General features: G+C 36.1%; 1 protein-coding gene and 1 non-coding gene across 6 annotated transcripts; both read left to right on the top strand.

Annotated features, from left to right (window-relative positions):
• The first annotated feature begins 19,351 nt into the window (after positions 1-19,351).
• On the top strand, positions 19,352-108,580 carry Lrch2 (leucine rich repeats and calponin homology domain containing 2). Of its 5 annotated transcripts, XM_090325842.1 has the most exons (22): positions 19,352-19,793; positions 50,380-50,524; positions 55,209-55,335; positions 58,466-58,571; positions 58,655-58,791; positions 66,767-66,900; positions 72,275-72,362; positions 72,663-72,774; positions 72,955-73,052; positions 73,148-73,206; positions 75,817-75,921; positions 80,683-80,760; positions 82,463-82,528; positions 85,788-85,836; positions 85,917-86,033; positions 92,572-92,616; positions 96,001-96,051; positions 98,165-98,222; positions 98,991-99,103; positions 99,300-99,437; positions 99,584-99,661; positions 107,384-108,580. In XM_090325842.1, the coding sequence occupies exons 1-22, from the start codon at positions 19,367-19,369 to the stop codon at positions 107,501-107,503; spliced, it is 2,451 nt and encodes an 816-aa protein (XP_090181968.1). In that variant the 5' UTR covers positions 19,352-19,366; the 3' UTR covers positions 107,504-108,580. The 5 variants fall into 5 exon arrangements, with proteins under 5 accessions (XP_090181968.1, XP_090181965.1, XP_090181964.1 ...); XM_090325839.1 differs by lacking the exon at positions 80,683-80,760 and having other exon boundaries at positions 19,442-19,793; XM_090325838.1 differs by lacking the exon at positions 96,001-96,051 and having other exon boundaries at positions 19,442-19,793.
• LOC150041375 (small nucleolar RNA SNORA35) lies at positions 96,425-96,554 on the top strand. The gene has a single exon (XR_016533958.1). It is a non-coding gene; the product is annotated as a small nucleolar RNA SNORA35 (small nucleolar RNA).
• Positions 108,581-135,801: the final 27,221 nt, after the last annotated feature.

Genomic DNA, 135,801 nt, shown 5'->3' with positions numbered 1-135,801 from the left:
GATCTCCCATCCCCTGGCCTCCCACTGCCCACTCAAATTTCACTCAATTTGAGCGGTTACTCTATAGTCCTCCCCTATGCTCATTCTTGTACTTTTGTCCTCCTCGACTCTCCCACTCTGCCAACCACTTGACCTTTGCGCTTTGTACCCCCTCCTGCACTGTCCTATGGTCTTCCACCGGGACTTGAACTAAGAAATTGGGATTTTTCCAAGACATGTGAAAGGGTATCAATATATGTGAATTAATGCACCTTCTATCTGGCAAATATCATGTAACCCTTTTATTAATTAGAATAAAAAAATAAAAATAAAAAAAGAAATTGGGATTTTTTAAAGCTTTTTCACCCCCTAATGCCACCTTTGCAATAATTGGAGCTAAGAATCCCTCAGACTTCCCTGGCCTGGCTGGGTTATTTGGCTTTTGTTTCTTATGGCCACTCCTAGCGTTTGAACTCATGGCTTACGCACTGTCCCTGAGCTTCTTTGGCTCAAGGCTAGCACTCTACCACTTAAACCACACCACCACTGCGTCACTCACCAGCATCTAGCTTCAGAAACAGGTATTTTTGAATAGGATACTTATTTTGAATTCTATTGTATTTCCCTACTATGGTATCAGGTATCCTATGTTTATGAGGTTAAAATAAAAACCCATACTTATACCCACTACTATGCCCATTACATTTTCAGGACAAAACTCCTTCAATTTATTAACATAAATTATCTGGTTTTCCAAGCTCAGGGAGCAGTAAACTTCTATATATGTAGCGATATTCACCAAATCTGAGATTAACAAAATGAACTGTACATTTGTTTAAAATCTTCTGAAAAGAATAGGAAGGAACATTTTATACTTTCTCTACAATTATACAAAGCACCACATAATAATAGTAATTATTTTCTTTGTTTCATTAAGCATCCTACTGAAAATCCATTCATGCTAAGTGCTTTTGTTAAGTAACATTCACTAGTCTCATTTTTAATATGAAAAGAGTTTGTGATAATTGCAGCCTTACACATGGAACTAGTCCTTTAAAATACATGCAGTGTCTTTTGTGTTTCATATTCTGGGACATACAAAGAAGTAAAAATAAACGAACTAAGTAAGATACCTTTAAAACAGTCTGTGTTAAAAAATGAACAATATGACTTAGGGGAAGGACGGTCAAGGAGGGGAAAAAACTGGAAGAAAATGAAGGAAGGGGGACACCGGTCAAAAACAAATTTCCTCAATACCTGACTTACATAAGTGGAACCCCTTTGTGCATTACCTTTACAACAAAATTTATCAAAGAAAGGAAGTAAACCCAGGCACTTGTGGCTCACACCTATAATCTTAGCTACTTAGGAGGTTGAGATCTGAGGATGGTGCTTCAAATCACACCTGGGCAAAAGAGTCCATGAGACTCTTAGTTCAAATAAACTGCTCAGAAAAAAATCCATGATTGGTGCTATAGCTCAAGTGGTAGAGTGCTAGCTTTGACCAAAAAGAGGCTCAAGGACAGTGCACAGTCCCCCAGTTCAATCCCCAAGACCAGAAAAAAAAGATAGGAACTAAATACCTTCATTAAAAAAATGAATACTGGGGCATAAACTTAGGCCATCTAGCTTGATAGACTGGTGCCCTACTATGTGAGCCATAACGCTAGTCCTACTTTATGCTGGTTAATTGGAGGTACAGTCATACACTTTCTGTCTATGCTGGCTTTAAATCTCAGTCCTCCAGTTCTCAACCTTCTGACCAGGTAGCAGTACAGCTGTGAACCACTGGCACCCAATTTGACATTTTAAACTTCAAATTCCAAACACGTTAGAGTCAATTAAAATAAAAAGAAAAATCACCAAATAGTCTGAGAAGTTCTTTCCCTTTTTTTAATTCTTAATTTTGTGATTATGTTATATATATACTACTACATTGTGAAACCATTCCATATGTCCAAAAGTTTTCATGTTTTTTCCCTTTTCTAAGCTATATTCACTAGCTATACTTCATAATATGTGAAAAATATGTTGTATGGTATAAAATTTTGGACTATATCTGTAAATTTCTCTGATAATATGTTTAGAAGTGTGGAATAGCTCAAACCTGTTTTGAAGTTCAGATACTAAACATTTCCTAAGCTTTGTGACTAGCCCAGCATTACATTGTAATGGACAGGCCTTTTAATGGTGAATCTCCAAACCACTCCATGAGAGTTACCATGGACACTAAGAGGCACTCCACTGCCAAATCAGATGCAGAGAAAACATGGTTCTTTTAATATAGTTCAGATATCTGCAGATTTTCAGAACTGGGTCTGTCACAAATAATGGTAATCAGCTTTAATTTATCAGAGATTTCATTTTACAGTATTGTAGCTATACATTTCTGTTTCATTCTTATCTATATTCTGCATCTTTGTGAAAGTCTTCTAGAGCAGATACATGATAATTCTGAAATATTAGTTATTAGCTCTGCCAATAAAGCATATATTGAAATGACTGGACTTGCAGATATGAAGATATTTGCTTAGAGTTGTCCTCAACAAGAACCATTAAATTTTGGAGAGAAACATTTATTTCTGTCTACACCCTTCTATTTGGTGAGTATACTCTGCATATGTTCTTCTGTTCTGTGGTGTTTACTCTATGTATTGGAAAACAATAAATTTAAAATCCATTTGTGTTCTTTCATAGAGATTCATAATGTAATCCAGTAGATAGACTTCTCAAAGTTATAATTCAACAAAGAGGTTTGACATATTGGGAGCATAATTATGTTGTTATATATTTTTTACCCTAACATGTATTCAATTTTCTGAATTCTCTTAGTTGAAGGTATAGAATAAATTCAGTTCTAAGCAGACATCAAACTGTTTGCTTATACAAAATTGTTTTAATTTTTGTTAGTACCTATTTCTCAACTCTATGTAGTACTACATTATATTTAATACAAATGTTACATAATTACTAAGTATTTACAATAAAAGTTGATGTATAATATTCACTGACCAAGTCGGTGTAAAATATGTCTTTTCCTCCTTCTAGTCATATATAACTTAATCTTTGAGCAAATTAAAAATTTTATCCAGTATTAGGCCTGCACTAATTTAAGTTCATTTTCTGTCAACTGCTCTGTCTTTAACAATGATTAAACTATAACCTACATATCATTCAGCCAAGTGTTGCCTATTGTGGCTCATTGTCTTACCATATTAAGCTACTTGTTCAGAATTTCATCTATATGGACAAGTCTATTATTTTGTTTAATCTCTATAGCAAATGCCCAACAGATTCATTGTCGAACAAGGCAGGCAGCTGGTAAATAGACTCATTCTCTGCCTCACAGCTTACAAAACAATACAATGAATCCTTTTCTCCCTAGTTTATTCCTAAGCATTGGAACTTCCCAGTCTTCTGCTTTTATTGTCCAAGGCTTTGAGCCTATCAAGACTACAAAAGAAGGCAAAAAGAAACTTGTTTCAAATCAGTTTTGATATTAGTTAGCAGTGTTTCTTTTTCCTCAGTTCTGTAGAATGTAATCTTACATTTTTTAATTATTGAATTAAAATATAGCAAACACCATTGAATATATTTATGGTGTATAATACAAAGTTTTCTTGATATATGTATGTTTATTTAAGCATGCCTAAAGCAAAGTGACTAATACATGTTTTAGTTCACATATTTTCTTTTTTGTGGTAAAAACACTTAAAACTTCCTGAAATGTGCCCTTCTTGCTTGATTCATCATTTAGGTTTTTTCCCCCATACTGAGGTCTTAGGTTTGCCAGGTAGGTTCACTAACCATTTGAGCCCTTTTACTTTTGTTATATTTTGAGTAGAGTTCCTCATTTATACCCAGATTAGACTGGATTGAAATCTTCCTGTTTATTTATTCTGTGGCTGTTGTAAGAGGTATGTACTATTGTGCCTAGCTTTATGTTGGTTTAGATAGAAGTTTTGATAACTTTTTTTTGCTAGTTCTGGGGTTTGAACTCTGGGCCTGGGTACTCTCCTTAATATTTCTCAAGGCTAGTGCTCTGCCACTTGAGCCACAGCACCACTAATGGCTTTTTCTGTGCACGTGGTACTGAGGAATTGAACCCAGGGCTTCCTGCATGTTAGATAAGAACTCTACCACAAGGCCACATTCCCGGTCCTGCAACCATTTTTTGATAAGCAAAAGTGGCTCTGATAACTTTTTTCTAGGCTGATCACAGACTAAAATTTTCACAAGGTCTGCTTTCTGAGTAGCTAGGATTAGAACAACAAGCCCTTTCTGTTTTAACTATATTTTGGAATACCAATTTCGAAGATTTTCAGTAGCATATTTGAAAAGGTGCTATTATATATTTTGGCGTTTAATTTCAGCATAATTATAGATAATTTTTATGTGGGTCATGGAGCTTGAACTTGGCCTTAGCGCTGTCTCTGAGCTCTGCAGCTCAAGGCTACTGCCCTACCCTGAGTCAAGCCCTACTTCCCCTTTTCTAGAGGTTAATTGGAGGTAAGAGTCTCAGGTCCTTTTGTGCCAAGGCTGGCTTTGAACCTTGATCCTCATATCTCAGCCTCCTGAGTAGCTAGGATTAAAGCCATTGCACCCAGCTTAATTTTAGATTTTTTTTATGTATGTTTGTGTTACAGTGCTGGGGCTTGAACTCAAGGCCTGGGCGTTGTCAGTATTTTCACTCAAAAGCTGGCACTCTAGCACTTGAGATACAGCTCCACTTCTGGCCATTTCTTTCTTTTCTTTTTTGTTTTTCTGGTAGTTACTTAGAGATGAGAATCCCACAGAATTTCCTTCTTCAGCTGGCTTTGAGCCATGATTCTCACTAACTAGAATTACAGGTATTAGTTGCTGGTGCCTGGCAGTTGTAGAATTTTAAGAATATTATTTTCAAGCCAGGCATGGTGGCTCATGCCTGTAATCCTAGCTACTTAGGAGGCTGCGATCTGAGTATCAAGGACCAAAGCCAGCCCAGGCACAAAAGAACCTGAGACTGTTATCTACAATTAACCTCCAGAAAACAGAAGTGGGTCTTGACTCAAGGTTAGGGTGGTAGTCTTAAGCTGAAGAACTCAGGGACAATGCCCAGGCCAAATTCAAGCCCCATGACCCCTCTCCCCACAAAAGAATATTATTTCCAAGTGGGTGTGGTGGCTCCTGCCTGTAATCCTACCTACCCAGGAGGCTGAGATCTGAGGATCACAGTTCAGAGCTAGCTGGGGCACTAAAGTTTGAGAGACTCTTATATTCAATTAGCCACTAGAAAGCTGGAAGTGGGGCTGTGGCTCAAAGTTAGGGTGGTAGCCTTGAGTTGAAGAGCTCAGGGACAATACCCAGGCCCAGGGGGTAGGGCAGTAGCCTTGAGCTGAGCTCAGGGACAGCACTCAGACATAGAGTTCAAGCCTCATGACCCCCCCCCCAAAAAGAAAAAAATATATTATTTCCAGCCAAATGCAAATGGCTTACATCTGCAACCCTAGTTATTGGGCTGAAAGATCATTCTTCACAGTTGGTTGGGGTGAAGGGCAAGGAAAATCCTCAAGACTCCATTTCCAGAACAACCAGGAAAAAGCTGGGCTGGAGGTATGACTCAAAGTGGCAGAGCACCTGCCTTAAGTGGAAAAAAACTAAGCAAAAATATGAAGATCTGAATTGAAGCCCAGTACCAATACACACACAGACACACACACACACACACACACACACAAATATATATTTAATAAAAGAAAATAAAAATAATAAAGACATTTAATGGTTCCATATTGCCATTGAGATAAAATGCAGTCTCTTTAATATGATCTCCATGGCTCAGGGAAGATTTTGACACTAAATACCATTTGGTTTCTGTTATGTCTTTCAGTATTTGGATTTTTGCTACTTGAAACTCTCTTTACTTGCTCCTAGCCTTTACTCAATCCCCTCTCTCCCTCCTTTTGCCATCCTAGCTCCTGTAGTTACTTTAACTCTCATTTTAGATATTCCTTCATCCAGAAACTTGGCCTGTTACCATGTCCAGTTAGGTACCCCTTTTCTGGATTACCTTAGAGTCTTCTATTTCCTCCCACACATTTCCTATCACTTTGTTATTGTACTTTCCCAATTTCCCTCACTATCCTATAAATTCTATAAAGGAGGCAACACCATTCATTAGCTGCTGACAATTGCATCTCTCCAATCTACTGTAGTACACATCACACAGTAGTTGATCTTGCCTTGTGTACTAAATAAAGAAATGATCAAGGGATAATAAACTTTGGAGACCATGGTGTTCTTTTAGGAATGTGAAGCTTTTAATATAAACTCATAAAGTGCATGAACTAAAAGGGACTCAAGAAGTCATTTTGTTCAATGTCTTCCCTGGTGTTTAAATCTCTCCTCCATCATTCCTTACATGGCGAACTCTTAAGTTCTCTTTGGGAAAACTTCCAGGAGTGCCTTATTTAACATTGTTAATCCCATTAATGGCTCTATCAATTTGTTTCTGTGTGTATACTGTTCCTGGAGTTTGAACTCAGTGCCCTGGCCCAGTCCCTGACCTATTTATTTATTTAGTTAGTTATTTTTTGCTCAAAGTTAGTGCTTTATCACTAGAGGTTCAGCTCTACTTCTGGCTTTTTTGTTGGTTAGTTGGAGATAACAGTCACAGCCTGCCCAGGCTGTCTTCGAACCATGAGCCTCAGATCTCAGTTTCCAGAGTAGTTAGGATTATAGGCATAAGCCACTGTCAGCTGGCCTCTATCAAATTTGATTCATTATTTATTGGGGTTGAACCCAAGGTCTTGTATATGCTATGGCTCTATTCTACCCATGGAGTTATATCAGTAGTTCTTAGTTTTTAAAAATGTCTTTATTATAGTCGAATACTTTCCTGCTATGACTTTTATCTGCTCTATCACATTTAAGTACTGCCTTCTTGAGCAAGGTAAAATTAATATTTTCCTTTTTCCATATATGTATACTTCCTCCTAAATCATTAGTTTTCATGTTTTAACATGACATAGAATTACTTAAGCGTTAAGCTTTAATGGTAGATTTTCTGATCTACTCCCTTGAGACCCAAACTCAATACATATGAGTTGAGCTTCATGAATCTGAAACTTAAAACAAGCACCCTAGATAATTTTGGTCACAAAATAGAGTCAAAAATATTTTCAAGTCCTTTAATAACTACTGTTTATAAAATTTGTTCCTCTGTCACAGGATATTTGTATCTGTTCTCTTCAAGTGCCGTTCTCACAGTGGATCCAAATACTTTGATATTTTGTAAATAAAATAGAGACTGGGCATTGTATTTTAACTGAATTTATGTTCTACTGAATTATCTATATTTATTTCACCAATTTTTAGTAGATGTGTTATTGACTCTGTGTGTGTGTGTGTGTGTGTGTGTGTGTGTGTGTGTGTCTGTGTGTGAGCATGTTTGGATTTGGGGACTGAACTCAGATTATTCTACAAGCTAAGCATGTACTTTGTCACTGAGCTACACCTCCATCCCCTTTAACTCTATTGTTAGCTAAAAGCTGAGAGGACAGGGATGAATTATAAGGTAAGGTGAGCTCAGATTTACAAGCAAGCAAGAGCAAATGGATGAGATGACCAATATATACTGGCACATTCTAAAGAGTAATAGCTATCTGTGGTGGAAATGCAGGTCTCTGAGTAGCTCAGCTGAGATTTCCCTGTCAACCATTTATGAGAACTACAGGTCGCTGTCATTGACTGATGATCTTTCTGAAATTACTAGAAAAATAAACCTGTTTTCCCATTTATTGGAAACTGCTATAACCAACCCTTCCCACAACAGCTCCTGCCACATCTTGAGTTGGAACCTTGGCACAATTTGTTGGAAATATTTTTGAGTTCTGACAGATTACTAGGTGGTACCTTAGCCTATCTGTGGAAGATGACCTCGAACTCTTAAAAATACTCATGAGCATAATTCTCTTACATGCATATAATTCGAATAGATCTGGAAAGATGTTTTTAAGCTCATAAAAGTGTCACAGAATGTTATGAATTGGCTTTTCATGCCTCAGTAACCCGGTGTACAGATTAGCACTTTTGGTTATGATACCCAGGCTATGCACCCTCTCTACTCCAAATGGCAAGACAAATTTATGAGCCAGAAAACCTTTCTTGCATTTTGCCTTAGGGAAGTAAGGAGTGGAATTTAGTGGCTCAAAAGGCTGGCATCGGAGGCTCTCTGGAATCAGGAATGGGGTGTAGTCACACTAGGAAAATTAGTTATTGGTGTTCAAATAGAACTGTAAGTCTGAGAGCTAAGGCAAGGCTACAATTAAAAGTTAGAAATATAGTAGCATTATCTTCAACGCAAGGAGAGAAATAGATGGTCCTAGTTATGTTATGGAATGAGGATAATTTAGAATGTGGATTTGAGGGGGGAAAGAGATCATACAACTGCACATAGTAGAATTAAATGAGTTCCATTTTCACACACATACGCATGTGTATTGAAATGAATTGGCACCAGACACTTTTAAGTGATATCCAGGAGTCAAGTGTAAGCAGACAATTTTAAGACTTATATGGTAGTCACCAGTGCATTTCTTTATTCACGCAACAAATATTTTTTGAGCACCTTGTAAATGTCAGGGTACAAATATGAATTTGGCACAATCTCTGCCTTTTAGGAGTTTATATCCAAGTACAAGAAAAGACAAAGTAGCGATATACTGTAACAGCGAATCTTGTACCAATAAGCCCAGAATGTTTTAAGATAGTCAACTGATGGAAGGTGAAGTTAAGACCTTTGGAGAAATAATATCTGACCTGAATCCTGAAAGGATCCTGAAAGGTAAGTAGGAATCTCATAGATCAAATAAGTCACTTCGATCAAGGGGAACAGGAGGGTACCTGGAGAGAAATATAATTCAGTTATAATGCCACCCCAAAAGAAAGTACAAAGCAAGTATGTGATTAGAGATGAGACTAGAGAGCTAGGTAGAAGCTGGATCATGAATGCCCTTGCACCACACTGCAGTAGCTGGATTGTTTTCTTCCTATCAAGAAGGAAGCTGATAGGTGACGTGTGTGTGTGTGTGTGTGTGTGTGTGTGTGTGTGTGTGTGTGTGTGTGTGTGTGTGTTGTTTTACTGGGGCCAGAACTCAGAGCTTATGCTCTTTCTCTTTTATGCTTTTATGGTCAAGATTGGTTCTCTAATACCTGAACCACACCTCCACTTCCAGCTTTTTATTTGTTACTTGGAGATGATTCTCTACTTGAACAAAACTAAAGCAAACGAAAGAATGAAAAGAATTTAAAAGGGGCATGGCTCTAGGGGTAGAGAACATGCCAAGAAAAGGGGCATGGCTCTAGGGGTAGAGAACATGCCAAGCAACTGCAAGGCCTTGAGTTCAGAATTTAGATTTAAGTCATTGGTAAGTAAGAGATTACTTTTTATATATGGTACGAGGCATGGATTCAAGTTTTTATTTTTTTTAACATATGGATACTAATTGTGCTAGCAATATTTGATGAAATTGTTCTTTTTCTCTTAACCCACTGTCCTGTCTGTCACTTTAACCAAAAGTTAGAGCAATGAATTAACTTTTCTGTGTCTTGGCTTTCACAAGTTAAAATTGTAAGGTTTAAGCTCGGCATCTGTGGCTCAGGCCTGTAATTCTAGCTGCTCAGAAAGCTGAGATTTGAGGATCACAGTTTGAAGTCAGCCTGGGCAGAAAAGTCTGTGAGACTCATCTCTGTTTAACCAACCGAAAGGCAGAAGTGGAGCTATGGCTTTAGCCTTGAGCAAAAAATGTGCAGGAACAGTGCCCAGGCCTTGACTTCAAGCCGAGCACTGGCATAAAAAATGTAAGGCTTTATTTGATGACGTGCATTTGTTCCCAAAGAAAAGCTGTTATTATTGCTGCTTTTTCTGTTACAGAACTATTTATTCTTTGTTTTTAAAAAATAAAAATTTAAAAATGTCCCAATTTTTGTAGTAGTAGGGAAAAACATTTTAAATACATTTTATTCCCAATCCCCTTTTTGTCTTTTAAATTAAAAATGGTTTAAATCTGACAATTAAAAAATAAACACATTTCATATGTACACAATATCTTTCCTTTCTAACCCTCCTTGCTAGCTGTCCTTGCGAATGGGCCCCTATTTATATTCATTTTTCAGTTCTTTTGACTTAATCATGTTTATGGCCCACCATTATGATATACTTTGCTGTTTTGTGTGACATTGAAAAAAATGTGTACTGTACTGTTTTGCCAATTTAGTCAAGTTGATAATTGTGTTATTTAGGTCTTTTATATCCTTCCTGATTTTTGTTCTCTTTGTTCAGCTACTGAAAGGGGGTTAACTGAAATTCTGACTGGAATTGTGGGTTTCTGTAGTTTCTTCTTTGAGTTTTAGCAATTATTGTTTCTTGGATTCTGAAGCTCAGATACTCATAAAAAACATTAGGGACTTCCTAATATGCGTATAGTTTTACCATTGTAAAATGATTTTATCCCTAGTAATATTATTTGCTCCCAAACATAGTTTGATATTAATGTAGCTTTTTTAATGCCAGAGGTTGAATCCAGGGATTTATAAATTCTAGGCAAGTAGTCTGTCACTGAGCTATAACTTCAGCCCTTTTGGTTAGTGCTAGCTTATCTTTTTGTTGTTTCTTTTTACTTTCAATCTCCTTTTATATTCATATTAGTTTGGATTTTCATAAGGGGAATAAAATTACAAGTTGTTTTCTTGTTTAGCTTGACTACTTTTGCCCTTTAAATGAGATTTTATTTAGTGGTTTTGCTAATTTCTTCCATAATCATTTTTTCTGCTTCCTTCTGGGTTAAATTTTTTATGGCTTATTAGTTGTAAGTCATTGCTTTGTTATTTTAGTACATTTTAGGAATTTTATCTTTAGTTTATTGTAGTATACTTTCTATTGATAGTATGCCAGTTTCTATATACTGTAAAAACTTCACATTAGTGTATTTCTATTTTTTTCTTTTTTTTTATTGGTTGTGGGGCTTGGACTTTGGGCCTGGGCGATGTCCTTGAGCTCATCAGCTTAAGGCTACCGCCCTACCCTTGGAAATGGCTAATTCTATTTAATTCTCATTGTTACTAGTGGGAATTATGTTCTGGTATCAGCAATAAACTCAACTGTGGAGAGTTTTTAAGTCATTTTTCCAAGTACTACATAGGAAGTGAAATTTTTGGAACAAATTTCTAAATTTCATGGTCACTATTCTTTTTCTCTTTTTGTTCGTTATGGGGTTTGAACTCTAGGCTTGGGTGATGTCCTTGAGCTCTTCAGGTCAAAACTACTGCTCTACCACTTGAGCCACAGAGCCATTTCCATTTTTCTGGAGGTTAATTGGAGATAAGAGTCTCACAGTCTTCAGTGCCTGAGCTGGCTTTGAACCTTGATCCTCAGATCTCAGCCTCCTGAGTAGATTGTATTACAGGCATGAACCTCTTGTGCCTAGCTTGGATCTGGTTTTGTATCTTTACAAATTCTTTATTGTGTGTGATACTGGAGATTGAACTCATAACTTCATACACTGTACACTGTACTACTGAGCTATAGGCTGTCCTTAACCTTCAATTTTGATAGGCATTTTTGGAATTCTAGATTGAAAACTTTTTATTTTTATGAGATTTCAGTGACATGGATATTAGGCCAGTTAAAGGTGACTTTTTGCTTCTGTTATTCACATTTAGTGCCTGTTTTTTTTCTTCTTTTTAGGTAGTTCCTTTGTTATCTTTAGATCACCAACCTTTTCTTGATATCTATTTTGTGGTTAATCTCACTTTGTTATTTTTCAGTGTTTTGAAAAGCATTGTTTCATTAACTTTGTCCAAATTTTGTTTCATGTCAGACAGTAAATGCAATATCTGTTATTCTGTGCTGAGCAACAGCAGAAGAACTATTTTTGTCGTATGTAATGTATTACAAATGAGAACGCAAAAGTATGTCAATACATGACTAAAGTTCTAGCATTTCAGAGGCTGAAGAAAGTTTCAGGCAGCATGCAATATGCACTTAGAACTTCCATCAAAATAAACAAAACAAAATAATAAACAACATACTCATTGCTGACAAAAATACATATTCATTGAGTATATTGCTATTCACAAAATAAATGAGTACTAATCATTTGAGAAGCAATTTAGCAATATTTATGAAAATACTTAAAAATATTTCTATCCTATGACTAAGGAACTGAACTTTTAGGATCAAGCATTAGGAAATAACAAATACAAAGTGTGTTTTAGAGACTGGAATATATGTCAGTAGTAGAGGGCCTGTCCCTGAACTTGATCCCCACTAGGAGAGGGGGGGGGAGAGAGAGAGAGAGAGAGAGAGAGAGAGAGAGAGAGAGAGAGAGAGAGAGAGAGAGAGAGAGAGAGGAAGAGAGAGCACAAATATGTGATTGCTTCATTTGTAATCGTGCGTGTGTGTGTGTGTGTGTGTGTGTGTGTGCATGCCGGTCTTGTGGCTTGAACTCAGGGCATGGGCAGTGCGGATAGGCCAGCATTCTACCACTTGGGCCACAGTTCTAGTTCCATCTCTCTTTGTGTATGGTTATTGGAAATGAAAGTCAGACGGGTTTTTCTATTCAGGCTTGCTTTGAATCATGATCCTTAGATCTCATCATCCTGAGTAGCAGGATGAGAACCACTTGTATTTGGCCATCTGTAATAATCTTACTAGCAAGATTAAGATAAGAAAATTAATAGCCCATAGTCTTTCTCTCCTTCCCTCTCTCCTTCTCTCTCTCACTCTACCGTTGGAGATCAAATCCAGAGTCTCAGGTATGTTAGGCAAGCACACAGGACTCTGAAGCAGAAAGATCATGAGTTTGACGTCAGCCTTGGCTGCATATTTTGTAGAAACAAAAGAGGAGTGGGGGAGGGAAAGGGGAACAAAAACATGAGAAGAGGTATCAAGGTTAGAGAAGTAATGTACCCATTACCTGATTAATTTAACTATAAACCATCTATACATTATTCCAACAATAAAATACAATAAAAATAATAAAAAAGCCCATAACCTGCATGTAAGATAACTCTGAATGAGACTTTCCTGGGGGATGTACTGAACAAACTATAGGGAAAGGAAAGAGAATAATAGGGAAGTTAAATAATATTGAAGCTCATTTGTCTATGTATGAAGGTAGTATAGTAAATTCCACCAAAATTTGGTTAAAAATAGGGCAGTAGAGGTGACATTGAAAAGATAGCAATTGAGAACAATTCAGGGTATTAATCCTTCCAGAGTATAATATATGCACATGTGAAATACCACAGTGAAATCTCTTTGTGCAGTTAATGTACACTACTAATTTAACAAGTAAAAGGTAACTACTTTCAGCATAATTCTGTGGATCTGACATACAAATTCTTCTTACATCTGTCATAATGAATATACATAATAAAGAAGTTGTATAGAAGTAAGTCTGACCTTATGCTTACTGTTTTAAATTTGAGATAAACCCACTTGCCATTAAACAAAACAATTTTAAGTGTGATTATAATTATATTGTAGCAAGTTCCTGGAGAGTGATAGGAAGCACAAAATTTAATAAATCAAGCAATGTATAGTGAGTCACAACTATAGTCGCAGCTACTCAGGAGGAAGAGATTCAGAGCTAATCAGGGCAAATAAGTCTGAGAGGCTCTTACCTGAAAATAACCAACAAAATCCCAGAAGTAGAATTGTGGCTGAATTAGTAGAGAGCCAGCTATGAGAAGAAAAATCTGAGTGAAAGCTTAAGGCTCTAATACCAGAAAAAGAATGAAGAAAGACAGAGAAGATGAAGTTAAACAATAAATTAATATTTAAAATATTAAAATCCAAACATTGTGAAATAGTCTATAATGGACAATGTATAACACCTTAAGAACCATGCAATTATATTTAAAAATTAAATACAACCTATAATACCATTGCCACAGCTAAAAAGATGCTTTTCAACTATATTAGGGATCCAATCCTCTTGGTTTCTTTTTCTAATTGTAATTAATAGAAGGGTTACATTATATGGCTCTTGTTTCCATATCCTGGATGTCCTTTCATTTAGCCTCATCCTATATGGACTTATTTATTTAGGTTTTGCCCTATTGTAAACCTCTGCTAGGAGAGTCCAAGGTTTATACTAATTATGACAAATGAGGAAAACCATTGAGCCTATGTTCTTTGAGACTGGCTTACTTCATTTAATATGATTTTTTCCAAGTCTTTCCATTTCCTTACAAATGGGGCGATGCCATTCTTTCTGACAGCAGCATAGAATTCCATTGTATACAAATACCACATCTTGCTGATCCAATCATCTACAGAGGGACATCTGGGTTGGTTCCATATCTTTGCTATGGTAAATAGTGCTGCAAAGAACAATGGTTTCTTGAAAGTATTGTTTAAAATATAATTTTCAGGAACTGTTCAGATCCTCTGAATTAGAGCATCCAAGGGCCTGTGTTAAACACAGTGCGCTAATCACCTGTTTTATCTTATGTTAAATTTCACTCTCTGTGTGGTGTGTGTTAATGAGGATCAACCAGGATCTAGCATATTCTAAGCAAGCTCTCTACCATGGTGCTATACCCCACTATTTCCCAAACATCTCCTTGTTTTCTTTAAATGACAATGTGAATGTTGTTGATAGATTCTTGCTCATTTTCAAGGTACCAAGCTTTTTTTTTTTGATAGTATTGGGGCTTGAACTCAGGGCTGAGCACTGTTCTTGGGCTTTTCTCAAGGCTAGCACTCTGCCATTTGAGCCAAAGTACCACTTCCAGTTTTTTCTATGTGTTTGGTACCGAGGAATTGAACCCAGGTCTTTGTGAATGCTAGGCAAGTATTCTTACCACTAGGCCAAACTCCCGGCCCAGTAACAACCTTTTTGGAAGAGTTTGCAGATCAAGCCTGAGGAGGAGGTAGGCCAAGTGATAATTCCTCTCTGACTTCTGAACACCATTCCAGTTTAGTTTCATGAGTTTTCTTTGACTCAGGACATTTGGTGAGATTGGAGAGAGCAGAAGTGTACATTTCCTTTCAGTCTCAGTGGCAGAATATTTCCAAAAGATATATATATATATATATTAGAATTTTTCATACATGCTTTGATGTTATTTAACTTTCCATTGTTTCTTCTCTCTAAACTCAACCTTTTTATTTTCATTTATTTATTTTTTGTCAGATGTGAGGCTTGGGTGCTGTCCCTGAGCTTTTCAGCTCAAGGCTATCGCTCTAACACTTGAGCAACAGTGCCACTTCAAGGCTTTTGTTATTTTTATGTAATTGGGGATCCAAGTGCTCTGCTCCAAAATTACTTCCATACTTCCTTCCCTGAATTTCAATTTTATTGAATGAACTATTTTTTGGCGAAAGAGACTATAAATTCCTATGACTCTACTTTAGATCTCGATTAGGATTAAAAATAAAATTCATGTTATGCTTTCAGCCATCAGTTCATTACTTGGTTGTAGACCCTAAACTAAAATACATGCTATTCTTGTTCTATTTACGCATGGGTAAGAACATTCTCTACTTTAGCTCATTAATCTTTAAAAAGAGAATATGTAGTTGTGGAGAAAAGATTGTGCCTTGCCTCCTCTATATTTTTTTATAACTATTGTCTAACTAGCAGTTTGTTTGGAATACTGGTGACTATAAACTACACTGGCATCTTTGAAGTAAGCCTTTTGAACAGAAATTGTATTTGCAGTCTGCTAATGCTTTAGAAGAGAATGTGTTTGGTTCACAATTCTCTACTCCTCCCTCTGTTTTCTTTCTATAGTTTTTGGTATATGTCACCTAGCCTTGCCTATTTATCAATATTCATTCTGCAAATTTGGCTTGCATAATTCTGAGCATTGGCTTTAATGTGCCATTTCAGGGATAACATCAAAGTGGTAATTACCTACCATAAAATATTCTCTGACATAGCCAGAAGTTTAAAAGTTACCATACCCACAATTGTCAGTAAATTTATATATTATCCTCCTTGGGTTCTTATATTATGCAAGCTTCTTATATTTTGTTCTGTTTTGATGTTGGTCCGGGGCTTAAACTCGGGACCTGGTCTCTGTCCATGAGCTTCTTTTGCTCCAGGCTAGTGCTCTACCTCTTCAGCTACAACTCCACTTCTGGCCTTTTGTGAGTAGTTTGTTGGAGTTCTCACAGATTTTCCTGCCCAGGCTGGGTTCAAACCTAAATCTCAATTTTCTAAGTAGCTAGGGTTATAGATAGGTGTGAGTTACCAGTGCCCAGCTATTTTTTATTTTTGAAGAGACAAAAGTGTAACCTTCAAGTCCTTAATAATACTTGTATATAGAATACCTCTTGCACAGAGCAACTGTTATATGAATGACTATATGACAGGTATTGTGATTTTTATGGATATATGTTGCCTTATTTATTCTTTTTTTGCCAGTCCCATGGCTTGAACTCAGGTCCTGGGCACTGTCCTTGAGCTTTCTCAAGGTTGGCGCTCCAGCACTTAAGCCATAGCACCACTTCTGGCTTTTTCTGTGAATGTGCTTGCATATTAGGCAAGCACTCTACCACTAGGCTACACTCCTGGCCACATTATTTGCTCTTATACACACAAAATAATTTTTGTAGGATATTTGGGAAGATCAAATGGCTTCATATACATTACAATAATTAGGGCAGTTCCTGGAAATAGCTAATTCTATTTAATTCTCATTGTTACTACTGGGAATTATGTTCTACTGTCAGCAATAAACTCTGAACTGCAGAGATTTTTAAGTCATTTTTCCAAGTATTACATAGGAAGTGAAGTGGTTGGAACAAATTTCTAAATTTCATGGTCATTTTTCTTTTTCTCTTTTTGTTGGTTGTGGGGCTTGAACTCCGGGCCTGCGTAATGTCCCTGAGCTCTTCAGCTCAAAACTGTCATTCTACCACTTGAGCCACAGCGCCACTTCCAGTTTTCTGGTGGTTAATTGGAGATAAGAGTTTCACAGACTTTTGTGCCTGGGCTGGCTTTGAACCTTGACCCTCAGATCTCAGTCTCCTGAGTAGCTAGGATTACAGGCATTAGCCACCAGTGCCCAGCTTCATGGTCACTATTCTAAAAATCACTCATTATCAAAGAGCTGTACAACATATTATTTTGCCTGATTTCACATGTAAATCTGTGTTACTTTTTCCCATTTTTTTCCTACTTAAACTTAAACTATCAATTCTTTGAAGCATTTTTTTCTCTTTAAATTTGGTTATATTTATAGCCTTTGTCTATATGTATCAATAACTATGCTGATCATCAAGAGGTCTTTATCATAGAGTCAGATAAATTGCTTTAAATAACTGTAAACATTATTTATTATTTATTTATTTTGCAATGCTGAGACAAGTGGTATACTGTTGTATTCTGTACTACTGCCTACCTAGCCCCTGGTTAATTATTAAAATAGTTTCTTTTCTAATCTTGATGAACGTTAATCTCCTTTTTCACCCCTCTTAACTCTGGAGGTTCAATTAATACTTGATTCTATTTGAGATATAAAGGAGGCTACGTATAAGGTATAGTTATAATTTGTGACAACAGTGGTTTTTAGCAATTCATTTTTACTTGCAATAACAACTAAAATTCTTTCCAATTCATTGTAGTGTTTGATTCAGGTTTTGTTTCTGTTGTGTTGATGCATATGATGGATCAACTTCTCACAACATAATCATTTTAATTAGCCATTAGGGCTTCAAAGCAACGCAGACAAATTATTCAGTCATCTGTATAGTCTTCCAGAAAGTATAGCTTCTAGCAGAGATCTCTTTTTCTTTTCTTTTTCCTTTGTCTGTCATGGGGCTAGAACTCAGCCTGGCAGCTGTCCCTGAGCTCTTTAGCTCAAGGCTACAGCCCTATCCCAGGGCCTGGGTGCAGTCCCTGAGCTCTTCAGCTTAAGGCTACCATCCTACTCTTCAGCCAACCCCACTTCCCATTTTCTAGAGGTTAAGTGGAGTTAAGAGTCTCAGGTCTTTTTGTGCCCTGGCTGGCTTTGAATCTTGATCCTCAGATCTCAGCCTTAGTAGTTAGGATTACAGGTGTGAGCCACCACACCTGACTAGCAAATTTTTTTTAAGAAAATGAGATTGTTGAGCTGGTCCTTGTGGTTCACAACTGTAATCCCAGCTACTCAGGAGGCTGAGATCTGCAGAACAATAATTTGAAGCTAACACAGGCAGAAGAGTCCTGGAGACTTCAGTGTCCAATTAACCAGCATATAGCTTGACTGAAGATATGACTGAAGTGGTACATCTCCAGCCTTGAGCAACCAAGCTAGCAAGTTTAAGGTTCTGAATTCAAGCCCTGGTATTTGCAGAAATGTGTGTGGGGGGTGGTGGCGGTGAAACTGTTCAGACATTGTTCAAATTTTTAAAAATGTGAATGAGGTGTGTAGAATATTTAGATGAATGAAGGCTGAACATGCTCAAGCATTCTGATCATTTTCTTGAGTAGCTTTAATGAATATTAGTGATAAGGATTTGCATAACTATGATTCAGATTTGAGTGGATAGAGGGCAGAAAGAGGCTAACTACGTATGTTATTCACAAGGTAGGTTGGAGTTAGATTAGATCTATCTTCAGGTTCTGTGAAGGTGGTGTAAATCCAGGATTGATTAGTTTTATTTACCCAGAATTGAAGCTTCAGAATTGTATTTAAACCAAAACCTGTATTTCATAAGTATTTTCTAAGATTGTTTGCTGATCAAAGTGTTTTTCATCATTCAATACGGACAAGAGGAGAAGAAACTGGAGATATTTTGGAGACCTTGGCCCAACCTCAAAGAGTGATAGAACAGAACGGGGAGAACTCTTCCAAGTTTGGAAGGCAGTACTTTGGCTGAGACACAGTGTAATGCGAGGCTTTCTTCAGAACATCTAAAGTCTTTTCCTACTTTGGAATTCTAAACAATAGAAAATTTACGAATGTCTAAAACTCAATATCGCCCCAATCTTTCTCTCCAAGACTCCCTAGAGTCTCTCTCTGTGCTCACTCTCATTAATGATCTCGAAGCAGTTGCAATAAACTCAGTGAGCTTCCTCATACTTCTTAGAAATGCTTTCTTTCTGTACAAATCCCTTTCATCCCTGTCTCACGTATTTGTTTTTGTTTTTGTTTTTCAGACCGAAGAAGCAGCAATTTAAAGAGATTTGAAAACCCATCGTCCAAACAATTTACAATTAGCCTGTTGTTACCTCCTAGGATTTGGTACCCAAACCAGCGGAACCTGAATTTAGCATCCTTCCTTCGGCTCTCTCTTTCTTAAAGCGAGCGTTGTGCATTCAACATCTTCTCTACCCAACAGTACCTTGCAGCCCGCCCCCTGGTTCCTTCCCACAGTATATCTCGGCCCCCTCCCGTTTCCAGCCTGCGCATGCGTCCTAAGAACCCCCTACACTCGCGGCTCAGGCAGAGAGTATTGTCGGGGGCTATTCTCTCTCCCAGGAACATGGCGGCGAGTCAGGGAGGTGGTGGTAACAGTGGGGGCGGCGGTGGTGGTGGAGGTGGAAGCAGCAGTGGCAGTGGCGCGGCTGGCGGAGGAGGTGGTGGGGCCGGAGGGGGAGGTGGCGGCGGCAGTGGCGGGATCCTGGTAGTGCCCATCCCTGTGCCGACTCTTTTCGGCCAGCCGTTTCCCAATGGGCCGCAGTGGAACCCGGGGAGCCTGCAGCCTCAACACACCGTGAGGAGCCTGGACCGGGCCCTGGAGGAGGCAGGCAACTCTGGCATCCTGAGCCTCAGTGGCAGGAAACTCCGTGACTTCCCGGGCAGCGGCTACGACCTGACAGACACCACCCAAGCAGGTGACAGGCCAGGGGTGGGGGTGCGAGTGGGGGTGGGGAGGGGAAGCTGGGCCCAGGAGGAGGTGGGGGGAGTGGGCGGCTGCGTGGCTGCGTTGTTGGACTGGGCTGGTCAGGGCGGGTGCGCGGGGGCGATGGTGAGACAACAAAGTCTTGCTGAAAGGAGTAAGGAGCAAGCCAGGAAGGAATAAGGAAATCGGGTAGGATGTTAGGGGCATTGTTGTTAAAGCTAATTCTACCAGTTTGGGTGGAAGGGAGGTATTGACACCTTCCTTAATGCACTTCTTTCAACTCTCAGGATGCTCCTCTGTTGGGGGTGTGTATATGTGGGAACCGACAATACATAAAATGCTAATATCTACATACTCCTTAAATGCATATGTGCCTGCAAGAATGACAGAGCCTTTTGCAGAGGATAACACCAGTATAATCATGGTGTGTCTCTGCTCTTACTTTGTACGTGGTTTAACCATCCACAACTATGCTTGCCTTCTTTCTTGTCACATATTCCTTTAAAAGACATTGCAAATGTTCTTGCTATTATGAAGGTACTGGTGGTTAAATTAATGATTATTGCAGCATCAAATAAAATCATCCATCACCACTAACTAGGAGGAAGATAATCCTTGTTTTGAGTTAGGTTACTCTTTATTTTTGTACAGAAAGAGTCCCATATTTTATTGGTCATTACAAAGTTGTAGATTAATGGTTTATTTTAGGTGAGAAATTGGCTATTGTAATGTTCTTCCTATATTCTGTGTGAGTCTTTGTTGTGGCAATTTTTTGTTGTTCTTAGAAGCACACTGCCATTCTTTGCTACTTATTGGACTAATTCCCCTTTTAAATTAGCTACTTCAGTTTGATGAAAGTTTTTCCTTTCTTACAAACTTCAAATTTGTTTTTCATATGTCTATTTCATGAACTTGGATGGAATAAATCATGGCCAAAATTATTTTAACAGATTTTATGTTGATTTTGAAACAGTATATTAGGTGAATGCATGCATAGTGACAAATATTGAAAAACCTTATTTTCAGGGCAAGACAAACTCAGTATGTTCAATCACCAAATAGAAAATCTAGATACATGTGATGGAAAAGACTAGGGAAAGGAGTAAAGCCTAAAAATTGAACCATTCTACCCAGTGGTTTCTTTAGACACTATTCTAAAAACTATAAAATGATAATTGATCTTATTTTGTGTTTCAGAAAGCACACTTGAATATTTAGACAAAATTTCCAATAGGTTCACATGCCCAATGACTGTATTGGCAAGATATACTACGTGATGTGTTCTTCAAAAGCTTTGAGGAAAATGGCTTCATATTGCATCATTACAGGGACTATTTCTTATTGTTCTTTATAACCTAGACAGAATCCTATCAATAGGATAAAGTTTAAGAATCATAGTTCCATATCAAGGGCTTTCATTGTTATGCTACTTGGTTATTACTGCTACTGTATCTGCACATTCTTCAACATAGACATCTTTCTTCCAACTGGGTCAGCTATGTGTTCCTCAAATATGTTTTGTGTACTTCTTTCTCATGATTGTACAAGATTATGAACATGCTTGAGATTCCTTCTTTTCTCCACCTGTTTAATTTTGCTCAAGCCCCAGATTTCCTAAAGAGCTTTTACTAGGTACCATGGTTTAGGGCCACAGAAGTCTCCAGTTTTTTCTTTAATTTATTATTTTTTTTAAATTTTCAAGGTCTGTTACCACATATTTCCCTTTACTTCCATTTTTTGTTTGGCTCAAGCTGTCCTCAAGAGGATGGAAAGCTCCTTAAAGGCAGGAAATAAGCCATGTTGGCAGAGAGTTTGGCCTAGTGGTACAGTGCTTGCCTAGCATACACGAAGACCTGGGTTCGATTCCTCGGTACCACATACGTAGAAAAAAGCTGGAAGTGGTGCTGAGGCTGGTGCTAGCCTTGAGGAAGTCCAAGGACAGTTCTCAGGCCCTGAGCCCAAGCCCAGGACTGGCAAAAAAAAAGCCATGTACTTGTTCTGTTTTATATATGTTCCTTTTATTTTATTTGATAATTTGCAGAAATATGAATAGTATCATATATAATTATAACTTTTGTCATTTAGGTCTTCAGATTGTTTCCTAGGACACACTTTAACACAATATAGAATTGTTTTCTTTTGGCCATAAGAGTTTGAATTCAAGGCTTCATGCTTAGCAGGTAGGCAGGCACTCTACCATTTAACTCACTCTACCAGTTCCTTTTTTTGTTGTTGGTTATGGGGCTTGAACTCAGGCCTGGGTGCTGTCCCTGAGCTCTTCAGTTCAAGGTTAGCTCTCTACCACTGGAGCCACAGCACCACTTCTGGTTTTCTGGTAGTTAATTAGAGATAAGAGTCTCATAGACATTAGTTTGGGGGCTGGCTTTGAACCATGATTCTCGGATCTCAGCCTCTTGGGTAGCTAGAATTACAGGTGTGAGGCACCAGTGCCCAGCTACCAGTTCCTTTTTAGAGTGATTGTTTTCAAGATAGTGTCTCTTTTATGTCCAGGCTGGCCTGCATTGCAATCTTCCTATTTGCTCTTTCCTTTGTTGCTAGGACAACAGGCCTATGCCTATGTGCCCAGCCATTGTATTTCCTTTGAATAATAACATGACAAGTACCGGCAACCCCAACCAGCCATTGGTTAAGATCAAGACTCAAACCTTCATTCCCTTCCTGGCTTTAAGTGCAATGTCCAGATCTCCATTTGCTACGTAACTGGGATTAGAGGCTTAAGCCACCTTTCTACGCTCAAAACCATATTTATGGTAAACAGTACCTATTGCAACATTTCATCAATTATTTGCTTTTTCCCCACTGCTGGTGATTGAACTCAGAGCCTCAAACATGCCAGTTAAGCATTCTATACAAAATTATATATCCAATCTGTATCATAATATTTATCAGTGTCTATAGTAACATCAAACTTCTTGAAATAATTCCACTTTATTTTTACTGTTTTTTCCCTTGGTTGAATATGTGTTGCTTGAGCAAATACTTGAAGATTAGACAGGGCAAAAAAGGTCTCATTCTATTCTTCTTTTGTATCTGAGTGAGATATATGTGGATGATTCTCTTGTGTTTTTTTTGACAACATGTAGTCATTAAGTATTTGAAGGCAATATATATTTTTAATGTAAAGATATCAGTATTCATTATGTGTAAATGAAGGTAGGCATACCAGAAATGATTTCTGGCATATATTTTAGGTTGTATGCACTACATTATCTATTTGATAAAAACCATTTTATTTGCTTATGTTTTTATTACTGCACTTAAAATGACTTTCAGAGAGTTAATGTTTCAGAACCAAACTAATTAGAACAGCATAGAATGGCTTATTGGGATGAGAAGAGCTAGGAGGAAGAGAAAATAGCTAAGAAGCTATTAATTGTTAATTAGTCTTCGTGAGGGTGATGAGAGAGTAGATAGAGACATTAATAACTAGAGACATTTCCAAAGCAAAGACTTCTTTTTTGTATTTTTTTTCTGTTTTTCACAAAATAAATATCTAGGCCTCATATTAAAACTGCAGTGGAGTTTTCTTTTTAAGTCTATGCCAAGGCACCACACCAGACCAATTAAGTAAGAATCTCAGTGGCCACAAGACTTTTTTTTTAAATCTCAGGTGATTCTAAAGTACAGTCAGGATTGTATAACTCCTGTAGTAGCTCTTAAAAAATAACTTTAGCAATATTTGCTCTTTGAATGAATTGGAACCCTGATAAAAGCTTAACCTTAAGACACTTGTCCAAAATGTGAAAGCCCACACTAAGAACAAACTATTAAGAGTTTTATTATAGTAGAATTGTGTGAAGCCAGACTTTAAAAATACTATTGTGGGCCGGGAGTTTGGCCTAGTGGTAGAGTGTTTGCCTAGCATGCACAAAGATTCAATTCCTCGGTACCACATACATAGAAAAAAGCTGGAAGTGGTGCTGAGGTTCAAGTGGTAGAGCTCTAGCCTTGAGAAAGTCCAAGGACAGTGCTCAGGCCCTGAGCCCAAGCCCAGGACTGGCAAAAAAAAATACTGTATCTTTAAAACTTTTTCATTTTCATTTTTTATTTTTTGTGTGGATATTGGTGTTTGAATTCAGAGCCTTTGCTTTTGCTTACCTTTTTTTACTCGTCTGGCTCTCTGCCACTTGAGTCACACATCCAGCTTTTTGCTGGTTACCTGAGATAAGAATTTCTTGGATTTCTTTGCCCCGGGATGTGAAACCCTAATCATCAGATATGGGCATCCTGAGTGGCTAGGATTACAGGGGTGGACCCATGGCACCCCCAGCTGTATTTAAAAAACAAATTCTGTCATAAGGTGAATAGAAACTTTCTAGGAACATATAGCTTCATTAGTTTTCATGCATAACCGTGCTTTATATTTCATATTGTTAAGTTTGCATGTGTCCCCCAAGCGGGTTGTCACAAAATATTTTCTTTATTAATAAGCTTGCTAAATAAGAGGGAAAACAAGATAGTAGGTGGCTACTAGCGAAGTTTGTCTTTGCTGTCTTTTTACTTCTCTATATTTATGATATTCATTCTCCTTTACTTTCCCTTTCCTACTTCAAGCCTCAGTTGCCTTCCTTCACTGGGATGGAGGTCAAAGTGCAAGGCTCATAGCAGTGAGTATAGACATTAATATTTAAGGGAGCGAGTTTGGTGATATACCAGGGAAAACCTATTGGTTTGTGCTCTTGGCCTTTTTGAATACTTCTGCATTCCAGATATTTATTGATAAAAATTCTCACCCACAAAAAGACATAAAAATCAGGCTCAGAAATTTGGTATGTGTTTGAGGAAAGTAACTGACTCTTGCTATAATCTCTTTTCTGAGGTGGTCTGTAGGTAGATTTCATAAGACCAAAGGGTAAGAACTTTTTGAACACTGCTAATTATTGATTTGAAAGTGAACTCACTGCTTACCCAAACCGATCTTGGCAACTTTGCATAGTTAATACTGTCATCAGTGCTACAAATAAGTGGATATGTTCCAGCCTAGTTGCAGCTGCTCCCTCTGTTTCTCTAGACGATTCTTTTTTGTGTCCTTGAGCAGTGGGTCTGTGAAACAGATTTAGAAATTCTTCTACCAGATTGTGCTGTGTCCTGGATAATCACATGTTTCCTGTAAACCAGGAGTCAACTCTAGAATTTCCTCCATATGCTGGCTCACCTTTCAACTGTGGGACATGGTGCATTGTCTCAGGTTGCAGAGTGGAGCCAGATAAACAACACTGATTTGATTTTTGAGTTGAAGGTCCTCTCACTGAATTTCATGGAATAAGCTGTTGATTATGATTTTGTAGCCTGACTCAAATATTTGCCATGTTTTGTATGTCTTCCTGAAAAATGGAATGTGAAGCACATTTTTGACAATTGACTCATATTTTAATTGCTGAAGATTTAGTTTGAGTTGCTGAGCCTTATAATGATTTATTCCCAAATGATTTCTATAACACAAGCAATTCTCCTTTAATTTCTTTCTTTTGCAAGTTTGCATAAAATGGAGCCATTATATGGCTCTATAAATTTCTAAGCACTTTTCATATATGTATTATGCTATTGTATCCTAATAAATAATGCAGTGAGCTTGACATCAAACCTCGTAATTACTCCTTGTGGTTGAGAAAGGTTAAGTGATTAGCCAGTGGGACTGTGGGTTAGAGCCTAGAGTGTCCAGCTATAGCACTGTTCCATATTGTTTCCATTATACCAGTTCTCAGAAACAAAACTGCTATGGAAATAAATATGGTAAAAAAACAAGTTCCTGATTCAGAATAGTAAATCCTTATTTAACTGTGTAGGTTAAATAGTCATTATCTCTGGTATGTCATGTTTTGTTAACGTTCAGTGCCTTTCATGTCTTCCCGAGGTTTCAGAGTAGATTCATTAAGCAAACATAGACTGTGCTCTAACTTAGGAAACATGATTATAGCTTATATAAAAGAAATAGACCAGCTAGGTATGCTTATGTATGCACTTGAGAGAATGAGGCAGGGGGATCCTGAGTTTGAGAATAGCCTGGAATATATACTGGGATTCTGTGTGAAAAATCTAAAAAGACTGTGGATACAGCTCCACGGTAGAGTGCTTTCTGAACAGGCATAAAACCCTGGTTTTGATCTCCAACACTGAAAAACTGAATAAAGTTATTAGTTATTTGCAACATAACACGAAAATGGTCGATTAGGGTAATGTAGAGTTGGGGTCAGTGAAATGTTTATGTAATATTTAATTTAGATTATTTGTAAAAGAAACTCTGAAGCAAGCTAGACACCAGTAGTTCATGCTTATAATCCTAGCTGCACAGAACACTCAGATCTGAGGATTGTAACTTGAAGCTAACCTGGGCAGAAAAGTCTCTGAGATTCCATCTCCAATTAACCAGCAAAAAGTCAGACTACACTTGTGGTTCAAGTAGTAGAATACCATTCATGAGCACATAAGCTTATCAAGACCTTGAGAGCCCAAGTAAGGGCACTAAATAAACAAAACTTATACAAGTTTTTTTGGGGGTGGAGAGGGGTATCAAAACCAGATAGACAAGAGCTAGAACCTCATTAACAACAGGATGGTGATAATTTGCATAAAACAATAATTGAAGAGATAGCATATCAGTGTATTGGGTACTAGATAGTATTTGTTCAAGTTTTAAGGAACAGGATGAAACTTTGTGGAAGGGATACCACTTTTCCAGTCTATCCCAGTAGTCCAAATGATGCTTCAACTATGTGATGCCTACCTTTCCATCCATAGACACTGATGACCATCATGACCTAAAACCTGGAAGTAGAAATCTGTTTTTTTTTTCTCTACACTTTGGGCTTATTCAGGTACTCTTCAAAGCATTGTAGTGTATTCTTGTGAAGTCAGTTAGCTGAAAAGTTTTAGAAAGAGTTATCTGCTTCTTTTTCATAGAAAACTACATTATTCTCTAGGGTACCATTTAATGTAATACAGGAAAATGTTATGAGGCAGTTTTGTAACAACCTGTTTGTGTTTAGTCTCACTTTCAACTAGTGCGTTACTCCATCTGTTAAAGGTCAGCCTTGAATTTTTTTTTCTTTTTGGGTGCTGGGGATCAAACCTTATGGAGTTCTACAACAGAGATATACCCTTTCTCCTCAACTTGTAACTTTAAATTTGTTGTGTTCCTTTTATTTCAAGTAAATTTAAATAAATAGCATTCATTTCACTTGTATACTACTACTTATGTGCTTTAGCAGACAGTTAAACAGTGGATATTTTCTTTTGTTTTTCTTGGCAGTACTAAGTGTTGAACTCAGGGCCTTACACTTGCTAGACAAGCACTCTTCTAACTGAAGTACATTTCCATTTCTTTTTGGGTGTTCATTTTTCAGATAGGGCCTTTTGTTTAAGATTGGCCTTGGACTACCATTCTCCTATCTCTGCTTCCCACAGAACTGAGAATATAGGTGTAAACCAACATGCATTGCTTGTTCTTAAAGATAATTTTCTTTTTGCCTGATGTGGCCTTCATCCTCACATCTCTGTTCCACATAATGATGATTATAGGAAGGCATCTCCCTGTCCAGCCTTACAGTAGATATTTAAAATTTTTTTTCGTGGTGCTAGTGTTTGAAGTCAAGGCCTTCAGCTTTCTAGGCAGGATCTCTACTGCTGAACCATGCTTCCAGCCCTTTGTACACTATTTATTTTGAAATAAGATCTTGATTTTTGCCTAGGAACCTTGCATGGATTAAAATCTACTTTATGCTTCTTGTTTTTTTTTCCATAACCTTAATTTTTATTGTAAAGGTGATATACAGGGGGACTGCATTTATATAAGTCAGGTAAAGACTACATTTCTTTTTGAACAGTGTCACCTCTTCCTTCGTTTTCTCCTAGTTTTTTCCCTTCAACCCCTTTCCCCACAATGAACTCAAATGGAAACAAGACATTTTTATTATACTTTTTGTGTTTTATTTTAATATCTTTTTTCCATTTTGCTGCTGTTTTTGATTTCTGTGGTTTTGTTTGTATATAAGTTTATCTGATTTGGGGAAGGTGAGGTGAAGCACACATATGTCTCTTGCTGTAGCTAGATTGACAGGCCTGTGCCACTATGGCCAGATTCTTCCATTGAAATGGAGTGTAGTCTTTTCTACGCAGGCTTATCTCAAAGCATGATGATATTCATTCCACTCTCAGTCATCCAAGTAGCTAGGATTATGGCCTGAGCCATTGGTGCCTCGTTTCTAATATATTTTTTGATGGAATTTTGTTTTGCTATTGGGAATTGAAGTCAGAGCCTTAGGCTTAGTAGGAAAGTTCTCTGTCACTTGAGCCACAAACCCTCATCCTGATATTAAAAATTCCAAAGAAACCCTTTTTCCAAATAGGAACATGACTTATTTGTGGACATTTTTTGATCTATACACTCATAAATTTATGAGAGAATTATTTCTTTTAAAATTAATTGCTTCAATTTCTTTTTGTACAATACTAAGGACTTAAAATGACAAAAGACAGAAAAAATATGGCATAAACTTTTAATTGAATACTATGGACACTTTCCAATTCTAAAACATATGTGAATTTGGATTTCATTCAAAAAGTGGCTGCACTGATGATTATGTGCCTAAAATACTATTAAGTTTAAGCCCAGAATTTTTTTCTCTGTCAGTCATGGGATTTGAACTCTGGGCCTGGGTATTGTCCCTGAGCTCTTTAGCTCAAGGCTATTGCCCTACCCCTTGAACCACAGTCCCACTTCTTATTTTCTATAAGTTAATTGGAGATAAGAGTACCACAGACTTTAGTGCCTGGGCTGTCTTTGAACCACGATTCTCAGATCTCAGCCTCCCAAGTAGCTAGGATACCAGGCGTGAGTCACCATGCCCGGCAGAATTTTTTAATTCTTAAAAAGTTTTTTCCATAGTTCTTAAAACTTTGAGCTAATGGTGTCATATGTCTGTGTCAGTGGGAAATCAATTACATTTAAAGCTATTTGTGAATTAAGACTAGTAAAGCAAATTCAGGTAGCTGCAATTAGAAGTGTCATGCTTGTAAACAAGGTGCAGTGTATGTTCAAATAGAGTCTTTATAGTCCCAAATGTCACTCCTGACAAGTCTCAGAAACCCTACGCTACAAATAAAGATGGAGATTGATTAAATTACTAAGGAGGCTGAGATTTGGAGGACTGACATTTGAAACCAACTTTGGAAGAATAGTCTCAGACTCCATCTCTTGATGGAGGAGTTCTATCTCAAGTGGTAGACTACCAGTGAAGTAAGCAAGCTAAGCATGTGTAAACTCTGAATCAAACCCCAGTATTCACTGAAAAAAGGAGGGCTTTATAAGGAAGATAGAAGGTTGATTTAGAAGGGAAATTTTATAGTCATGCAAACTACCTGAATATTTACATTCCAGAACTCAAAAACATATCAAATAATCAACACTTGTTACCAAACAATCAACGTTTCCCTCTTCACAAACCAAATCAGAAATGTGGGATTTATTCCTGTTTCTTCTTTTTTTTACTCTCTCTATATAGTTAAGAATTAATATTTTCTCTGTCCTTTGCCATACAAAAGCTCTGCAGTTTAATGCAGTGCCATTTGACCAACTTAAATAGAAAGCCCACAGAGTGGGAGAAGATCTTCGCTAGTCATATAACAGACAAGGGCTACATATCTAAAATACACTTACAGCTCAAAAAGTTAAATCTCTCAAAAACAATTCTACAAAGAAACAACCATCCCATTAAAAGGTGGGCTAAAAACTTAAAGAGAGATTTCTCTGAAGAGGAAATAAGAATGGCCTATAAACACATGAAGAAATCCTCAACATTTCTGGCCATTAAAGAAATGCAAATCAAAACAACATTGAGATTCCACCTCATTGCAGTTAGAATGGCCATAATCAAGAAATCTAATAACAGCAGATGCTGGTGGGGATGTGGCCAGGAGGGATCAGTACTACACTGTTGGTAGGAGTGTAAACTCCGTCAACCACTCTGAAAAGCAGTCTGGTGGTTCCTCAAAAGACTAAACATAGAGCTCCTCTATGACCCAGAAATCCCACTCCTTGGCATTTACCCATATGTCCAGAAACAAGGACATACTAAAGCCACTAGAACAACAATGTTCACTGCAGAATTATTTCCAATAGCTAAGATATGGAACCAACCCAGATGCCCCTCAATAGATAATTGGATCAAGAAGATGTGGTACTTATACACAATAGCATTCTATGCTGCCATCAGAAAGAATGACATCTCTCCATTCATAAGGATAGGGAAAGACTTGGAAAAAAAACATATTAAGCGAAGTAAGCCAGACCCAAAGGAACATAGGCTCAATGGTTTCCCTCATTTGTAATAATTAGTACATATCTAGGACTCTCCTAACAGAGGATTACAATAGCTCAAAATCTAGTTACATAGGTCATATAGGATGAGGCTAAATGAAATAAACTCTAAAATTTGGAAATAAGAGGTTTATCTTTGTGATTGTTGTTCTTAATGTACTAGGTTATTTCTCTTCTTCTTTTTTGCCTTTAAGGTTAATCTCATGTTTTTACTCTATCTGACTTATTGTTACCATGTCTGACTTTGTTACCTGGTATATTGTATATACGTTTATTTTTTATTTGAAATAGGGAAGGGAATGCAGAAGGGACAAGATGATTGGGATTGGGTATGGGGAGAAAAACGGGGACAAAACATGAGAAAAGGTATCAATGTGCTTGAAGTAATGTACCTACTACCTGATGAATGTAACTGCTCTATACACTATCCTGACAATAAAATAAAATAAAATAAAAAGAATTTAGACTTGCTTATGAGAGCTAGTTGGATAGTTTCGGATTTATTTACTGCCTGTTTTCACTGCCATTGCTTTTATTCAGGTTCTCCCATCTTCGTTACCTTGTGTAAATTCTATCAATAGTTTGCCACAGTTACTATTTTCTCTGCCTCAAAAAATTTTTTTTGCCAGTCCTAGAGCTTGAACTCAGGGCTTGGATACTGTCCTTGGACATACTTTGCTCAAGATTAGCGCTGTGCCACTTGTACCCCAGCGCCACTTCCAGGTTTTCATGCTTGCTTGGAGAGCACTGTACCATTAGGCTATGCTCCCAGCGCCTCAAATATGTTTTTGACTCCAGTTAATCCTCCATGCTAGCCAGACCATTCTCCCAAGAACAATCTGATTGTCATTTGTTGCTAAACAACTTTGAGCTAGTTCCTTAATAGTGTGTTTCAAAACCCTCCCCTCTTTTTACCTTCCTTCACTAGCCCTTTTCTTCCTTTCCTTTCTCTGTGCTCGCGGAGAGAAACCAGGTCCTTTTGTGCCCGGGTTGGCTTTGAACCTTGATCCTCAGATCTCAGCCTCCTGCGTAGTTACAACGCCAGGCTTTCTTCTTCTTCCTGTTCTTCCTCCTCCTACTCCTCCTCCTCTTTTTCTTCCTCCTCCTCCTCTTCCTCCTCCTCCTCCTCCTCCTCCATCTCCTCCTCCTCCTCCTCCTCCCTCTTCCTCCTCCTCCTCCCTCTTCCTCCTCCTCCTCCCTCTTCCTCCTCTTCCTCCTCCTCCTCCCTTCTCCTCCTCCTCCTCCATCTCCTCCTCCTCCTCCATCTCCTCCTCCTCCTCCTCCTCTGACTGAGCCTGGGACTCAAACTCTGTGTCTGACACTTTTGCTCATTGCTAGGGTAATGCTTTGTATACAACTGAATCATGCCTACAATCCCAGTAATGCTGTGTTTTCATAATGATTTTTCAATGTTGTGATTGTTATTTTTTTCTTAATTTTATTTTTGAGTTACTTATTGTTACTGTATAGAAATGCGATTGTTCTTAAATAGTCGTTTGTATCCTTTAACGTCACTGAACAAGTTTGTTTATCCTTTTAAAAATTTATTCATTCACTTATTTGTTTATTTAGTGGTGCTAGGATAAAATTCAGGGACAATATTGAACTACTATTGTATTAACCCCCTGTCCATTCTAATAGCTTTGGTGTATGTGTGTGCCAGTGGTTGAACTCAAGGTTTGGCACTTCAACTTTTTTGCTCAAGGTTAGCATTCTACCATTTGAACAATAGCTCCACTCTAGCTTTCTGGTAGTTAATGGGAAATAAGAGTTTCATGGACTTTCTTTTCTAGCTTGGCTTTAAACTGTGATCCTCAGATCTCAGCTTTGTGAGTAGCAAGAATTAAGGGCATGAGCTAACTACACCCACTGTCTTGAAGTGTTTGAAATAATTTCATTAGGACTTTTTTTTTCCCTACAGGATCATGTCATCTTCAAATAGAAGTAGTTCTCTTTCTTTTTCAATATAGAGGCCTTTTATAACTCTTTCTTGCATAGTTTTCCCAGTTAAATTCTAGTACACTGCTGAGTCGATGTAGCAAGAATAGACATTCTTGTAGACTATTTTCAGTCTTTTATCAGTAAGCATGTTGTTCTTACATTAATATGGCATTTTATATTGTACTGATGGATTTTAATGAGCCCACCTTGTCTTTTTGGCTTTCCACACTTGACTTTAATCTCCTAATGACTCCAAACTGCATTCCAGCCTATCAAAATATGTTCTTAAATTATTTGGCTGTTCCACGTGTCTATGTTCTGTTTTTCCTGCTGTTAGAGTTTTCCCTTTTCTGCCTACCTTTTGAATTTCTAGTGACTCCATGTATCCTAGATCATGCTTTTCTTTGTTGTTCTTTCCTCTTAGCCCCTTTAGGCAGTGATAAATCATATTTATTAAAGCAGTTGGGATATTTATTGTAACTAGTAGTTTTCCTCCAGTGTGTTGTTTGATAACTCCCCTGAAAAAACCACTTATGACAACAAATGCACTCTTTCTAGATTCCAGAATGTTAACATTAGGAGAAATATGCATTTTCCTTTTTAATTGCTATAAAGTACAGTGTTTTAGTTATCATCCACTGTAGTATATAACAGTTGTTTAACACAATTACATAATACAGTATGCTTTTTATCCTTGGGTTCCTTTTCCATTTCTTCTATAATCTGTTTGCTTTTTCTTTTTTCCACTACTTCTCATATAGGTCCATGCTCTGTTAGATTGTACCTCGCATTGTCTCCAGCAGTATATGTGATGCTTTTAAAGCTTGAACTCAGGCCCTGGGCACTGTTCCTTAGTGTTTTTGCTCAAAACTGCCACTATAGCGCTTGAGCCACAGCGCCACCTCTAGTTTCTTGGTGTTTAATTGGAGATAAGCATCTCATAGACTTTCCTGCCTGGGCTGGCTTTGAACTGTGATCCTCAAATTTTAGCCTCCTTAGTAGCTAGGGTTATAGGCTTGAACCACTGGCACTCAGCTCAAGAGTTTTGTTTTTATTGTTATTATTATTATTGCTATTATTAATTTTTAGAAGTATTGGGATTTGAATTGAGCCTCACATTTGATTGTCTTGTAGCTTGTGCTTTACCATTTGAACAATGTCTCTAGCCCTGTTTTTGCTATTTTGGAGATGAAATCTTGTGTACTTTTCTGCTCAAGCTAGCATTGAACTGATTACAAGTTCAAACCTTAATACTGCTGAAACTGATGAACATTGGTTTTCAATTAATCTTTCCAATTTTATTTTATCACATGGGACTGCAGACATGGGGAGCTGATGCTATGTAGATGTTGCCTTCTATCTTAGCAATATACTGTCTGACCCTTTTTTCTTACTGGAAACTTGTCAGGGTAACAATGTGGAAAGGCCGCATAACCACTTAATATAAACAAAGCAGATTTTCTTACTTATTTGTAGAATTCATTACTACTTTCTAATTAGTCATTTGACTATAAATTGCTTTTTAAATTTCATGATCCAACATTCAGTGGTTGACATTAAGTAGCTCAAATAAGGATCGTTTTTGCTCATTAAATACAATATCTTATGGGGCTCAATGTACTAGCTTTTGAATTAGTCTTTAATGTGGAGAAAACGAAGTTAAAGTTGTTAACTTTTGTCTAGCAAACCAGCTGGAGCTATTTTTCTTTTTCTCAAGGACTTCTTTTGTTTTAGTATAAGCCTACTAGAGTTATTCTGGGGAGTCAGTTTGATGCAAACTTTTCTCATTGCATTATATTTGCCTTTCTCATAATGTAGAAAATTATAACACCTTATTACATAAGGCATCTTAATTCATGTAAATAAAAAGTGTAGTGGATCAACAGATTCACATAATATTCAACGGATAGTTGTCCTTAACCTTGGCAGAAATATCACTAAAATCAAATTAATCATGCACCAATTCAGTTTTCTTAGAAAAAAGATTCTGTTTACTTCATTATCAGACAGAGTGGAACAAGTTATATGCCGTGTTTGTTTTTGGTGTTAGAAAATAATTTATATGAAAGTTTTGTTTTGACCTGGAAAATTTCAACCTTTCATTCTAATTTGCATTTTAAGAATGATGACATGTAGTAGACTGACAACACAATAATATATAACGTGGTAATCATAGTTTGATAGCAGGGCAAATTATGCTGAAATAAAAACAAAACAATATGCCTGGTGCTGGTGGCTCACACTTGTAATCCTATCTATTCAGGAGGCTGAGATCTGAGGATTATGGCTCATAGCTAAGAGTCCATGAGACTCTTAATTATAATCACCAAAAAGCCAGAAGTAAAGCTGTGGCTCAAGTGATAGAGTTCTATTCTTGAGCAAAAGAGTCTAAATCCAGTGCCCAGGTCCTGGTTGAAGCACCTGAACTGGCATAATAAAAGGAAAAAAAAAAGGATTAAATAATTATATAGGATACCAGTTGGTAGGTAGCTTCATTTGCATGTAACATTCTTATAAATAGTTAGAATTCAGTCAGAAGTGAGTTTGACTTGGAAAATATAACTATTGAAAATATTGGTTTTCTTCTTTGTCGGTCATGGGACATGAATTCTGGGCCCAGGCACTGTCCCTGAGCTCTTTAGCTCAAGGCTACCTTCCTACCCCTGGAGCCACAGTGCTGTCAGAAAGAACAACATTGCCTCATTTGTAAGGAAATTTAAAGACTTAGAAAAGATCATATTAAGTGAAGTAAGCCAGACTCAAAAGAACATAGGCTCAGTGGTTTTCCTCATTTGTCATAATCAGTAGAAACCTTGGGCTCTCCTAGCAGAGATTTACAATAAAACAAAGCCTAGATACATAAGGCCATATAGAATGATGCTAAATGAAAGGACCTCCAGGATATAGAAACAAAAGCCATATAATGAGTGATTGTTGTCCTTAATGTACTATGTTATCTCTCATCTCTTTTGCTATCCCTTGGTTATCTCATATTGTTACAGCATTTCACCTTGTTATCTGATATATTGTATATATGCTTATTTGGTTATTTGAAGTCAGATAGGGAAGGGGGAAAACAAGATGAGGGGCGGGGGTAGGGGGAGGGAAATGGGGACCAAGACATGAGAAAGGGTATCAATGTATGTGAAGTAATGCACCTTCTATCTGGTGAATATAATGTAACCCTTCTATTAATTACAATAAAAAGATATGAAAAAATGAAACAGTTGGTTCATACTTTCAGTAGTTTTTTATTCTAAATGTTCAAGGTATTACCTTGTGAATATATTTTCATAACGGGTATGGAATTATATTGCATCAATAATATGGAAGTACATGTATAATATAGTGGGGAAGAGGGATGAAACAAAGGTTTGGTATGCATCCAAGGCTAGCATGGGTCTTGTTATCAGCCCAGGCTAGCTTGATCTTGTGATCCTACTGACATAGCCATTTAACTGGTGGAATTGCATTTTGGACTAACATTTCCAGTTCTGTAAAATGATTTTTTGTCAGTCCTGGGACTTGAACTCAGGGCCTGGGCACTATCCTTGGGCTTTTTCTTAAGGCTAGCTCTCTGCCACTTGAGCCACAGCACCATTTCTGGCTTTCTCTATGTATGTGGTACTGAGGAATCAAACGCGGGTCTTTGTGCATGCTCTAGGCAAGCACTCTACTACTAGGCCAAACTCCATGCCCTGCAAAATTATTTTTATTTTTTATTTATTTATTTTTTTTGCCAGTCCTGGGCTTGAGCTCAGGGCCTGAGCACTGTCTTTGGACTTTCTCAAGGCCAGAGCTCTACCACTTGAGCCTCAGCACCACTCCGGCTTTTTTCTATGTATGTGGTACCGAGGAATCGAACCCGGGTCTTCATGCATGCTAGGCAAGCACTTTAACCACTAGGCCAAACTCCCGGCCCCTGTAGAATTATTTTTAAAAACCCTCAGAACTTGCTTGCTCTCCCACTTGAAACATGCCTCATGCCCTGCTTATTGCTGGTCATTTGGGGGATGAAGTGTCATTGACTTTTCTGGCTTTGTTGGTTTCAAATGATGATCCTCTAGATAACAGCCTACTGAGTAGGTAGAATTACAGCTATAATCCACTGGTGCTTACAGGAGTAGGCACCTATTATATAATTTGTTTTTTGCCAGTCCTGGGGCTTGAACTCAGAGCCTGGGCATTGTGCTTGGATACTGTTTTCTCAAGGTTAGCATTCTGCCACTTGAGCCACAGCGCCACTTCCAGCTTTTTTGTGTGTGTATATGATTCTGGGGAATTTAACCCAGGGGTTTGTGCATGTTAGGTGAGCATGCTACCACTAGGCCATGCTCCTGGCCCTATAATATGACTTTTAAAGTCTACAAAATTGTAGAGGTATTCTTCTACACATAAGAGTATACTATAAATTATCTAGTCTTTACCCTATTGTTGGATACTTTAGTTGTTTCTAATATTTTATTGTATTTTTTGAAGGGGGGGCGGTGAGGATCAAACCTAAGGTTTTGCTCATTCTCACCAAGCATACTACATATAACCTTTTATATATCTCTGTTTGGTTTCAAAAATTTGCACAGTTTGAATTCTTAGACCTATTGATCTTACTATTCTTTGGGACATTGATTCATATTACCATATTGCTTACCAGAAATGCTTCCTCAATTTGTATTTCTATTAGTGTTTTATAGAAATATCTAAGTAGGCCTGGAGTTAGGCCTAGTGGTAGAGTGCTTGCCTAGCATGCATGAAGACCCAGATTCGATTCTTCCATACCACATGCATAGGAAAAAAGCTGGAATTGATGCTGTGGTTCAAGTGGTAGAGCTGTAGCCTTGAGAAAAGTCCAAGGACAGTGCTCAGGCCCTGAGTTCCAGCCACACAACTGGCAAACAAAGCAAAATCTAAGTTAAAATAGCCTCTACCTCTGAGCTGTAGCTCTAGCACTTCTGGGGTTTTAGCTCAGTTGTGTGTGGAACACTCTGCTAGCATGCACAACGCCCCGGTTCTATACACAGCACTGTTAATCAATCAAACGACAGCAGCAGCAACAATGAAAATGAACTCACAAAAACTCTTTAAATTCATGGGATTAAACTATGGTTTCTCAGTGTTTTGTTTTGAGTACAGTGAGGCTGAACACATTTTTATGAGTGTTGATAAGTGGTGATTTTCCATTTTGAATTTATTTCCTTGTTCCAGGTTTTATTAATGAGTATTGGCATAATTTTGGTTTTTAGTAGCATATATTATTTGTTTCTTTTTCTTGTCTTTATTTTAGATGCGAGATGGGGACTCAAACTCAGTACCCGCTTACTCTTATCGACTAGCCCTCTACCAACAGAGTCACACCTCCATCCCTGTTTGCTCCTTTCTGATACACTGAACTTTTTCTTTTTATATAGATAAATTTACAAATTTTCATTTATCATTTCTTTCTTCTCTGAGTATTCAGAAGTCCTTTCTCATTTTGATAATAGGTGACCTCTAAAATATGGTTGCTTCATTTTCTTGTTTATCATTTTCCTCCATCTGGTTTTTATTTTAGTAGAGATTATGTGATAAGGTTATAGTATTTATCTTTTGAAAATAGAAGCTGATGGCCAACCACTGACTAAATAACACTATGTTGATTCAAAATGCCAAATTTACCATACATAAATGTACAAGGATTGAAGTGTAGTGTTACCCTTAAACAGTACTTTGATGTTTGAAAGCCATTATACTGATTCCATAGTGATTATTTCTTGGTGAAACTGAAAGACTTGGTAGAATTTCTCACAGACAGCACCGCATACAGCCACACTATCCCACCCCTTTTAAATAAAATCCTGTCCATCCACATAGTTTAATTGTTGCATGACTCACAGCCCTTTTCTCACTGAGAGTACATGTAATCTGTCCTCTGGTTAGCATCTGTGACTGTATCTAGCTGCATCTGTTTCTGTTTGAACCCCAGATGAATCTCCATCATTATTGGCTGTAGTTTAGTGAGATCTGTGTTATTATTTCTCCTAATTTTTGGCTTGGGATTTGTTTTTCTTCATTTTGCTCAGTGCCTGCTTTACAAGTTACCTTCTTTCCACTATATTATGCTTAATATTTAATGTCATCATATTCCTGCACCAAAGGTTTTAGTGTTTATGATCTTTTCCTGAATGACAGCACAACACTCTTCTAGAGACTACTGAGTCAAGAAATCACCTGTTTTTGCAGAGAGCATATGTTGAAAGCAGATGCCAGAGCCCTGGGGTTGTCATTTCCCATCAGGCTCCAACATTGGAGTCTAATACTTCAAAGGCACTCTCCATTTTTGCATGGACAGACAGCTGTGAGGCCTCCTGTTTTCTTGCTGCTTTTTTCTAGTTCTGACAGTTATTTAGAGAGAAAAATTGATAAGAAAGTATTAAAATGTAAAGTCTTGCTAACCGGATTTTACATACTGTAACTGCTCACATTTGGGATACAGTAGTTAACAAAAAGTAGAGAAAATTAAAATTTTTATTTTTATGTTAAAAAATAAGTACTTTGGTTTATTTTTAGACACTACCCTAAAACATAATTCTGATATGTATGATGATATAAAGTGAATATAATGGTATGATTTCCACTCTCTATTTCATATCTTGTGAAGATTATTTACCAATCATTATGTATAGTTGATAAATTTCCTTTCATTTCTATAACATATTTCTTTTTTTTTGCCAGTCCTGGGGCTTGAACTCAGGGCCTGGGAACTGTCCTTGGGATTTCTCAAATCAAGAGGTTTATCACTTGAGCCACAGCACCAGTTCTGGCTATTTACTATGTATGTGGTACTGAGGAATCAAACCCCGGTCTTCGTGCATGCTAGGCAAACACTCTACCACTAGGCCAAACTCCTGGCTCCTATAACATTATTTCTTGCTGGGGGTTTAATAGTTGCTGAGTATTTGCTTATTTACAATGTAGTGAGGAATAAAAACAATGTTGGTAGTATTTTCTGTATCAGGGAAATCAGAAATGTAGTTCAGATCCAGTCAAGTGCTTTTGTTTTAAGTGAGCTAGTTATCTGTGTGTAGTCCCAAAGATTTTTTGTGAACCCAAATATTGAGGTGCAGTATTGATTCAGTCACAGACCCTTGTAAAAATATGGTTTTAATAGGAATAAGTGAGGTTTTTTGAATTTTTCTTTTTTTATTTTTTATTGTCAGAATAATGTACAGAGTGGTTACAATTACATTTGCCAGGTAGTAGGTGCATTACTTCTCACACATTGCTATCCCTTCTCATGCTTTTGTCCCCATTTCCATCCCAGCACCCCCCCAATCATCTTATTTTCCCCCCTTCCCTTTCCTATTTCAAATAAAAAATATACCAGGTAACATAGTCAGATACAGTAACAATATGAGATTAACCAAAAGGCATCACACAAGAAGAGAAATAACATAGTACATTAAGAACAACAATCACACCAGATAAAGCTCTTGTTTCCATATCCTAAAGATCCTTTCATTTAGTCTCATCCTATATGACCTTATTTACCTAGGTTTTGAGCTATTACAATCCTCTGCTAGGAGAGTCCTAGATGTGTACTAATTATTACAAATGAGGGAAACCATTGAGCCTATGTTCCTTTGAGTCTGGCTTACTTCAGTTAACATGATTTTTTTTCCCCAGTCCTGGGCTTGAGCTCAGGGCCTGAGCACTGTCCTTGAACTTTCTCAAGGCTAGAGCTCTACCACTTGAGCCTCAGCACCACTTCTGGCTTTTTTTCTATGTATGTGGTACCAAGGAATCGAACCCGGGTCTTCATGCATGCTAGGCAAGCACTCTACCACTAGGCCAAACTCCCGGCCTTAACATGATTTTTTCCAAGTCTTTCCATTTCCTTACAAATGGGGCAATGTCATTCTCTCTGATGGTAGTATAGAATTCCATTGTATATAAGTACCACATCTTGATCCAATCATCTACTGAGGGGCATCTGGGTTGATTCAATATCTTTGCTATGGTAAATAGTGCTGCAATGAACATCATTGTGCTAGTGGCTTTAGTAAGTCCTTGTTTCTGGGTGTTTGGGTAAATGCCAAGTAGTGAAATTGGTGGGTCATAGGGGAGCTCTATGTTTAGTCTTTTAAGGAATCACCATACTGCTTTCCAGAGTGGTTGAAGGAGTTTACACTCCCACTACCAGTGTAGTAGCAATCTTTTCAATGCAGTGTTGCCATCCAAGGAAATTTGATGCCAGAGTGTCAAATGAGAATGGGCATTGTCAGGGATTGGTGTCTGAGGCCTTTCTTTTTTGAAAAAAAAACACAACTTTTTGGTTATGTTTATGTAAAGATAGTTCTCAAAACACTAGGCTCAAATTGGACCACCTTTGGTAAGCAAAGGACCTGAAAATAATACTTAAAAATGAGCAGACAGGGGCCCAGAATGTGACCTAGTGGTAGAGTGTTTCCTAGCATGCATGAAGACCTGGGTTCAATTCCTTGGTACGTCATACACAGAAAAAGCCAGAAGTGGTGTTGTGGCTCTAGTGGTAGAGCTCTATCATTGAGAAAGCTCAAGGACAGTGATCTGGCCCTGAGTTTAAGCACCAGGTCTGGCCAAAAGAAAATGAGCAGAAAGTCTTTGTTTCAGCCATGAGTCAGGTGCACTGTTCTCTTCTAGATTATTTCATTTTCTTCTTTCATGTCAAATTCTGATTTCTTCCATCTTCATTTCACATAAAACATTCTATTTATGGGATTTTTTTAGTGTGCATTTTTTAATTGAAATGTTCTTGTGTGCCATTAGTGGGACCTGATAAAGAGCCTCCTGTTAAGTGCTCAGCTTTTTTTTTCTCAATGCTGATGCTCTACCACTTGAGCCACATCTTCACTTTTGATTTTTGTTGACTAATTTGGTGAACTCCAGGACTTTTATGTCCAGCTTGGCTTCAAACTCAGTACTTCAGATCTCAGCCTTCTCAGTAGCCAGGATTAGTGTCTACATTATGTCCTTTTAGTTTTTTTTTCTAAATTCAGTTTCATTTATTCCTGAGCTTCAAATACTCATTTGTGCTAGGCACCAGTGGCTTGTGCCTGTAATCCTAGCTATTCAGGAGGCTGAGATCTGCCCAGCCTGGGCAGGAAAGGCTGTGAGACAGGTAGTCTACTGGGCAGCAGATGGATCCATCTGGTGTTTGGGGCTGCAGTGGGGGAGACAACAGTAGATGACCATTTCATCTGACTTATTTCCTCCCTTCTGCAGTTTGCTTGATCTTTGAAGCTCAAGAGTGAGTGACATAGAACATAATTTAGAACAGTTTTCTTAAAGTTATCAGGAGAGTTTTAAGCAATACAGAAAAAAGTACTCAACAATCTGTTTCCTGTTTATTTACTGCCTTACTTGTGGATATGATTATGATTAAAAATGAGACAGAGGTGCTACTGATTATGCCTGTAGGAGGCTGAGACCTAAGGATCACAGTTCAGAGTTAGCCCTGGCAGGAAAATCTGGGAGACCTTTACTTCCATTTAATCAGGAAAATGTGAAGCTGTGGCTCAGGTGGTCCAGCACAAGCTTTGAATGAGAAAGCTAAGGGATAGAACTCAGGCCCTCCTGCTTTAACACACACACACACACACACACACACACACACACACACACACACACACACACACACACGGAGGGAAGAGGGAGGGAGAGAGAGAGAGAGAGAGGGAGGGAGGGAGGGAGGGAGGGAGGGAGGGGGAGAGAGAGAGAGAGAGAGAGAGAGAGAGAGAGAGAGAGAGAGAGAGAGAGAGAGAGAGAGAGAGAGAGAGAGAGAGATATTAAGGCACATAACCCTAGTGATATTAACTGAGTATTACCTTGGTGCACAAGACAAAATACATGGTTATTTAATTTTAAAAGTTTTTTTTTACAGACATTGTGTCTTTAATTCTGGTAAATGAGAATTGTGGATTGAATTAGTATTTTCTTGCTGCTGTAACAACTTACAGTAAACTTATGATTTAAAACAACAGAAATTCAGTTTTTCGCAGATCCAAACACCAGAAATCCTGAGGTTTATGAAGCTATAATCGAGGGTTCAGCAGGACCACAACCACCACCCAAATGTCCCACTCCAGGGGACATTTTTCTGGTGGCTGTGGCATTCATAGGCACATTTCTCCAATGTCTGCCACACTTCAATGTACCTGTATCATTTTTGTCTTTGCTCTTCCTCACCCCCTTCTCTTATCTGACAGGGTCTAGCTATGTATCTGTGTAGCCTATGCTGGTCTCAAATTCAAGATCCTTCTTTCTTAGTCACTCAAGTGCTGGGATTACAGATGTGTTCTACCATACTGAGCCTCCTCTAAATTTTCTTATAAGGACATCATTTAGGGCTTGCTTAGACGCTCCAGGTTGTCTCCTTATTGCTATGGTTTTTAATTATATTTTCCAAAATGTTGACTTTAAGGTAACACCAGATCCAGGAATCCTAACCTGATTATCTTTCAGGGTTATTGTTCAGCCAACTATAGGAAGGCAATATTTAACTAAATTCCCCTTTTTAAGGTGGAAATTTTTATTACACATTATGCCATGTGATATGTCATCCAGTAAACACTGCTTTTTTTTACATTTAATTTTATTTTATTGTTGGGATAATGTATTAGAGAGGTTACAGTTACATTTGTCAGATAGTGGGTGCATTACTTCTCTCACATTGATACCCCATCTTATGTTTTTGTCCCTGTTTCCTTCTCTCCACCCCTCCCAATCATCTTGTTTTCCCCCATTCCCTTCCCTATTTCTAATAAACAAATAAACGTATATACAATATACCAAGTAACAAAGTCATATACAGTTCCCTTTTTATGTGCGGAAAAGAACCATCTTTGTAATTGCAATTTCTTTTTTTAATAATTTTTTTATTGTAATTAATAAAAGGGTTACATGATATTTGCCAGATAGAAGGGGCATTAATTCACATATATTGATACCCTTTCACATGTCTTGGTACCCATCACCCCCCCCCCCCCCCCCCCCCCCCCCCGTCTTGGTTTTCCCCCCTTCCCTATCAAATTTCAAATAACCAAATACAAATAAATTCAATATATCAGATAACAAAGTGAGATACTGTAACAATATGAGATACCCAAGAGACAGCAAAGGAGATGAAAGATAACATAGTAGATTAAGGACAACAGTTATTCATTATATGGCTTTTGTTTCAGTATCCTGGAGGTCCTTTCAATTAGCTTCATACTATATGGCCTTATGTATCAAGATTTTGCTCTATTGCAGATCTCTGCTAGTAGAGCCCAAGGTTTCTACTGATTATGACGAATGAGGGAAACCATTGAGCCTAAGTTCCTTTGAGTCTGGCTTACTTCACTTAATATGATTTTTTCTAAGTCTTTCCATTTCCTAACAAATGGGTCGATGTCATTTTTTCTGACAGCAGCATAGAATTCCATTGTGTACAAATACTACAACTTGTAATTTCTTTTTTCTCTTTTTTGTCAGCTGTGGGACTTGAACTCTGGGCTTGGGTGTTGTTCCTGAGCTCTTCAGCTCAAGGCTTCTGCCCTACCCCTGGAACCAACCCCCCCTTCCCCTTTTCTAGGGATTAATTGGAGATAAGAATCTCTCAGTCTTTAGTGCCTGGGCTGGCTTTGAAGCAGGATCCTCAGATCTCAGCCTCCTGAATAGCTAGGATTACAGGTGGCAGTCACTGCACCCAGCTGGTAATTGTAATTTATTAAATCCTTCTTGTCCCCAAAGAAGGAGAAGGTACACTTTGAAACTGTTGTGAAATGAATCCTCTAAGGAATAAATTAGCAGTTTGTTTTCTCCCTTGTTTTATTGTCACTTGAGCCACACATCCATCCCTCCATCTCTTTTTGCTTTCAGCTAATTTTGGAGAAAGAATCCGATGCTTTTTGCCTCTGCCAGCCTTGCACTGCAACCCTCCTACCTATGGCTCCCACATAGATTGTATTAAAGATATGTGCCACTATGCCTGTCTTTTTTGATGTGAGGTCTTGTTATGGTTTTGCCTGCAAAGATCTCAAGTTGTTATCTGGAGATTGGAAGATCTCTGCTTCCCCAGTAGCTGAGAAACAGGCTTGTGCCATTGTCCCATCTTTAAGTGTTTATCACAAGGCAAAAGTTTTAAATAAATTGAATTTATTTAGTATACCTTTAAGAAGTTTATCTTCATGAAGTTAAGTTTCACATCTTCAGCTAAATATGAAATGCTATCAGTGTGAGATAATTCACCAATTAAGATATAAGCTATTCTGGGTTATTTTCAGCTTTTATTTCTATGATTGTATTGCTCTTTTGGCATAGTCATTTTGTTTACCAAATGCTTATAGAGGATGTTTATACTTACTTAAAACCTAAAACATACTAGAACTAGATTTCCTTAATTAGAAACATTATAATAGCTTGGGTTTTAATTTTGATTTCAATATTTATTGATTTAGTTCCATTTAATTAGAGTAACAATTGTAGTTTTAAGTCATGTTTACTAAATAAATACATGGACTCATTTAGAAAATAGTTGTTTTTTTTTTGCCAGTCCTGGGCTTGAGCTCAGGGCCTGAGCACTGTCCTTGGACTTTCTCAAGGCTAGAGCTCTACCACTTGAGCCTCAGCACCACTTCTGGCTTTTTTTCTATGTATGTGGTACCGAGGAATCGAACCCAGGTCTTCATGCATGCTAGGCAAGCACTTTAACCACTAGGCCAAACTCCCAGCCCCTAGAAAATAGTTTTAAATATAAATTTAATTAAATTCCCTAAGGGAGCTTGTACTATCACTTTTAATTCAACTTATCTATTTTTGAAGGGATAAATATAAAGACTCTTGCAAAAAGTTCCATAATTAATATCTTGGCGTTAATTGAAATACTTTATTAAAGTTATTAGTAATACTGATTTTTTTGTCCTATAACTCTTTGAAATTTTGATGTCTTCATGTGGCTACTCCATTTTTATTATTGTTGTCAGTATTCTCTACTTGTTTTCTTTACTTGGTTTCTAAGAGTTGGCCTTCCAGATAGCCTATTCCCTTCTCTCCCTCCTTGCACTTCCTCCCCTATTTATTTATTTATTATTTATTGTTTATTTGTTGATATGATGTACAGATGGGTTAGAGGGGTTACAGTTACATTCATCAGCTAGTGTGTGCATTACTTCTTTTATTGTTGTTGTTCATGAGGCTTAAACTCTGGGCCTGGGCTCTGTCCCTAATCTCCAGGTCAAGGCTAGTGCTCTACCACTTGAGCCATAGCGCTGCTTCCAGTTTTGTGGTGGTTAATTGGTGATAAGACTCTCACAGACTTTAGTGCCTGGGGCTGGCTTTGAACCTTGATCCTCAGATCTTAGCCTCCTGAGTAGCTAGGATTATAGGTATGAGTCAATGGGCACACAGCTGATGTATTACTTCTTGAACATTGAAACCCTTCCCATGTTTTTTTCTCATTTACCCCACACCCCCTCCCACTCATCTTGTTTTTCAAATAATTGTATATAGAATACAAAAGGTATCACATTCAGATACAGTAACAACATGAGATAACCATAAGGGAAAAATAAAATAAATAACTTCACATAGTACATTGAGAACAACAATCACAAAGATAAACCTCTTTCTTCTATATCCTGGAGTTCATTCTATATGGCCATATGTACATAGCTTTTAAGCTATTATGATCCTCTGCTAGAAGAATTCTACACATGTATCCTCCCCTTCTTTCTTTTGCCCAATCCCTCCCTATTTTTTTCATGTATTTTTATTGTAATTAATAGAAGGGTTACATTATATTCATCAGATAGAAGGTGCATTACTTCACATACATTGATGCCCTTTCTCATGTCTTGGTCCCCATTTCCCTCCCCCCACCTCCACCTCTCCTCTTGTTTTCCTCCATTCCCTATCGGCTTCAAATAACCAAATAAGCATATATACAATATATCAGATAACAAGGTGAAATATTGTAACAATATGAGATAACCAAGGGACATGTTTTGTTCTATTGTAAATCTCTGCTAGGAGAGCCCAAGGTTTCTACTGATTATGGAAAATGAGGGAAACCATTAAGGCTATGTTCCTTTGAGTCTGGCTTACTTCACTTAATATGACTTTTTCTGTCTTTCCATTTCCTTAAAAATAGGGCAATGTCGTTCTTTCTGACAGGAGCATAGAATTCCATTGTGTACAAATACCACATCTCGTTGATCCACTCATCAAATGAGGGGCATCTGGGTTGGTTCCATATCTTTGCTATGGGAAATAGTGCTGCAATAGACATAGTTGTGCTAGTGGATTTAGTATGCCCTAGTTTCTGGATGGTTGGGTAAATGCCAAGTAGTTAAATTGCTGGGTCATAGGGAAGTTCAATGTTTAGTCTTTTGAGGAACTGTCATATTGCTTTCCATAGTGGTTGAAAGAGTTTGCACTCCCACCAACAGTGTAGTAGTGATCCCTCCTGGCCACATCCCCTCCAGCATCTGTTGTAGTTAGATTTCTTGATCCTGGCCATTCTAACTGGAGTGAGGTGGAATCTTAGAGTTGTTTTGATTTGCATTTCTTTAATGGCAAGAAATGTCCAGCATTTCTTCATGTGTCTATAGGCCATACAGATGGCATATTCTTGATATCAATACTCTGATGTTATATGATGTCCTATATTTCTATGATTTCACAGTATTGATCATGTTCCCACAACCTCCAATTGTTCTTTTTCAGACCTCACTTCTGAGATGTAGAATCATCTGTGAAATGCTTATTTAGTAGCCTCCCTTGAGTCTCTTTCAAATAAAGTTGAGCTCTTGACTGAAACCCTCTTTAGAAAACAACATGAAACATCACCAAATAGCAGCAATGACAAAATTTTCTGTTCTTCAATCACACTTTTATTGAATAGTATCACAGAGGGGCTTAGTTTGGAAGTCTGTGTGCCATCCTTGATATTTTACTTCCTCCTCCTCCTCCTCCTCCTCTTCCTCTTCTTCCTCTTCTTTTTTTTTTTGTGGGCGGTGGGGCTTGCTTTCCGCCTGGGTGCTGTCACTGAGCTCTTCAGCTTAAGGTTACTGCCCTTCCCTTGAGCCAAGTCCACTTCCCATTTTCTAAAGGTTAATTGGAGATAATTTTCTAGAGGATAATTGGAGATTTTTTAACTTATTTATTCTTCATAGACTCGTCCTTGTCCTTGCCTCTTATGTGCGAACACCAAAATGTGTTTGAAATTTTGTCTACTTTCTCTTTATTGTTGTTCTTGTGGTACTTATTCAAGCTATTATACTGAAAAATAACTAGACATACTTTTGTCTTCAGGATTTCAAATTAGTGGTAAGCACTGATCTTTCTGAAGTTAGGAGAAGAGATAAAACTCTAAATATAAAAGAAATAGACACATCAAATGATGTGCAATGTCTTTAATTTCCTCCTCAATAGAACCAGGTCAGGTAAGCCAGGATATTCAGAAACTTGATTTCAAGTTCAGGTGTTGGTACCTTGTAAGTCTTGTTAACTTATTCAGTTATTCAGAATTCTACAATCGGAGGAAGAAGAATCTAAATTAATTTTCATATTATATAATAATAATTCTTTCTTTTTTGTCAGTCCTAGGGCTTGAACTTAGGGCCTGGACACTGTCCTTGAGCTTTTTCTCAAGGCACAGCACCACTTCTGGCTTTTTCTGTGTAAGTGGCACAGAGGAATTTAACCAGGGCTTCATGCATGCTAGGAAAGCACTCTACTACTAGGCCATGTTCCCAGCCCATAATTCCTTCTCTTGCCAATTATAACGGAGAATCAATATCTCTCCCTTGCTCTCCCTCTCTTCTCTCTTCGTCTAACCATATTTTATATTAATACATGCATATTAATAGTCTCAGTTCACAATTTTCCTAAGTAAATGTGTCTCCTTCACATTTAGGAAAGAAGAACACTAGGTTTCTGGCTTGAGCAAATTACCCAGAAGTATTTTCGTGACTGTCTGGGAAACAGTGGTGTAGGAAAACAAGTTCAGGTCAGGTTTTGTTCTTGTAGAATTGGAGGCTCCTGAAAGACATAAAGAGGAAGTGTGGAGGATCAAAACATTCTTTGAAGCTGAGCATTAAGTGACAGACCTGTAACCTGAGCATCTGGGAGGCGGAGGCAGGTGGTGTTGTTTCAGATTCATAAAAAGAATCTTTTTTCATATATTTTTATTGTAATTAATAGAAGGGTTACATTGTATTTGCCAAAAAGAAGGTGCATTAATTCACATACATTGATATCCTTTCACATGTCTTGGTCCCCATTTCCCTCCTCCCACCCCCACCCCTCATCTTGTTTTCCCCCATTCCCTATCCAATTTCAAATAACCAAATACAAATATATCCGATATACCAGGTAACAAAGTGAGATACTGTAACAATATGAGATAACCAAAGGACAGCAAAAGAGATGAGAGATAACATAGTACCTTAAGGACAACAATCATTCATTATATGGCTTTTGTTTCTATATCCTAGAGGTCCTTTCATTTAGCATCATACTATATGGCCTTATGTATCAAGGTTTTGCTCTAGGAGAGCCCAAGGTTTCTACTGATTATGACAAAGGAGGGAAACCATTGAGCCTAAGTTCCTATGTGGTATTTGTACACAATGGAATTCTATGCTGCTGTCAGAAAGAATGACATCACCCCATTTGTTAGGAAATGGAAAGACTTAAAAAGAATCTTAACTTTTGAAAAGATCGACATTCCTGATTTTGGTATAGGAAAATGTAGCCAAACAAACTTTAGACATAGTGAAAGAAAGAAGTGAAGACCTAAAACAGTGGCTGTCTAGGCTAAAGCATGAAAGTTTTTCCAGATAAAGGAAGTGGTTGTTGATATAGAAACTGCGGGTTACCTGGTTGATGTGGAGTGACTAGAAATTAACTTGTACTAGGTAAGAAGTCCATGCTAGGTAGGTAAGCATTAAGTTGTGTTGTGAACTAATGTGAAGTTGGTTGTGAAAGAGGAAGAGAGAGATGAGAGTTATGGAGTCTCAAGGGTTGATTTTTTGTTTGTTTGTTTGTTTTTGGTCGGTTGTGGGCTCGAACTCTGAGCATGGGCTCTGTCCCTGAGCTTTTCAGCTCAAGGCTAGCACTCTACCACAATGAGCCACAGGACTACTTCTGTTTTTCTGGTGGTTAATTGGAGATAAGAGGCTCAGAGTCTCACAAACTTTCATGCATGGGCTGGCTTTGAACCACGATCTTCAGATCTTTGCCTGCTGAGTAGCTAGGATTATAAGCATGAGCCATCAGCGCCCCATGAGGATTTTTGTTTATAATGTCAAAGATAATTCTTCATTAATGCTTTTAAAGCTAAATATCAGATCTGGATTTAAGAATTTGAAACATATTTTACTAGTATGATTTTGTACATTATTTTTGGTACTGGTCTTGGGGCTTGAACTCAGGTCCTGGTTACTGCCCCTTAGCATTTTGACTCAAGGTTAACTCTCTAACGCTTGAATGACAGTCCTTCTTCCAGCTGTTTTGGTAGCTAGATGGAGATAAGAATCTTAGGGACTTTCCTCCTGAGCTTACTACCTACTATGATCCTTAAATCTTAGCCTCCGGTGTAGCTAGGATTATAGGCAAGAGCAACTGGTGCCCAGACTGAAGTATATTTTTAAGTAAATATATCTTCTATGAATATATTTATATAATTTTTTGTGCTGGTCCTGGGGCTTGAACTCAGGATCTGAGCACAGTCCCTGAGCTTTTGTTCTCAAGTCTGGTTCTTTACCACTTGCGTCATAGCTCCACTTCTGGCTTTTTGGTGATTAATTGAAGATAAAAGTTTTACAGACTTTCCTGCCTGGACTTGCTTTGAACCACAATCTTCAGTTCTCACATTCCTGAGGGGCTAGCATTACAGTCATGAGCCACCAGTGCCTGTCGATTTATAATATTTTATTTTTACCTTTACAGAATTGGTCAGTAATATTTTATAATATTTTCAATAGTTGCTTAGATTCTAAGTGATTCAGCAAGTATGAAAATTGTTCTGTTTTGAAGGAGATGACAAAGGTAAGTAAGGAGTTAAGGATTAGAAAATGAATAACAAAGAAGGTCAACAAAAGCTAAAAATTTTTTCAGAGTGAATAAAATCCATTCTTGACATAGAAAAATATATATTAATTTTAATGGAGTATATCTAAAATCATTTTGATAGCAAAGTAATACTGTCCCCATAAAATTCAAAACATACAATGGAAAAAATAATTTTGGTAATTGTTGTAGAGATGTGTATTTTTGACACTCAAACATAACTTTTGTTTTTCAGATCTTTCTAGAAACCGTTTTACCGAAATACCTTCTGATGTGTGGTTATTTGCACCTCTTGAAACATTAAACTTATATCATAATTGCATCAAAACCATTCCTGAAGCCATTAAAAACCTGCAGATGTTAACATACCTTAATATTAGGTAAGAAAATTCTTTTTAAACAAATTTTGAATTTTCTTATGGCTCCCATTTTTCCTAGTAGGATTGTGTTTAGTTTGGCTATGTAGCCTGTATTGATCTCCACAATATCTTATGTGTTTTGCAATATTCACATTGCTTTCTAAGGTTTTGGTCTTTTCTCTAAAGCAGTTTATGCATAGCAATCAGTCACTTGAGGGCCTTGTTAAAGGTGGTCGTTGATTCCTCGAATCTACTATGGAGCCTGCATTTCTAACAGATCTGATAATAACCATGCCTCCCTGTTAGTAGTTAGACCTCACTTTGAATAGTAAGGCCATAAATATTTTCCTGAAATCATAGCACCATAGTGCAGATTCACTTAATTACAACAAAACATAAATATTTAAGTGATTTAAAAATTATTGCAAAGTTAATACACAGAGTTAATACAGTTATGGAAGTCAGGTGATGAGTACGTTTCTTTTTGAACAGTGTCTCCTTCATTTTGTCTGACAAGTTGTAAAGTTCATTTCTAGTGTAGTCTGTAGTGAGTATCACTATTGCATTGGTTCACCCTTTGTCACAGCATTGCTGTGATTCCCCTTTCCAAATAGATAAACTTATATACAAGGTACAAGGTACAGAAATAAAGAAAATAGTGTCAACTGGGAATAAACCAAGGGGGGGGGAAGATAAAAAGAAGTGACTGCAAGCAGTATACCAAAAAGAGACTCTTGTTTTCATTTCTTGGAGTTCATTTTGATAAGCATCATTTTATATGGTTATATGCACATAAGTATTGAGCCATTGTGATACTCTGATAAGAATTTTTACTATTCTTGTGATTTGTTGCTACTTCAACAAAGGATAGATTGGGATGGATTTTTGGAAATTGTAAATGGATAACAGTGAATCTTTATGCTTAGTAAGTACTTTCTATGTGCCAGGTAGTATTGGACATGTTTTCACCATATTCCCTTATCAAATCTTCCCACAGCATTTTGAGATTGGCACCGTTATTATCTTGCATTACAGGGCAAGTAAGCAGTTTAGCTATTTGTCCAATGTCATATGTGTAGTTGTCCATTTGTATCTGTGAGGATTAATTCCAAAACTTTTCTCAGATACCAAGTGAGCAAATGTTCGATTGCTTTACATATACTGGCATGATGTTTACATCTAACCCATGTTCACTCTCCTTATCCTTTTTATTATCTCTATATGATTATTATAAAGACTGTAGAAATAGTTGCTGTTTGCTTAGGAATAATGACAAAAAGTCTGGTACATGTTCAATAGGATGCAGATTTTTTTCCTGAATATTATTGATTCATGATTAGTTGAAGCCTCTGATGTAGAGCTGATGGATACAAAGGGCCTGCTATAGTCAGTAAGAGATTCTAGTTGTACTGCTTTTATCCTGTATTTATTAAGGAGGTACTACTCATTATGTCTAAGAAAAAGTGCTGCCTTGACAGATGAATGACATTGAATGGAAATCTGGTATGTTGTAACTTTGGTCTTGAACTCCTTTCTTAGCTTCCATTAACCGTAGAGAAGTGGTAAATATAACTAATTGATGTACATAAGTAATAATGCAGTCTCACTGGTGTAACTTATGAGATGTTTCAGGAAAGGAAGATACTTTTATGTTTCACTTTATGTTTCACTTTATGATTTTGTGGCCAAAAGGCTTTGCTAATACTTGAATTACACTTATACATAAACATGTATGGTATATCTTCAAAAAGTTTTACTAGAATTTCCTCTTCCATTCTGCATTTCTTGGGGGTGTGGTACTAGAGATTTTGCGCAGGGCCTCATGCTAGCTTGGTGCTCTACCCTTGAGCCATGTTCCTAGTTTTCTTACATGGTCTCCTCTAAAAGTTGGCTCCTGATTTTTGTTTATAGGCAAATGTTTTCAAAAGTACTATATTGAAATAACATTTGTTCTAGTGACTGGCTTTATTTGTTCCCCTCTAAAACATATAGTAAAGAAGAGAGACGATTCTTGATTTACATGCTTTGTATGAAGGAACCTGAATTGGGAGAAAGATCATTAGACTAATTCAACTTCACTTCTTTGTCTCTTCCTCCTGTTTCTCTTCTTTGTTTTAGCAAGTATTTATTTTAGCACAACAGGGTTAAAACTGGGAGAAACTGGGAATAGGGAGAAAACATTTTCTTTTCCCCATGCAGGAAATGGGAGTTAAAGACCCCTTGGATTAGCATGCACTTAAGGGAAAGAAAACAAATTTTAAGGACTTTGTTTTTTCTTAAAGGATAATTGGAATGACTTTGCTCTCATCTTCCTATTTATTATTCTATTTTGGTAAAATATCTAAATAAATGGCTAGGATGATCTTTGACTCGTATTCTTACCATAGAATCCTTATGTGCTCTAGTGCAAGTGGCCCAGACTGACAGTTGTTTCAAGGAGCCTTCTTGGTGCTGACAGTATGAATTGTAACAGGCCTCAGTGTAGCTGACATTCCAGTAGCCTGGACAGCATTACTGTTTGAGAAGCATTGTCTTTTTCTATCTTAGTACATGATGGTAAAAGCCAGTTGAGTGTTTCTGGACATCTTCCATAGGGATAAGATTAGGTGGATGGCCCCTTTCTTGAATAAGATTGGGCTTTTGTTGTGCTCAGTATAAAAAATGCTAAGTATGGGCCGGGAGTTTGGCCTAGTGATTAAAGTGCTTGCCTAGCAGGCATGAAGACCCGGGTTCGATTCCTCAGTACCACATACATAGAAAAAAGCCGGAAGTGGTGCTGAGGCTCAAGTGGTAGAGCTCTAGCCTTGAGAAAGTTCAAGGACAGTGCTCAGGCCCTGAGCTCAAGCCCAGGACTGGCAAAAAAAATGCTAAGTATGGGACTATAATTGTCACTTTGAAAAAACAGGAAAGATTATTGCTTGTTCAATGTTTGTTACTGTGCAAATAGAATTGAACACTTTCTATATTTTGATATGTGCATCTTTTGGGTAAGACAGTCTGTATTGATATTAAAATTTAACTCCAGTAGTCTAAAAGCCAAGGATCACTTACCCACATTGCCCGTTTGACTTTTTTTTTGGTCAGTGGTGGGACTTGACATCTGGGACTGGGCACTATCCCTGAGCACTTCACCTCAAGGCGACCGCCCTACCCCTGGAGCCACAGAGCCACCTCTGATTTTCTAGTGGTTAATTAGAGATAAGAGTCTCTAGGGCCGGGAGTTTGGCCTAGTGGTTAAAGTGCTTGCCTAGCAGGCATGAAGACCTGGGTTGGATTCCTTGGCACCACATACATACAAAAAAGCCGGAAGTGGTGCTGAGGCTCAAGTGGTAGAGCTCTAGCCTTGAGAAAGTCCAAGTCCAAGGACAGTGCTCAGGCCCTGAGCTCAAGCCCAGGACTGGCACAAAAAAATCTAAGAGTCTCATGGGACTTTAGTGCCAGGCTGGCTTTGAACTGTGATCCTCAGTCCTCAGGCTCCTTAGTATAGCTAGGATCACAGGTATGACCTACCACACCTGGCATGACTCTTAGTTCTCTCCCTTACCAATGTGTGATTTTTTTTATGTGTAAAATGGCGATGTGTGTTGGAGATATCAAACATTTCAAAAGATAGAGCCTTACTTTTTCGTTTTTTAATATTTTTTATTCTTTTTTAATTTTTTTCTAAACCCCATCCCACCCCACCCTAGCCCACCACATCACACCCTACCCCACCCAATCTGCTACTCACCCCTCCCTACTCCATCCCACCTCACCCCACCCACCTCATCTATCCCACCCTACCCCACCCCATCCAACCCTCTCTATCCATACCAACTACCCCACCCCATCCCCAACCCCACCTCACTTGCCCCTCCCCACCACATCCCACCCTACCCCACACACCCCATCCACCACCCACACCATCCATCCCACCCACCCCACCCCATCCACCACTCCACCCACCCCTCCCCACTCCACCCAACACCTCACTCCATCCTATCCCATCCCATCCGACAGGCATGGAAACAGGAACATTGTACTGACTGCATTTCTTCTCCCCCTCCCCTTCCTCCCTCCCTCCCTCTCCCTCTTTTCTTCCTTCTCTCTCTTAATCTCCTCTTTTTTTTTTTTTGGTCTTCATCCTTGGCCTGAACTCAGGGCTGCGATGCTGTCCCTGAACTTTGTCTGCTCAAGATTGCTGCTCCATCCCTTGAGCAACTTTCTGCTTGTTCATTGGAGATAAGAGTCTAGTCTTGCTTTTTCTTTCTCAGATTTGAACACAGTGAATGCTACTTTCTTGGAGGCTTCCCTATCTAAAGGAATTGAGGCATTGAACTTATTGAACTCATTAGCATTTAAGACATGACATTCTTTAGCTCAGAAGAATCAGTCTGAATTTTGAGCCCAGATGGGGTACAGAACAGTATCAGAGATAGCAGCCACACTTTTGTGGAAATTTTTGCAATCCCCAGGAAGGTCACTGAACCAGTTTTCAGTTCCATTTTCTGTAATGGAGATGATAATACTTATCTTAATGGTATGATTAAATGAAATAGTGCATGCAAGAAATTCACATGTGCTCAATAGAAACTCATTGACTGGAACTGTTACTTAGTAAAAGTTCATTACTTTCTTTCCAGAAGATTAGTACTGTTTTTTGTAAAGCAGAACATGTCAATTTTCAGGCATATTTCTCATAATAAGATTTTCTTAATCATTTCAGCCGAAATCTTTTATCAACATTGCCAAAGTACCTGTTTGATCTTCCCCTTAAAGTTTTGGTCATCAGTAATAATAAACTGGTATCCATTCCAGAAGAAATTGGGAAGTTAAAAGATTTAATGGAATTGGTGAGTGAAATAGTTAAATTTATTGTACATTTTATACCTGAATATATCCATGTGTGTATGTAACATTTATCTCCCTATCATCCATCTATCTATCTATCTATCTATCTATCTATCTATCTATCTATCTATCTATCTATGTATCTCCATCTATCTATCTATCCATCTATCTATCTATCCATCTATCTATCTATTATCTGTCTGTCTGTCTGTCTGTCTTTCTGTCTGTCTATCTGTCTATCTAATAGACCTTCATATTCTGGAAGATTATTCATTCCTTTGTGGAATTTTACTGGCACATTTTGTAAAAAGAATGGATTGATATGTTTAAATTCACTTTAGTAAAAATATTTTTTGTCAGTTGTGGGGTTTCAACTCTGGGCCTGGGGAATGTCTCTGAGCTCTTCACATCAAGGCTAGTGAGCTATCACTTTGAGCCACAGTGCTTCTGTTTTCTGGTAGATGATTGGAGATAAGAGTCTCATGGACTTTTATACCTGGATTAGCTTTGAATCATGATTCTCAGATCCCAGCCTCTGGAGTAGCTAGTATTACATGCATGAGCCACTGGCTTCATTAGTAAAATTTTGAGCTACTGTGATTTATGTTTGCTTTTTCTCTCAGCATATAAAAGCCTGGTTAGTCGTTAAGCCTAGAGATGTTAGAAGGATTGTTTATACTTTTCAGAGAAAGACGTGATGCTACATGTCTATAATTCCAACTTCTTGGAGGGTAGAAAACAGGAGGATGTTCAAGGCAAATTCAAGCTAATAGTAAAACCTCACCTCAACTCACAAGCTATGTGTTGTGGTGTCCACCTGTAATGCCAGCTAAAAGGAAGATATAGAAAGGAGGATCCTGGTCAAAGCTGGCCTGATAAATTAAAAAAAAAAAGAAAAAGAAAAGAAAAAATGCTTTCAAGTGAGAAAGCTCTTTATGGACAAGAAATGTCTTAGGGAAAATAAATTTTTATACAGGGACTAAAAGAAGAGAGTACAGCTGGGCATGGTAGTTCCAGCCTGTATTCCTAGCTACTGCAGATGTTGAGACAAAAGGATGCTTGAGCCCAGGAATATGTGCCCAGCCTGCGTGATGTAGTGAGACTGTATCTTAAAAGAAAAAAAAGTATAATGCTTGCACACAGTATAATTATTAAAAAGTACTTTTCCTCTGTGATTTTAGAAAACCTTTTTTAGAAAACCTTTTAAGATAAATATAAAGAGGATAAAAACTAAGTATAGAAGTATAGAATAGTTTGAACTAAATGCATTGGATATAACGTTTACATTTAGTTTTTAAAAGACCTTAATTCAGAGCAAGATATAATTTGATCTTCAAAGCATCGAACTGTTTTCATTTATTTTGATAATGCCCACTTTATGCAGTGTACCATGCTGTTTGCTTTTATTTTGAGTAATGTTCTACCAAGAAATAGATATTTAAAATGTATTCTTAAATATGGCTTTATTATGTCTGAAGGGCAAAAGGTTTTCTTGGGGAGCTTATCTCAATTTTTACAATGGGAAAGATAGTATTCAGGGAACAGAAATGTTAGCCATGTTATTCATTAAGCAATATCTGCATGCACAATTGTAATAAAAGTATTTTTTCTTTTGTGCTCTAGAACCACAGAATTTTGGGGATATGAGAAATCTGAGAAGTGATAGAATATAATTACATCCTAATGCAGAAGCCCCTGATAATCTGCTTATTTATTTTCAGTGGTAGTCTAGTCTGTGTGTCTAGGCCAGTTGTAATTCTCCTTTGCAAAACTATTATTTAATAATCTTTCTTAGTTTAAACCAAAATATATGCTCCTATCTTGTATCATATTTATTATTGGTTTTAGGACTACCATGTCAAGAAATATGGATAATGACAACATTTGTTCCCTTGGACACTTGTAATTTGTATATATCTGCTATTTCAAATTTTAAAATATTTTTTTGCCAGTCCTGGGCTTGAGCTCAGGGACTGAGCACTGTCTTTGGCTTTCTCAAGGCCTGACCTCTACCACTTGAGCCTCAGCACCACTTCCGGATTTTTTCTATGTATGTGATACTGAGGAATCGAACCCGAGTCGTTGGGCATGTTAGGCAAGCACTCTACCACTAGACCAAACTCCTGGCCCCAAAAGTGAAGTTTTTTTTGTTAGTTGTGGGGCTTGAACTCTGGGCCTGGGCACTGTCACTGAGCTCTTCAGCTCAAGGCTACTGCCCTACCCCTAGTGCCACTTCAATTTTTTTTTCCTGTGGGTCAGGATTGGGGCTTTAACTCAGGGACTTGTGTTCTTGCTTTTTTTTTCTTTTGTCTCAAGGCTACTGCTTTACAACTTGAGATACCTGTCTACTTATAGGTTTTTGATGATTAATTGGAGAGAAATGTCTCACAGACTTTCTTGCCTGGGCTGATCTTGAACTGTGATCCTCAGATTTCAGCCTCTTTAGTAGTTAGAATTACAGGTCTGAGTCAAGCACCTGGTTCTAGTACCAAATTCTAAGACCTATTTCTTTTAAAGAAATCAATATTTGATAAATATTGATTGTTAAATTATTTATTGGTAAAGATGTAGTATACATTTTTTAGACATATAAACTTCATTGAATTTTTCTGACATAGCTTTAATATTCTTTGCGTGCACATGTGTGTGTGTATGTATATGTGTGTGTGTGTGTGTGTGTGTGTGTATGCGCATGTGTGTTTGTGCTAGTTTGGGGTCTTGAACTGAGGACCTGTGTGTTGGATCTGAGCTTTTTTTCCTCAAGGCTGGCTATTTTCTACTGAGCTCCATTTCTGGCTTGTCTGGTGGTTAATTGGAGATTAGAGTCTCATGGACTTTACTTCCCAAGGTGCACTTTGAACCATGATCCTCAGATCTCAGACTCCAGCGTAGCTAGGATTCTAGGTGTGAATGAATCATTGGTGTCTGGATGTTTTTAATATACTTTTAAATTGACATTCCTGACCTTTTAACCTTTGATAAAAATTGAATGTATGCAGTTCTCCCTTTTCCCCAAACTAATATCTTTAAGTTAGAGGTCACTCTTGGTGGCTATTAACCATATGTTTTAATTTAAAGGTTGGAATCTATCTGCTTTCTCAGTTTATTATTTTCCTTTGTTTTATTGCTTAGGATATTAGCTGCAATGAAATACAGGTCCTTCCTCAACAAATGGGGAAATTACAGTCACTTAGAGAGCTGAATATAAGGAGAAATAACCTTCATTCTTTGCCTGATGGTAAGATGTTCATTATTTTTACTTATATGGATATGAAAGTAGCTATCAAATATTTACCTTAATTATTTTTCATTTTTACACAGAACTAGGTGATCTTCCCTTAGTCAAGCTGGATTTTTCTTGTAATAAAGTGACTGAAATCCCAGTTTGTTACAGGAAGCTACATCATTTGCAAGTAATAATTTTGGATAACAATCCACTGCAAGTACCACCAGCACAGGTTTGTTTTGAGAGTATGGAAAATGCTTCTTTTCACTTTTATTCATAATTCTTTCATTGTTAGAAAAAGCACCAAATGAAGGATCTAAAAATTTTGAAAAATAGAAATGAAGTGGCTTTTTGACTTTGGTAGGAAGCTCTAGATTAGTATTTTGAAAATCCAGGCATCCACTTTCTGCTTGAATTATTGGCAGCCCTGGTTTAACACAGGGCCTATGACTGCACATCAGGGTCTTTACCACTTCAGCCACATTGTTACCCTGGATTTTTGCTGGTTGTTTGGAGTTGTAGTCTATTCATTTTTTTTGGTTTACTGTTTATTCTAAAGTACTCTCAGTTTGGAGTTCATAGGAAGTACCTCTTACCTCTACATAAGACTGGAGTTTATACTTTAGAGAAGCGCTGCTCAGTATTACATTTATGGTAATTGAAATGTTCTGTGTCTCTGTTGTCTAGTAGACACAAGTACCTGTTGTAGACTTGAATGTTTATAGGGCGATAAAAGAATGGAATTATTGAAACCAGAGTTTTAAAAGACCACAGACCCCCAATCCGGAAGTTGTGTTGTTAGGCTTGGCCACAGCATTTCTATATGCCAAATAGAGATTTAAAGGCAGAGAAGGGAGATATATTAAATGACACATGCATGTGATGGGAAGATAGGACTTTGGGACATCTTCAGCTAGTTTCCAAGTACAGACATTTGCCTTGGGTTAAATAGGGAGAATTAGGGCAAAGTGTGAAAAAGAATGCATAGTGAAAATAGTCCCAAGTAAAAGACATGTTCAAAAGTGGTCAGTGGTGGCTAGAGGTGGCTTCACAGGTGGTCTGAAGTCAACTATCTCACATTTGGTTAGATGAGGCCTCAGAGACTTCCTGATATCTAGCAATTGATCTGGTCACTTGTCTGCTCTTTACTGGTTCACAAAACAATTAAGGAGCTGGGAGTTTGGCCTAGTGGTAGAGTGCTTGCACGAAAACCCAGGTTCAATTCCTCAGTACCACATATATAGAAAAAGCCAGAACTGGTGCTGTGGCTCAAGTGGTAGCACTCTAGCCTTGAGAAAGCCCCAAAACAGTGCTCAGGCCCTGAGTTCAAGCCCCAGGAATGGCCAAAAACAAACAAACAAAAAGAAAACAGTTAACAAGTGACTCCAAGGAGTGTGGCCTAGTGGTACAATGCTCTTCTAGCATGCATGAAGCTCTGGGTTCTCTTCTTTGGTACGACATACACAGGAAAGGCCAGAAGTGGCACTGTGGCTTAAGTGACAGAGTGATAGCCCTGAGCAAAAAGTGTTCAAGGACAGTGCACAGGCCCTCAATTCAAGCTTCAGGACTAGCAAAACAATGACTGTCATGGCTCATGACATAGATTAAAAAAATGGAACAGTCTGGGACACTTAGCCTTTATTCTACTCCCAAGTCATTGTTTCTCAGCAAAATCGGCTTTTATCACTTTTATTTCGGTATAATTGATTGACATTTATATAGCCACATGTGACTACTGGTTACCATATTGTATGATAGAGCTACAAGAGATTGAATCACAGTCAAGTGTTATAAAACCCTAAAATCAAATTCATGTGCCTGAAAAGCTGTAAGCACTAACAATGAACATAGGGTAATTGGAGTAGAGAGACTTTAGTCAAGAAGATACCAATTAAGACGGTGGGGGCAAGTTCTCCTCAAATCTACCTCCCCCCAGATAGTAGGATTATGGGATACATAAGGATACAGAAAGAAGATTTAGTTTCATGTTTTTTTGATAAAATCATTGTATTCAGTCTTCTTGATTCCAGTGAACATCTGGTAGAATATTGAGCAATCTGTGGTTCTGCAAAGCAAGTGTGTAAACTGTCCTATGATTGCTGCTAGTTCATTTTCTCATAACAAATATTACACTGTTGACAATGGGTAATTATAGAAATGGAAACAGTAGGGATCAGGAATTTGGCCTAGTGGTAGAGTGCTTGCCTAGCATGCACAAAGACCCGGGTTCGATTCTTCGGTACCACATGCATAGAAAAAAGCTGGAAGTGGTGCTTAGACTCAAGTGGTATTGCTGTAGCCTTGAGAAAGTCCAAGGACAGGGCTCAGGCCCTGAGCTCAAGCCTAGGTCTGGCAAAAAAAGAGAAAAGAAAAGAAATGGGAACAGGGAGGCCATTAGCTTGGCTACATGAAGTAGTGTGGTGTTACTACTATTTTTTCACAGTTTATCTAGGAGCTGGGTACAGGTGGCTCACACTTGCAATTCTAGCTACTCAGGAAGCTGAGATCAGAGATCATGATTTGAAGCAAGCCAGGGCAGAAAAGTCCATGAGGCTATTATATTCAGTTAACCATCAGAAAACCGTAAGTGGAGTTGTGCTTCAAAGTGGTAGAGCACCAGCCTTGAGCAGAAAAGCCTCAATTTGCCCAACCAACAACAGCAAAAATATTAAGTAGTGGGGTGGGGCAGGAAAGTGAGAGGAAAACATGGGAAGGGTGTTATCAGTGTTCAAGAAACAATGTATCCACTACCTGACGAATATAACTGTAACCCCTCTATACATCACTCCGACAATAAAATAAAATTGAAAAAAAATTAAGTAGGGAGCAAGAATGGCTCAAGACTCTTAGAAGAGTAAAAAATTCATTAATTTTTTATTGGAGCTTGGTTATATAAATATAAATATATGTAGTCATGGGCAGAGTGAGACTCTATATTCCCATAAATGAGTGTTTACATGCTAAACTATGGGATTCTCTGTTAGACTTCCTGATGAACTTTAGAATACATGCTCCTTTTTCATTCATCTCAGGCAGAATTGATGGATTCCTTCTGTGGTACACTGATTGACTCAGGAGAAAAGACCAAGGTCACATGATGAAATAGAACTGTTATATCACCTGATAGATGGATGCTCACCATCAGTAAACTTTCACCATGTATACAAAGCTTCCTGTTGAATTCTCATTGAAAATTGAAAATGAGAAGACAGTGAAGAATCACGATATGCACGAATGATTATAAGACAAGAAACTAAAAGATTTCCATTGAAGCAAGACAAGACACAGTTTCTATTATTTTTTTCCTTTTCTATCTGCTTGTGGATATCCAGATATATTTGTAAACTATATATCCTATCCTGTAAGGGCTCTATATCAAAAATAGATAAGCAACTCATACAACTTAGTAGAAAACAGGTACATAATGTAATTTAAAAAAGGATAAATGACAGACATTTTTTTTCTTTTTCATATATTTTTATTGTAATTAATAGAAGGGTTACATGATGTTTGCCAGATAGATGGTGCATTAATTCCCATACATTGATACCTTTTCACATGTCTTGGTCCCCATTTCCCTCCCCCCCACCGCCACCCCTCATCTTGTTTTCCCCCGTTCCCTATCCAATTTCAAATAACCAAATACAAATGTATCCGATATATCAGGTAACAAAGTGAGATACTGTAACAATATGAGATAACCAAGGGACAGCAAAAGAGATGAGAGATAACATAATACCTTAAGAACAACAATCATTCATTATATGGCTTTTGTTTCTATATCATAGAGATCCTTTCATTTAGCATCCTACTATATGGCCTTTTGAATCAAGGTTTTGCTCTATTGCAAATCTCTGCTAGGAGAGCCCAAGGTTTCTACTGATTATGACAAATGAGGGAAACCATTGAGCCTATGTTCCTTTGAGTCTGGCTTACTTCACTTAATATGATCTTTTCTAAGTCTTTCCATTTCCTAACAAATGGAATTCTATGCTGCTGTCAGAAAGAATGACAGACATTTTTTGCCAGTCCTGGGCTTGAACTCAGGGATTCCTCAAGGCTAGAGCTCTACTATTTGAGCCACAGCACCACTTCCAGCTTTTTCTATGTATGTGGTATCTGGGAATTGAACCCTGGTCTTCATGCTAGGCAGGCACTCTACCATTAGGCCAAACTCCCAGCCCTGTGGCAGACATTTTTTTCAAGAAGGCAAACAAGTGGCCAACAGATATTTTAAAAGATGTTTAATATCATTAATTGCCAGGGAAATTTGCTAAGGAAAAAATTTTCAAGTATTCTCATAGTACACAAAACAGTTATATGAATTGATGGGTTTGTGAATTAGTTTGGCTTTGATAATCATTTCATAATATATACATAGAGCAAAACGTCATGCTGTACACTGTAAATACATATAGGATTTATTTGTCATTCATGTCTCAGTAAACCTAGGGAGAAAAAGAAGGAACAACCAGAGAACATTTGTAGCAGCCCTAGAATTTGTAGCAGCTCTGGAGTTAATGCTTGTGCATGGTGATAGGCTCAGATCAATTTTTAGTTTTCTCCATGTGGCTGCCCAGTTTTGCCAGGACCAATAATTGAATAGGCTGTGTTTGTTCCACTGTATGTCTCTGGCTCCTGTTCTATTGATCTGGTCTATTTTGGTGCCAATACCATGCTGGTTTTGTTATTATGGCTCTATAGTAGAGTTTGAAGTCTGGAATTGTAATACCCACCTGTATTGCTCTTTGGCCTAGAATTGTTTTAGCTGTTCTAGGTCTTTCGTTGTTCCATATGAACCTTTAGATTGTGTCTTCTATTTCAGTAAAGAATGTCTTTAGGATTTTGATGGGGATTGCATTGAAATTATATATCAATTTTAGCAGTATGGCCATTTTCACTATGTTGTTTCTCCCTATCCATGAGCATGGGATGCCTTTCCATTTCCTAATGTCCTCTTTAATTTCTTTCATTAGGCTTTTACAGTTTTCATTAAATAGTTCCTTTATATCTTTGGTGAATTCCTAAATATTTTATTCTTTTGGGGACTATTACAAATAGGATCATTTTCTTGATTTCTCCTTCTGTTTGTGTATGGTTGGCATACAGAAATGCTACTGACATTTGCAGGTTGATTTTGTATCCTGCCATTTTGCTAAAGTGTTTTGTTATTTCTAGGTGTTTCGGAGTGGAGTTTATTGGGTCATTCAGGTATAGGATTATGTTATCTGAGAATATGGATAGTTTGATTTCTTCTTTCCCTATGTGGATCCCTTTGATATCATTCTCTTGCCTTATTGCTCTGGCTAAGGGTTCAGCACTATATTTGAAGAGAAGTGTAGAGAGTGGGCATCCCTGTCTAGTTCCTGATTTTAAGGTAAATGGTTCTAATCTTTCTCCATTTATTATGGTACTGGCTGTAGGGTTGTCATATATGGCTTTAATTATTTTAAGGAATGTATGTCCTATTCCTATTTTTTCTAGTCTTTTCAGCATGAATGGATGCTGTATTTTGTCAAATGTTTTCTCAGCATCCAGAGAAATTATCATATAATTCTTAACCCCAGCTCTATTGATATGATGTATTATATTAATTGATTTGTGAATATTAAACCAGTATCTGTGGGATGAAGCCTACTTGATCATAGTGCATGATTTTTTAAATTTGTTTCTGGATTCTCTTGGCTAGTATTTTATTGAGGTGCCTTGCGTCTGTGTTGCTTAGAGAGATAGGGCTGTAGTTCTCTTTTTGTTGGGCCTTTCCCTGGTTTGGGGATGAGTGTGGCATTAGCTTCATAAAATGAGTTTGGTATGCCTCCTTGTGCTTCTATTTCTTGGAAGATTTTCAAGAGTACAGGTATCAATTAATCTTTAAAAGTCTTGTAGAATTTCATAGTGAAACCGTCTGAACCTGGGCTCTTTTTGGCTGGCATATCTCTGATTGCTTCCACTATCTCATTGTATGAAATTAGTTTGTTTAGTTTGACTTATCCCTTTTTTGTTCATTGTGGGTAGCCTATATTTACTTCAACATTCATCCATTTCCACTAAATTTTCCTGTTTCTTTGAATATAGGCCCTGGAAGTACTTGTTAATAATGGACTGAATTTCTTGAATGTCAGTTGTGGTTTTTCCTGTAGAGTCTCTAATCTTGTTTATTTGAGTCTCCCTCTCCTTTTTTTGATTACTCTTGCTTGTTGTCTGTCAATTTTGTTGACTTTTTCAAAGAACCAACTTTTTTATTCATTAATTTTAGGTATAGTAGATCTTATTTCAATCTCTGATATTTCCGATTTTATTTTTGTTATTTCTGTCCTTCTGGTTGTTTTAGAGTTAACTTTTTCTTGTTCCTCTAGATGCTTCAATTTCTTCTTTAGATTGTTTACATGAGCTTCAGAAGCTCCTAGTGCAATAAATTTTGCCCCTTAAGGGGGCCGGAAGTTTAGCCTAGAGGTAGTGTGCTTGCCTATCTTCACAAAGACCCAGGTTTGATTCCTTGGTACCTCATACATAGAAAAAAAGCCAAAAATTGTGCTGTGGCCCAAGTGGTAGAGCATTGTCCAAGGACAATGCTTAGGCCCCTACCCTTTACTAAGTTGGTTAGAACTAATCTGATTACACTGTGATCAGATAGAATGCATGGGATTATATCAGTCCTCTTGTATCTGCTTAAGTTTTTTTTTGTGTGTGAACTATTAGATGATCTATTTTGGAGTATGTTCTGTGTGCTGCTGAGAAAAATGTATAATGTTTTGCCGTTGGGTGAAAGGCTGGGCTATGGTGTCATTTAAGTCAGAGGTGTCTTTGCTCATCTTTTGCTGAGCTGATCTGTCTTTTGGTGAGAGTGGTATATTGAATCTTCCACTGTGACTGTGTTTGAGTCTTATCTTGTCCTGTAACTCTTAAGATAGTCTACTTGACATACTTCCAATTTTTGTTTTTTTATTTTTTGGAGATAAGAGTCATATGGACTTTTCTTTCTGGGATGGCTTTGAGCTTTCATGTTCAGATCTCTGTCTCCTGAGTAGTTAGGATTACAGGTATAAGACACCAACCCTTAGTTTTCCTATTTAGTACATTTTAATTGGTAATTTATTAATGACATATCCTAATAGCTCAAGCAATTTTATTTTCTTTTTAAATGAAAAATTTCAGTAGTCAAGTCAGACCTAGTATCTACTTTAGTTGATACGTTAATTTATGAAGCATGTTTTCTTTTCACTTGGAATTATACTTTCTTTTTAGTTTACTTATTTTCTTTGTTGATTGGGTTTTCTTGTACTATAGTACTTTATGACTCTATAAAATCTATTTTTAGAACTCTTGAGAGATTTATTTGATCTTACTCATGCTGACTGAATTTAATAGCCTTTGTAAAGCTGACTTTGCCTCATTTCCCATCTTTTTTACATATAATACTTTCTTTTATGAAGTTTTTTTTCACCCCTTATTTTTCCTTTCCTACATGAGCAATGAAAATGATTCTTAGGTTATTCCAACAAATTCATTCTCCTATATTTCTGCTGTCTTTGTTGGCTTTCTGTCATTTGTTTTTGTAAGTTCTGGGACTTGTATTCAGGGCCTGAGCACTGTCCTTGGGCTTTCTCAAGAGTAGAGCTGTACCGCTTGAGTCACAGCACCACTTCCGGCTTTTTTTCTGTATGTAGTACCAAGGAATTGAATCTGGGTCTTGGTATATGCTAGGCAAGCACTCTTACCAGTAGGCCAACCTTCCGGCCCCTGTCTGTTTTTATGGTGAACTTCATAGTGGTTCTGATGAGATTACTTTAATTACATACATTATTTGCTCTCAAAAAATTCATAAACGATATTCTTTTTTTCAGATAATGACCACTACAATGGGTTGTAAATTTTGTATTGTTGAGTGGCTTTTGCATTCTACTTTTAACAAATAAACTTGAGTGAAAAGTAGAAAAAAATTAGCTTACTTCTCTCAATGAAATCAAAGACATGGAAAAAGAATAATCATTTGTAGCAGTATAAATTTTTGCCTCTAGTGTCAGAGTACTGTTTATTCCAGTATACAAGACTGTGAGGTCTCAACATGATTTGAAATTATTAAAATACTTAAATAAAAAAATAAAATACTTAAATAGCATATAGATGTTATTTATATAGATGAAACATGGATGTTATTCATATAAATGAAACTGTATAACTAAATCTATTTCATTATTTATTGACAGATATGCTTAAAGGGTAAAGTTCACATATTTAAGTACCTAAATATTCAAGCATGTTGTAGAATGGATAAGAAACCAGATTCCCTTGATCTTCCATCGCTGAGTAAAAGAGTGCCATCTCAGCCTCTTACAGACAGGTAACGTAATATTCTCCTAGTCCCACGTGACGATATATGTTGACCAATGTTTTAATATTGAACATTCAAAATGTGTTTAGGCTCAGTGTTAACATCATTAATTGGCTGAAGCTAAATATCATAGAATGAACTTTGGAATACTAGAATAAATTTGAGATATTTTCTCTGATAATTCTTATTCTTGTTGTGAAAATGTAAACATTTGGTGTAGTATAGAGACACTAATTTCTCAGTTGTAACAAGTGTTTAATTACTTTTATCATCACTGCTCTCTGCATTTGTAATAGCAAGTCAAATTTGAGTTTGTACTGAGGTTGGTGGAAGAGTGAGACAGTTTTAGAGGTACTTTTGTCCTTCCATCTTATTTTCATTTTTGTCATACTTGGGATCCAATCTGTGCAAGTTCTTTGCAACTTAGCTACATCGCAGCCTCTTCATCATATTCTTTCTGTCCAGATCAAAGATGATAAATCATAGATGTTATTTATGTTTTTAGTATTTCCTTCCTCACTCGGTTTTAAAATGGTACACCTCTCTCTCTGCCCTGCCCTCTCTCTGAGTTTGAACTCAGTTTCTCATGCTTGCTAGGCAGGTGCTCTATCACTTAAGCCATATCACACTCCTGATATCCCTTTATTATTTATATTCATCTGAATTATTTTATGAAAATAGAGTTCCATTCACTAGTATGGATAACTTTGAAAGGCTGAGGCTACAGAAAGCAATATTATGTTTCTGGCTAAAATATTTCAAGTGTTGTCATTGCATACATGATAGAGTTGTACATTTCTCTGAATAGCAGTTTCGTAAGTACCACTGTTAAGATGGCTAAGATTGATACTGTTTTTTTGTCAGTCCTGGGCTTGAACCCAGGGGGACTGAGCACTGTCTTTGAGCTCAAGGCCAGTGTTCTGCCACTTGAGCCACAATGCTACTTCTGACTTTTTCTGTGTATGTGGCACTGAGGAATCGAAACCAAGGCTTTGTGTATGTTACCAAACACTCTAACACTAGGCAAAAATCCTGATCTGGAATGTTCTTGAATTTCAAATAGTACTTTTCCTTGAATACTTTCCCTGCTTTGAGTAGAATTAAATATTTATACACTAGATTTAGTTCCTAAGGAGAATTTTGTTAAATTTTTATGAATTATAGTAGAGGAAATTCAGTAAAAATTGGAATTAATACGTATACTAGTCTCAGTCTGGTTTGCCTGTGTCTGAGTATGAATTTATTTGAGTGATGATATTCACTGCTTTAGTCATTCATCTTAGAAGTATCTGTTGACCACGTACCATTGTATTCTTCAGGGGTTTTCTTTTGGTTGATTAACAGACATTTTTCTCAGTACTCATGGAGCTTATAATCTTATGGAGGAGTCAATAAATAAAGCAAGAATATATATTCGGAGTCTACTTTGTGATACAGTCTACTTTGTGATACCATAACAAAAACTTGAGGCTGGTAATTAATAAACAATACAAGTTTTTTTAACAATGGTTTGAGGGGCTAGGAAGTTCAAGATAATAGTGTTGTATTTGGTGTTGTATTGCTGTGTCATAGACAGAAGGGTAAAAGAGGGAGCCAAATTTTCTCTTAGAGTAAGCTTATTTCCAGCATAATGAGCACAGTTCCATGAAAGCAAAATCCAAATAACACCAATTAGGCATCATTTCTCTACACTGTGCAAGAATTAATTTTCTAACATGTGAACTTTATTGGCACATTTGAACTAGAGTGTACATACTCATACCCATACCGTCCTGCCCCACAGATGGTATTCCACTTACAGTAATTCAACTTACCATTTTTTTTGCTAGTCCTGGGGTTGAAGTCAGACTGGGCACTGTCCTTCAGCTTTTTTTGCTCTGCAGTAGCACTTGAGCCACAGTGCCACTTCTGGCTTTTTTTCTTGATGTGGTAATGAGGAATTGAATCCAGGGCAAGCAGCCTACCACTAACTCATCTTCCCAGCCCTAAACGTATCATTTCTTTTGATTTTCTGATGCCTTTACTGGGAGCCATACTTTGATTCTTTATTTTCCTGGGATAGTATATGTGATATGGTACTGGCTCACAATACTGGGAAGCCACAGAAAGCTACAGCAATTCAGCCACCAGCTCACAAGAGTGACCAACCAATACCCTGTCACGGACTATGTGATTAAGTTAGGATGTTCAGGAGGTAGATGTGTTACCTGCATTTTCTAATTTTAATATTTTCAGCTTATGTTGGTTTTATTGTACATATGTGTAAAGTATGTATGGACACATATAAGTACTGTAAAATGAAGGACTGTATTTTAACACCACAGTCAGAGTATATATCTCTTTGGAAGTTAAGAAAATGCAGTGGTGTGAAGAGTATGGAGTAAATCTGCTGTGGCAGGAAGAATGACATGTATTAGCGCTGTAGGACAGAAACAAATTGGATTTGCTAGTGTTTTAGCAGGACACTTTGTTTAGGAGAGGAATTAAAGCATAGTGATTAAGATCAAGGACTCAGTTTTAGGTAATCTGGGAATTAGATTTACAGTGGTCTTTGCAAATTTTGTATGCTCGATTAAATTATTTCCATTTTTTTGCCAGCCTTAGTGTCCTTACTTATAAAAATGAGAGAACTCTATTCATCTGCCAGAGTTTTCAACAGTGATATAAAAGGCATTGTCTTAAAGCAGTTAGCACATGGGCCAGGAGCATGGCCTAGTGGTAGAGTGCTTGCTTAGCATGCACCAAGACCTAATTTTGATTCCTTGGTACCACATACATAGAAAAAGCCCAAAGTGATGCTCTCCCTCAAGTGATAAAGCTCTAGCTTTGAGAAAGCCCAAGAACAGTGTCAGGCCCTGAGTTCAAGTGCCAGCACTGGCAAAAAATTTAGCACAGTTCCTCATAAATAATAAGTTGTCATTACAGACTGGGTGGTAAATTTATGCTTTAAAATGAAAAAATATTTGCTGCTTTGGTGGCATATTTCTTTTTTTAATATTTTTTATTGTAATTAATAAAAGGGTTACATGATATTTGCCAAATAGAAGGTGCATTAATTCACATACATTGATACCCTTTCACATGTCTTGGTCCCCATTACCCTCCCCCCCATCTTGTTTCCCCCTTCCCTATCCAATTTCAAATAACCAAATACAAATATATCCAATATATCAGATAACAAAGTGAGATACTGTAACAATATGATATAACCAAGGGACAGCAAAAGAGATGAGAGATAACATAGTACATTAAGGACAACAATCATTCATTATATGGCTTTTGTTTCAATATCCTGGAGGTCCTTTCAATTAGCTTCATATTATATGGCCTTATGTATCAAGGTTTTGCTCTATTGCAAATCTCTGCTAGTAGAGCCCAAGGTTTCTACAGATTATGACAAATGAGGGAAATCATTGAGCCTATGTTCCTTTGAGTCTGGCTTACTTCACTTAATATGATCTTTTCTAAGTCTTTCCATTTCCTAACAAATGGGGCAATGTCATTCTTTCTGACAGCAGCATAGAATTCCATTGTGTACAAATACCACATCTTGTTGATCCATTCATCAACTGAGGGACATCTAGGTTGGTTCCATATCTTTGCTATGGTGAATAGTGCTGCAATGAACATTGTTGTGCTAGTGGATTTAGTATGCCCTAGTTTCTGGATGGTTGGGTAAATGCCAAGTAGTGGAATTGCTGGGTCATAGGGGACCTCTATGTTTAGCCTTTTGAGGCACTGCCATACTGCTTTCCATAGTGGTTGAATGAGTTTGCACTCCCACCAACAGTGTAGTAGTGATCCCTCCTGGCCACATCCCCTCCAGCACCTGTTGTTATTAGTTTTCCTGATCCTGGCCATTCTAACTGGAGTGAGGTGGAATCTTAGAGTTGTTTTGATTTGCATTTCTTTTATGACCAGAGATGTTGAGCATTTCTTCATGTGTCTATAGGCCATTTTTGTTTCTTCTTCAGAGAAGACTCTCTTTAAGTCTTTGGCCCATTTTTCAATGGGATGGTTGTTACTTTGGAGATTAGTTTTGGAGTGTTGATATATTTTAGATATGAGGCCTTTGTCCGCTGTATGGTTTGTGAAGATCTTCTCCCACTCTGTAGGCTTCCTAATTAATTTACTAGCTATGTCTTTTGCCATACAAAAGCTCTGCAGTTTAATGCAGTCCCACTTATCCAGCCTTTCTCTGATTTGTTGTGATTCTTGGTCCTTATTAAGAAAGTTTCGACCTGTGCCAAGGAGGCCTAGTGTATCTCCTATTCCTTCCTGTAAAGTTTTCAGTGTGTCAGCTTTTACCTCCAGGTCTTTGATCCATTTGGAGTTAATTCTAGTGCAGGGTGACAAAGAAGGATCCAACTTTAGTTTTCTGCAGGTGCTTTACCAGTTCTGCCAGCACAACTTGTTGAAGAGGCTGTCTTTCTTCCATTCTATTTTTTTGGCTCCCTTGTCAAAGATTAGGTGGCTATAGGTGTGTGGTTTAATAACTGGGTCCTCAGTTCTATTCCTTTGGTCTTCAGGCCGGTTCTTGTGCCAGTACCAAGCTGTTTTGATTATTATAGCTCTGTAATAGAGTCTAAAGTTTGGTATTGAAATTCCTCCTGTGCTGTTCTTTCTGCTAAGTAGTGTTTTTGCTATCTGGGGTCTTTTATTATTCCATATGATATTTTGGATTGCCTCTTCTATTTCTTTAAAGAATGATATTGGGATATTGATGGGTATTGTGTTGAATTTGTAGATAGCCCTTGGCAAGATTGTCATTTTCACGATGTTGATTCTTCCAATCCAGGAGCATGGGAGGTTTATCCATTTCCTTAGTTCTTCTTTAATTTCCTTTTTCAGGGTTTTATGTCTTGGCGCCATCTTTGCCTCCTGGTGGCATATTTCAAAATTCAAAAATTGGCAAGGATAGCCCTAGCCTCACATAGAAAGAGCAACATATGCAATGTTTTACAATTCTTGCATGTATGTGTGCACACCTTTTCTTAATAATTATGTGGGAATTGATTTTTACAACTAAAAGAAGTTGTTGGACTGAATGAAGTAGAAATTGTGTAAACTTAAAGCATGTTTGTGAAATTAACCAAAATAATAGGTCTTTTACCTAGATGATTTTTTTAGCAAGACATTATAATTTTCTGAATCCCTCAGGAGAAATAGGACTTGCTAACAACTCATACTTTATAATAGGTGAAGGGAAAATATTTCATGATTGACATGAATCAAAATCCTTTTATAGGAATACTTCTGGTATTTTCCACAGTCCTTATGGTTGTTAAGGTTGATTTCTTTTATCTGAAAAGTTGTGGGGTAAATATGTATTGTCTATTTAAGAACAAAATTCTAACCGCCTTTAGGGTTTCTATTTCCACAGTATGGAAGATTTTTATCCAAATAAAAATCATGGCCCTGACTCTGGAATTGGGAGTGATAATGGAGAGAAGCGATTATCTACAACAGAAGTGAGTCTTTCCTGTTCCAGTTCTAATTTATTCTACAATTTAATTAGAGCTTTGAAAGACACATTTGCACATATTTGACTTGCAAAGAAGATCATTGTGATATTTTATTATTTCACCTGACAAATGAAAGAAATCATTTACTTTAAAAGCAGAACAAGAACTGTTAATGCATAATGTTTTTATTTGAATATTAGAGATGTATAGCAGGCAATTTCTAATTCATATGTTTAGTTAAAGCAATATCATTTTACCCTATATTTTGCATGTACCTTGTTTGTATCTTATACTTGTTCTTTTCAGCCTTCAGATGATGATACAATCAGTCTTCACTCTCAAGTGTCAGAATCAAATAGAGAACAGACATCAAGAAATGATAATCATACAATAGGAAACAAGACTGATTCCCAAAAAGGTAATTCATGTGATATCTGCTCTTTTTATTTCATGTACACAGCCCTTATTTAAGACAGGCTTTAAAAATTATCTTATTTAAAGCTAACTCTTAAAGTGAGAAAGTAACTGATTATTCTAAACACTACATTGTTAGAGCATTTTCTCTTATATTTTGAAATACATGTGAATCTGCTTTTAGACCAGGAGGTGTATGATTTCATTGACCCCAGTACCGAAGATGTAGCTGTTCCTGAACAAGGAGATATACATATTGGATCATTTGTCTCTTTTCTGAAGGTAAATAAACAGTGAACAAATATTAATGACATGTTTTAGTTGATATTACAAAAGTAGACTGACATGCAACTTAAAATGATTTTCTTTTATATAAGGGGAAAGAAAAGTGCTCTGAAAAATCTCAGAAAAATGAAGACTTGGGAAATGAGAAAAGGTAAGCACAGGGGAACTTCCAAAAATGAAAGGTAACTTACGAGTATTGAACTCTTCGTTATCTATTCCAACTGAAATTCTTTTTGCTCATTTCCATTATATATTCGTAGTTAATTAGCAAGTATTTTATCTCTGAACTCCTAAATTAAGCTCAGAGTAAATATTTAAGTCTGTTTAGGATACACACTAGGTATCTTCAATGAAATATATTAACTGTATTTTCTACTTTACAGTTGAAGAGGGTTACATATTTACAGTTGATTTCTTTAATAACTTCTTAAATTAGATAGGATTGAAATTATTGTACTAATTAGTAAACTTGATTTAACACACTTTCTAGTCTGTCAAATTGGCTATGGCAAATTTAAGGATATTTTCTTGCATATTATATTAAATTAATTGTGATTTGGATCTTCTCTTTATTCTTATTTTATGAAATCATGGGATATGATCAACCATATTTTCCTTAGTCATTCTCTTAGATTGGCTTGTAAAAGGCAGGAATGTTTACAGAGTATCCATCATGTATGAGGATTAGTATATCTGTTGGCATGTTTCTTTTTTTTTTATTGTCGGGGTAATGCATAGAGGGGTTACAGTTACATTCCCCAGATAGTAGGCGCATTACTTCTCACACATTGATACCTCTTCTCATGATTTTTGTCCCAATTTCCCTCCCCTCACTCCCTCACAATCATCTTGTTTCCCTCCTCCCTTTCCTATTTCAAAGAAACATAAACATACATACAATATACCAGGAAACAAAGTCAGATACAGTGACAATATGAGATTAACCAAAGGGAAAAAAAGAAAAGAGAAATAACATAGTACATTAAGAACAACAATCACACAAGATAAAGCTCTTGTTTCTATATCCTGGAGATCCTTTCATTTAGTCTCATCCTATATGACCTTATGTACCTAGGTTTAAACTGTTGTAATCCTCTGCTTGGAGAGACCTAGATGTGTAGTAATTATTACAAATGAGAGAAACCACTGAGCCTATGTTCCTTTGGGTCTGGCTTACTTTACTTAATATGATATTTTGTTTCCATGTTTCTTATTTAATAATTTACTAAATCCTTGCAAGGTAGATGTTGACTTCATTTTTATGTGAGGAAGTTAAAGTTGAAAGACTACATTTTGCACCTAAATTTGAGCCTTACCAGTATCATGTTAGATATAGTAGTTATGTTCCACTAGCTTACACTTGTAATCCTAGCTAGTAGGAGCTTGGGCTGAGATTTAAGGATCATGACTTAAAGCAGATCTAGGAAGAAAAAAAAAATCTCAAGACTCTATATCCAATTAACCAAAAAGAAAACCCCTCAAAACCAAACTGAAAATACACACACACTAACAACCCTGGACTAGAGGTGTGGCTGAAGAGGTATAGCAGCAACTGTGGGTGTAAAAGCTTAGGATGATTGTGAGGTCTTGAGTTCATGTGTGTGGCTAACGTGATAGTAAAGCATCTGTGAGTGATAAAGCTCAGCAAGTGTGTGAGGCCCTGAGTTCAAGCCAAATATTGGCACACACACAAAAAGAAAAAAAAATTGTTTGTGATTTGACAGTGTATTTTTAAATGAAATACTTTGGGAGAAAATAATTAGAATTTTGCGAAGAATTTATTTCAAAATTTATTTGTTTCCTGTAAGTGTTGAAATGAGTTTTTGTGTTGTTTCGTTTTGTTTTGTTTTGCCAATCCTGGGCTTGAGCTCAGGGCCTGAGCACTGTTCTTGAGCTTTCTCGAGGCTAGAGCTCTATCACTTGAGCCACAGTGCCATTTCTGGCTTTTTTTCTATGTATGTGGTAACAAGGAATGGAACCTGGGTCTTTGTGCATGCTAGGCAAGCACTCTATCACTAGGCTAAACTCCCGGCTCCAAATGAGGTATTTTAATGAGAAAATTTGCAAATTTTATTGGAAACATTTTGTATTCTCTTCCTTTAAACTTTTCTGTAGGTTTTTTTTTTTTTTTTGCCAGATCTGGGCTTGAGTTCACGGCCTGAACACTATCCTTGGACTTTCTTAAGGCTAGTGCTCTACCACTTGAGCCTCTGCACCACTTCTGGCTTTTTTTTTCTATGTATGTGGTACCAAGGAAATTTGAACCTGGGTCTTCGTGCAAGCTAGGCAAGCACTCTACCACTAGGCCAAATTCCCGGCCACTTTTCTGCATTTTTAAGGAACGTTTACAATGAAATTGATTAAACTGGCAAAGGTATTATAGTTTATTAACATGAACAATTTCACTTCAGCTTTTGTTTAAAAAGGCAGGCCATATAGAGCTTTACAGTTCTTATTACACTCAACATTTAACAAAATGCATTACTATATTGATATGGCCATTATACATTTTAGAAGTTTAAAAATGGCAGTTTGTTTTACCCTTATTTGCCATTCATTGTATTAACATATCTAGTATGTCACATTTTATATGGAGTAGAGAATGTAAATGTTATGTCCTAACTCTTATTTCTTTAAGTATTTTACAAGGGCGTAAGTATTTTAGCTTTTACTGGTGACAGTGCTTTTTTCCATTTCTTTATTGTGACATAAATACCATTTGCTTTATTTTTTGGATAACCATGTTTGTGTCACTTTTCAGACTTGAGAAAGAACAGTTACTTGCAGAAGATGATGATGAATTGAAGGAAGTAACTGATTTGAGGAAAATAGCCGCTCAGTTACTGAAACAAGAACAGAAAAACAGGTATTCTCTTTAATAATGAATTTTAATATGCAAATTTTATAATTATTACACCAAATTATTTAAAGTTCATCAAACACTATATTGTTTCAAGTTACTGTAGGGTCCCTTTAAAATGTATTTCCAAGTGACTACAATAAGACTAAAAAATTCATAGGAGAGAAATGTAAAATTAATTATAAAACTGACATAATCACTTTATGTATTTTTGTGGTGGAACTCCAACTCAGCCTCTTGTATGCTAGGCAAACAATCTATCACCAAGGTCTACCCCAGCCCTGGTCTCTGTTTTTTTTCCCTCAGTTGTGGGGCTTGAACACTGGGCCTGGACGCTGTCTTTGAGCTTTTCAGCTCAAGGCTACTGCCCTACCCCGTGAGTCACAGCACAACTTCCACTTTTCTGGTGGTTAATTAGAAATAAGTCTCAGGGCCTTTAGTGCCTGGGCTTGCTTTGAACTGTGATCCTCAGATTTTAGCCTCCCGAGTCACTAAGATTACAGGCGTGAGCCACTGCACCGGGCTAGGTCTCTGTTTTTAAGATCAGTTAGGTATTTGTTATTCCTGTATGATGAACCCAAATACCTAGTTTATTAATCTATACAATATAGCACACAAAGGCATTTATACTAATAGCATTTTTTCTAAGTTCATGGCATATTTAGCAAGTATATGTTTTATTTTTCTTTACTCCTTAGTTACTCCTAACAGATAAACTCATTAGAATTGAGGTACATCAGGTAATGGTTGATTAAATCATCGTGGTGATTTCGTCTTGATCAGGACTGTTTTTCACTCAGGTTAGAGTTTTTCCAAATACATGACTTTGTAATCAGGACAACTAGGTGAAAGAGTATAAAATCAAATGAAGTCCATTTTGAGTATAGGAAAATGTTTAAGTACTGCTCAGGATCAGCGGTTACCATCTTCATGTACTGTGAATAGTATATTTTAGTTCCAAAGTCCAAGACAGTTTTGAATGCTTCTGAACATGTTAGAGAACAAATATGGTACATTTATTATGGATATGAAATCGTATTCTGTGCTTAATATGACAATATTTTAGAAGTTTCAACTTTAAAATATACTGGCACTTGTTTAAATATGTTTTGAAAAGTACTGTTAGAATTTATCAGCTAGTTATAGTGCATGTCCATAATCCTAGCATTCAAGAGGCTGAGAAAGGAGATTCAGCGGTCTAGACCACCTTTCAAAATGTACTGGGACCCTGTCTCAAAACAAACAACTCCCCCACCCCAGTAAAAGATGCAACTTAAGGTTGCTGTTATCTCACAGAGGTAGAGTGTACAAGAGTCTTGAATTCCATCTTTAATGTTGTAAGAACAAACAACAACAATAAAATTGATTAAATGACAATTATGTGGATTTTAAGAAACTCTTTTTAGGGGAATTTAGATAAGGGCTAATTAGATTAGTCACTATTAAATGAGTATAATATTTTGCACAGGTACTAAACTTGTAGTTAAAAATTTCATACTAGAAAGTATCACTTACCTTTACCACTTTTATATAATTAATCTTCATTCTTAGTGCATGTTTTTCTTGTACCATAATGTTCTCCAAACCTTTTCTGATATTTATCTTCTAATCATTTCTAGTAATTCATTTCTAATGATATTTGTGAAATATTTTCAAATATTAGTTGGAGGATGTGCATAAATTTCTCCCTTCAGTAGAATTTAATTGTTGATCACACTATATGTGTCTTAAGAGATTTGATGAAACATACCACTACCTGCTTTGTGGAACTTAAAAATAGTTGAGTGTGAATCTCTTGTACCTAGCAGATGAAAGATTTTTAAAATTTTCTTGATGCATTTTTCTTCTCATTGTGTTAAGAATGAAAGAACGTATTGGGCTGTGAATGTGGCTTAGTGCTACAGTGCTTGCCTAGTATGCATGAAGCCCTGGGTTCTGTTCTTCAGTACCTAAACAGAAAAAGCTGGAAATGGTTCTGTTGCTTAAGTGGTAGAGTGTTAGCCTTGAGCAAAAGAAGCTTATGGACAATGCCCAGGCCTTGAGTTCAAGCCCCAGCCAGGAATGGCAAAAAATAAAAAAGAATATGAGTAAAAAGTTTCTTATTTTATCATTCTCCTGTATATTACAGAAGTTTTTGTCCTACCATTGTCATAGTAGATTTTCATCTATTCCTATTAGTTACTCTTTCTAGCCTAGGTCAAACGTCACTCAGTAGCACATCTTCCATAGGCTTTATTTTTATGATAGTTTGTAATTAGTTCAAAAAGCATTTAGAATCATACCTTGTTCAAAATTGACACATTGTATTATATTGTTATTGATTGATTGGCTCTTTAAAATTAAATCAGATTTAGTAATTAGGAGTTTTTACTTTACCTAAAATTATCTTAAATTATCTGTGATTTTCTTTAAGATATTTGCAAAAGTAATTTCTATCTTTAACTGTTTTTTTGAAATCATCATTTTTAGATGGTACCACATATAGCACAAGAGACCTTTAGATGAAAACACTAATATATCTCAATGGAATGTGTCTAATTTTTGGAGGCATTAAAAAAGTCTTATGAGGAATTTACTTTTATGTTCTTATTCTTAACATTGAGAAAAATATTATTGTAGAATCATAAAAATACCACTATTCCCTTTTCATGATGATAAGCACAATAGTTTCACTGCTAAGTAGAGTATATATGATATGTATAATTTAAAGTTTCACAGAGCAGGTACAGACTTATGTGTTAGGTATTAACACAGTAATTATAATTTCATCTTTATGAGTGTCAATTAGAAATAATTTATGTAGAATAAGATTCACCTGACATATTAGGAAATAATAGCTAGGAATCTTCCTCTGACTGTAAATTGTGTTGATTGAACTTGGTTCCATGTGAAGTTAAATGCAATACTAACACTAGGCTAAAAGCATGTATATACTCCAAAAACAGAGGTAATTAACAGCGACTCATGTTGCATTCCATGATGGCTTTCTTGTGGCTGTTTTGCCATTTGTTTAGTTCATATTATTTTTTTAAGTCTTTGATACGTTAAGAAAATTTTCATTATTAATTGCTGGGTGAAATTATCTTAATAGTGTAACAAGAGGTCAGTGTACATAATTAAGAACCCAAAATGGGGGGAAGGAAGTGGAAACAGGAATTGATAGTTCAAGACTATCTAGGGTACATTTTAAGACTTTGTCTTACAGACATAATGTTACATAGCTTGATATATATCTATGACATACAAACTCTCAGCTTAATTTTAATTTTGTTCTTAAATTTATGTGCCAGTGATTGCAAATAGAGATCCCATTCTTGAATACTTATTTGTTAACCTTGACATTTGAAATATGATGTAAAAATCAATATTAATAAAATCTAAAAAAAGAAAGAAAGCAAACTACTCCCTAAAAAGTAGCAACCCAAAAGCCAATAATTCAAATATTAAAAGTAATGTTCCATGTTGAATAAATTCTAAGGATTTTTGTGCGTTGTACCTGTAGTTAACAATACTGCATTAAACACTTAAAAAATGCGTTAACGCCAGGCACTGGTAACTCATGCTTCTAATCCTAGCTACTGAGGAGGCTGAGATCTGAAGATTGCAGTTCAAAACCAGCCCTGGTAGGGAAGTCTGTGACATTCTTACCTCCAATTAAACATGTAGCTTTAGTTTTTTTCTTTGTTTTAACTCTTGATATCTGAAAATTTTATTTTTGAATCACATTTGTTTTTTGATTCCTTTTTAACATTAAACTCTAAAGGCACTGTGGCTTAAGGTGGTAGAGCAGTAGCCTTGAGTAGAAAACCTCAGGGGGAGTCCTCAAGTACTGAGTTCAAGCTCCAGGACTGGCACCCAAAAAAGAAGTTACCAAGGTAGATCTTATATTCCATATTTTTACCACAAAATATACATTTTTCTTTTCTAGAGTGAGAAAAAATCATGGAAGGAGATTGGAATGAAATGTATATTAGAATATCCTCCTTTTTGGTGTTAGTCATCAAGAGGAATATTCCTCATATTTATTTGGCAATAAAATAAAGGAAATTCTGTTGAAAAAAATAAAACTGCTTTGTAAATTATTGAGTCAATTGTACAAATTTTAATCAGCTTTACTTACGTTTGTAGAATTAGTAATTATGATCTTATTCATGTAACAGCATTAGAAAGTGACCACTATTTATATTATGATTTTCTCATGTGGATTTAGAAGTAGATTTTCCATATAAAACAGAATTACTGTCTTAAGACAAGAATTAAAATATGGGCTTCTGCAGTCAGTAGCTTTAAGTTGGCTGATTGTTGTTGTATTTTCATTACTTCTAGCTTATTCTATAGTACTTTCTGTTTTGTCTTTCCTTTTAATAATTATTTTATTTGCTTTTAGGTGTCCTGAGGGTTTTTCTTTATTGTGGAAGGATGTGCGTCTGAGTGTGACATAGCTAGATAACAAAAACAAATGTGAAAAGTTAAATAATTAAAGTACAATTAAGGATCATGGAATGTGAAATCAGACTTTGAGAAAAATTTTTTATTCAAAATGGCAGAAATGATCACATTACCTGTTTTTTTATTTGATTATATCAGCATTTCGATTTGAGGAACATCCATTTGTTAAAACTATTTGGAGAGTTCTTTCAACTCTAGAACCCAGCCATTCTTCTTTTCTGCTTTCTTTACTAATGACTTCCTTATCTTATCCAAAAACATCATCTTCCTTATCTCATTTTTTTTGCTTTGATTGATATATGTGAAATGTGAATATAGATGGAGGCCTTTAAGTTATAGATCATCATTCAGTGACAAACTCTTCCAGAGGACCAGAGCAGCAGGACGGAAAACAAGGTATCTAGAGTTGGTGGAAGCCTTAAGTATTAAGGGGCTAGGTTTATGCAGCTGAATTGTGTAGTCTTTTTACTTAAAATAAATATGGGGACTGTTAGGGAAGTGTGTTAGATAAGTAGCTATTTGAACATTGCTTATCACAGAGTGAGATATAAACTATCAATATACATTGTAAAATATCATGCAGGTAAATTTTCAGGTATATTATCTTGTGTTAAAAACGTGGAACCAACAATTTTTGGCTCCAGTATGACTCTTGCATGTTCATCATCACAACTCTAGTGAGTGTGGTTTGGGGAGTAATCAGATTTTATTGTAGATCGACTACTTTTGTCCTTGCAATAATTCTGCTATTTCTCCCAGGATAGTACTTATTACCCTTTCTCTTTTTATAAAGCATATCTTACTTTTAATATTTGCTTTCCTTTTTGTTTCCCCAGATAAGGAATAACATTTCCTTAGATATGTCATTAACTATAGTCTTCTATTTTTGTTCATATATTTTGATAGTCTTCTATTTTTAAGTGTTTGAGGGAATTTTAGTTTATAGCTAAACCTATGGTGACGTGCTTATAACAGTTCTTTCACACCTCACCGTGTCTTCTCTAAGCTAGATAAATAGATCCAAACTAGTGAGGAGATCTATATGATGTTAAATTCAATTCTTTATAACAGCTTCTATTTACTTCCTTTCATATCAACTAATATGTTGCTTTAATTTTTTCTACGACTAGGCCAAACTCATGACTTTTTTCTGCATTTTACCCTTGATATCTGATCTGAAGATGTTATTTTGAATCACATATGTTGTTTTGATTCCTTTTTTTTTTTTGCCAGTCCTGGGTTTGAGCTCAGGGCCTGAGCACTGTCCTTGGACTTTCTCAAGGCTAGAGCTCTACCACTTGAGCCTCAGCACCACTTAAAGGATTTTTTCTATGTATATGGTATTGAGGAATTGAACCCAGCTGTTCGTGCATGCTAAGCAAGCACTCTACAACTACACAAAACTCCCGGCCCTTGATTCCTTTTTAACACTGAACTCTAAAATGAAAATTCAAATCACATTTATTTTTGTAGTGATATTAAAAGCTCTTATACATATATAATTATTTAGAGAAAGATAGTAATTCATTACTTCTGACATTGAGATTAATATTTAGAAAGATAAAACTATGGACAAATAGTTCTGCCTTGTAACTCATCGTTTTTCACATTCTTTGTTTTAATATTCTAATCCAGTTTCATTTGATTATTAAACATTTCAGAAAATTGTGGATTTTTTAAAGGATTAAAGTTCAGTAATGGTTTTACATTTAGAATTAAAGTTTATTATTGGGTTTTGGCAACATAATTATGTATATGTATTAACATAATTCATACCATTTGCTGTGCTGGGAAAACTAAATCACTTATAATGCTACCTAAAAAGTCTATATCGCTTTATCTTCTGTCTCAGCCACAAATAAGATAGATGGCTAGAAGGTACATAAACATTTAAAAGGATGTATAAATGCATGAATTGGTGAATTTTAGTCTTACATAAATAGTGTGCTTATGGGCATCTGATCTAAATATCGTTTAAATATTTTCTACTGAAGAACTTCATGGACTAGATGAAGTTTATTTTGGAGATACTTTATGTCTTGTATATACTGTATTCTCTTCAGTGTATTTTATAATTAATGTGTTGATTTGCTTCTAGGATTCTTAATCATTCAACTTCTGTCATTAGAAACAAGCTGAAACAAACTGTGGAATGTGAAAAGAGGTACAAATATATCTTAGTCCTTATATTTAGTATTTTATATTGACACTTGATCCTACAGTAATTTTTCTTTAAATGAGCTCTAATTGAATAAATTATATAAATATAATATAATGAGATAATTTACAATTTGTCACAAGTGAATTCAATTTAGTTTTGCTATGAACAAAACTGCTAATTATTTTGCTTAGTCCTAAACTTTGTCTTGATAATAGACTCAGCATATTTGTTGTATTGCTGTTCCTATCAGTAATGTGATCTTCGTAGTTGTTGTTTGTTATTGTTTGCTTTTTGATTATTTCAACTGGATGTTTTATATCTTTGCTATAAAGATAATCTGTTTACAAAAGCAAATTCCAAAGAGGTAAAAAGAGTTCAGGATTTTTTTAATTGCTTTGGTAGTTTGAAAATTTACCTTAGACTCAACTCCTGAGTCAGCCCATGGAAATGTACAGTTCCAAGTCTGGGTAGAATCACAGAAGCACATAGAATTAACATTTGTTGGATGCTTGTTCTATGTTCTTAATGCTTCTGATATGTAGTCTCATTTAATCCTTACAGTAATATTATGAAGGTTTTACTGTTGATGATCCCCATTTTTTAGATTAGTAAAACATGATGTCTTTATTAATATAATTTGTTAGATAATCTTCAATGTCACATGTATTAATATTTACTTTTTTGAGTAATAAGTACAATATTGCATGCAAATATTACTAGTTATTATATAGAAAATAAAGCATATTATCAGATTAGATAAAAGTAATTGCATCAGTAATATATACCTAAAATTCATTTTAAATGCCCATTAACTAGACTCTAGGTAGAATATAATATGGATGAGTTGGAAGGGTTTGCATTTATGAAATAATTTGTCCGAAGTGATAGCCCCAAAATTATGTGAAAGGGAGGACAATATTTGGCTGCAAAGCATAAACAGTAGAAATATTAGAAGGAGGGGCCGGGAGTTTGGCCTAGTGGTTAAAGTGCTTACCTAGCATGCATGAAGACCCGGGTTCGATTCCTCGGTACCACATACATAGAAAAAAGCTGGAAGTGGTGCTGAGGCTCAAGTGGCAGAGCTCTAGCCTTGAGAAAGTCCAAGGACAGTGCTCAGGCCCTGAGCTCAAGCCCAGGACTGGCAAAAAAAAGAAAAAGAAATATTAGAAGGAATTTCTAATTTGTGGAGAACAGGGCCTTGTGCTGGAAGAGGTCTAAGGCAACAGGCATGTGCCACACAAGACTAATCAGGGCCAGTAAAAAGTGACTTGAACAAAATTAACTGAGAAGAGGTTAAGATCAGGGCATTCAAATAAAAGAGCTCAGTAGTCTCATGGCTTCAGCACAAGTGTTACTCAAGTTTAGGTAATGATCCCCATTTTATAGATGAACAAACTTGAGACTCAGAAATTAACAAGTTACCTCAAGGTAACATAGCTAATGCAAGTTAGAGTTAGAATTCAAATTCAGATTTGTCAGATTCAGAACCCTCAGTTTTAACATGTGGTAATAAATGGTACTGTGGCTCAAACTGGTAGAGCACTAGCCTTCTGTGAAAAATCTCAGGACAGAGCCTACGTCCTTAGTTCAAGTTCCATGACCAACTAAAAAAGATCGTACTTGTACTTCTATTTTGTGCAACAATGATGGTTCTGGGCTATAAGTGTGATAGTGCAACTCCCATTTCTTGTTTTCTAGTGGCCTTTATAACATTCATGTTAAAGCCTACTATCAGCCTACAGAAGAGCCTTCTTTCTGCCACCGGCACCATTTCAGATTAGGAACAGAAGTATTTTCTTTTTTTTTCCAGCATGACTTCATACCTTTTTATTCTATAATCTTGTGTCTGTGCTGAGATTGTACCTCTTTCTCTTTAATTTATGTATTTTTTATAATTAGGTACATTTTTCATTGGCTCTAATGAGATCTTTATGGCACATGTCATCACAATGTTGGGAGATGTGTTAAGGTGATTGATCACATGGTGAGATAGGAAGCCAGAGACGTTCAGGGCAGGTTCCATTTTTTTGTTTAAAGGAACACATTCTATGGGAACTATCTGGGTCCCACAGTACTGTATCAATCCCTTCCTCAGACAATGCTCCTAACTACCTTGCACTAAGCATTTCATTTTACAGCATTTTGATATTTATTTATTTATTTATTTATTTATTTATTTATTTATTTTTGCCAGTCCTAGTGCTTAAGCTTTGGTTTTCTCAAGGCTAGCGCTCGACCACTTGAGCAACAGCACCACTTTTGTCTTTTTCTGTGTATATGTTACCGAGGAATCAAACACAGGCACTCATGCATGCTAGGCAAGTACTCTACCACTATGCCAGGCTCCAAGACCCTTGCTTTTATTTTTAATGTTACTTTTTTATTATACTTAAGTAGTTGTACAAAGGAATTTTAATGTAGTATATCGGTTTATGAGTATAATGAATCTTGATCAATATCAACAGTTCCGTCATTTTCTCCCATCTCTCCCAAGTTACCTGGTACCATTTTCACATATGTACATTGAATATTGTAACTGTATTTGTCCTCCACACTTTCTCTCCACTCATCTACATTCCCTCTTCCATTTTACCTTTTCCTGTAGCTTCCTGATATTCATTTGTGTGTGTGTGTGTGTGTGTGTGTGTGTGTGTGTGTGTGTGTGCTGGTTCTGGGGTTTGTGACTCAGGGGCTAGTTGTTTTCCCTGAGCTTACGCGCTCATCTAGTACTTCGTGACTTGCTCCACTCCTGGCTTTCTTTTTTGGTTCATTGGAATTAATACAGGCATTAGCCATCAGAGTCCAACTCAGATGTTCATTTGTTCAAGAGTTATATCATTGGAATCCTCCCCTGTGTAGTTTAGTCAATTTGTATATGTTTGCATAATGCTGGGTGCTTTCATGTATGCTTATAAGTGAGATCTAACTTTCACATGAGAGTAAATATGTACCTTTTGTCTCTTTGAAACTGACTTGAGATGACATTATTATTGTTGTGTTACATAATTATTACACTATTAGCTTCTTGAAAGTCTTTACAATAGTCCTATACAAAAGGTTGAAATAGTATAAACCCATTTTGATATTTCCTGAAATTTAAATATGCCTTGTCGATTGTACATTTCATGTTATTAGTTTAAAGGATAGACATGGATGTAGTCTTTACATTCCTGTTGAAACATAAAGGTAAGGTTCATAAATGTTCATAAATTAAGGATTTTTTTCTATCTTATCACATAATAAAACATCTTTAATTTTTTAGTGTCTCAGCAGATGATGTTAATTCACCATTATCACCCCTTACATGGCAGGTAAGAGGAAATTAAATTACTAATATACACATATTATTTTACTCTCAATTATTTAGTTACAAGAAATTGTTTCATTATAGCCCTTAGAAAATCAGAAGGATCAAATAGTTGAACAACAGTGGCCAGAATCTCAACCTATAATCTGGCAAAGTGAAGAAAGGAGGCGGAGTAAACAAATTAGAAAAGAATATTTCAAGGTACATTATTAAATTTTAAAATTTATTTTGTATTTGTTAATTTTGAAAGTGTCCAGTTTTGATTTAAGTTAATAATATATAATTCTAAAGGTAAATGTAGCAAATACCTTTATCTTGACTTCTCATATGTATGTGGAGTAGATCTGGTATTTAATTGTAACTATAAAATTTTAGTAATTTAAAGTAATCAAAGTGAATAGATCAATATAAATTATGATTTGCCAAATATTTTCAATGAAAAATAAATTTTTATTTAGTACACTTCTGATTGTAGCAATTAATGGTATGTTTGGGTTTTAAGGAGATAGAATCTTATAGTATAGCCCAAAGCTGTCTTATGACTCTTATTTGGTTTTTTTTTTTTTTTTTTTGCTGTTACTGGGGCATGAACTCCAGACCTGAAAATTATCCTTTAGCTTCAGCTATTTTGGTCAAGACTTTCACTCTATTACTTGAGCCACAGCTCTACATCTGGGTTTTTGCTGGCTTTCCTGCCTGGAGTTGCTTTGAACTGCAGTCCTCAGTTTTCAGCCTCCTCAGTAGCTAGGATTGAAGGAGCGAGCCACTAGCACTCTGCTGGCTTGCAACTCTTGATTGTCCTGCCTCATTCTACCAAATACAGTGATTTCAAGCTTGTGCCACCATTCCTAGATCAAGAAAGGACTTTCATTGAATATATTTCAACAAATAGTTGACAGGTATTGACAATTAGTATTTAACTATTTTTAAAATAAATACAATTTAGACTTTGCTAAAATATTTGTGGGTGATTTCATCCATTTTTTTGCCAGTCTGGGGCTTGAACTCAGGGCCTGGGTATTATCCTTGACTAATGCTCTATCCTTGAGACACAACACCACTTCTGGATTTTTCTGTGTTTGGGATACCAAGGAATCAAACCTAGAGCTTCTCATATGCTAGGTGAGCACTCTACTGCTAGGCCCAACTCCTTGCCCCCATTCATTATTTTTTCCCTTTTTTATTATCTTAGATTTCTTGAGAGTATCTGTTATCTTAAAGGAAATTCCAGAGTATTTGAATCATCCCAAACCTTTACATGGTTAATGAAATTTTATTGTGTATGTTATTATAAGTATTGTGTTATTGTCTTATTTGTTTTGCCATACTCACAGAGATTAATAATCAGAATTTAGGATAATTTTAAGTATTTGCCAGAATTTATTGTTGGAATTTGACTTTAATGAGCAGTACAGACACCTGCTCCTCGAATAGCAAATTTTTTTCCAGTTTTATTTACTTATTTTTTGCCAGTCCTGGGCTTGGGCACAGGGCCTGAGCACTGTCCTTGGACCTTCTCAAGGCTTAGCACTCTACCACTTGAGCCTCAGCACCACTTCCAGCTTTTTTCAATATATATGGTACCGAGGAATCGAACCCGGGTCTTCGTGCATGCTAGGCAAGCACTCTACCACTTGGCTGAACTCCCGGCCATTTTTTTTTGTCTTTTCTGTTTCCCACAGTGCAATTCTTATCTGATTATACTTTAATTTAGGTGATTTATGGTCTGTTTTCAGTTCATACACTAATAATAAGGCTTTGTTTTTATCTTTCTCTTTGGTAGAAATATATGTCAAGATATTAACATCTTTCTATATATAGGGAATGTAACATGTGTTTGGATAACCAAACCAAAGCAAAGTGTTAAATGTCTTAGCAAATCAGTGACATGTTTAACCCTTCAACAAATGATTGCTGGACATTTCTAACAACTCTATTATTAGTAGGCCAGTATAAAAAATAAAATAAAGATATAAGTAAAAGAAAGCCATTCTAAGGAGAACTTTGTTTAGAAATAATGAAATTAATTTCATCTCAACCCTTTAAGATCTGCATTTAACATTTACAGGTACATTTATTTTAAGTTTCCCCCTTTTCAGTTCCCGAGACCTTGAGCCAAAAAAACTAAATAAAACTGGTTTGTTGTACATAAAACTTGATCTAAGAAATCAAATGGTGTAATACTTGAAATGCCTATTACATAATCATCATTAAGTACTGCTAATTTATTGCTTGATAATGTTAGTATAAAAATAAGCTTCTAGCTGAGTGCCAGTGGGTCATGCCTGTAATTCTAGCTACTCAAGGAGCTAAGATCTGAAGATCGTGGTTCAAGGTCAGTCCGGTTAGGAAAGTGTGAGAATCTTAACTCCAGTAAACCACCCAAAAATCAGAAGTAGTGTTGTGATTCAAAATGGTAGAGTAATAGCGTTTAGAACACACACACACACACACACACACACACACACACACACACACACACACACACACGATTAAGACCCAGGACTGGTAAACACATCCAAAAAGCATCAGTCACTGAAAAATGTTTGTAGGCAATGTGTAATTCTCCTCACTTGTCACAAGATGTCAGTGTGAGGACACTGCAAAAAAATTAATATGCTAAGATTGTTTTTTTTCCCCTCTCTCAAATCAAGAAAATGTAAAATCAAAGGGAATGTGTAGAGTAATGGTATAACATTATTAAATATGTGTGGAGGGGCTGGGAGTTTGGCCTAGTGGTAGAGTGCCTGCCTAGCATGCACGAAGACCGGGGTTCGATTCCTCAGTACCACATACATAGAAAAAGCCAGAAATGGTGCAGTGGCTCAGGGTAGAACACTAGCCTTGAGGAAAACCCAAGGACAGTGCTCAGGCCCTGAGCTCAAGCCCAGCACTGGCAAAAAAAATATGTGTGGAGTGGTGGGTTTAATTCCCAGAATTATAAACCAAAAGAAAAAGGCCAATATAACATATATTATGATACTGTTACAAGTTGATCTACAGTTTGGAATCACTAGTGTTTTCATTATTATAACATCATCTTTTAGTTATAACATATCTTCTGTCAAGTGTAAAAGTAAAGTTTTTTAAATTTCATTTGAAAGTTAGCTTTTGAATTTTTTAAATTACTTATGAAAAGGGGTTTCAAGACTTTTTTTTTTGCCAGTCCTGGGCTTGAGCTCAGGGCCTGAACACTGTCCTTGGACTTTCTCAAGGCTAGAGCTCTACCCCTTGAGCCTCAGCACCACTTCCAGCTTTTTTTCTAAGTATGAGATACTGAGGAATTGAACCCAGGTCTTCGTACATGCTAGGCAAGCAGTCTACCACTAGGCCAAAGTCTTGGCCCCCTGATTATTCCTTAACCCACTGGAATCTAGCTCTCATCTCATTTCTCCATTGAGCTGTTCTTCACTAGCGGTTAGTGTGACGTATTAATGCCAAATCCAACATAGCATTTGACAGTGACGGCCACATTTTCCTTTCTTGGTTTCTATCCCATTTTCTTCTCTTATTGTTCTCTCATTATCTTTTTGATGTTCCTTCCCCTTTACTATGTGGTACTGGAGTCTGAATGCAGAAATTTGCACATGTCAGGTAGACTTTCTACTGTTTGTGCCATCCTTCCAAATCTTTGTACCCTAGTTATTTTTAATAGTATCTCATATTTTTTTTGCCTAGACAAGCACTGCAATTCTCTATTCTTTCTGTGTATCTGAGATAACAGGTGCATGCCAGTATATCCAGCATTTTGTGGGTGAGATGGAGTCTCGCAAAGAGTTTTTTTTTCTTTTTTTTGCCTGAGCCTAATTTCAGTCTTCAGCAGGTATGTGGCACCGTACCTGTATTTTATTGAGATGGAGTTTTGTGAACTTTTGGCCCAGGATAAAATTGAATAATGTTCCTCTCATTCTCTGTCTCTCAAGAAATTAGTATTACAGGCACGGAATACTGGTGCTCATAATTGATGTTCTTGTTTGATTTCTTTTCTGACATTTTTCTATTTAATTTTAATATCTTTTTTCTTTATTACTCTTAAAGCTCTCTTCTGAGAGTTAATGACTCCATATGTTTTTAAAATATTCTACTTGTTTGAATTTGTATTGAATAATTCTTGTCTGGTTTCCACACGTGTGTTTCTAATTGCTGGATGTCTTACCTATATTTTAAATTCAATATGCTTCTTCCTCACAATACCAATGATAAAAATACTCCCATTTCTCTAAGTCAATATTTCAGTCCTCTTTCATTCTTTTGCTTTCTCATCCCCCCATACCTGATTAGGCATTCACTCTGCTAAACATATATCCTTAAAAAATTATTTCTATCTCTACTACCCTTGTCTTTGTTGGAATTTTCATACTTTCTTATCTGTGTGATTATAATATTTTGCAATGGTCACCCTTTTTCAACCCTTAGAGAAATATGCTGGGGTTTTATTGGCTATTACAAACAAAATAATTTGGGTCACTTGAAATTGTTTGAGATGTTTCTCACCTACTTCTCTATGTTTCCTTCTTTCTTCATCACTTTCTACATAGCTTTTGTGTTGAGAGAGAGAGAAAGAGAGAGAGAGAGAGAGAGAGAGAGAGAGAGAGAGAGAGAGAGAGAGAGAGAGTGTGTGTGTGTGTGTGTGTTGGTATTATGGGTAGGACTCAGTTCTTCATATTCTCATACAGCAGTTTGACTTATAGCCAGCACTTTGCAATTTGAACCATGCATCCTGTCTGGAATTTTCACTCCTTAATTGGAGATGAAATTCAGTGAATTTTTCTGCCCATACTGACTTCTAACTGAAATCCTCCGATCTTGGCCTCTTTGGTAACTAGCAGTACAAGGGTGAGCAATCATTGTCCAGCTCCTAAACTACTTTTTGTTTTCTATATTGGCTATGATGTTTTCATTTCTGTTTGTTTTTCATATTCTGAAAATACTTGCTGGCCCTTTTACTTCTGGCAAACTCGTAGTACACATTCAGGATTTAGAAAGGGATATCTAGCATCTTACCTGAACTAGAATCAAATTACTTGGGTCTTATTCCTTACTTGGATATCTACTAATTGTGTAACTTTGGCAAGTCATGTTAACCTGATGAGTTATTATCATCATCATTATTATTATGAGTTTACAAATAAGTATAATAGCAACTTCCGTCACAGGATTTTTTTAAGTATTAAATTCTTTAATGATATACTGTTACAGGAATAACACTTCACAAAGCAGAATCACTTAATAATATTAATTCACTGTTCACTCAGATGTCTCTGTTTCATTGAAATAGAATAGAATTGAATACAATTACCTCAGAAAACCTCTTACCTATGGATGTCACTTTTTTTTTACATACCAGCTTCATTCAGTGGCTGAAACTTTCCAAGGCTATGTCTGGGATCAGTTGGAAATAAATGCATACTGTAAATTAATCATAGTTGTCAGAGGGCAGACACTAGTAGAATGTATGTTTTGTATTTGTAATTCCTACTACAGCTTACTCTGTAGCTTGTGATTGAGATATAAGATAGTCTATTTTTAAAAGACTATTGAATGGAATATAATGCTACATAAGGGGATTATTAAATAGAATCTTGAATACCAGACCAAAAAAGTGTGGATATGCTCTGAAAATAAGTAAGTTTTACAAAAGGACTGTTATGAACTGCCAATAGATGAATAATCTATTAACAACTTGAAGGAGAAATCAGGAAATTATGAGACGGAGTCAGTAATTAATTCCAACAGACTGGCACTTCAGCTGTTCAGGAGGCTGAGGTCTGAGGATTTCAGTTTGAAGCCATTCCAGGCAGGAAAGACTATGAGATTCGTGCCTACAATTACATTCTCAAATGTTGGAAGTAGAACTGGCTTAAGTGGGTAGACTGTCAGCTTTGAGCCAGAAAGCTAAGGGACAATGCCCAGACTGTGAGTTCAAGTGTCAGTATTGGTGCACACATATACAAACATGAAAAAGATAAAGAAAAGGAAAGATCTCATGTGGTTTTCATACTGTATTTTCTTATTCTTTCTTAGAAAAATTGAGTTGCATATTAACATTTTTATGTTGAGCATGTTATCTATAAAATAGAGATATAGTATGGAGGCAATAATATTGTTTTGAAGATTAAATGGATTAAAATATGAATAAGGTATTTAGTACTAGTTTATAGTAAGCACTAGTATATTGATTAGTCAATATTATGTGTAATGCAGTGTTTTTCTAAATTTTAAATTATTAGATTTTTATCTTGTTTTAGATAGAGGAGGATGAGATCTGGGGATTGAACCTCGTATTTCTCACATGCTAGGCAAGCCCTCTACATTTGAACTATTTTCCCCCCCCACTCCAGAATTCTTAATAATATATGAGAGATAATGAGGGCATAGAACAGGATGATATCTTAAAGGATTCACCAGAGGTAAGTCTGAGAGAAACTGTAAAAAGAATTGACTTGATCGACTATTGGATACAGTAAGTCATGGAAGAACCCTCAGATTATGAACCTGAATGAATGGGAAACTGGATTGTAGGAAGGAATATTACTTGATACATTTAAAGTACCTAAAATTGTTTGTACATAACATTATATGTGTTAATTTGCAGTGGGACTGTTTAAACTATACTATACCTAAGTTTAATATGAAGTGATCCAATAAAAGAATAAAATAAGAATAAGACTCACATAATTTACAACTGGAGAATTCAGATGTTCAAGGAAAATAAAATATATGTTTATATATTTTTCAGTATAAATCTACAAGGAAGAGTTCAAGTGTCAATGAAAATGATGAGGTAAGAAAAGAGGGTAATAATATTATTTGAAATGTTTACTTGTGATATTTAGTTGATTTAAGTAAATGCAACCCATCTTATAGTTTCTTTGTTAGTGATTGAATTGATAAGGAAAACTGAGTATCATCATAAATCATTAACTAATAAGGTGATTTCCAAATGTTCTTCAAAACAGAATTTGTAATAATGCTTCAACTTTATTACGTTAGGTGTATAATCTGTGAATCTATGCTTGCTATCTTTTCCCATCTCTTAATTTCCTCAATCATCTTGGTAATAACTGAGATTTTAAAAGTAAACTCCTTTTACAAATTCTTCACAAAAGTTGTTTTACTTTTTCAAAATGTTAAATTACATTTGGACCTGTTAAACGTTTCTGTAAGTTTTCTATTATACAAGATTAATCCTTGTAGCAGTCTAACACTGTGAAAGCAACAGATCTTATTTTTACCCTGCAGAAACTGATAACTAATTTGGCTGGACCTTTCTGACCCTCTCTGGGCCTTACTTAAAAAAATACTCTCGGGACCTGGAGTGGCCAGGAGGGTTGTCTAGTGGTAGAGTGCTTGCCTAGAATGCATGAAGCCCCGTGTTCAATTCTTCGGTACCACATATATAGAAAAAGCCAAAAGTAGAGCTGTGGCTCAAGAGGCAGAGTGCTAGCCTTGAGCAAAACATGTCAAAAGACAGATATCTGATTTCAAGTTATTCAGTATTCTCCTGCTTTCTAGTTGTTAGAGCTTTGACTTTGTGATGCTAGTTTTGATTTTCCTTTAATTATTTATATGTGTGTACAGTCCTGCGAAAATGCATCACTTTTTTTTTGTCAGTCATGAGGCTTGAACTCTGAGGCTGGGCAGTGTCCCTTAGCTATTCAGCTCAAGGCTAGCACTCTACCCCTTGAGCCACAGCGCCACTTCCAAAGGTATAGCCCAAGTTGATCTTGAACTCATGATCCTCCTGCCTCAACCTCCTTGTTTATTATTGGTGTGTGCCACCATGGCCAGCTGCATTACTTTTTTTTTTGCCAGTCGTGGGGACTGAACTCAGGGCCTGAGCACTGCCCTTGGCCTTTCTTAAGGCTAGAACTCTACCACTTGAACCACAGTACCACTTCCAGCATTTTTCTTTATATGAGGTACCAAGGAATCAAATCTGGGTCTTCATGCATGCTAGACAAGCACTCTACCACTAGGCCAAAATCCCGGCCCAGCTGCATTACTTTTAACAATTAAAACCACACAAGAAAAAAATAATGAACAGAACCAGATGATTTACTTTTCCCCAGACCAAACACCAATATATTTCTATGTCCTTTCCAGTAGTATTAACTGGAATACATAAAAGACAGTTTTGAGCCAGAGCTGGTGGCTCACATCTGTAATTCTAGCTACTAAGGAGGCTGAAATCTAAGGATCAAAGTTTGAAGATAGCCCAGGAGGAAAATCTGCGAGACTCTTATTTTTAATAAACTACTCAGAAAAAGCTGAAAATGTTGCTAGAGTTCAAGAGGTAAAGTGGTAGCCTTGAGCTCAAAGAAAATCAAGGAGAATGCCCAGGCCCTGAGTTCAAGCCCCAGGACTGGCAAAAAATAAAATGACAGTTCTGTCTAAACCCGTTTACCTTTTCACTGTTATTATCTGTGGTTAATCTGACAGTTGTGTGTGTTTGGTAATAGTGAGTACAATCAATTCCTAAATATCTGCCTCTCACTTTCTTCTGCACGAGGCCTAAAAGATATGTTTATCTCTTAAATATTTTAGTTCCTTAAGTCATACCCCACTGTTTAGTATATCTAGTGAGGCTTTACTTGCTCAGTAAACAACATTGATACATGATGTTACTTCTGGGATTTTATCTCTAGTCAAGACCTCTGTGAATCTTGAGCCTTGGTACTATTGTCCCCATCCATTTTCCTCCCTGTATATGTTCTCTGCTTTGAATCCATTGTGGTAGCTTCCTTTCCCCACTTCTCTAGTTCATTCACTTCACTGCACCCTGAAGGATTGTTTCAAGGAACAAAACATAATCCGGTTATTTCCTTGGTTAGAAACCATCAGCCTCTTTCCATTTACTTGCAGGTAAATTCTAGACCCTTTTTGATCAAGGGCTTGTTTACTACATCAATATGAACTCATAACTTGCTCTCCTTTCTTTGACATTCCACTTCAGAAAGATAGAGCTGTTTAAAGGTTTTCTTTTAATACTAGTATTTCCATTTATTGCGTGTGTCTTTGGTTTTATCCTTTGTTAGAAAAGGTTAAGTCCTTCCATTATTTCCTAGTAAACTTATAGTTTTTATTGTTACTATTAAACTGAGGTTTTGTTACTTATTTTTATGATCCTATGTTGCCCAGTCTGGCCTTGAACTCCTCAGCTCAAGCTGACTTCTTGCTTCAGTTTCCTCAATAGCTGAGACTGTAGATGCAACCCTATCAAGCAAGATATTTCTATTTTTTCATGACACTGGTCCTTTTTCATCACCCTTGGCCAATCTCATCAAATTTCTATCTGTTTCTCATATTATGCCATGAATAGACTAAGGGGGAGTATTGTCCATACATATGAATCTGGTTTTCCTCTGGATTTGGAAATCTTATTTCAATTTTATTATCAGGGTGATGTATAAGGGGGTTACAGTTATTTCATAAGGTAGTGAGTACATTACTTCTTGAACATTGCTACTCCTCCCTATCTTTTTTCCAGCTTTCCCTCTGGAAAACTTTAAAGTTGATATTTTACAAAATTTCAGCCTTTCAAGTGTCTAGCAATGTCTGGCATAGCAAGTGGTTAATAATCCTTCACTGAATGAATAAATGCCCACTATGGTGTGCATATTCTAGGATAAAGTCAAGAGTTGAATATTTGATTGTCAGCAGAATAGTCACTCAAAAATTGAGGGCCATTTAATGTTTTCATCTATTAAATATTTTATAAGTATTTCTTTTTTAAAAATTGTATTTTATTGTTGGGGTAACATATAGAAGGATTATAGTTACATTCGTCAGGTAGTGGATACATTACTTCTTTATATTGGCAGTTTCTTGTTTCAGGTGGTAGAATGTTTGCATGCCTTCATTTCCCTGTCTCCAATTGTAGCATAATGTTCCTAAGATGTATAGATAGTACTTCTCAAACTTTGAGTACTTGTAAGTCACTTGAAGAATCTTAGGTAGAGATTCAGCATTGCTTGGGGCCTTCTTCAAAAGATACCTATACTATAGGCTCACAGAACATACCTTGAGTGACAAGGTACTAGAAGATATATTCAAATTTTTCCTTTAAAGAAGGTGGTCAAAACCATTTTCTGTTTTCTTTTTCTTGTGTTTAAATCATCATTTCACATTTTAATTTCATTTTTCATTGTTTACTTTTATATTTTAGCAAGACAGTGATAATGCTAATATGTCACCACAATCTCCAGTGTCATCTGAGGTACAAATTCTGTTTTTATATGTTTTGTGTGTTTGTATGTTTTTTAATATGTTTTCTCTATTTCACATAGGGTTCTTTTTAGCTTCTCTGTAACCTCATCATTTTGTGTGTGCCAACCAATTTATTCACTTCTGTTTTAAAGTCTATGTTATAGATTACGTTTTACAAGCCTTCTAATCTTTACAAAATTTATGAATGCCATTTATTTGTATAAATATTCAGAGTAAATTTTGTGATTTTTCTGTGAAACCTATATGTAGGTCACAGTAATCACTTTATGAAAGGTATACTTTCTAACTAATCCACATTTTAAAATGAATGGTGGGTTTTAACAATAGCTTGGAGAGTTTAATTTGAAAGAAAAAAAGCACTTTAGCATTGTTCCATGGCCTTTGGTTTTCTGGGTAACCAGTTAGGTCTGAAAACAATGCAAGAGAAAACTTCCTTTTTCCACGAGAAACATCTCTGCAGTGGGATGTTCCTATCGACAAAAGGTTACATAAACATTTCCTGCCATCTTACATTTAAGTAGTACAAAGCATTGGCGGTAGCCAGTAGAGAAAAGGACACTTTGTAAGATCTTGATGAAATATTCAGATTGTTTGAATAACTAATTCTATTTTAATCTAACCTTTTTACTTTACCATAAAAGATTTCAAAATAAAACACTGAAGAATACCTCTTTTTAATTCGCTTAAACTTATTTATTCTAAAGTATATTTATATTAGTAAATAAGTTATTATATATTCAAAGTGATTTGTGGATTTTCATTCTATGTAAGTGATAATTGGTATTATTTCTTTTCTTTAAGAAAACCAGGCTTCTTTCTCTACTGTGTTGAGTGATTTGCATTATTAGACTATTATATGAATTTAGAATAAACGTTTATTTATAAATAAGTTATTTGCATGGAAGATAAAATGGCATATATGCTTTTAGCAGAAATTTTATATTGAATATTCTAAAATTAGTCTTGGTCTTTTATTTTTAAATTATATCAAATATTCATAGCTTTCACTTGTTTGTGCGGTTTTACTTTAGTATTTTAAGGTCTGAATTTACAAGGGAGAGTAATAGTGTCAATTTTCTCAGATAAGTTGTATTCTGTATATAATATAGTTTAACCTGCATTGAAATAAATAAAATTTTTATTTAGTAATTCATAAAAAGTTAACCAAGATAACGAAGACAGACTATAAGACTATGGTTAGATAAGATGATAAGCCTGTGTTTTTGTAGCAGAGTTAACATTCAGCTTAAACAACAACTGCATCTTATTCAGAATGTTCAGACTTCTGATTGTTTAAATTTCATGTGAAATGAAAATGGTAAAGAAAAAAACAAATAGTATTCTGTTCTAACAAAGCAAATCTAAAAGTTTCCCCGTGCCTGCTGAAGAGACTAACTTTTCCAGAGTCCAGAGAAGTGACTAAAGTCTCATTACTACCTACTTCCTAGACATTTTGTACAGAATAAGTGTGCAATATATTTTCACTTACTTAAGTTAATCTTTATAAGAATTTAATCTGAAGCTTGAAGAATCAGAGAAATATTAAATGTTCAAAACATAGCCTGCACTTTCTGAGTCAAAGTTCAGATTTGTTTCATACATCTTTCCAAAGCACACCACTGTGTGAGAGCATGTTGAAACTATGTGTAATGATATAACAATTTAACATAATGTGTTTATCTATCTTCTACTAATATAAATATGTGGATTAGTCTCAAACTTTAATTTTCTAGTATTACATGTCAAATCAGTAGTAGGTAGATAGTGAGTAGATGTTAATATAGCCTCAAATATTTTTCAATGAAGAGTTCTTCATTATTTTGGAATGTTTGTTCTGATTCTTTCAAAAAGAATCTGATTGATGCACTTTGTGAATAATCTTTTTCATAATATGAGAGAGAATTATTAAAAAGCATATGTAGTTATGTCCAAGACAATATTTATTGATATTATACAGGTGAAATTTATCAACCTGAATTGAAGTGTAAATTGCTTTCCTCTCTTCTACTAACCTTTGAAACAGTATTTTTATAAAATTGACATGGATATGATGATACACCTTGATCATTTTGAAATGAAGGGATTTTGTTTTCTGTTTTTAGGAGTATGACAGAACCGATGGTTTTTCACATGGTCCCTTTGGATTAAAGCCTCGATCAGGTAAATATGTATTTTGTAAATAAAATGTATTGACTGTGTTGAAACTAGTTTCTCAGCTTAAATGGAATTTTTCCATAGTTTTAAGTACACGTAGATTCTTTCCCCTCTCCTAAAATAATTTTCTCTTAACCTTATTTGTCTTTCCAATTCCCATCCCCATTTCTTTCTTCCTCTTTACCTTCAAGCTCCTGAAACCTCAGCTTTTTGCCTTAGATATATGGCAGTCTTATTTCCACTCTGCTGTGACTGCTGTTAGAATGACCACTCTGCCAGCAGACCAAACACTGTTTGAAATTATAGCACTCCATTATATTGTGGTTTTAAAAAGGGATCTTTTCGCATTTGGCAAGCCCAAAAGAAAATACATGGATCCATGTTACTTGGCAAGGTATTGAATTATAGTTTTTCTTCCTGAATAACTATATTGCCCTTCAAGAATAATTTCCTCTTTTTTGAAGATAGAAGGCTCACATATAGTCAATGAAAATTTTTAACTTGGGACCTAAGTTTCTAATAACAGGTGTTTAAACAAGAGCATGTGTAAATGGTAGAAAGAATTACACCTGTGTTCCCTATTAATTTTGACAGAATTCTTATATTTACTTAAAAATCTTTAGAATGTTCTAATAAATAATAGGGTTTTATGTAGTTTTGTACTGGTTCTTTTTTGTTTTAATCATGCTTCTTTTTCCATCAAAGGTTGCTCCTTTGATTAGCTTTGTAACACTTAAGTATTTTCCTGTTTTTTATGTTTATTTTTTTATAAAGCTTTTAGCCGCTCATCTCGCCAGGAATATGGAGTAGCAGATCCAGGATTTACGATGAGAAGAAAGATGGAACATTTACGGGAAGAGCGAGAACAAATAAGACAGCTTCGCAATGTAAGTCACGTTAACCTTTCAGATCTGCTTCAAAGTAATAGGTTAAACCTGGAAAATTGATAATGTATATGTTTATTATTGAAAAAGTATATTGATACTTTTGATGTTCTCTGATATGTGTGGCTTATCTAACAGTATCATAAATATGTAATATATTTAGGTAGACTATTTGTGATTCCTACCCATTTCTTTATAGAACCTTGAATCCAGGTTAAAAGTAATTTTGCCTGATGACATTGGAGCTGCATTGATGGATGGGGTTGTTCTTTGCCATTTAGCCAATCACATAAGGCCACGCTCTGTAGCAAGTATTCATGTACCTTCACCAGCAGTGGTAAGTTGTGTATATAGTAGTTATCTAATGGAAAACACAGCTTCTTAAATTGTTTTTAAATAGTATTCCTTAAGAAATTCAATTTTCAGTTTTGATTGAGTTTTATAATAAATGTTTGAAAATGTATTTCCCCATTTACTTTACAGCCCAAGCTGAGCATGGCAAAATGTCGAAGAAATGTAGAAAATTTTCTTGATGCTTGCAAAAAATTGGGTGTATCACAGGTAATTATTTACCTAACAGAAGCTCATCTAAGTATTTATTAATTTGTTCTATGAGTAGTAAAGTCTTCTTCATGGTAACAATGAGTAATATTTTCAGAATATGTAAATGAATAATTTCTCTTGGTACCTTCTAGCAAGCTTCAGTAGATAATCATGGCAATTGTTTAAGAAAATGTTCTTAAACTTTTTTTTTTCATTCATGGGTCTTGAACTCTGAGCCTGGGCGCTGGCCCTGAGCTCTTGAGCTCAAGTCTAGCACTCTACCACTTGAGCCACAGTGCTACTGGAGATAAGAATTTCGTGGATTTCATGCCTGAGCTGGCTTTGAACTGAGATCATCAGATCTCAGAGTCCTTAGTAGCTAGGATTACAGATGTGAGCCACTAGTGCCTGGCTGTTCTGAAACTTTCTATTTTTTGTTCTGAAACTTTTTAAAGCATCATTTATAGATCAATAACCTGTATGTGCCAGGCTACAAGGGAGGCAGGAAGTGGGACATCTAAAATCTATCAGCAGAAGTCAGTGATAGAGCTGTTGCACAGCCTAAGATTACTTGCTTAATCAAGCATAAGAACCAGATTTTGAGCCACAATGCTGCCAAAAAGAACCAGATGTTAATTGCGACTTCAATTCAGCATGTAATAAAGATTTTAGCAAGAACAATTAGGCAAACCAAAGTAAAAGTGAAGATCACCTAGACTGAAAATAACAAGCAAAACTGTCCCAGTTCACAGATAGTATGACTTGTAAAGCAACTGTAAGAACAGATGAGTTCAGAAAAATTTTAGAATAAAAGATTAATACAGCTGGTTGCTAAATCTTCCTGTCTGAAACCCTACATATTCAAGAAGCTGAGATCTGTGGATCTCAGTTTGAAGCCGGCTGGGTAGGAAAGTCCGTAAGACTCTTATCTCCACAGAACTACCAAAATAAAGCTTAAAGTGGGGCTGTGGTTTAAACGGTAGAGCAGTAACCTTGCAAAAAGAAGGTTAAGCACAGAGTGCAGACCCTGAGTTCAAGCCCCAAGAGTGACACAAAAAGATTAATAAATATATACTGTTAACTAGTGATTTTTCATAGATGACCTTTTATTAATTTGAGGAGTTTCGTCAAGCTCACTTTTTTGGTTTATGAGTATGCTGTCTTCTGCACATTTGTATAAAAGCCTATTCTTTTTCTATTCAGTTGCCTTTTCATTTGTATCAAAAAGTCTTTTCAGTGCTTGATGAAGGCTCATACCTGAAATCCTAATTATTTGAGAAGCTGAGATTGTTGGGATTATATTTCTGGGCCAGCTCTAACATGTAAAGTCATTAAGACTCCTTAGTGAAGAGCTGGACCCCATGACATGCTATCCTAACATAGGTGGATCCTGCTGAGGGTACCTGGGAAGAAAACAAGATCTCAAAAGTTATCAGCAGAGAATAGATCTAGAAGCATAGCTCTAAAGTTAGAGTGCCTGCCTAGTAACTGTGAGTACTGGAATTCAAACCCCAGTCCTGACTAAAAATAAGCAACAAGAAAAACAATCTATTTGTCCATAAATCTGTAGTCTATTTCTTGATTTTTTTAAGTTCATTTACCTTTTTTTCCCCTCCATATTTACAATGGTAAAACATGGCCTTGCTTACTATAGATTTTGAAATCAAGTAATAGTAGATATTTATTTAACTTGTTACTTTTTTTCTGTCAGTATTGGGGCTTGAACCCAGGGCTTGGGTATTGTCCCTTAGTTTCTTTACTCAAGGCTGACACTCTACCACTTAAATCACAGTTCCACTTCTAGCTTTTTTTTGTGGTTAATTGGAGATGCAAAGTCTCATGGACTTTCTATCCCAGTCTAGCTTTCAACTTTGATCCTTAAATCTTAGCCTCCTGAGATGGTAAGAATATAGGCATGGGCCACCAGTGCCTGGCTGTAAGTTGGTACTTTTAAAAGCTATTTTGGCTTTTGTTTGTATGTGTGCTGGGCCTGGGGCTTGAACTCAGTGCCTGGGCATTGTCCCTGAGCCCTTTTGTCAAGGATAGTACTCTATCACTTGAGCCACATCTCCACTTCCATATTTTGGGGACTAATTAATTAAAATTCAGAGTGTCTCAGATGTTGTAGTCATGAGTGTTTTTGAAATGAGCGCTTCATATCTCAGCCTCTTGAGTAGCTAGGATTGTAGGTGTGAGTCACCTATGGGCTATTTTTTTTATTCCTTGAATTTCCATGTAATTCGGAACTTTTAAAAATATGTCAACTCCTACAAGGAAAACTTCTGTTTGGATTATTATTATAAAAGTTTTGTTGAATTGAGATAATACTATAGAAAATATTATATATTAATAATATTCAATACCTCTTCCATGAAAACAGTATATCCTTAGTTGAGTCTTTAATTCCCTCAACAATGTTTTATGATTTTCACTATGTACATCTTGCATAGGATTCCTTAAGTATTTCATATTTTACATGCAGTTACATATGTAGTTAACTTTTAATATCAATTCATTTATTCCTAATAGAAAATACATTTAGTATTTTTATATGATATCTTATAATTTTATTAAACTCACCAATTCAAGTATCTTTTTGTCAGTTTTACAGATTTTTCTATATGAATGTTTCTTTTTTATTTTGCCAGTCCTGGGGCTTGAACTAGGAGCCTGGGCAGTGTCCATGGGCTTTCTCCAGGCTAGCATTCTACCCTTGAGCCACAGCACCACTTCCAGATTTTTCTGTATATGTGGTACTATAGAATGAAACCCAGGACTTCATGTATACTAGGCAAGCACTCTACCACTAGGCCATGCTCCCAGCCTAGATGTTTACATTTTCTGAGAGCATTATCTTGTGTGATGTTGTTCTTAATGTATTATGTTATTTCTTTTTTTGCACTTATAGTTAATCTCATGTTGTTACTATATCTGACTTTGTCACCTGGTATATTTTATATGTTTATTTGTTCGAAATAGGAAAGAGAAGGGGGAAAGCAAGATGGATGGGAAGGGGTAGACGGAGGGAGGGGAGTGGGGACAAAAACATGAGAGGGGGTATTAATGTGTGGGAAGTAATGTACCTACTACCTGACAAATGTATCTCTAACCCCTCCATACATTATCCCAACAACAACAATAATAGCAGCAACAACAAAAAGCAGCTTTGTAAAGCTGGCCCGGTGGCTCACACCTGTAATCCTAGCCTGGGCATTAAAGTCCATGAGACTCTATCTCCAATTAACCTCTAGAAAATGGGGGGGTGGCACTGTGGCTCAAGGGTAGCCTTGAGCTGAAGAGCTCAGAGACAACACCCAGACCCAGAGTTCAGGACCCATGACCAAAAAAAAAAAAGCTTTGTGATATGAATGCATTAAGCTGTTTTTTTAAGTCAATTGTCTCAGCCCAATTTCCCAGTACAATATTGAAAACTAATCAAAGTGAACATATATATATTCTTGTTTTATCCCTTTTTAAAGAATTTCTGTATCTTCACATTAAAGTATGATGATAGTTGTGAGTTTTTCATATATAACCTGTACAGTATCAAAGGAATTTCTTTCTCTTTATAGTTTGGGAAATTCCTATCCGGGATAGCTAATTAGATTATAGCAAATTCCTTTTCTATTTCAATTGGTGTGATCAAATTATTTTCTTTGCAGTTTCCTGTTTATCAATGTATGCTAGTTGTGGTATTTCACGCACAAATATAAAGTTCTATGATCAAATTCAGTCTATTTTTACTTTCTCATATCTCAATTTTCTCATTTTAAACAGTTTTAACTGCATTCATTACTCTATTTTCATATTTGCATATGAAGTACTTCAATAATATTTGCCTCCATTATCCTTTTTTACATCCTATCTCTTCATCTCCCTCCCCAAATAATTTTGTTTTACACTGTTCGTTTTGGTAGGTGTGAGGGTCTAGCTTCTGCATATTAATAAAGTATGTGAGATTCTTTTTCAATCTGTTTGAATATAGCATGATATTCTCCAGTTCCAGTTCCATTTTTCTTTTCCCAAAAGTCATTTAGTTCTTCTTTAAATACTTCTCAATTTTACATATATACTACATTTTATTTATCCATGTATTGGCTGATGGACATCTGTATTGACTCAATAGTTTGCCTATTACGAATAGTGTCATTACCAACATATATTTGCAGGTATCTTGTGTGTATAGTGAGTTGTATTTCTTTGCATATCTGCCCAGTTGCGGCATAGCAGGATCACCTAGAAATTCTAATTTGAGGTCTTTTTTTGGAACCTTTACAGTGATTTCCACAGGGGCTGTACTAATTTATGTTCACACATACAGTGTGTAAGTCCCACTTTATTTTTGCAGCCATTTGTTGATGTTTGTTTTTGTGATAATTGCCATACTAACTGTAGCGACATGGAATTTTGAGGACAGTTGATAACCTTTTCTTTATGGCTAATGAACATTTCCTTAGAGTTCATTGTTTTACTTCTTTTTACAACTGTTTGGTTTACTAATTGACCAACTGGGTATTTTTGGTGTCTTAATTTTTTAACTCTGAATATTAGACCTTTATCTGACTGATGAAGATTTCTCCCATTCTGTGGGTTGTGTCCTGATTCTGGTGATTATTTCTTTTGATGTGTAAAAGCATTGTATTTTGATATAAAATTCCATTTGCCAATTCTTACTGTTATTTACTGAGCTATTAGATTCCTATTCAGAAAAATCATTGCTTGTACCTAAAATATTCAAGTGTAGTTTTTTTTCCATATATTAATAGAAGGATTACATTATATTCATCAGATAGAGGGAGCATTACTTCACATACATTGATACCCTTTCTCATGCCTTGTTCCCATTTCCCTCCCCCACTCCCACCCCTCATCTTGTTTCCTCCCCTTCCCTATCCGATTTCAAATAACCAAATATGCATATATCCAATATATCAGATAACAAGGTGAAATACTGTAACAATATGAGATGACCAAGAGACAGCAAAAGAGATGAGAGATAACATATTACATTATGGACAACAATCACTCGTTATATGGTTTTTGTTTCTATATCCTGGAGGTCCTTTCATTTAGCATCATACTATATGACCTTATGTTACACTGTAGTTTTAAAATTGGATTCATATACAATCCATATTTTGCCCCCTTTGTGAAAACCAGATGGGTACTGCTGTGTGTGATTTTTTATGGATTTATGTATTCTATTTCATTAAGTTTCATATATGTTTTTATGTCAGTACCATACTGATTTTGTTACTGTGGCTCTGTAGTCTAATTTGCAGCCTAGTATTGTGATACCTCCAGAATTACTCCTTTTGGTAAGGCTTTTCCTATTCAGGATCTTTGATGTTTTTATGTGGACTTTAGGATTGAATTTTATTTCTGTGAAGAATGAAAAATTTTGGAGACTTAGCTATTTTCACAGTATTATATCATGTGATCCATGAGCACAGGAAGTCTTCCATATTTTAGTGTCTTCAAGTTTGTTCTCTAAAGTTTTATAATTTTTATTGTAGTAGCTTTGCACCTACATAGTTAGATTTATTCCTAAGTAATTTTTGAGGCTATTTTGAATGAGATTGTTCTTCTAATTATATTTCTTAGTCTATTCCTCTTATCAGTGTCCACAGATGTTACTGATTTTAGATGCTAATTTTGTATCTTATCATTTGGCCAAAAGTGTTTATCAGGTTTCAGAGTTTTCTGTGGGAGTTTTTGAAGTATTTAAAATATAAATCATGTTATCTGTAAGTAGGGATAAATTTACTACTTCCTTTCTTGTTCGTTGTAGTTTATTTCTATTCCTGCCTCAGTGCTCTGGCTAAAAGTTCAAGAATTATATTGAATAATAATTGAGAGAGTGGATACTGCTGCCTCATTCCCATCATTAAGGGAAATTGTTTCAGATTTTCCAAATTTAGTATGATGTTGGATATTGTTTCATGTAGCCTTTATGTGGAATTCATAACTTCTATTCCTATTTTCTTCAAGGCTTTTATTATGAAATAGTAACTGTTCAATTTTCCTTCATTTGATAAAGCAATCAAGTGGTTTCTCTTCTTTTTTTCCTATTTATGTGCTGTACAATGTATATTCATTTTCATTTATTGAACAATCTTTGCCTTTATGGAATGAAACTAAATTTATGCCTGATATTAATGATGATCTTTTTAGTGTATTATTGAATTTTGTTTTCAAGTATCTTATTGAGAATTTTTGTGTCAATGTTTATCAGAGAAATTTATCATATTGTTTTTTAATTTTTTTTCCTTGTCCAGATTTAGTGTCAGAGTAAATACTGGCTTCTAGAATGAAGTTGATAACATTGCTTCTCTTTGTCTTTTATGGGATAGTTTAAGAAGTATTTTTATTATCTGTATGTAGTTGTAGAAAATAGTTTTAATTTTACATGTCAGTTTATGAGTATAATGCATCTTGGTCATTGTCGCTGCTTTCAAAATTCTCCCTCATTTATCCCAACCTCACCCATCAGTTCTTTGATGATGTGGTGGAATTCAGCAATGAGTCTGTCCTGTCCTGGCTCCTTAAAGTGGAGATGACAGTTTTCTCTTAAAAATTTAAAAAGTTATCTTTAAGTAGTTGTACAAACAAGATGCCATATAACAAAGCACTTTATGAATACAATGCATTTTGATCAGTATCACCCATTTCAGCACTCCGAATTCCCTTTGTCCAACTCCTTTCCTTACTTTTCTTAATTTTGTGGTATACACAATAATCCCCCACCTTTTTTCTACTTTTTTTTGCTGAACTCTGGGTTCAGGAAGTGTTGTTCTTAACCTTTGTGGTCAAGGCTAGTGCTCTTTCACTTGAGCCACAACTTCTAGTTTTTTGTAGTTGATTGGAGATAAGAATCTCATGGATTTTTCTGCCTGAGGTGACTTCAAACCAAACTCTCAGCTTCCAGAGTAGCTAGATTTACAGGCATAAGCCATTGGTATCCAGCTATGATGAATTCTTGACTGTATCCACCCCTTCTACTCTCATCAGAAGACATTTTTAATTAAACAATCATCAATAATATTTGTGAATGAGTAATAGGAGTAAGAAAAGGAAGTTATTATTTCCACGTTCAATGGATTGAATAATTTATAAGATAAAAATAGCAAGCTCATTTAGTGAAGAATTCTACTGTGAACGCATCTATTTCAGTAGGTCTGTAGAACATCCATTTCGCTATGTCCCATTAGCATTAGTTTTATAGATCTTGGGAGGAATTAAAAACTTGGAGGTCATCAGTGTTGAATAGATACTTAAAACTATAGGAATAGATGAGAATACTAAGGAAAGAATGTAGAATGAAGCAAGTAAATGATTATTGACTCTTGGAAATATTTACGATATTAGAATCATTGAAGGCCAATGAAAGCCACTGGCTTGAGAAAAGTTAGAAAAATGAGTTGTGTCACAGATGGTGAGAGGTAAAGTTTTAAGAAAATTATTAACTAAGATGTGGCATGACAAGAGCAGTTAAGTAGTCATGAATAATATTTGATATTCAAGAAGGAATTGATTTTTATCAGAGAAAACGCTTTTAGGTCAACAAAAATACTTGTTAACTAGTGAATGAATAAAGTTCCTTTAGAAACTTTCTGCATTTATAAAACATAGAAGTGTATTTTTTTCTTGACGTTTACAGAAAATATGTTTAAGTTTTATTATTATATAATACTACAAAAACATGAGTGCTCAAATATCTATTTTTCTTTTCTTTTCTAGGAAAGACTCTGTTTGCCTCATCATATTTTGGAAGAACGAGGTCTTGTGAAAGTTGGTGTAACAGTTCAGGCACTCCTTGAGTTACCTACAACCAAGACATCTCAACTTTCGATGGCCTGATACAACCTTCTAAAAATCAGAAGTGTACACTTTCATTTATTTGAAGTGATTTCAGATATCTTTAATTCATGAAGGGAATATCCAGTCAAAAATAATTTGCCTTAGGTCAAGCCTTAAGGTTTAGGTTTTAACAAAATTACATTCACACATCAAATTTATAGTTTAAATTATCCAAGCTTCTTTTAGGGGAAAATGAGATCAATTTAATCAGAGTTTTGAAAAGTTCAGTTTCTCCTTTACTAAGTTAATGACTTTATTTTTCAAAAAGAAGATTGATACTGAATTTAAAATATGATTAGGCTTAATTTTTTTATATCATAGCATACTAGTACACACCCAGATAAACATAATCATTTTTGTTAGCAATTTAAACAATTCTATATTTGAGTTATTTAATACTTTATATAACATTTCTTTAATCCTTGGTCTTAGTTTTCTAGAAAAAATGAATAGACAAAACAACTCTGGTATTAAATTCTTTTAGTATTATAGGTTTGTGCCAAAATATTTTCAGTTGTACTGTAGATTGTTTACATGTGAAGTGCCTGTGTAATTGATGAATATTATATAGTCTTAAGCATTTTTGCAATTTCTTTTTATGTATTAATAGAATCAATGGGATCTTAAAATATTTCAGTGGATTTTGTAAGGTCAGTAGTACGTGAGGATTTTAAAAGTACCTCACATTGGGACATTTGTCAATTTTTAGTTAATACCTTGCAGTTTTCCTTAAATTGGTTATTTCATATTGTCAAAGTGTTATTATACTTAATTTATGCTATTTAATTTTGCAAAACTTAATCATCTTTTAAAATGTATTATTTGAGAGTATTTTATTTCTGTATTGAAAATGTTACACAAAGATTTTTGAGAACTAGTGAAGTGCTAATGATCAAGGACATTTTGATAAAGCTGCCAAAGTTTGGATTTATATCTTGAATATCAGGAACATTACATCAAGTGCTGCTTTCAACTATACTCAGCAGCAATTGAGAAATAGGTTTTTATTCAGTTTAGTCATTTGTAGCTATTGGACACCTTGTGATGCTCAATTGACTTGATGTCAACGATAATCCATTCCATAAATATTTTCATGAGCTTGTATGTTACATAATCCTGTTTGATTTAGAGATGGATAAAGTTATGTTGGTAGTAGGATAGAAACTTTTCCAAAATATCACTATAACAACTCTGAACCTTAATAATCACTTTTGTAGTAGCCAAGCAAGTATCATTTTAAATATGTGATTATTTGCACTTATTACCTCTTAATATGGATGCAACTTATTAAAAATGCTGGCCTAGGTATTTTAAAGGGTATATATTAAAGGCAAAAAGTAGTGTGCCAAATGGTATATTAAGGGTTGATTTAGGAAACAATTCTGCTGTTTTTGGTCTGCTGGCATGAAGCCATATAACTAAATTTCGGCTTTGGAATATTGATGTTTCTTTTTTCATTCCCATGCACCAAATTGGAGCTTGCAAATGATCAAAGCTTCTTACAACTGTAAAGTTTAACATTTAAATTATTAATAATTTATTACTTTAAATATTTGAGTTAATTACTTGTAAATTTTCAGTTGGATTTAAGCCTTAGAAGGGAGAAAACCCTTATTGATATAATCAACATCCCTAGTGAAAATTTGTATAAATATAGTTAAGAAATTCCTAGTGAGTTCCTTAGTTGTCCAGTTTTAAATTTAGAAATTTGACAGCATCACAAATTAACCTTAAAAATCACAACACTTGTGCTTCTTTCATAATTATTATGTTATATAATTCTTATTAATCTAGCATTTATTATTTTCCAGATTTTTGTGCTCCATTATTGAAATAGTAGGGAAATTGTTGATCATTACCTTATTGCATTACACATATTGATTAATTATTACTGTAAAAATAAAATGAACCAGAACTTCATTGTCCATTCTTTACAGCAAATCAGAATCCCATTGAAAGTGGAATCATCTGAGGCCCATACCTTGACAATTCATTTAGTGTTATACTAAAAGTCAAAACCACATCTAAGCAGCTTCACAGCATAATCTACAAAGGCAACATTATATCAAGGCTCCCGTGTGTTTCATTAAGTAGTTTTCAAGTATAAATTTTATTCTAAATAGCTTTATAGTTATTTTATAGTACTCCATCAGTTATTGGATTAAGAATCATGTTCATTATTTGAATGGGTTTGTTATCTGATGATGGCTAAATAATCAAACTAAAATATTTTGCTGGGTCCTAAAAAATTCAATAGTTAGGTATTCCATGATTGTATGGCACAAGAAAGCAGTGATGTTGGGTATGTTAGAATTAAAGTGAGTAAAATGCATAACCATTTGTTTAATAATTACCTTTATAGAATGCTAGTTTAATGACTTTTCTAACTGAAGTTTTTGAAGAATTCAGAAATGTTTGTATTAGGCACAGACCTATTATAACTGATTTTCTGATGCATTTAAAAAATAAACTGAACATTAAATGTATATTACCGATGCAAACTGTGGATAAAATTGAATGAAAAAAATTAAGCCTGGATTTTTTTTCTTCTCTCTCACCTCTTGCATTATTTTTCAGTATCTAATAACATGTCTGTAGTTACAGGTGTGGAAAAATACTACAACCGTGAGAGGATAGTCAAGATATGTTGCTTTAGTTGGGTCTGGTGGTGCACACTTGTAATTGAGTATGAGGCAAAAGGATTGCTTGACCTTAGGTGTTCGAGGCCAACCTGTGAAACAGTGAGACCTCCACCTCAGATAAATGAAGTTCTGAGTGCAGTTTGTCTTACTATTCTCTTTATTTCAGTATTTTAGAGCTTTAAAATCTCACATAATGTCATCTTATAAAATAAACTATATATAAAATGTAGAATAAATCTTTATATAGAACAAAATATGATTATTATTGTTAGAAATTTTATTGCTAGATATGTGATCGAATTGCCCTTAACCTTTCATTTTCAAGTAACTGTCTTAAATGCACATGCTTCATTAAAACAAGTATTTCTTATCAATTTTGATTGATCCTAAAAGCACTGATTCATTCAAGTAAATGTCAGTAAAGATAATAAATCTTATATTTTATAGTTAACTTGCACCACACTTCCACATTATAGAAGTACTTAAGTAAGTAAATATTTGATATAATGTGTTTAAGAGCTATTCTAAGTTGACCACAGAATTTTAATACTATTTTTAGATAATATTTTGAAATGTGTTTATAGTTGTTGGTATTTCCTTAATCATAGTGAGCTTATTTTCTATTTGAGTAATTTTGATATTCCACATGGACATTACGAGAATTTATTCGCAGGCTCTATCACAGTGTTTAGAATGTAACAAAAGACAAATGCATTAGTGAATATTAGAATAATAGGCAAATGCCCAGATATTTTCTGAAATTGATGTTTTGAAAACTATAAAAAGCTTGTATTCTTAAGGTGTAATATTTTCACTTCTTGTGTTTTAACACAAGAAAAATTATTTGCTTATGATATTTAAAGAATGTAGAATTTTCACAGTAGTATGTATTTATGTGTTTAATGTCAGACTCTAGTTGCTTTAGTTAAAGAAAGTATAATGTTTTAGTACATTGAAAAATTAGAGTTTAAATTTTATAGTTATTATTTTGAGGTCTCTTAAGACTTTAGTACATTTTGAGTTTTTATTTAGAGACTGAGATAAAGGACCATTTTCATTCTTTACATGTGCATATTGTATTTTTCTAACACTATTTATTTAAACGACTATGTTTGCTCCATTGTCTTCTTGGTACTTCTGACAGAAATCAGTTTTGATTTAAAATTTTTTGAAGTATGTTTTGAAATCAAATAGTATGGGATGCCTCCAGCTTATTTCTCTTGCTCAAGATTGCTTTGTCAGTTATGGGTTTGTTGTAAATTCATATGAATTTCAGGATTGTTTTGTCAAATTCTACAAAAAATGTAGGAAAATCTTGATAGGATTGTAAACTGTATATTATAGCCATTTTAACTGTGCTAATTTTTTTCAGTTCATGAAAGCAAGTTATTCATCCATTTATTTGTATCTCCAGTTTCTTTCATAGGTTTTTTAAAGTCTTCAGTCATCAGATCTTATACCTCTTCAATTATTTCCAAGTATTATATTTATTTTTGATACTTTTATAAATGAATTTTTGCTTGCTGAAGAGGCTGTCTTTCTTCCATTCTACTTTTTGGCTCCCTTGTCAAAGATTAGGTGGCCATAAGTCTGTGGTTTAATATCTGGGTCCTCAGTTCTAGTCCATTGGTCTTCAGGCCTGTTCTTGTGCCAGTACCAAGCTGTTTTGATAATTATAGCTCTGTAATAGAGTCTAAAGTTTGGAATTGAAATACCTCCTGTGCTGTTCTTTCTGTTAAGAAGTGTTTTTGCTGTCCGGGGTCTTTTATTATTCCATATGAAATTTTGGATTGCCTCTTCTATTTCTTTAAAGAATGACATTGGGATATTGATAGGTATAGCGTTGAATGTGTAGATAGCCCTTGGCAAGATTGTCATTTTCACGATGTTGATTCTTCCAATCCAGGAGCATGGGAGGTTTTTCCATTTCCTCAGTTCTGCTTTAGTTTCCTTTTTCAGGGTTTTAAAGTTTTCATCAAAAAGTTCCTTTACATTCTTTGTTAAGATAATTCCTAGGTATGTTATTTTCTTTGAAGCTATTGCAAAAGGAGTTGCTTTCCTGATTGTTGCCTTGTTCCTCACACTGTTGGCATACAGGAAGGCAGTTGATTTTTGAGGGTTAATTTTATGTCCTGCTACCTTTCCAAAGTTTTGAATCAGCTCAAGGAGCTTGGGAGTGGAGTCTCTAGGGTTCTTTAAATACAGAATCATGTCATTTGCAAAGAGGGAAAGTTTTACTTCCTCTTTCCCTACTTGGATCCCCTTTATGCTTGCTTCTTGCCTTATTGCTCTGGCTAGGAATTCTAATACTATGTCAAAGAGGAGTGGAGAGAGTGGGCATACTTGTCTCATTCCTGATTTTAGAGGGAATGGCTTTAGCTTTTCTCCATTACGCATAATACTAGCTGTGGGTTTGTCATGCACAGCCTTTACTATAGTGGGTAATGTTCCATAGATTCCTAGTTTCTCCAGAGCTTTCCAAATGCCTTTTCTGAATCTATTGGGACAATGATATGATTTTTGTCCTTACTCCTGTTGATGTGTTGATTTGTATTAATTGATTTGCGTATGTTGAACTAGCTTTGCCTCCCTGTGATGAATCCTGTTTGGTCATAGCGTATGATTTTTTTGATGAGTTATTGTAGACGGTTGGCTAGTATTTTCTTGAGAAGTTTTGCATCAATATTCATCAAAGAAATTGGTCTAGAGTTCTCTTTCTTTGATAAATCTCTGTCTAGTTTGGGGATGTGGGTTATACTGGCTTCGTAGAATGAGTTTGGCAAAGAGTCTTCATTTTCAATTTCATTGAAGAGCTTTAGGAGTATTGGTGTGAGCTCTGCTTTTAAGACCTTATAGAATTCAGCTGTGAATCCATCTGGCTCTCGGCTTTTCTTAGGTGGAAGGTCTCTTATTGCCATTTCTATTTCAGTGCTTGAAATAGGCCTGTTTTGTTGGGTTAGGTCTTCTTGGTCTGTGGATATGTTAATATTTGCTAGAAATTCATCCATTTCTGCTAAATTCTCAATTTTTTTGGCATAAAGTTTTGAAAAATATTGCCTCATGATGCTCTGGATCTTGGTAATTTCTGTCGTGATTTTACCATTCTCATCTGTGATTTTGTTTATTTCGGATGCTCCCTTCTTTTTTTTGGTAAGATTTGCTAAGGGTCTGTCAAGTTTGTTAATATTTTCAAAGAACCAACTCCTTCTTTTGTTGATTCTTTCTATAGTTTTTTTGGACTCCAATTCATTTAATTCTGCTTTCATTTTAATAATTTGCTTCCTTCTACTGGGATTAGGGTTGGATTGCTGCTCTTCTTCCAGGCGCTTAAGGTGACACATTAAATTTTTGGTTTGAGGTTTTCAATTTGTTATTGTAGGCACTCAGAGCTATAATTTTTCCTCTGAGTACTGCCTTTGCCGTGTCCCAAAGGAGCTGGTATTTTGTGTGCTCCTTTTTGTTAAATTGAATTTCTGTTCTGATCTCCTCGATGACCCATTGGTGATTCAACAATGTGTTGATCATTCTCCATGAATTATAGAGTTTTCGTTGGTGGAGATTGGTGTTCAGTTCCCATTTTATGCCTTTGTGGTCTGAGAGCGTGCAGGGAATAATTTCAGTGTTTCTGAATCTGCCCAGGTTTGTTTTATGCCCTAATATATGGTCTATTTTGGAAAATGTTCCATGTGCTGGTGAAAAAAAAAACATATATTGTGTTGTTGCTGGGTGAAATAATCTGCAGATATCTGTTAGATCTAATTGTTCTGTACAGTTGTTCAATTCTAAGGTTTCTCTGTTGAATTTTTGCCTTTTTGATCTGTCCATAGGTGAGAGTGGTATGCTAAAGCACCAACAATCACTGTGTTTTGATCTGTGTATGGTTTCAGTGAATGTAAAGTGTGCTTGATGAAGTTTGGTGCTCCGGGCATAGGTGTGTAAATATTTAGGATGGTTATGTCCTCCTGGAGGAGAATCCCTTTATTAGTATGTCTTTTTTCACTAATTTTAGTTTGAAGTCTATTTTATCTGATATGAGGATGGCAACTCCAGCCTGTTTATGGGGGCCATTAGCTTGATAAATTTATTCCAATCTTTCACTTTTAAAGAATGTTTGTTTTTTTGAGCAAGATATGGCTCTTGAAGAAAGCAGAACGATGGATCTTGCTTTTTGATCCAACTAGACAGTCTATGCCATTTAATTGGAGAGTTAAGTCCATTGATATTGAGAGTTAGGATTGAGAAATAGTTATTAGTTCCTGCCATTTTTAAAAGCTTTCATTAGGGCCTGTGTCTTGACAGTTCTTGTGGTACTTAGATGGTGTAATTTTTAGGTGTCATTTCTTTCTCTGTATTTTATTTGTGTTGATTTTCTATGAGTAGCACATCTTTGAGAATTTTCTGTAATGCCGATTTGGTTGCTACATAATGTTGCAGTTTTTCCCTGGAATGGAATGTTTTTATTGTTCCCTCAGTTATGAATGAGAGCTTAGCTGGATACAGTGTTCTTAGTTGGTAGTTATTTTAGTTAAGGACATGACATATATCCTTCTAATCTCTTCTTGCTTGCATGGTCTCTGCTGACAAATCTGGGGTTATTCTGATTGTATTGCCTTTGTAGGTGATTGTTCTCTGCTCCCTGGCTGCCTTTAGGATCCTTTCTTTGGTCTCTATTGATCCTGTTTGGATTATAATGTGGCGGCGGGATGTCCTTTTCTGGTCAGGTCTGTTTGGGGTTCTAAAAGCTTCTTGTATCTGGATGGGCCTGCCCTTCTGGATATTTGGGAAGTTCTCTGAGATGATTCGCTGAAGTATATTTCCAATACCATCGACCTCTTTCTCCAGACCCTCCTCAATACCAATTAGCCTTAAATTAGGCTTCCTAATTGTATCTTGGACCTCCTGAAGCGATCTCTCATATTTCCTAGATTTGTTTTGGCTCATTTTCTGTTCTTTCTTTATAACAACTAAATTATCTTCAACCCCGGAAATTCTCTCTTCTGTGTTGTCTAACCTGCTATCAAAGCTATCTACTTTATTCTTCATCTCCCTTGCTTCTAATTGCTCATTTTTGATGCCTTGCATCTGTTTTAGATCATGTATGGATTTCTTAACTCCATGATTTCCATTTGAGTGGCTAACTCAGCAGCTTTATTCTCTTTGGACATTTATGGAGTTCAGTCACCTTTTTGTTTGTGGATTGTATGAATTTGTCCATTTTTCTTTGAAAAACCTTCATTATGTCCTCCTTTATGGCTTCCCCTTTTTCACATATCACCTTGTTTATGGTTTCCTCTTGTTTAGCTATGGCTTCCTCCCTTATCTCTTTCTTTATATTTTCACACTTTTCATTAATGATGTTTATCAATTGCATTTGTATAGCACTTGGAAGATTCTCCTCTAGATTTGTCACTGACTGCTCCATTGACTGTTTATATTGGGTGGGAGATGCTATTCCTTGATTTGACATTTTTCTTGAGTTTCTAGTTCTGCCCATTTGAAAATGGGAGCAAGATTAATACTAAATAAGATTATAATTTTCTAGATATAACCAACCTAGACCTCTTTAGCTGGCTGACAGTAGATGTTCACAATTTTAGTTGGTATTATCACACTCTCTTTCTTATTGTGCACTTAGAGACAAATCTAATACAACCACTGATTACCAATTTATGAACAAGACAATACGCCCCTCAAACCAATCTCTATTGTATTTAAGTCCCTCTGGACCTAGAGTATAATTGAACACCTAAATATACAGTATTGTTCAACAACCATCAAATGTAGATCTATGCGTTATAAGACTTGAAGAATGAAGAGAGGACCAGAGATAGAAAAATAGTATGGGAGACAACAGGGGAGAAAAGGAAAGAATGATGTAGGAATGTAAGTTTATTATAGTAATAAAGAAAAGTTATAGCGTAAGGATAACTGACTTAAGGTGATAGGATATTTGAGTACAAAGTTTGGAAAAAATTAGATAAAACTTATGAAAATAAGAGGAGTAATAAGAAGAATATATAGAGAAAAGAGGGAGATAGATATAGGAGATTTCAATGATAGAAATTTTAAAAAGAAAAAAAGAAATGACAAAACAAACAACAACAAAGAACATTAAACAAAACAAAAACCAGAAAAACAAAACAAAAAGAAAAAACAAAAAAAGAGAGAAAGGTGGGGGGGGTTCCTCACTATTGTGAGTTCTTACCCAAGAAATCCTAGGGTTGAGAACCAGGAGATTAAAAAGCAGGTGACTGTATCAATATAGATATTATTTGTATTCAGATTGTTCCCAGAGCTGTGTTTCTAAGAACGACTACAGTGACAGAACGAATACAGGAAAAGAAAGAAAAGAAAAGAAAAGGAAAAGAAATATAACATTACCCCCAAAAATATGTAGGAAAAATGGCAAAGATAAAATAAGAACACCTAAAACTGCAAATGAAAAGGGGTAGAAGAAAAGAAATACAAAGAACAACAACAACAAAAAGGTATTTTTCAATTTTTTGGGGGGTGGGCAGGATAGGAAACTTGTGTCTCCACTAAATTCTAAACACTTCACAAAGTCTTTTTCTCTTGTGATTTGGCTTTGCGGCTTTTCGGATGAGATTGCTTGTTCAGTAGAACGAAGCTGAAAGATCTGAGGGCGCCTTTGTTTACCAGGTCTGTGGCTGGCGCAGGGAGCGGACTTCAGCAGCGCTGGGGCCGGATTTCTGGCTAAGGGATTTCTGGGAAATCCTTTGCCAGTTAGAATGATGGCTTTGCCAGCATCACCTCTCAGGTTCTTATTGCTTTGGCCAGGTCTTTGCCAGCAGTCAAGATGACGCTGCTCTCAGCTGATGGGGGAGGGGCTCCCTCCCAATGCCAATCCCTGAGCAGAAGTGGAAACTTCTCTGTGGTACTCACAAATTGCTGGATTCTCCGGTTCCGTGAAGCTGGCAGGTCCGTGCACGGCTGGGTTTTGGCTCTGGGCTCACACAGGCTCTGTGTGGCTCTGTGTGCAGCCGGCGGGTCTGTGCCACCGAGAAGCGCTGTCTCTGCTCAGATTCAGAAGAGCAGCTTTCTTTCCATTGTTTTTTGCATACTTTTTACTTCTTTCTTTTTTTATGGTCATGGGGCTTGAACTGTGGGTTTGGGCACTGTCCTTTGAGCTCTTCATCTGAAGGCTACCTCCCTACCCCTGGAGCCACAGCCCCACTTCCCATTTTATATAGGTTAATTAGTGGTTAATTGGATGTAAGAGGCTCATGTTCTTTAGGTTCTTAAATGCCTGGGCTGGCTTTGAACTGCAATCCTCAGATCTCACCGTCCTGAGTAGCTAGGATTATAGACGTGAGTCACTGCACCCGGCTGCATACTTTTAATTTCTTTTACATACTAATTCTGGCCATGAATTTTTATATTATTTATAGAAGGATTGAAGTTGATTTTCACAATCAATATAATTTTGATAACCATTTAAAAATGAATCTCACAAGCCGTGTGGGGTGGCTCACATCTGTAATCCTAGCTACTTGGGAGGCTGAGATCTGAGGATCAAGGCTCAAAGCCAGCCCAGGCACAAAAGGATCTGAGGCTCTTATCTCCAGTTAACCTGTAGAAAACTGGAAGTGGGGCTTGGCTCTATGGTAGGGAGGTAGTCTTGAGCTGAAGAGCTCTGGGACAGTGCCCAGGCCAGTTCAAACCCCATAACGCCCCCCCCCAAATATGAATCTCACAACATGAATTCTATCTGCAAAATGTACTTTAAAAGATAATAAAACTCTAAGCCAGGTGTAGTGGCTAACACCCGTAATCTTATCTACTCAGAAAGGCTGAGATCTGAGATTCGTGGTTCAAGGCCAGCCTGAGCAATACAAAGCTGAGAGACTCTTAGCCCCAATTAATCACTAGAAAATGGGAAGTGAGGCTGTGGCTCAAGCTGAAGAGCTCAAGGACTGTGCCCATGCCCTGAGTTCAATCCTCATACCCCCTCAAAAAAAGATAATTAACTATAGAAAAATTCAAGACTAGAAATATAAAGTAATTGTCTCAAGTGATATCTGTAAAAGGACGTAAATTTCTATCTAGGTACAGTAGATCATTGGTATCCTTAGTTATATGATTCCAAGGAAACAACCATTGAGGAAAACCAGGAATGAGATTGTAAAGATTTCAGTACTCTAAAATTACTCAAACTGGGTATATATACCACATCTTCTTGATCCATTCATCTAGCCTGGAAACAAATGGTCCTCAAGACTCCATCTCCAAAACAACCAGGCAAATGTCAACCTGGTGGTATGTTTTAAGTGGTAGAGCACCAGACAGCTAAGCAAATGGAATTATTGTGAGGTCTTGAGTTCAAACCTCAGTACAAGCAAAACAAAATAAGTAAGTAATAAGAGATTATAGAACCATATGTTGTTTAAAAGTACGTAAAGGGCCATGACATGAATGTAGCCTATGGTAGAGTACTTACCTAGAATGCATGAAGCCCTGGGTTTGACTCCTTAGTACCACACCAGAGAAAGCCAGAAGTAGTCCTGTGGCTCAAGTGGTAAAACGCTAGCCTTGAGAAAGCCCAAGGAAAGTGCCCAGGCTCTGAGTTCAAGTCCCAGAACTGGTAAAAAAAAAAAAAAAGCACAGAAAGTTTGAGTGAAAAATTTGAAGATAAATATCTTGAATGCATTTATTATGCTATTAAAGGGTAAAATAATTACCACCCATTTGTAGAATATTTACCACACAAAGGCTTACTTCTTTATGAATTTATAACCAATCAAAATGTGTATGTACTCAATATGTTGGCCTTAAATACATAAAATAATTTATAGAAACAAAATAGTAACTTAAGTCTATCACAGATATTGTACTATATCTTTCTCAGTGTTTCTTTCATCAAGAACACACACAAAGTAAGGATCATAAAGATTTTAACATTGCAACTAACATTTATAATTAAATATACATTTATTGTAGGCTAGTCATTCATAGCTATGAGGATTTAAGAAATAGGCAATGAGACATGATTATGTACACATGTAATCTGTGAAAGTTGGATTAATAATGGTTGAAAGTAATGGGGGCATCTCAAGTCCAGAACAAAAACATGAGAGGTTCAACTGGGGGAAATAAATCCTTGTGATTATTAGCCTATAAGATGCATAGAAATGAGTGCCTGGAGATGAGGTTGGAAAGGTAGACTAGATTATAAAAAGCCTTGAACATCATGCCAAGGAATCTCACTAATTTTGTAAAAATATGAATAGTAATGAAAAGTTCTTAGGGATGGAATATTTAGACTGGACTTCTAGAAAGATGAATGTACAGGAATGTAGTACGTAGGTTAAAAGAAGAGAAGTAGATGAAAAAGAGGGTGTAAAAGTCACCTGGAGATGTGCTGGATGAAAGAATTGACATGGAAGATTTTTCAGAAGTGAAAATTGGAAGAGAATTTAAATATATTCCATGCTTTTCTATCATATTGATAGTGACTCATATAAGGATATTAATAGTAAATTCAGATTTGGAACTGACATCACACATGAATTCTCATTTTCTAAAGCATACAATTTTCTCTGGTAGTTTAATTTTAAAAAATCATTTTTCTATGAAACTACAACCACCACTATTTTCTTTTTTTGTATTGAACAATAAACTATTTATTCAGTCATGAAATAATAATCAAGATGATAATCTAGAGTCAGTAAGTAAATGGATTGGATTACATTTCATCTCCATATTTTTCCACCACTATTTCCTTATATTTTTATATTTAGACCACAGCTGAAATGTTATGAGAAAAATCATACATAGCCAGATGCTTATCATATAAGGAAATTATTTTAATCTAGGGATTGTCAGTAATCAGTTATTTCCTGGGATAACTCTTGATAGTTTCATTTTGCAGCATGTGAACGAGCAATTAAAAATAGGTAGAATATCTACTAGCCGTAGAAAACAGATGTGTCTACTATTCAATACAACTTATCAAGTGACGTGAATCATTTGATTTCTTAGTCAGAGCTAAACTCCAAAAATTTAAGGATATTTCGCTTTCCTTAGAAGCACTAGTCTTTTCTATTCTAACAATGTTCAATCTGTTTTTTTTCTGAATTTCTTTGTTTTATTTTTAATGCCAAGCTTTTTATTTATAATATCCAATTTCCACTGAACTCTCAAATTTCAATAGATTCTAAAAATTAATCCCCTAGAGGAAAAAATAATGAACAAAGAGAGAAAACAAGCCAACGATATGACAAAGCAGTATGCACAGCTGGCTCTGTACTGATAAAAGACACCCAAGAAAACTCTGGGTTCTTAAGAACATTTCTTTGATTTGGCTTAGGAGCCAGGCCTTCCAAGAATAGTATAGTATGTTGCACATATTAACAAATTAAAAGAAGACATTGGTAACAAAATAACTAGCTTTATTAGTGTTGAAATTTTCAAGTCATTACATGTAAACAAATATGTCTATCCTGTATATTCCCAGGAAAAATGGGCTATGAAATCTTTCAACTCCAATATGATGATTGTTTTGAAGGTATTTTTAACAGAGATGATAGATTTATGAAGCTTCAAATAAAACATTTTAAGGAGTTTGAGGCTACTTAAGGATTTCAAGATGTGGGTGTTCTTTCTTTTCCCCTTTCTAATCTTAAAAGTGAAACTGACTTTAGACCCAGGGCCCTAACTCTAATAGTTTCATGTAAGTTTCAGCCATTATCCATGTGCTAAATGAAAAGACATAAGGAAGGACAGAGCAAAGCAATTTATTACATGTCAATCATAGGAAGACAGCACTTCAGTATATTTTCAGGCATTTTTAGTAGGATAGAGATTGTCTTCAGGTCCTCATGTTTACCTGTCTTCAGGTAAATAGGATGAATTGGAGGCAGAGGGTTAGAAAGGTATGTATATTTAAATCAGTCTCAAGTCAATGGTATGGTCTTTCTTCCCTAGGAGTTCTGGAGAAGTTGTTATTTTCCATCTGACACGAAATGTTACAAAAAAGGGGGATGATATTGCTGTCTCAGGGGAAATTTGCCTTTTGTCACAAGATGTTGACAGTGAATCCTGTTCTTCCTGGAGTTCAAAGTGATTTTAACAAGCTTTTAGTTTCGGGAGATGACTATAGATACAAAGTGGGTAGATGGAGATTGAGTGTCTCGTTAATTTGTAGGCCAAACAAAGCAGCTTTTAAATTGCTTTTGCATAGACGTTTGAAGACATTTCACTTTACATGTTTACAGTTAAATTTCCTAGTCATATTATTTAATTTGAAATCAACTATTCCTCATACAATGAAGAATATTTCTGCAAAGAATGTTGTACAATTTCTGTGAAGAATATTGACAGTATAATTAACCATGTAAACACACATGGATATGTGTAGAAACAAATAGATACAGAACAACTCAAAAAACACCAAAAAACCTAATGTCCTGCAAATTTGAAAATTAGTGAGAAAACTTTGATATGTAAATCCATAACCTGTATAGTAGTAGTAAGCATCATTTGAAATATTTTCTGTCTTTATTATTTCAAAAAAAATTTAGACAGTATGCCCTTTAAAAAAAAAGATTATTCCATGGTCAGGAGTGTGGCCTAGTGGTAGAGTGCTTGCCTAGCATGCATGAAGACCAGGGTTCGAGTCCTCGGTACCACATACATAGAAAAAAGCCAGAAATGGTGCTGAGGCTCAAGTGGTAGAACTCCAGCCTTGAGAAAGTCCAAGGACAGTGCTCAGGCCCTGAGCTCAAGCCCAGGACTGGCAAAAAAAATATAAATAAATAATTAAAAAAAAAAGATTATTCCAGGCTAGGCACTGGTGGCTCATGCCTATAATCCTAACTACTCAGGAGGCAGAGATCTGAGGATCATGGTTTAAAGCCAGCCAGCAGAAAAGTCCTCACGAAACTCATGAGATTCTTATCTCCAATTAATCACTCACAAACTGGAAGTGGTTCTGTGGCTCGAGTGTTAACCAGTAAAAAAAAGATATAATTTCATTATGACATTGCATGTATGTCTCTATACATCAACATATAGCTACTTCAGAAATGTGTTCAAAATTAGAAGTCACGTGAGAGATATAATTCAGTAAGTTTGAAAAACTCTACAAATTTAGAGCCTATGCTAAAAGACAGCACGGAAGAAGACAACCTGTGATCTGTTACCCAATAGATAAGTTTGGCTTATGTGTCTTTGAATAATGCACTTTTTATCCTCATTTTTATTAAAAAGTCAACATAAGTATATATTTATAAAAATAACTATAAATTTAAAAACATGTATATATTTAATACATTAATATTATTTTATGAGTCCAGACACTGACATGAATATTTGGTGGCAGCTTTAGTCTTTGAAAGGATCACATTTTCCTCCAATTGTTCAAACATATCAATTATTTCAGTGAGTATGCTGAAAGTGTTACACGTTTTTTGGAATGTTTTTTGAAGACTTTATTCACAGAAGCACAGGAGATTCACATTTTCCCAAGTCAATTTCCAGTAAAATAGATTTGTATTTCAGGAAGTGCATTCTAGCCATCGAATAAAGCCAGAGAGGTGTGGCACATTAGGAAAAAGATTGGTATTCTGTTATCAGATTTTACTAGATGAAGGAATCCTAGGAACAGGAAGCAAAGGAAAACAAGGTTTGTATGAAGTGAGGCTGGCTTTCTTACCTGATCGAAGTTAAGGTACACGTGAGGCCCACCTGATTGTCCTCTTAAATCCTTCTCTCTCTTCTCCTACTCAGTTTTGTACGTGTGTGTGTGTGTGTGTGTGTGTGTGTGTGTGTGTGTGTGTGTGTCTGTCTGTCTGTCTGTCTGTCTGTCTGTCTGTCTGTTTCAGTGTGCCGGTACTCAGGCTTGAACTAAAGGCCTAGATGCTGTCTCTAAGCTATTTTGTTCAAGGCTAATAATGATCTACCACTCGAGGCAGAGTTCTACTTCTGGTCGTTTGGTGGTTAATTGTAAATAAGAGTCTCACAGACTTTCCTGGCATGGCTGGCTTTGAAGAGTGATCTTCAGCTTTCAGATTCCTGAGATTACAGGTGTGAACCACCCGCACCCAGCAAGTTTTGAAGTATTTAGTTCTCACTGAGCTTCTTGCTGTTCTGTCATTTTACAGGCTGGTCCATAATTGTCCTCATTTCATTCTCACTTTGCTTCTCCTATACACTTCCTCCTCTCTCCCCTTTTTGCATTTGTGTTTGTCTATTCATAAATACTATATATGTACAAGAATAGATATACCTCTATAAATGATGGTAAAGTGAAGCCGGTAAGCATTGCACAGATGTTTTGAAATAAATAACTGAAAGCCACATCTAATAATAACTTGTAAGTGAATGAGTTATATATGCTCTTTCTGTTTCCTACATAATAGCTTCACTGATGGTTGCTGGCTTTGCTGTTTATCAAAATAGAACATATCATAATGCTAAGTGAATGTATGCTAGCTATCCTTCATGTTGGATTTTCAATTTCTTAATTCGTCCAGAACATATTAATTGATGTCTTAGCTGTGTCCACCATTTTTTAGGAAATTTGTGATTAAATCAGTGGAGAAAATAGGCAAAAATATCTGCTTAGAGTCTAGAAGAGGAAGTCAGGCAACCAATAAGCAAATAATAAGCACTAGATTTTAGAGTAAAATGTGTTCTGGATAAAATAGAGGTAGGTGTCTGATAGAATGGCTTTTTTTCAACAGTATAAAAGACAACAAATGGTTGTGAAGACATGGGCAAAACATTACACAATGTTGTAGGGAACATAAATTAGTACAGCCACTGTGGAAAACAATAGGCAGATTCCTATATAAAGTAAAACTAGAATTGCCATAGGATTTATTAGTGTCATTCCTAGGTTTCCATCTAAAGAAAATAACTTCGATATTGATGAGACATTTACATTCCTGTGTTTATTGTAGCTCTCTTCACAATAGCTAAAGCATAGAAACAACCAATATCCCATAACTGATGGAAAAAGAATATATTCCATTTACACAATGGAATATTTTTCAACCTTCAAGAAGGAACATGGGTAGAACTGGAGGATATTATACTAAGTGAAATAAGCCTGGCATTGAAGAAAAAATACTGCCTTTGCTTAATTATATGTAGAATCTACAAAAAAGATAAACTCATAGGAAGAGAAAGTAGGGATGGTGGTTATAAGGAGGCAGTGAGATGTTCCTAAAGGGTCCAGAATTTCATTTAGCTAGTATGAAGAAGCTCAACATATCTTTAGTATAACATGATGATTATAATTAATTATTATGACATATAGTATTCCTGAAAATTGCTGAAGGTAGATTTTAAGCATTGTCACCATGAAATTGAATATGAAATGAATATACTAATTACCTCAAATCAATGCAACGTGCATATGTATTTCAAAAGAATCTGTCATGTACAATGCATATGTGCAGTTTTGTAAGTTAAAAATTAAATTAGACTTTGACTAAGTCTTTCTAAAGAATTATATTATTTGAACACTCCATAGAGTCAATTATACTTCAGTTAGTTCACCTGGTTTACCACCTCGTATGTTTACTTCCAGATTTATAGGAACATTTGACCTACTACAAATGACAAAAACCATGCAAACTGTGGTTCTCTGGGTCTTGCTTACTTAAGATATTTTCCCCAAGTCTTTCCATTTACTTATGAACGGTACAATATGATTTTTTCTGATGGATGAGTAGAATTCTATTGTGTCTATATACCACGTTTTCTACATCCATTCATCCATTAAGGGGCCAGAAAATGGGTATCTGCAAAGGGGAAGGGAAGAGGGGAGAATGCAGTTAAGAATTTATTATATATACCACAAAATTAAGCAAAGTAAAGGAAGTGATTGGTTGAAGGGGTGGTGGTGAATATTTTGAAGGAATGACAAAGACCAAGATACATTCTATACATAAACTGCCTTGTTAAATGGAAAAAAAATTCTGTACGTATCCTAAAAATTAAGAAAAGTTTGGAAAGGGGTGTGTTGGGATGGGGTGAGTGAGAATATTGAATGAGCTTGGCACTGATGATGACACAGTGTATTCATAAACTCATTTGTACAACTACTTAAAGTTAATAAATATTCAAAAATTAAAATGAAAAGGAAATAGGTATGCTGGTAGGATGGGTTTGTAGTAGGTGCTTCAGACTGCAATTATATATAGGATAGCAATAGGTAGGTCTTACTGAGAGCCAAGAATATTTTTTCAGGAACCTCCAGTCTGACCACAATGTTTTCTATCTACGCTGCCTTTGTTTAGATGGGTTGCTAATTCTAAGTCATGTTGGTGTGAAATCCATGAGCACCATTTCCCTTCTCTTGCTGATTCTAATTCAGTAACAGAAGACATAACTCTCAGGTAGGCATTAGTTCTTTTGTTACTCTGTAATAAGGAATACGACTTTTGTAAAATTTAGAAGTTCAGAGTTTAAAAATATAACATGTGATAATGTGACCATAAACATGCACCTTGGTTGCACTGTGATGTGCCAAAAAGCCTAACTCTACAAGCTGAAGAGTACTGGAAATGAAGAAAGAATATAGAGCTTGGCCAAAATATTTTTGTGGTGACATAAGACCTCGGGAGCCAAGAAACACATCACCACTCCAGTTTTCTGGCTTCTTCCCAGAAGTCTAAACATTTCTTTCCTGAGAAATACCACTTGAATAATTTCTTGGCCTTTGGCTAAGAGACCACAAAGCTAAAATTGCATTACCCAGTTTTCCCTTTGTGTCCTGGAGCCTGGATTTTTTAAAAAATTGTATTTTTATATTGTGGCAATGCAGCACTATTTTGGATAATCTTAGAGACATGGCTTGATATTATTTGGCAAGACAAAATTTAGAGAAGTAACCCATAGATTCCATCAAAATTCTAAATACTAAGTTTAGAATTAATGCACCTTCTATCTGGCAAATATCATGTAACCCTTTTACTAATTACAATAAAAAATTATAAAAAAAATAAATACTAAGTTTAGAGCTAAGGACTTAGGATGAGAAATGTGAATCAGAACCCCAAATAATGCATTTATCTAAAGTAATAGTCACAGAATATGTCCCTTGAGGGCACTGTTGAAGAAACGTTTTAATTGATCTAGAAGAGAAACTTGAGTGACAATTGAATAATTATCTTATGATATACCAGTGGCACAGATAGGAAAAGTAGTCAGCATAGTCCCTTGATTTGTAGATTATGCAATAAGCTCACATTGGGATGTGGGAGATTTGGATTAGACTTAAAGAGGAATCTATTGTGAAACACTGAAAAGGGTTCCTGAGGAAAGTTGTGGGATGTTTTCTCTTGAGAGGTTTATAAATAGAAGCAAGACTTTTTGCCTTTGATGCTTTGAGTATAGCTGTGACCCTAAGGTTTCTTTTGTAGGACTGGGTTTGGTGCACGGGCTCTTTTAGAGACATGCTATCCTTCTGCATTGTGATATCACACTAGCATGATTTGTGCTTCCACTATTGGTTAAGTGAAATTATATATCTTATAAAAACTATAACCTTTAGTTTTCTCCTTTCATTGCCAAATGGAATATCAAGAAAATGTGACGGTCAGTATGTCTCACTAATGTCTCAGTGATTACTATGCCAATAGTCATGATCATTGTTAATATTACCCATTCTTTTTACAAGAAGGAAATACAATATGAGCTAGGCCAGTCCACACAAGTTTTGTCAACCTCAACATTTTATAAATGAAACTGACACTTGTCTGAATAATTTCCTTTTCCATAAATATAATGAAGGTAACATACTAACATTTCTTTTCCTGGTTGCTGACTTCCTATTAATCTGTATTACTTTCTTTACCTAGGGCCTGTAGAGAGAGTTCACAAGAAGTGGATAGATCCCAGGCACACTTGGAAAGGTAAGTTTAAATTTTCTTAACATTTATAATAAGGCTAATTTACAGTTAGTTTGAAAGAGCAATTATCACTGAATGTTACATGAAGGTCAACTATTTTGGCTTTACTGTTGAGAAAAATAATGTCCTGGTAAAAGGAGAGATATATCCAAGGCAACAGGTCCATGAACTCAAAACATACACTGCTGTGTCTTGTTCTATTTTTATGGATATTTGTCTGGGGAGGTAGCATGAGTTTGTGCATGTCTGTTAGCATGAAGCATGTGTTGGTTCATAAAATCATGGCAGTCATATGAAAGAGTGATATGATTCAGAAATAGATTTTTCTTTAAAGAAGATCACAGGAAGGATACTACTAAAGAAACAGACTTATATAGATATTTCTCATGCAAGCAAGAAGAGATTGGAAGGATATATGTCATGGCCTTAAGTCAAATAACTACCAACCAAGAATACTGTACCCAGCTAAGCTCTCATTCATAACTGAGGGAACAATAAAAACATTCCATTCCAGGGAAAAGCTGCTACATTACGTAGCAACCAAACCAAATACAAGACAAAACTTAAGATTTAGACAACAAAGAGAAATTAACAGAATCTCCATGCTTAAATGAACATTGATAAGAAGAACAGAAAAATTTGACAAAGCTTGGAAGGAGAGTGGAGGTCACATGAAATCCAACAACATGGCATTTGTCTCTTCCTAGGTGATTGTTAGTCTTCAGGATATTCAGAGGAGGAGGGGTGGCTGAACAGGCTTCTAAAGGGACCTGTAGACATTTTTAAGTGGAGGATGCGGCACAATAAAGGTACTGAAAGTGGATGTCTGAGCAATTGGATAGTTTTTATTTCCAAGCAGGACATGAGAGAACTGGGGAAAGAAGGGGTCCTCCATGGGGCCTATAGCAACCTCATAGAGGAGTTTGCCTTAAGGTCGACATTAAGAATCCAGATTTTGAAGTAGAAAGAGAAATGGAAAAGGAAAGAGAAAAGGAATGGTTTAGTGCCCAAGTCCCAGAAGGCAAAAAGATAGGTTTGTTTGAGGTATGCTGTCTGCCAATAGAATGCCTCTGGGAGACAATCTGGCAAATTTGGTAGGACAACAGAACCTGTCCTACTGCTCCCAGTATTCTTGGGACTTTGGGTAGAAGACCAGAGGGATCCTGATAATTAAGAGAGGGCACCCTCGAATTCCTAATTAAAGATGTCAGAGGGTCAGCAAACATGAAAGACTGCTGGAGTCTCCAGGAACCCCAAAGACAGGAGGGACTTCTGGAGTCCCAGGGTCTGTGTTGGGGCGCCTCCTCCACGGACCAGGCTGGTTACTTTGTCCTGAAGGCTTTTGGATGGTATGGGTGGAGGAGGTCAAACGGCAAAGAGCCTCCTGCCTGGAGATCAAGAGTCCAGGGATGGGGAGAGTGAGAGAGAATAGGGGACAACTAAGGCCTTTTCTGGGTTTGCACAGATAACGGAAAATACCTCAAGCCATACAAGATGGCCGTCCATGAGGCAAAGGCCACAAGGTCATTTCGGGTGGCTATTTAGCCTAAAGTAAGCTCACTGGGCTCTGTGCTCCCAATAGAGAAAGGCCTGAGAAAGCGATGGGAAATGACTCAATGAGAGGTGGCCATGAGGCAAGTAGAGGGGACCCAGTTATGCCCGGTGCTTTTCCTCTCCCGGGTTTTGGCACCAAATGTTAGAAAAATGGAGGAGAAAGGAAAAGGAATAGGCTGGAATCCATCATCGATAGGCAAGAACTGTTTATTGAGGAACGGCGAGGGGCACACACCTTCCCGAGGGACTGGAGGTTGTGCTTTTGAGCTGGGAGAGGACCTGGTATTTGTGTATGGAGTCTGAGTAAGGTGGTAGGGGTTAATGCGAAAGCCATTGGGTCAAGGGAGGTGGAGGCTTTCCAGTTGGGCCCATGATGGGATGTTTGCAGCTAGGGTTAGTTAAATTGCCCTGCTGGAGTCAGGCAGTCTGTACATATCTTTGGTGGCTTGCCTGGTATCTGTGTGCACCTGGGAAAACAGGGTAGGGGTCAGTCCTACAAGATGTGTGGCATTCTGAAAACCTCATGATAATATGAAATATGAATATTACAGATACATTTAAGAAAGAACAAAACAATAAACCAAATGTACAAATTTTTTTCTATAGAAAAGCCATGCTTGATTGGCCTGCCTTAAATTATGCCTTTCTAAAAACTGTAGGGCATTCTACTTTTTCCCTCCCCTGTGCTTGCCCTCCTTCTCTCTTACTAAAATAAGGTTTTAGTGGAATTTTGGGCAAAAAATAAGATGCTGCTACTTACTGCTTTGATTTTTTTGAAATCATTCTCTCACTGAACTTCTTATCAACATGCTTATCCTCCAACATTAAGAACTAACCTATTTCAATTTACAGTTTAATCTTATGGAAAGTGTATTAGTCTGAGCAAAAAAGTAACTTTTCAATTCAGATTAAAGAATGGAAAAGAGGGCTATATCTTCATATCTTTATGAATACCTTAACAGATGGTACAAATTAGGTTAAGTGTGAAGAGTTTTCTTTAAATGGGCAGGATTTTCTCAATTTTTCTGTCACTATAAGTTTGCTTATAAAACTTAGAGGAAGGATACCAGCATCCTGCAATCCATTGTGACATATGGAGTTGATAAATCAAGGAAGAGGTCTGGCCATTGTTAGCTGGTGTTTGAGGACTTGGAATTATTTGTGGATATTATTTTGAGACACTCCCTACTTCATTTTCTCTAGAGGAGGAACCTCATGTTTAAACAGTGGAACTTGAGGAAATTCTATTAAACATTTACAGAAAATGGTTCCATTACTTAGAAAAACAGTTCAAGAGGTTTCACCATAGTTGCCAAGGGCAGCAATCAGATCTTTGGTGACTTAAGTGTTCTTGCTGCTCCTTCTGCCTCACTTTGGATATTTCATCATCATGTTTACCCCACTCTTCTGAGAATTGTTTTCCCCTCATATACACATCCATTTAGTCACAAATTTAGCCCTTGTATTCAACTAGAATTTACTATCTTATTTCTGTACTTCAAAAACTACTGGAGATGACAAAGAGCTATGCTGTACAAATGTACAGTGAAGCATTGATATACACTTACCTCTCTCACATAGCCCCTTTGAGAACTTTATGTTGTCTGGTTGTGTGTATGTTTGCGTGTGTGTGTGCGTCTGGTTGTGTGTATGTTTGCATGTGTGTGTGTGTGTGTGTATGTGTGTGTGTTACATGTGAGTGCATGAGTGTGTATGAAAGTGTCCAGTACTGGGTTTTGAACTCAAGATCCAGGCACTCTTCCTTAGCATTTTTACTCAAGGCTGTCACTCTACCACTTGAGCTACAGGTCCACTTTTGATTTTGTTGTGGTTAAATGGAGATGACTTTCACAGGCTTTTTTACCCAGGGTAACTTTTTCTTTGAAGGGGAGGCGTACTTTTTTTTTTTGCCAGTCCTGGGCTTGAGCTCAGGGCCTGAGCACTGTCCTTGGACTTTCTCAAGGCTAGAACTCTACCACTTGAGCCTCAGAACCACTTCCGGCTTTTTCTATATATGTGGTGCCAAGGAATCGAACCCGGATCTTTGTGCATGCTAGGCAAGCACTTTAACCACTAGGCCAAACTCCTAGTCCGAGGCGTAGTTACTTTATTTGAATATTTAGTGATATTATAACATGCTGACTATATTAAATGACTTTTTCTGACAAGAATATGAACAACAATTTTTTAAAGTGAAAGGCATTGTGCTCCTTTTTTGGGAGGGGTGGGGAGTCAGTCAGAGGATTTGAGCTCTGGGCTTGGGCATTTTCCCTGAGCTCTTCAGCTCAGGGCTACCACCCTATTCTTTGAGTGACAGCGCTACTTGCATTTTTTTGTGGTGATAACTGGAGATAAGAGTCTCACAAGCTTTTTAGTACTTGGACTATCTTTGACCCAAGATCCTCAGATATCAGCATCCTGCTTAGCTAGGATTACAGGCATGAACCACTGTGCCCAGGAAATGCAACGAGCTCTTTTGGAGCAAAGATAGGAATTGCAGCATTGCTTTGTCTCTAACATAACTGAGGCAAACAGCAGACACTGTTCACTTGGTTTCTTTTGCCTTATCAAAAATGTAGAACAATAGAGTTACTTCTGGACTCAGTGGGATACAATTATCCTCACAAGATAATAAGTGGAAAGATATAAATTTTTCCCTTATCTAGATAAATTGACTTGAGAAACTATATGCATAGATTGAATGAGAATTAAGGGGTAAGATATAATTTATGACAGATAGCAGTCTCTTTTATTTCCCTAAAAGTTATGATATAGTCTAAAATATTGTCTAAATATAGTCTAAAATATTGCTAAGATATCTAGTTTCAATTCTTTTTTGTTATGATCTATTTAATTACTTCATTTGTTGTTTACATCAGGTATTTTTTTTTACTTCTCCATTAAAAGTAGTTTCATTGTTCTTATACAGGTGATATACAGGGGATGATAGTTATATAAGTCATATATATATGTATGGAGAGAGAGAGAGAGAGAGAGAGAGAGAGAGAGAGAGAGAGAGAGAGAGAGAGAGAGAGAGAGAGAGAGAGAAGGGGTCACACTGTTCAAAAAGAAATATACCCAGGGTGGCTTTGAATCACAATTCTTAGATCTCAGCTTCTTGTGTAGCTATGATTACAGATGTTAGCCACTGCTGCTGACATTCTGTGTATGTTTAGTTGGACCAAATAATTCTTGTTTTATGAGCTCCTTTCAAAAGAAAGCCATTCAATACTGGGACTTGGCACCTTACCAGATGACATCAATGGTGAGATAAATTTTATTTCACTCATCCTGCTTCCCATCCTTATAATGAAAACTTTGCACCACATAATTCAAATAGAGTTCTACTGTATTCTTGGCATATAGTTAGATGTCTTACACATTCAACATTAATTCCCATAAAACCCATGAATTAAACCTGGCACTCTATTTTCTTTCTGTATGAACTCAAGACCTTACACTTCCTTGGTTGGCATTCTACCAGTTGTGATGCATCTAGAATCCTACTTTTTAAAGCTTATTTTGGAGATGTAATCTTGCAGAATTTTCTTCCCAGGTTAGTCTTGATGTTCCAAGACTCAGACTCTTGAGCAGCTAGGAATACAGACGGGAGCTGCTGGATTCCAGCTACAATTTCTACTATGAAAATTAGGACACTGTAGCATAGAGCACTTTAGAACATTCTCCAAGGTCACCCAGTAAATTATGGGCCTATGAGACAAGTCCAAGCAGTCTGGTTTTAGATGTAGGGTTCTTAGCTGCTATACTAAAATATTTAATATGATTTATTAGTGTATAAATATGTCTTTCTATCTACTCTATAACTTTTTTGGAAATTTAGGCCAAATGTGTGCTCTAGAAAGGTGTTTAAACCAAAGAAAATGGTATAGAGTTTTATTCTCAACATTGTATTCTGTTTCCTTTACATTCTTTTGCCTATATTATTGTTGCTACTGCTACTACAACCACTTTGTGGAACCCAGAACATCTGTGCTAGGCACATGGTCTACTTCTGAAATGCGACCTCATTCCCTGATGTCCTTACTTGAATTTTATTTTATTTTTTTTTGCCACTCCTGGGCTTGAGCTCAGGGCCTGAGCCCTGTCCTTGGACTTTCTCAAGGCTAGAGCTCTATCACCTGAGCCTCAGCACCACTTCTGGCTTTTTTTCTATGTATGTGGTACCAAGGAATTGAACCCAGGTCTTCGTGCATGCTAGGCAAGCACTCTACCACTAGGCCAAACTCCCGGCACCAAGTTTTATTTTTTTTTTTAGTTGTCATGATTTATTTTTATGTATTTATTTAATTCTAAAAAAATGTTATGTAGGGCTGGGAGTGTAGCCTAGTGGTAGAGTGCTTGCCTAGCATGCACGAAGACCCGGGTTTGATACCTTAGTACCACATACATAGAAAAAAGCCAGAAGTGGTTGGTGCTGAGGCTCAAATGGTAGAGCTCTAACCTTGAGAAAGTCCAAGGACAGTGCTCAGGCTCTGAGTTCAAGAAAGAACTGGTAAAACAAAACACAAAAAACAAAACAGCAACAACAACATAAAGTTATGCAAAAGGTGTTACAGTTTCATCAGTCAGGTATTGTGTACCTTATTAAAGGTTTATTGTCAGGGTGTTGTATAGAGAGGCACAGTTACATTCATTAGGTAATGGGTATATTACCTCTTGAACAATGATAGCCTTACCATGTTTTTCTCCCACTTTTCCTCCCCCAACCCCTTTCCCGATTATCTTGTTTTCCCCTTCCTTCCCTATTTCAAATAAAGAAATAAATGTACATATAATAGACTAGGTAACAAAGTCAGATACAGTAACAACATAAGATAAAACTTAAGGGGAAAAGAAGAGAAAAGAAATGTCTTCATATAGTACCTTGAGAACAATAATCACAAAGATAAACCTCTTCTTTCCATATCCTAGAGTTCATTTCATTTAACCTCATTCTATATGGCCTTATGTACATAGTTTTTGACCTATTATGATCCTTTGCTAGGAGAGTCCTTGATGTATACTAATTATTACAAGTGAAGGAAACTATGTTTGTTGGGGTCTGGTTACTTCTCTTAATATGATTTTTTCCAAGCCTTTCAATTTCCTTATAAATGGGGCAATGTCTTACTTTCTGATGGCCGCACAGAATTCCATTGTATATGAGTACCACATCTTGATTCATTCATCTACTGAGGATCATCTGGGTTGGTTCCATATCTTTGCTATGGTAAATAATGCTGCAATGAACATCATTGTTCTAGTGGCTTTAGTATGTCCTTGTTTCTGGACATTTGGGTAAATGTCAAGGAGTGGGATTGCTGGGTCATAGGGGAGCTCTATGTTTAGTCTTTTCAGGAACCATTGCACAGCTTTACAGAGTTGTTGAGCAAGTTTACACTTCCACCAACAATGTAGTAGTGATCCCTTCTGGCCACATCCCTGCCAGCATCTGGTGTCATTAGTTTCTTGATAATGGACATTCTAACTGGGGCGAGGTGAAATCTCAGTACATTTCTCCTTGAAGTATCACTTCTTCCTTCTTTTCACCCAGGTTTTCCCCTGAACCCCCATTTCCCATAAGTTGTATTGTTCATTTTCAACCTAGTATCAAATGAGTATCACTACTTCATTAGTTCATGTTTTGTTCCACCATTTCTGTGCTCTCCTTTCTCTTACATGAATTTTTTCCATTTCCTTATTTTATTTTTTATTTTTATTATTTTTGTTGAGGTAATGTATAGAGGGGTTACAATTACATTCTTAATGTACTGTGTTATTTCTCTTCTCTTTTTTGCCTTTTGGTTAATCTCATATTGTTACTGTATGTGACTTTGTTACTGGGTATATTATATATTCATTTTCATAAAATTTTAAACGGTGTTATAACCTAATAATTTTTGTTTGCTTACTTATTTATGATCTATTTTTATTATTAGCCCATAAGATCATCGAGTAGAGAAATTCATCTGTTTATAACTGTATCCTAATTGGCTAGCACAGAATTCAAGATATATTTATTGAATAAGTGGCTGACAACAGACTGAATAGCTAAATAGCAGTAACCTTGAGTGATAGTCTTAATCTGAACAAAGAATTAAACTGTTATGACAAAAGAACATTGCCATTCTATAACTTGAAGTGGTGGCGAATATCTGTAATGCCAGCACTTGGGAATTTGAAATAGGAGGAGTGTGAGTTTCAGGTTAGTCTGAGTCATATAGCAAGACCTTGTGTTAAAACAGCCATGAACACACACACACACACACACACACACACACACACACACACACACACGCAACCTGAAACAGTTTACAAGTTTATCCTTATATTACTGTAAATTGTCCAGCAGTTCTGTTTTGTGTCAATGTGACATCACTATGAATCCATCTTTGCAATACCATGAGTAAGGAAAAATCGGATTGAGACAGGTGGGTGAGAATGTTGACAGGGGTAACACTGACCAAGGTATACTGTATTTATAAACTGCTTTGGTGGATGGCAACTCCTTTGTACAACTACAAAGATAATGAAAATATTTTTAAAATGTCATTAATACAGTCCATAAGTTCTCTGACTTTTTTCTAAATTAACAGAAAATGTTTAAAAAATTGTTTTGAAATTGTTTAGTAGCTGTTTATGTGTTTTAGTCTGCATGCTTCCAATACAAAATGAGAACATGAAAAAATTAATAAGCACCTTTAATTTTTATTTTTCCTGAAGTTGTGTTCTACCCTAGCTGTTAGGAATTTTCTGCCAACTGTTTGGTTCCTGCTGGGAATTAGCTTCCTAATTTTGTTAAAGTTTGATCCAAGGACACTCTGGCTTCCTGTTATTAGTTTATTACCAAGATCATTATGTGTTTCTTCCTGTCTTCATATTTTTCAAGGAAAATCAGGAAACATCACTCCAATGTCATGGTAAAACCTTTATATGATTGTTTCTTTCAATTCCTTTGATTAATGATCTATAGTATAGTTTAAATTCTAAAAAATGAAAAAAGTATTTTGTAATTGTTTTGGAAAAAATCAGGATAGAAAAGTCTCATATCTAGTAATGCTGAAAAATACCTTTATCTTAGTGAACTTGTAGTGAAAAAGGATTTATTGTATTCCATATTTTTTTCAGATGATCTCATTACAGAATATTTAGCACTAAAATGGAAATGAATTCCTACATGAACCTTATCTCTAACTTCATTAGCTTTCTCCTTTCAGGAAAA

The sequence above is a fragment of the Megascapheus bottae genome, chromosome X (genome assembly GCF_031878675.1).
Source record: "Megascapheus bottae isolate mThoBot1 chromosome X, mThoBot2.hap1, whole genome shotgun sequence".
Taxonomy (NCBI): Eukaryota; Metazoa; Chordata; class Mammalia; order Rodentia; family Geomyidae; genus Megascapheus; species Megascapheus bottae.
This window is presented reverse-complemented; position numbering and strand designations above follow the sequence as displayed.

Excerpts from the sequence above, each read along its gene's own strand:
- Lrch2 (XM_090325842.1), top strand. The coding sequence starts at position 19,367 with ATGCGTCCTAAGAACCCCCTACACTCGCGGCTCAGGCAGAGAGTATTG. Across the intron at positions 58,792-66,766 it reads TGCAAGTACCACCAGCACAG|ATATGCTTAAAGGGTAAAGT; the intron begins GTTTGTTTTGAG and ends ATTTATTGACAG. Across the intron at positions 98,223-98,990 it reads TGGATTAAAGCCTCGATCAG|CTTTTAGCCGCTCATCTCGC; the intron begins GTAAATATGTAT and ends TTTTTTATAAAG.